The 141,325-nt window shown below is 55.7% G+C and overlaps 1 protein-coding gene across 8 annotated transcripts; it reads right to left on the reverse strand.

Moving 5' to 3' along the window:
- Positions 1–7,069: 7,069 nt before the first annotated feature.
- On the reverse strand, positions 7,070–64,873 carry BCOR (BCL6 corepressor). 8 transcript variants are annotated; one of them, XM_075430658.1, is made up of 15 exons: positions 64,813–64,873; positions 46,001–46,130; positions 44,423–44,501; positions 40,674–43,511; positions 39,925–39,978; positions 39,283–39,466; positions 31,097–31,378; positions 30,344–30,697; positions 24,608–24,936; positions 24,006–24,275; positions 18,153–18,319; positions 10,854–10,999; positions 9,633–9,710; positions 9,273–9,423; positions 7,070–8,135 (listed from the first exon to the last, which is right to left on the reverse strand). In XM_075430658.1, exons 2-15 carry the CDS (start codon positions 46,084–46,086, stop codon positions 7,841–7,843), a joined length of 5,313 nt encoding a protein of 1,770 aa, XP_075286773.1. In that variant the 5' UTR covers positions 46,087–46,130; positions 64,813–64,873; the 3' UTR covers positions 7,070–7,840. The 8 variants fall into 8 exon arrangements, with proteins under 8 accessions (XP_075286773.1, XP_075286807.1, XP_075286763.1 ...); XM_075430692.1 differs by lacking the exon at positions 64,813–64,873 and adding an exon at positions 64,221–64,710 and having other exon boundaries at positions 30,344–30,595; XM_075430648.1 differs by lacking the exon at positions 64,813–64,873 and adding an exon at positions 64,221–64,710.
- Positions 64,874–141,325: the final 76,452 nt, after the last annotated feature.

Consider the following 141,325-nt stretch of genomic DNA (forward strand, 5'->3'; position numbering starts at 1 on the left):
TCTCTCTGAGACAAGGTAATGCCACACTGCCACCAAAAGGGCAACGCTTCGTTGCCCATCCCTGACCCCTTGCCCTGCACCCACAGCCTGGCAGCTCTGCCTCCTCCCCTCGCAGGGGGCTGGGCTGCTCCCCCACCCTGTACCCCCACATCCCAAGGGTCTCCTGGGTCTGGCTTCTGCTGAGCTAGTGAGTGCAACCAGCTCGTGGGGGTCCCAGCTGGCACCACCCCGTCTAGCAGCAGCGATCCCCGAGACGGGCCTCGATCTGCCACGTCGCTGTCGCAGCTGCTGCCGTGCTGAGCTGGCCCTGCAGTCAGGCGCCCCAAGTCCCCGGGTGCTTGCAGCAGGCAGGCTCCGCAGGCTGGGGGAGCTGAGTTGGCCAGGGCAGCTGGGCAGCGACAAAGCCACCCTTGTGATACGGAGCTATGGGGCGAAAGGATGAAATCCTCGCTCCGTGCCTGTCTGCCATTCCATGCTTTCCTCCGCACAGAAACAGAGAGCGGAGCCCTACTGAACTCTGCGTTTCCCTAATTCCGAAAGAGGGGTTTTTTTGTGTAGACTGGCATATCACAAAGACACTCAGAGCTGATATTTCCCCTAAGATGTCACAGAGGAGGGGGCAGATGAGAGACATGCAGCTTCAAACAATTTGTTTCAGTTCCCTCTGTGTTTTATGCCACCAGTTTCAGCATCTCAGCAAGCGAGCCCGATCCTGGCCCCACCGAGCAGCCAGGCACCAAACGCCCATCGCATTCCTGCGGCGGTGGAGGAACTTCCCCTAAACAAGCCCCCGCAGACTGAACGCGTGGCAGTCGCAGCCCGGGTCTCCCCGCTCCCAGCGCTGGGCTCTGCGATTAACGGCAGCAGTTTGAGAGCAGCCAGGCCAGGCTGTTAGAGAAGAGTCCCTTCGGCGCACGTTGGCTCCAGTGCTGGATTTGCATACCATATTTGCCAAGGGTTATTAGTGTTGATCAGCTGTTAAATAATCTGCCCTTTTCATTTCAGGAGGCCTGTCAGGACTTGCCTTCGCACAGACTTCACTTAAACAGGAGTTTTATGGCATATCAGAAAAGGGTTTTCATTAGGGAGCCTTTTCCTTGAAATTTCGACAGCTACAAATACTAAACACTGTCTCTGGCATCACGAGCGTCTGCCACATGTGTTGCCTAACCCTCTACATCCTCAGTGCGTGAAAATGGCTGCGGCTGCGGAGCAGAGGAAATCAGGATACGGCCCCGCTGGTACCCCGCACTGTGCAGGGAAGGACCCGAGAGAGAAGATGAAGATAAGGACAGATCCCCTATCAGAAAATGAAATTATCCCCTGTTGGAGAAGGGCACTGGGAGGTTGCTGTGTGCAGGTTTTAAAAACAGCCTCACCCTGCTCTGCACCTGCAGGGATGTCATCTTCAGGGTGACCTACGGTTGCGTTTCGCCATCCTCAGTGTCGGCTGTGTCTCTTCGGGGCCGCACACCCTTTGCAATTAGCCAGCAACAGCAACTCCTGAGCGTGGGGAGCCCGGGAGCATGGGCCAGCGGTGCAAAGGGATGGTGTGTGACCCATAAGGAAACAGCAGGATGGGGTAAGAACCGCTTTTGGCCTCACGGTTAGGAGACGCCATCAAAGGCCTCTGGAAAGTCAAGCTAGAAAAAAAAAATAACTTGAGGACTGAGGGGAATTTTGCAATAACCAGCTGGTTCCCACAGAGGTAATTACGCCCAGTACCCTACAAATTGTTAAAAGAGACAGAAAGGAGTTAAAAATATGGATGGAGCAGGGAGCTGAAGAGGGTTTAGATATGCCTACTGGCTAGTTTTTAATAGCCCAGCAGAAAAAAATCGTACTACTTTGTGCGGAAAGGACTTTCACAGCTACCAGCAAGCTAACCGAAATGCCCACCTGCAGGACAGCCCCGCACCCTGCACCTCCTGTTCCTCCTGACTGCGGATTTTGGGCAGCTTTTGAACTCGGGGACTTTTCCCCCCATTTTTTTCCACGCGGAACCAGAGGAAAGCCCCCCCCCAGTCCCGGTGTCCCCACTGCAGGGCCATAGTGACAGCAGCGGGGGCCAGGGTGCTGCCGCTTCCCCCTCAGGCTCCGCAATCGCTGGCTTCCAGGTGGTCCCGGCGGAGATAAGGGGGGAGCAGGGGGACCCTGCCCAGCTGCGATGGCTGCATGTGCCCTGGCTGTGCCGGAGAGGTGCGAGCGAGGCGAGAGGATGGCAGCGGGTACTGTGCCGGCCACAGTCTTCGCTTTCTCTCCCACCGCTCTTCTGGGGAAGAAAGAAGAAAAAGCAGCTATGAAAACTAAACGATTTGACTGTGATGAACCATAAAACACGGGATCAGCTGTCTGCCCCTCGCTCACCTCGCCGGTACAGCAACTCAGCTGTGCCTTGCTGGTACTGCCCGCGTTACGGTCATCAAGTGGCAAAGCAAGGAGTTAGGATTGATTAATTGATTTGTACGTTAAATAGGTATTCCTGCTCAATTATTGGCAGGTTTGTTAATGGATTACTATTTAAACGATTCTCATATTTTAAATTACATGTTATTTTATAGATGCACATTTACTTAAAAAAAAGAGCACCCCTTGCATCTATTAACATATTAAAGAGAAAATAAAACACCCAGGCTGATATACAATGCCACAATGTGGCATTACTCTGGGAGCTTCCTAAGCTAGGGAAATCTTATTTGTTTAATAATAAGTTGGTCATGAATATGCAAATCTGCATCAGTGCAGTACCTCACCGCTGTCACTATTAATGAGCTGCAAATTAATGTGACAATAAAAGGAAAATCTATTTAGTGGCTGAATTGTGGTTCATACCTGGCTCAAGAGAGCAACCATCTACAGTCACGTCGGTCCGCTGGAGCAAAGTGTGCACATGGTGTGGACAACGTTTGCTTTGGGGATGGTAAACCAGAAATGAGCAATGCTCCACCTTCACCCCTAAGCTCAAGGGTAGAAGGCAGCATTGCTGCTAATGAGTCATCACACTTAACTTGCAGGAAACTACAATCTCTTCACCCTGCAATCACGGTGAACCCATGCAAAGCACGCTGACAGGTGAAACGCAGAACTAGCCAGACTGATGCAGGTGGGAAGAGCATGTGGCCATCTAGGTGCAGTACTTAAAGAGAACTAAAGCTTCTTCGGATCTGTTGGGGGACTTTTTTCCCCTGACAACACCACAAGCTCACAAAGTGTAACTTCTTGGATTCCAGTCGCTTTCTTCTCCTGCCCCTCCTCCTAGCAGAAATGCAATGATGAATAAGCACATTGAGAAAAGACCTAATATACATCTTCATGACTGTGGCATTCAATTCTTCTGGCTTGTGCAGTGGTGCCAGACCCCCTCCTACCAACAGTGGACCCATACTCAAATGAAAATACTATGTTCTGCAAACAATTTTAAACAGCTACGATATTATTTTTTCACTTAGCTTGCATCTGTACAAGTTTAAAGTAGCAATGTGTGCCTTTTTCCTGTACAAACTGAAGAAATGATGCTGAATGTTTACCAGCAGTCCCGCAGAGCCTGGGAATGACAGCTGCCTGCATTTACCACTCCCTGGCACCTTGTTCATGTTAATGCACAAACGATGGGTCTTGTCTATAGTTTCATTATTTAGCACAGAAATGAAGGGAGGAGTTGGCTTCAAACCCTTTGATTCATAGAGTGAGCTTGGCCCCTCGGAGCAGTTTTTAAGGCAGTTTTCACTCTGCTCCTGTGATCCTACAAACCAGAAGCTGGGTCGGGCTTCCAGCGGACATCTGGGCTCTCCCTTTGGCAAACTGCCCCCCAAAAAGCACCGACAAGGACCAAATGCCTCCGGCCCTTGCTTGCCACTCACCGTATCAGTGCCTTTGGTGCAAGCCTCCAGCTAGGCCACCGGAGCAAGAGCGGGACACAACAGCAAAGCAGAAGAAACGTGAAGAGTGTCCAGAGGGAGAAATAACTCAGATGGGAAATTCCCAGGGCTGACCCCACTACTGCAGAATCCAGCCCTCTAAGGCAAGAGGCGACGGAGGAGTTTGGTATTCTGCGGTCCTCAGCAGCATTGCTAATCTCGGGGGAAACCTCCCAGCACTGTCCGTGCTGTGGCTTCCCTCCCCTTGCTGTGGCTTCCCTCCCCTTGCCAGGCAGCCGGCCTGGAGCCGGGTATTCCCTGGGATTTCCCAGCCAGCACCGAGTAAAAGTTTGACAAAGGAAACTCCCGTCAGTGAGGCTCACCTGCCTGCTCTAGCAGGACATGGGGTTTTTCCCCATTGCACCCGTGGTTCTCCAACCTCTCCATGGGGCAGCACAACCTCCCAGCCACACAAATCCAAGCGATAAGCAAGTGCAGTTCAAGGAAACACCTTGGCTCGGGCCCCAAAAGCATCAACACCGCTCTGTCACCTTGCAGAAGGTAGAACACGGGATCAGCGGGGTTTTACCATCCCCAAAGGCTGCGTTTCTGTTTCCTGCTTTTTTATTAGCCTGGAGCAATGCCAGCAGTGCGAAGCGAGTCTCTTTGGCCCACCGAGAATGCACAGGAAAGTGCTTTAAAGGAGACCCAATGCGAGTCCAGACTCTGAAATGCTGCACATCAGCCCCTGTCCCAGCGTGCTGGTTGGAGCTAGCCCAGTTCCCGGCTCTGCGCTGTGCAGCGTCCAGCCCGCCCCAGTGCTGGCAAGGCAGCCAGCATTTCGCCTTTCACTCGCTGTCACCGAGTTCTCTCCCTGCCGGCACGCTGCCATCTCTCCTCTCCCCGAGGTAACTATCCCCTGGGCTCGCTGACTGCAAAACTATGCATGCAGGCAGCCTCTCGCACGACGGTCTCTGCCAAACCGCCCAGAACAGGGTCAGCCTCGCCAGCCTCGCACGCTCGGCAGCACGGGATGCTGCCCTGCTCCTTCACGGAACCCTCCGCGCTCTCTCAAGCACCCTCGCACAGCAAAAATCTCTTCAAAAAAAGTACATCCTAGACAAGAGACAAAATAGTTGCATTATGTCAAGGGACAGCACCGCGATCAGGTGTTCCCCGCCACAGCCCTGTTTTCAGCGTGCAGATGAGCCCCGGGGCAGGCACGCGCTTGTGTTACAACAGCATGAGGCTGTCACCGTGTTTGAGCACGGACGCAAGCGCCAGCATGGAGAAGGCCCAACTGTACTCGGTGGAGATAGCAGCAAGCTGACTAAGTGGAGACATTTGGGGAGCACGTGGTCGAGATCGTTTGAGGAGGAGCCAGCCAAAAGAGGATGCCGTGTCAATCTGTTTGCCTGCGGGGCACAGCAAGAAGCGAGGTGTCTGCCACGCGCCCCTGGAAGTGCCATGAAGCCGATTTATGCCCAGGTCAAACCATCCAAGCCTTAGGCAGCTGATCAGATAACGCGTCTGCAATAATTCCTTTCAACGTTCTCCCTTGCCTTAGTTTTTCTGGCCCACCTCTGCTTTCTGGGAAAATAAGGGGGGAAAAGCAGCCGGTACTGGAGAGTATTTCAGCTCCTTGCAAAGCTGGAGGCTGTCTTAAAAGGAAACCCAGGGTGTCCATGTCAGCTGTACAGACGATAGCATCATCATTCTTAGCCAAAGTCTAGAGAAAGATGTCGGTGGTTGTATCAGGACTAAAAATTCCCTATCCTGTGGGGAGACAGGATGGAGCTGTCACCAGCAGACAGCTGTGGGACCCCTCTCTTGCCTCTTTTCTCAGCCACAAAACCACCTTACACCCAGCAGCAGTCCCACTGTAAAACACACAGGACAAACGTCTGGCAAAAGACTCGATGGCAACACAGAATCATAGAATCCTGGAATCACAGAATCATAGAATCGTAGGTTGAAAAAGACCTCTAAGATCGTCGAGTCCAACCATCCACCCAACACCATCATTCCTACTAAACCATATCCAGAAGTGCCACAACCCCATACCACCATTCCTAGTAAACCATATCCTGAAGTGCCACACCTACACGTTTTTTAAACACCTCCAGGGATGGGGATTCCACCACCTCTGTGGGCAGCCTGTTCCAATGCCTGACCACTCTTTCAGTAAAGAAATTTTTCCTAATATCTAATCTAAACCTCCCACAGGAGAGGCATCAGCTCCGCACCTTTCCTCCAGGGCACCTTCAGGAACGAGGCGTCTCTCTCCCTTATCCCAGAGTTTCTTCAGCTCCCCCGAGAGCCAAGACTGAAACTTGCAGCACACTCACCATTAGTCAAAACTTCTGAGCTTCACTGCACCATGGACAGAGAAACTTTTTCACAGATGTTTTCCTCAGATGGACCAGGTGCTCTGCTCAAGACCCTTTTGGTGGGTCTCCTGGCCCTCATCGGAGGAGCAGCGCGACTTCAACATCTCAGCTGAAGCGTTTGGCTATCTCACAGGACATACTACTGTTAAAAAAGGCCCCAAAGCAAAACGCAGAGTTTGGGTTCACAGCAAGAGCTTCTTTCCACAAGGGGAAGGGCAGACCCCGACCCCTACGAGAGGGCCTGCCCAAGCCCTGGGAGCCCAGCCTCTTCACATACACGCTCAAGTTCAAGTTAGAAGCTGTGTAAAAGCGACACTCTGTTCACCGTCCCTTTTGATCCCCCAATGGGTGCCCACAGCATTAACGCTCTACATTAAAGTGTTTGCCCTGGTACTATTTTCCACCCCTCTGCAGACACCACTGAAAATAGAATTCACTCGATTCAACTCAAAACGATGACAAAGGAGGGAAAATAATTGAACCTATTCACAACTCCTCAACTAAAATGCGATGCTGAAAGTATTGCGAATGCCGCTTTTAAACCTCTGTCCCACAAAAGGTGCCTGCCCGATGTTTCCATGTATCCTTGAATTTAGAAAGCCGATGCAGATTCTACCTCAGACTTCATCAGCTGCTCGCCGGCACCTTGTGCCAGCTCTGCTCTGGGAATGGCACGCCGAGCATCCTCCCACAAGCATTAATGACCCAGAGCTCATTTCGCAACCAGGCACAGAATTAATGGCAGTCAATTTAGCCTCTTCATTTCTCAACAGTTTTATTGCCTTTAAGAAAATTTTTGTAAAATATAAATACAAAGGCAGAAGATTTACTTACAAAGTTAAAACACAGATCTCAAACATAAACACACAATTCAGAAAATTTAGTTTATGTACAGTTTCAAGCAACTTCAACATATGTTAGTTTCTCAATATTTTACAAGGTACAGAAAAAATAGTTCAAAGTCTTCTTTAAATAAAGAGCATAAAATGTTTAAACATATATAAACAATCCGGTTTGATGTGTGAAAACTAAATTTCACAGCTTTTAAATTAGGATATAAAAGTTCTTACAATTAGTTGATGCGTATGGATATGGTTTCATTTATATTACAAACTACTGAATTATATTCAATAGTGCTTACCTGGCCAAAGCAGGTAATTCTGTAAACAAAAAAACAAAAATAATATCACCAAGTGCCTTACCGAATTCTGTCTCCCAAACAAGCCACACGACTTTGATCACATCACCTAGAAAAAGTATGTTCTGTGTAATCAGTGCTTTGTATGAAACAAAGTCAATGTGTGGGTGTGTTCTTTAAAAAAAAAAAAACAACATGTGTTCCGAGTAATAACAAACTTATCCCAAAGCCTGTGTGCATTTAAAGAAACATTATATAACAATTTTGTAAAAACTGATTGAAGTTAAAAAAAAATTCTTCCAAAATCCATCCAACTGGAATTCAGATCTCTTATATAAAGGAAAAGATATTTTCATATTTAATAGTGTCCTTTCTTTACAGAAACAATTGCATTTGAACACATATACATAAAGAAGTAACTGTATAGAGCGCTGTACATTAAACGGCCTGATGGTTCACCAGAGGATGTCGAAGGGAGGGTCCTCGTGCGGATGCAACCAGTGAAGCGAGGAGCCGAGCAAAGTCTTGAGTTCGCTTGTAAACTCTACCAAGTCCAACAGCTCTTTGCTCTCCGGGTTAAAAGCTTCGAGGTCCGTAGGGCAAGAGAACAACTGGCTGAGGGAAGTCTGTTTGTAAAACTCGGCCTCCGTGATGGTGACAACTTCCAGATTGGGGAAGTTGCAGCGGAAGATGCGAGATGACATTTTTAGCCTCTTCACCACGTCCGAGAGCAAAAGCCAGTTTCGTGGTCTGTGGAAGCGAAGGAGAAACAGGCTCCAATAACCGACATCAAGTCACAGCCTTCTTGACTCTTCACTACATCGCTGTGTGACAAACCCTCCCGCACAAACACCACCCCTCCCCTCCCCCCCCCCCCCAAAAATCAAAGCCATTGCCCAGGGGGTCAAACGTAACAGATGTGCAGGCGCGTACTATTTACTTGTCGTACCGCAGCTTTGGGGAAGGAGGGGGACAGGGCATGCAGGGGCACTGGACCCTACAAACCCAGGGCTGATGGGCACATGCTCATTTAGCTCCCATTTAGCAAGTTAGGAGATGGCCTAGAGTTACAATCCGAAATTTCAGCACCTCTGACTTCCAGAGATGCCAGCACTAAATACAAGTCAACCGAGCGGTTTTTCTCAGATTAAGAACACATTTTTTGAATTCCATCTTTGTACTTGTCCACTTCCGAGAACTTAAGTTATATCCATCACCCAAATAATAAAAACATGCTAAAACCCGCACTCCTGCATGATTAATACTTAAAACTATTTTTCCCACGGCTGTCATCAAAACTGGTGCAAATGACAAACGGTAGCTGTTTATGAAGCTAATTCATATCTTCACTATAACAGATAATAAAATTTTCCAGGTCTTTGTTTGTTATTAAGTATCATAGTATCCTCTCCAAGATGTTTATTTGTTTTACGTCATTCAGGGCTTTAAAGCAGTTTTGCTGCAAAGTCTAGAACAGCAATAACGGTGTCGTTTCACCATCCACAAAAGCGTGTCCACTCAGCAAAACAGAAAAGCCCATGAAATAAAATTATGAATACCTTACAAACACGATATCCAAATTTAAGTGCCAGAAGCACTTGTATTTTGGGATGTTATACCAAGATGACTGCCTGGGATGAGGGAAGGGGTGTTCAGATGTCATTTGTTCAGCTCGGGAGTACGGCACTCAAAACACAGCCCCGACAAGTCAGCCGTTCCCCCTCTCACCTCCTATTAGCTTATTTCTAAAAAGCCCGGCAGTTACGGTATCGCTCTCTCATTTACGTTAGATAAATGCAAACTCCGTTTCCCCACAGACACAAACTGCTGCCATCCCAAGCAGATCGTCACAGCTATTTTTACCCTAAACCCTGTATTTGTTCTTACCCCTGAGAGAGACACACTTGAATGTTGTAACACGGCAAGGGAGGCTCATCCGAAAATTCAAATTCAAACACATCGCTAAAGCCATCTTCGTCTTCGTCACCTGGGCCGGGAGGATTTGCCAGGATGTCAAATCCAGATTCATCTTTTGGATCTAAATAAAATTGAATAAAGGTGCCAAGTCAGCATTGAAGAGATTGTTGCAGGTCTTGCTTTTTCTTCCAATAACGTGATCTGTAAATAAAAGCAGTTTGCTCCCTTCCTAGCTTCCCCTACCCTAAAAACAGAACAGCTCCCACCCCCACGTGCCGCATGTTTTGAAAGTCTCCGCATACAAAGAAATAAAGGGTAACATTTGCTCACCGCACACAGAGCTGCCATAGAAATCCCAGTACAAACCAGGGTCGTCAACACTTCGACCTTGCAGGTCAGTTAAATACTCTGGAGAGGGAAAAACAACAACAAAAACATACTGATGAGAACAAAAAGCTGGCAAGTTTAGCAGACTGTGTGTCATACAGAGTCTCACTATGCACGCTCTGTACCTTCCATCAAATAAAACCCACGCCATATTCCTGATGCGTGTGCTACAAAGAACAGCATATATGCACATCATTCCTGCAAATATTCCTGGAATTTGCTTTTCTCCTGCATTCCTTCTCCCATCACATCAAATAATCACCCAGGGTCTAACAGGGATGGACCCAACCTTAAGCTTCAGTAACTGAGAGCGGCATTTTATTTTTTGAAAAATAGGATACACCACACTTCTTAGCCTGCAGAGTTATTCTGGACACCAACTTGGGAGTGAAACAGTGGCCCCAAAGAAACTGATGGAAAAGGTTTTTCCACACAGATATGTTCAGAAGATGTAATTCTTTTCTACAAACGTAACTCAGGAGATTTGCTAGTGGAGTTGATGAAAAGATACTGGGATTCAAGACACCAAGAAGTCCAAGATACTGGACTTTACTGGAGCCCTGATACACCTATGCACTTTCTATACTTTTAAGCAGGTAAGTGGATGAGTACGTAACTCCTTGACTGTGAACACTGCAAACATTTTCAGAGGTAGGTTATCAGGGAATGCAAGTGTCTTTATCCAAAATTAACAGGGGAAAAAACCTAAAACCATGTTAGAACATGGACAGGTTTAAAGACAGGAGCCTTTAATATAGTTTTACAGCATTTCAGATACAAAATGAGGCAGAACTTGCAAAAAGACAAGCACTAGAAGGATAAAAAGCAAGACCACAGGCAAACATCATTATGTTTAACAAATAGGTATCAATTTGGCAAGTTTCTTCTTTTCATTTCAGGCAGAAAAGTGAAGGCACCGAAACGGCCTGCTGACCTCCCACCTATCAACTCTGAGAGCAACACAACCCTTCTGACTTACTAAGAGTTTCAACTAGAAGGAGCCCCCATGCACGCCTACGGTTTTTGCAGGCAGAGAGGGAGCGACTGCAGCCTACCCTAACGCTCCTCAGCGTGGAGCGATCCCCGCCAGGGACTTTGGGGGGGCCAGGGAACATGCCCCCATTTGCCATGACCAGAAGAGTCCCACACGGCGTGGCCACGCACCTGTGAGGAAGGTCTCCATGAGCTCACTGTGGGTCATTTTCACGATGGTCCTCCCAGAGTAGGTCGCAAGTGTTGGATCAGCACCGTAAGACAGTAACAGGCGGACAATTTCCAAGTGATCGTTTTCGACCGCGTCATGGATTGGTCTAGAGAAATAAAAAAGATCACAGCGTTACACTTTGACTCAACACTATTATGCAAATGTGCCTGATGAGAAACTTCTAACTTCAGATCGAAGTTATTTATAGAAAATAACACTATTAATACAGCTGCCAGTCATCTCATTGTTGGTTTTACTTGCTTATCATCCCCTCCCCTCTTGTCTTTTCACAGTCAAACTGCTCGGGGCAGGTATGTCTGTTACGTCTGTTCACTGCCGTATGTATTTCGAGGGCCAGTAAAATAATTACACCGCTCTAACAGAAAGCAGGCGTTTGCTTGAAGCCTCACAAATATAATTTTGCTGCAAGTCACTCTACCGTTCCAAATCTCTGCCAATTTAACAGCATGCTGTGGAGTCAGGGCTCATTCAGCCTGCCTCTGGGCAAGCACGGAAATCAGCTACCCCAAGCTCCTAAATTATGTACACAGAAATAAGTTATGAAAATTTGCTAGGAATTAAACTTCCGCGCCATACCCTCTTTAAATAGCGCTTGCAAATGTATTTGCAGCACAATTCAACCCTTCTACTCGGAGAACAGAAAAACATGTTATTTTAAGTTTAGTCCACCCAGAAGTTAACGCACTTTACACGGCATGACCAATCTATATAAGCTCAGACATAGATTTTGTGAGCCTACAGAAAGAACATTCATTAACAGACATGCCTGTAATTCCAGGTTTAGAATTCCTTATCGCTAATTATAAATCGCATTAACTTTCGCCTTTAAAATTGATTATATGTAACGGTGAGTTGTCTGGAAGTAGAACTTATTACCCTTCAGATTAATGAAGATGTGTTAAAATGCCATCTTTTCCTTAGAGGGCGACGAGCAGGGAACTGAAAGGGAAGTCACATGCAATGGCCAGCGCTCATGGCAGTTCAACTCAACTCTACACTCCTCCTCCTTCAGGCTGTCAACACTGCTGCCCCCCAACAGGACTTCCAAGCTCTCCAACAGATGTATTAAAAGGCAAGAGGAGTAAGGAAGGACTTTAACTAGGACCACGTGCTCCCTTCCTGGAAAGCTTTCAGAACGACATTACAAGGAGAAGTCGTCTGGAAGCACAGACAAGCAAACCCCTCAGCTCTGTCCACCAATCTGCCAAGCAATGCTTGGCAAACCACTAGGGCTGAAACTCCCTCCTGCAAAGAGGCCACGTCCCACCACTCCTTCTGCCACATGGGGCAATGTCCCCTCTATGTCACCACCGCTTTGGTACGGGCTGGCATCCACGCTGGCTCCGTGGGACGGAGCAGAGGTAGATGAACACAGAAGAGGAAGGCACATCACCGTTTTCCCACCCACTACACAGCGCTGCTGGCGGGAGGGGGACTCTGACCTGTCTCAAACAGAGGTGCGTTCCAGGCGTGTTTACTCCAAGCACTTTCCAGTAGGTTGTGACTTAGGGTGGTTACTGCCGGTCACACGCGAAGCACCCTCGCTTGCCCCCATCTTGCTGGAAAGCTGTACGCAGTTTTGGTTTTGGCATATGCGGGCTACATTGGCAAGAGGAGCTGCACTTGGAGAGTGTGCGGCTCATTCCCTACGGAGAAGGGGCTTATCCCGCGCTGCCCGCCTCCTGCGCACCCCAGGCCACCCACACAGCAAATGAGCAGGTGACCCTCGAGCTGCAGAGCACAGTCCTCGACCCAGCTCGTGCCACCCCTCAGGCCCCCGGCACCAGGGAGCACAACACGTGCACGCCTTCAAAGCCTGACGTGCTGCCCTTTGGAAAGCCGCTTTCAAATCTGCAGACCAGAGAGGTCCGTGAGGATCACTCGCCAAGGGTCAGGACACCCCTTCTCAATTTCTCAGGGAAGTCTCTAACGTAACACCGAAACTATCCGACGCACGCCCTTGAGACAGACGGCGCTGGACAGACAGACAGCATTCCGGGGGTCCCCAGCCAGCCTTGGCCTCCCACCTCTACCTGCGGACCCGGTGCTTGGCGCAGGGACTGCCGCAGCACCCCGTGGCCACGCAGCACCCAGCGCATCCAGGGCCCAGCCGGGGCTAAACACCCCGGGGCGACACAACACAAGAGGTGACGAATAAGAGGGGTGCTGACACGGAGCCTGGAGAAGTATCGGGTGTTTCTGGCTGTCAGCAAGCGTCTGAGGTCGGGTCATGACGCTCCGAGCATCTGTAGCCGGAAAGGTCAGCCTGGCCACAAAGCCTCCTGTCCCCCACTGGGCACGAAGCACCCCCGGCCGAAAGTCTGGCAACAGGCACCGGGCAGCAGATGAGAGTTACGGCTGCCGCCAAATCCTGGGGACGCTGCTTCTCCCCCACTCCCTCCCTTTACTGGAGTCTTTAATTTTGAACTGTTTCCCATTTTATTTCAGAATTAGGATTTTCAGGGGTGGTGCTGGTGGTGGTGTGGGTTTATTGGTTTGTGGTTTTTCTTGTTTGTTTGGATTTTTTTTTAACTGACTTACCTAAGTGGCTTTTGAAGCAGTAATGAATTCAAGATGATCCCTTAACTTATTAAAACCAACATCTAAATCATCGCCCGGTGTCTCAATCGATTTAACAACACCCGGACGAGTTTATTAAAGAGCGTGTGGGCCTTCCTCCGGAAGGAAAAATCACAGCGCATGGGCTGTAACCCCGGGATGGGACCCCCTCTCCCTGCACTACGGACCACCGAGCCTGGCGTGGGGGTGCAGATGGGGCAGGCAGTGGGGCAGCGGCAGCCGGGGCAGCCAGCCCCATCTTTGCCACTCGCCGGAGCACAGGGAGTCTGTCCCAGGCACGAGAGGGGACTGGGTAGAGACAAGGGGAAGGAAAGGCGCAGTAAAACCGCACGGAAGGAGGAAGAACAATAAATAGAAGGAAATGAAGGAAAGAAAGAAAACACCAGCGGGGACGGGGAAAAAAAAAAAAGAGAGATTCCCCACAGATAAGGCAGGGGGAAAAAGGCAATAACCGAGCACTGACAGGCTCTTTTACTGGCTAGCACAGCTTCTTGGCAAGCTTACGAGCGGTACCATGGAAAGGCAGAACTACTCATGTTCGCTTCTCGCACCAGGGCCGGCAGAGGAGGGAGCATTTTTCAGTCTCGGCAGAGCTGAGCCATCCTCTTTGCAGGATGCGAAAGCGACTGCTGGAGTTGGCAACTTTTTCAAGTGGGATAAAAAGATCCCTGGGAGTCCTCTCTTGGGCTGCTTTGCCCATATAATCTTTCCACCCTGGGCATCATGGAAATAAACACTCCCTGTCCCTAATGGTGCAGTTAATGGTAGTACAGCTCGTTTCTAAAACAAACCCTTTGAAAAGCCCCAGAAGGACCCAGGGACATTCGAGAGCTGCAATATCCTACAGGAGACACACATCTCAACCCTCCCTTGTGTACCGTCGAATTCTTCCGACTATTTTTTACTGCTACTAGAGCTAGGAAAACATTTCACTGGGGGGTTTACCATTCCACCACCAAAATTCTCAACTATGTAGACTAGTCAGGGTTTGCTCTCGGCCTTTCAGGCACCACCAAAATTTCCCCCGCTGCGACGAGAGGTCTCGTAACTCGCCGAGCCATGCCGTACCTTGGCGGTTTGTTTTTCTTTCCGCGTACTGTACTACGCGGCGGTGCCCCACGGCAGAGGCAAGGCCCAAGTGCACCGGCTGCCTCTTCTTTAACGCAACGGTAGCTGCTGGAGGGGATCGCTCTGCCAACACCAGCCGAAGCGACGCGGGAGGAGAGCCATCTTGGCGTGGTCCTCCCGGGGAAAACAAATGGAAAAGGCTGAGCTCGCCAGCCGCCAGCGAGAAGGATAAAAAGCAAAACCGGCTGCGGAGAGGGAAGCCAGCGAGGCGACTCCGAAGCCACCGAGAGGCCCCACGAGCAGGCAGGAGATGCCTGTGTTTTCAGCAGGCGGATCTGTCTCCAAAGCCACGCCGGTTCAGCTAGGGCATGGTGCTGTAAGCGGAGGAGCAGAACAAGGAGATGAGGCCAAACACACCATCAACCATCCTCGCTCAGGCACCCGGTCGTCCTCACCCCTTGTCGAGCTACAGCACTTACTGAGGTTCTGTCAGGGAAGGAAAGCGCTCACCTCTTAAGCACCGTCTATTATTATTTATAGGTAAGACGATTAAGAGCCCTTAGTGACTGCGGCACCTCTGAGACGGGTCTTAAAGATCTCTCCCCGCTCCACAATAATCTTTGATTAGCCACTAACTCAGCAGCGGGAGGGCTTGTGTATTGCGGGTCTGCAGGCGCTGCATTTGGAGAGCCGCCATCAGCAGGGGCTTCAAGGGGGAACACACAGGCAGCTCGCTGTACTTAGCCCAGCCAGGCGCCCTGTGGACACGGTGGACAGACGGACACCGTGAGCTGCAGGCGGCAGAGCCCCGGTGCCGAGCTGGGGGTGAAGCGAAGGACGGCTCTAGGTGACCCTGCTTTGGCAGGGGGGTTGGACTAGATGACCCACACAGGTCCCTTCCAACCCCTACCATTCTGATATTCTGTGATTCTGTGACTGCACCGTACCCACGCCCCCCAGATGCCACCACCTCCTCGCCCTGCTGCCACAGTCTGGCCCTTCAGCTGGTTTTTGGCTCCACCAAGGCCTCCCCATCGGATCAGGAACCCGGGGCTGAGAGCGGACCTCCCCTGCTGACCCGCTCCCGGCAGACCGCCTGCGCGGGTGCACAAAAGGCAACACCAAAGCGAGAGGCTCAGGTCTTCGGTTGGCTTTCAGAACTCACACGCGCGCGTGCAAAACCGCCGCACCAACCGGGGCACCGGCAGCACCCTGCAGGCAGGACTCCGAGGGGGGACGCGCGGGCTCCACAGAACTTATTCCTCCGTCCTTCACGCCCACGCGGACGCTCTGCTCAGGCTGGAGCCATGTCCTCGCTCACCAGGGCTTCTCAGAGCACATCCTCCGAGCAGCCAGCCGCAGAGGCGGCAGGCAGCGAGCAGCGCAGACCGACACGGCAGGCAGCCGGGGTCCGTGTGACACCCCGGGCCACCCACGCCAACTGACGCGGCGCGCGCAGTCACGTCGCAGCGCAGGCACTTGCATCACTCCGCTACGCGCATTCACGTTCACCGGCCGAACAGAACTAAACACGTCCACCGTTACTGTCTGGAGACCTGACAGCTTCCAGCACGACCAAAAGCACCTTTGACTAGTGAGCTTGTGAGGTGGCAGAGGGGGCAAGAAGGCATATTCAGTGCAGCTAAAAAAGCAGGGGAGGGGGAGAAGTCTTTGATGGTGTGTTTGTTTGGGGGTGTCTGTTTTTTAAGATTTTATTATCTTTCCAAGGGGTAAATCTGTGTTTGAATTCAACAAGCAACACAGTTGAGGAAGACTGACACTTCTTTCCCCCTAAAAGTCAAAGGAGAAAAACATACTGGGGCTGCAAGAAAGAAATGGGATTTATCCTGTGAACATCACGATTTACTCTACAGAGACAGAGAAATCTGGCCCTACCAAAAGGCAGGGGATAACACCCATCACAAGCTCCTTACCGAAGAAGCTTCTGCTCTCTGTCCTGCCCAACCCAGGGCAGCCAGACCATCTCTCATCTGTGCATCAGATGCGTTTTGGATTCACACTGTCTCATGGGCTGCTTTTCAAACGAAAAATAAGCCTGCCCTCAGAAAAGAAAGGGGACTGCAGGCCGAGTTTCTAACATTACCATCTATGATCAGATCATTATTACGTTAATTTCTAAAATGCATTTTCCCCAAAACAACTTCTCGGGGCACACAAGCCAAGTTTCTTTCTTGAAAATCAGCTCCATCTGTGAACTGAAAACAAAGGTGGGCTCTGAACTGTTAAGACTGGTCAGAAACTTCGTGGGCTTAACTTTCTAGGTAAATTATTCTGGCAAGTGAGACAAAAATGAATTAGGATTCTTTTTCTGGCAACTCGCAGGTGTTGCCCAGGTCACGTATTAAAGCCGGAGACTGCAGAAAACGTGGGGCTGTTTGTCAGCTTAGAGAGCTGGGACTTCTTACAAACAAGTGGGAGATGGAGCAGCAATCTGACAATCCAGCCAGAGTTTCAGAGTTTCTTCACAAACGTTTCCTTTCAGCCATCATGGACCGATAACGACTGACCATCACGAACTTCTAATGGACCATCCTAATCAGCCCTCTCGGGACCTTTTTTCCTGACTCCTCCCTTCCCAAGTTAATAAATAAAGATCTTAAAAACAAAAGAGGCAGACTCTTAGTTATGCTAATTCTACCCCCCTGGCTATTTGGATGGCGACAGTGAATGTGATAAACCATTTAAAGTAACGAGCTGCAGGAGCTTCCAGAACACAAAGCCACCGGTCCCCAAAATGCAGAGACTGGATAATGATCTGCATATGCCGAGGAAAAGTTACCCCAAGGTCAGCCCCGCAGAGGTGGTCAAAGAGGTACTTGAGGAGACGCACAAGAAGCTTAAAAAAGATGCAGGGTGGCATTTCTAGCTCCACAAAGCAGAAAAAAAAAAAGAAAAAAAAAGCAAAGCTCACTATCTATTCTGCGAGCACAGGAGGTAAGCACCCCTACTATTCTGTGAAGGAAACGAAAAAAAAGCCTAACTCGGGATTAAAAAAAAAAAAATCCGAAATATCAAATGAGCAGACAGAGCTTAGCAGTTCAGCAAAACAACATTTTTACAAAGCACAGATAGGGCTCGCACACCCAACCGCCGCAAAAGCCTGAAGTGCTCTTAAAAGCAGCCCCACTAACAAGGCAAAGCCCACCCCTCTGGCACAACTCCGAAGGATCCGGAGCGCCTACGAGCAGGGCCGCAGCTCAAGAATCACCCCTTCCCGCACCGCAGCTGGGAATTTCACAAACTCTTTAAAAAGCAAAACAAACGTATTAAAATTCCCAGAGAAAAAAAAAAAAATCACGCCGCGCTCGAGTCGCAACAGGAGCGTGCCCCCCACCGCTCTCCTGACCGGAGAGAAGTTGACTGAGTCCTACACGCTCCTGCTCAAGGACCAGCAACAAGGAGGCCACCGCGCGTCCCCCACTTTGGGGGTCCCATGCGGGACGGGAGCGGGGACAAGGAGAGAACAGAGAAGCAGAAAGGGAAGGGGTGCTTTCTCCCACCGTTGTGGCTGAAGAAGCCACCTCCCGTTGGCGGCGACGGCCCGACGCGGGGCCGGGGGTGCTGCTAACCTGGTTCCATCCTGAGCGCTGCAGTTGACGTCAGCCCCGTACTCGAGGAGATGCCGCACGATGCTCAGCCAGCCCCTGGCACAGGCCTCGTGCAGGGCGCAGTAACCCGCGTTGTCACGATGATTCACATCACACACCTTGTTTTCCAAACAATACAGAACCACTTCCTGGAAATGGGAGGAAAAACAGATACACCGGGTTATTTCTTGCTGCGGAGATGCACAGATTTATCTTCCCAAAATAAAAAGGGGGGGGGGGGGGGGAAAGGGCAAAACACAAAACCCCTACAATTTGCCTAAGTTACCCTCTTTGAGACAGGTCAGTCAAAAGTAAAATAAAGGGGGAAGCCATTGCAAGTCGTGTTTCTTCAGGAGACATTGCAGAGACCACAACTTCCCAGGAGCAAAGTAGCCTGAGCAAAGCAGCACCGAGCGCCCCAGGTCCCCGCGGGGACCTTCCTGCAGCCCCCAACGTCAGGAATCCTCGCAGAGGGGAACGTGAAAATTTCGCAGACAAAACTCCCAGCTTTTCACTTGTTAAAACTTCCACGCGTAAAAGCTAGCAGGGAGGTTTTTACTCTTACATCTGCACTTTTTAGCAGAAAATTCTGCAAGCACAACAGCAGCACAGCTAACGTCAGTTTGATTTTAAAAAGAAAAAGCACATGACCCGAAACAAAACACATTTAAGACACACAAAGGACGCTTTGCTATCAGCAAACAAAAAAAAAAAAAGCCCGGTTCCATCAAGATCAGGGAAATCCCATTTTCACCCACCACGGTTTTCTGCATGCAGAACCAAAGCCAGGCGCCAGGTTCCAATAACGAGCCCCGCGCCGTGGGAAGCCATGTGAATTCAACACCATTCATCTTGCGGTCAAATACACCACGGTCAAGAGCCTGGCCCAGACTCGGCTCTGTGCTGCCGTGCGGCCTTGAAACAATGACTGCCCCATCACTCAACCAAAAATTTCGGACGGTGCCAGCCTTCCTCCATTCGTGTCAGAGGCAAATTAAAAAAATACCCCCCCCCCCCAATTTCTAAGCGACGCTGTACGTATAAAATAGCCCCCACGCTGCCAGATTAGCGGCAAGCCATTAATTTCGCATTTGATCCTCTCGAAGGCTGAGCACACCCTCGCCAAGCCAGATACGGTGCGGAGCGGGCGAGTGTTTGCTTCGTCAGAACAAGAGAATAAAACAACCACCGGGTGCGATGCATTTATTCTCCCCGTTTCAAAATCTACCGGAAAGCCTGCAATAATGTGTGCTCTGGGTACACCCGACCCGAGAGCTGGTATCCAGGATACAGCATGAAGCTGCTCTTTTAGCAGGCCTTCACGAACCAGGCTAAAGCGGGCAGCTAACAAGCTGCCCATCCCAGGCTCCGGAGCATCCCCATCACCTGCCGCCGAGACGGAGCGGTCCACCACCTACACCTGATGTACGCACCGGTTGAACCTGGGATCCCCACAGTTCCGCCTCTCGCCGAACAGGGTCTCTGAATGTTCCTGCTAAAGGACAAAAATCCGTCCAGAACGGATGCTCTCTACCCTGCATTCGCTCAAGCCCCTAAGAAAGGGCTACGCAAAATTATAGCCCGGAGGTACGAATTTTCCTTCAAAACCAGACCACCCTGCCGGGCAAATTAGCAGATGGATATAGGTAGCAGAAGCAGCTGCCGTATTTGGCTCCACTTTTAGCATGCAGTTACCATTTAAAATAGACTCTGCAACTCAAAATAAAAGACCTTTCATCTATTTTTGTAAAAAGGAAAGGCTCGTCCTAGGGCGGAATACCACTACTGGACGAAAAGGCTAATTTTGTCGGGCAATTCAGTGTTAAGAGGCTATAAGAAGAATGTCATTAACCACAAAATGTAACCATAAAGACCATAAAACTCTACATTGTTAATTAATTAAATGCCTCATTAACTTTTTTTAACATGATTTATTCAATTTACAAAAAAATTAGCCATCGCTGATGAATACAGGAACATGTGGTGCCACAAACACACTTTTGGTTTCACAAGCATCTCTCGTTAACGTTAGAGGAAGGCTGTCAAAGTGCCACGGGGCAATTTAGTGTCTGTTCAGGTGCTCTATTTAAACCAGCAATCTGCAAATCACTCGCAGTCAATCCAAAGAGTCAAGCTAGCACGTCACTAGCCAAGATACGTGCCACTGCCGCTTCTGCTGCCTGCTGCTTGTTAGCCAAATTGCAAACAGCGACGTTCGAAGGGTGCGTGCAAATAGGCATGCTCCGTCCTCGTCTACAAAGCACTGCCCTTCGCTTCAGCCTCTCCCAGCCGTGCTCTGCTGCAGCTCCAGCCCCTTTGCCAAGGGAAGGGGTCAGCACCAGCACCCCCCTGCGCACCCTCCATGCTCTGGGCAAACACGCTGCCGCCAAGAAGCGCTGTTCCCCTCCGCCCAACCTCGAAACGTGGCCCTTGGGCGAGGAGGCACGGTAAGCTGAGCTGTGCCAAAGCCCAGCGATGCTCGTCCCCTGGCAGGGTGCGGGAGCGCCAAGGGAGCCGCACAAGGGCAGGACGATGCTCAGGAGCTCCCGCTCCTGCGGCAGTGCCAATGAGGACCCAGGGCTGGACCCTTGTGTGAGGCATCCCCAGGGCAAACCCTCTCCCCCTGTCTTCATGAGAGTTTAAACCCCCTAGAAACAGCCACCAGCTTTCCCCCAGCCCTACCACGCACCACATTCCTCTAATTTCACTGCCTTCCCAGGCAGGATTTAATCCCAAATTCACCAGAGAACTTTCCAAGTCCAGACACACACCAAAAAGCAACAAGCAGCACAAAGACAGCCAGTGTTTCCTCTCCCATCAAATTCATTACGCAAGCCTTTTGTAATTTTTTTCCCCAAAAAGACTTTACGCTCCCTATAATTCCCCCTTCACAAAAAGTAAATTACAGTTTTAAGACTGCTATTATCTCGAGTCATTTGTTTCACATAGGGAAAACAGAATGGATTCGAGAGAGCCCATATGCTGGGATGGGTTGCTAACACCCTGATGAAGCAAGCCCTGGCGCAGAAGCCTAGCGAAGAAGAGGCAAAGCTTCCCACCAGCTTCGGCGGGGTTTTGCTCAGACCACACGCATTTCCAGAGATGGAGACCGTTTGCCGCACTGTCTTTAAGTAGCCTTGTTGGCTGCGGCCTTGCCATTTATCTGACTAGACACAAGCCGCATTTGTCCTTCGACATTTCACTCTCACGTCAGCTTTTACTCGCAAAATCGCAACCGTGCGTATGTCCTCCTCCCAACAACTATCTGGGGCCCACCTGTACTGAGAGTGGGTCAGGGGCACCTGAGCTAGCAGCATTTGGGCTCCCCGTGGGTCCACCAGCGATATATACAGCTCGCCAGCACCTCTGCTTGCCAGCTCTGCCTCTGGGTTTGCGGTGGGACCTCTGCACGGCCGCAGGGCATCCCTGCTGCACAGGCAGGCAGGCAGCCAAGGGCAGGCACGAGGCTCACCCGGCCACACAGCATCCCTGGCCACACAGCATACCCCTGACCACACAGCATCCCTCGCCACGCAGCATATCCCTGGCCACAGAGCATACCCCTGGCCACACAGCATCCCTGCCACCGTCAGGGCTCGGCACTGCCCCTGGGTGCCAGCCACCTCCAGCTCCGAGTCCCACACCAGCACCCAGCATCCCTTTGCACACCACGGTCCCAGTGGCACAGACTCCTTCACCTCCTCTGCCGTCGGGCTGGCGAGGGGCCACGGGGCTGCCCGCTGCCACCGCAGCAGCTGTGAGAAGTCCCCCTGCGCCTGCGAGCATCCAGCATCAGCCCCCGGCCATCACACTGCAGCCTCCGAAGGCTGCTGCCTCGCTAACGGGGATGGCAGAAAGACCTGTGCAGCCACCAGAGCAGCAAATTACTTTGACCCACAGAGATACTATTTTTATTTCTTCAGAGCCACTCTAATTTTTAAATTGACCACTCTAAATTTTTCAGGAGACAGAGGAAATTCAGCTTTCTACTAACTGCGATAGTCTGGTCACTAGCAAGCAAAGCAGCACAGCTAGGGAGCTTCCACGGCCCACCAAACTACCACAGCTCACCACAGGCCAAATGAAGCCCCCACACGGTGGTGCAGCCTCCCACTGCGCCTGTCCTTGAAAGACGAAGACGATGCCGGATCCCGGCGGCAGCTCTGGCACACGGACTGGGCTCTCCCCTCCCCCACTGTCCTGCACACCCGCTGCGGCGCTGTCAGTGCCGGCCGAACGATGAAGTCAAACAATCGGAATATTTAAGCCTATTAAAAACGTGGTGTTTGCTTGAACGTTTGGGTGAGTTCAAGTCAGAAAATCCCTGATCAGCTGATGATGGGAAGACAAGGTTACCCCAGGGCTGTGACCATGGTGAGCACGGGCATCCTCAGCTTTCTGCAGCCAGCCCGGTCACGGCCAACGCTGCAGACAGCTCCTGCCATCAGCAGAGCGCAGAGAGCCCTCGGCCCCTGCTTGAGCAAGACCTCAGCCCATCGCTCAGTTTCAGAGCCGCTCCCATTGCGTGCACACCAGGCGCAGAACGCACAGTCCACAAGCATCCCACGGCAGGCTGCTAGGCGCGAGCGGCACTCGCCCCGACAGACACTGCGCAGGAAGAAAACACACACAGCGACAGCTTGGAGCACATGCTACAACGCCTTTTGATTTTGGATCCATAGGAAATTTTAGGTCCGTAGGAAATTAAATCATTTAAATTACGGAGATTACCATAGCAACGTTGTAACAACCACTTCTCCTCCTCCTACTTAGAGCTGAAGTGCCCTGGGTTAGGAGAAGCCTTTGTCTAGGGTAAACAAAACCTCTCCAACAAACCCTGCCTTCCAGAGCTGGAGAAGGCCTCTCTCCACCCGAAGCTCTCCAGCTGTACAACGGGCATTCTGAGGTTCCAACAAATCCCTGAGGCTGGGCAGGACCCCCTGCACCGAGGCTGATGCCACTCTCCAGCGCGGGGCTCAAGGCCGGCTCCAAGGTCCAAGCGGTCCTCTCACCACCAAGGCAAACCTTCCTCATCACCACAGCAAACCGTTCTCATCACCAAGGCGAACCCTGCAGCCGCGTCGAAGGCAGCTATCGCTCTCTGCGATGAAACACCTCTTTGCAAAGATCTGAAGTTGAGCAACAATGACACTCATACCTATACGCCCGTATTTCCCCAATAAAAGCGTGCTTCAAAACAGCAGAGCTAGGGGATTCATCAGTTCCTGATTTTTGGAGCAACAGGGGGGCTGTTTCATTAGACAACATTGTTCCAGCTACGCCGAGCAGCCCCAGACTCCGAGCATAAAGCATGCAGAGTGCTCCTACGACGCATCTGATCACGCACGAGGACACTCCAAGTGCTACATCCTGTGTCACACACCAGATACTCCTCGGAGGAAAGAACCAAATAAGCCCCTTCTCCTAAACTACACGCTCTTCACAAACAACAAAGGCAAAAAATCATACGTCTCATTAAAGATCACCATAAAGACTACTTCAAAAAAAAACCCAAACCAACATTCACTCTGTTTGCAGATGGTTTATATTTAAACGGAAGCGCGGGTTACCAATAAAACTTCACCCTCTGTTCGTTCACGCAGGATGCTGCTGACCCTGCATCCCCGCCAGCCGACCCAACAACGGTGGGGACCCATTCCGGCAGCGACCTGCCCCCAGACCCCGCGCGCCGGGGAAGAAAACGCGGCTGAGGGGTCTGCAAATTTCAACGACCCAGCTCAAAGCCGCCGCTTCGCCAAGATTTCCATCTCTACTACTGCAAAGAGGGTTTCCACTTCCAAAATCACAAAGCCCAGGGGGCTGAGGGACCCTTACCTCGTAGCCCAGGCGTGCCGCCCGCTGCAGCAGCGTTTCCCCCGCGTTCTTGTTGACAATCAGCCGCCGCGCTTCGGGCGGCATGGGCCGGCTCGGGGTGCTGTCCTGGGGGGGGCTCGCGATCGGCAGCTGCGGGGGCTGCGAGACGGGGAGTAACGAGGGAGTCTGCTGCAGGCGATCGTACACCTTCTGCTCGTACGACTTGGCTGGCGAGGAGTCGCAGTCCGAAGTAGGCTCTGGTCGCTTCCTGACCTTCCTCGTTACCGTGACCTGTGAAAACCATTATTGTGGGGGGTTTTTTTATCCTCGTTTTTACAATACAGCGATGGGATCGTATTTTGCCAGCAAAGAATGACACTTTTCTACTCCTATTTAATTTTTTAAAAAAGACGTGCTACAGTTTTTAAATGCAAGATGCCTCAGCCCCTGCAATAGTGCCTTTAACTCAGGTTACAGAAAGCAAATACAAAACGTGCAAAGCATCCGCAGACGAATTTGAATGCAATCCCCGCTACCCTGCATGCATGACAGCGCATCAGTTTTAAGCAGGCTGGCTCTGCCTTCTGAGAGGCCGGTGGACAATTAAGTCTAAATAAAGATACCTTATCTTCAGCATTTTCGATATCTGTGGTGTCATCCCCTGTCAGAGATGACCTCCTTCTCCTCTCCTGCAGTGCCAAGTGTTTTGTTTTACACTGACGTTTCCCTGACGGCTTCTCACACTCGCTGTATTTCTGCAGCAGAGATGCATGCTGGAAATCCTCCTCTTCGTCTGTGTACAGCCCATCTGTCTTCCGGCTCTCTTTAATTTTCTGCTGTTTGGCAGCCAACCTCGAGGCTGGAGTACAGCTTGGCTGAGCCTGCCTTTTGCTGTTTGCATTGGTGGATGAAAGGCTCTTCATGTGCGGAGACACTGGGAATACCGGCAAGCCTAGACGGGAAGGAAAGGCATTACACGTTGCATGGCGTGTTAAAAGGAAAAAAACACACCGCTAGCACTTAACACACGCTCCTCGACCGCTTAAGAGACCTACCAATCGCATTTCCAAATCATTAATATTTGAAGCGTCCCACATTCGAATCGTAAATAGCATCTTGCCAGTTCACGTTACGCTAACAGTTACAACCGCTCCGATAAAACCCGCGACGCGAAACGCCCCGCGTCGGGTGCCGGGGCACTGCGAAGGCCGTGCCATGCCGTGCCGTGGCAGCTCGGCGATGCGGAGGCAGGGCGGAAAGCCGCCGCGCCGGGAAAAAACTCGCCTCCTTACCTGGAACTGCTTAATCTGCAGGGGAACCAACTCCTCCGGCAGCCTGGGCCATGCATGGGCTAGGTGTGGTGGCGGGGGGACAAGGAGGGGTGACGAGAGAGGTGGGAGCACGGCCGAGGGCTTGCTGGGACGGCACGGGGGGAACGCAAAGCTTAGGGCTAAGACAGCAATGAGACGAGGGACATCTCCTCGGCAGCATCTTTACTAGGAAAGCAAACCAAGAGAGGAGAGGCTACTCGAGGAGCCGTCCCTGCAGCAGTCCTGTGCGAACCTTCTCTCGGAAAGCACAGAGATTTTGCGGGGAAAAAGCCATCGGCTGTGTCTTCCCGAGGGCTGCAACCAGAAGCGAGTCTTCCCGTCGGACCAGAAAGCCCTGGGAGATGGAGGAACGAAGGCCAGTGCTCTGCCACCCGCGGCACGATGCCGGCAAGGCCAGGTTCTCTCCGCGGGTCACCTCTAACAAGCTGGAGCCACGATCTGGGCCACATGCAAAAAGCACGGTTACTTTTTTTTTTTTCCCTTCTCCAGAGCGCAAGCAGGTTTACAACAAAACAAGGACAGGAAAGTTGACTTTTTCTAGTCCGAATTTCCCTTGGAAAGAGAATTGAGGTGACCTCAGAACCAACTCCTCTGCAGAAAAATGAATTACAGGTTGCTGGAAAGGAAGGGACACTTCAGCCAAACAATACCGCACCACTGAGGGAAGGTGCGGAAAAAACCCTGAGCACTTGAAAGAGGCTCCTTTGCTCCGAGAAGTCTCCGAAGTGATGCTACTTTCAGAACAGAAGAGATGGCAGGAGCAGTAAGGCACAACGCTGCTCTAGAGAAGAGAGACCTTTATTTAAAGAGACTCAATCCAGAGCCAGTCAGTAAAAAAGAAAATAAAATCTACAATCCTCTTGGTGGGCAGCTTCACACTTTTGTCTTCCTTTAAATAGATCTGTGAAAGCAACTTGCAGAAGGCTTTCTAGATTAAAGATGAAAACAGAAATCCCTCAGTTCTTTCAAGCCACTTTTTCTAGAAAAAGATGCGTACCACGCCTTGCCAAGCAGATGTCAGGGAATTTACGGGACACACAATGTGCAGATTGTTCAGCAAAAATCCAGCTAAGTTTTTGAGGCTTTGCGATCCTGAAGGAAGCCGCCTGGTCGTAGGCTGAGCCTACGGATGCAAGGCTGTCTTTCCAACTCTGCAGACAGCACGATATAAGGAGTGTTTAATTCTCCTGTTCCCAACTAACCTAATTGGAGTAGCACGCAAAAAGCCCGATTCCAATACAGAAGTATCATCATTATCTCCTTAATCGCTTACTAAAAAAACAGCGACGATGGAAAGCAGCAGGGATGAGGTCTGGTGAGTGCAAAGGGAAGTAAGAAACTGCTGCATGTAGAAAAACAAGAATAGAAAGGAAAAAACCCCCACACATCTGGAGAAGGACAGAAATACCTAAAGGACGGAGGGAAAAAACACCGGAAGAAAAGCCAGTCTCGAAGCACTGCAGGCTCTCCCACGCAGGGATGCTGAGGCAATGAAAGCAGAAGTGTAATCGCCACAAAAAAACACGTACTCCAACCTGCAAGCTCCACACAAACTCCGTGCCCCACTGTGACCCTCCGCAGCGACGACAGCAGGCACCAGGCTAACTGTGCGCCGCAGCCAAGAGGTGGAGAGTAGCAATGCTATGCCCAGGAGCTTCGGGATCAACAACGTCGCAAGAGGCCAGCGCTACCCAGAAAAAGCCAAGCACCAGCCCGGGAAATGCAAGACACACAGGCAGAAAAAAGGCAAGCGATTAATCCTGGAATCCCACCCCATCTTTCTGACCACTACATAGAGGAAGGGAGAAGAAAAACAAGAGTGGGCAGGAATATCCCCAAATATCCACGAAGGGAAAAAAAAAGGAAAAAAACTGATCAAAAATCCCCAAAAACCCAGGCCTCCGACTGATGTGGGTTGTGGCGAGCCTGACTCAGAGCAGGACTTGCCTCCCTTCCCGCAGGAGCGGGCTGCGGAGAGATCCACACGGAAAAGCAGCTGCCGCGGCGTCACCTGAACGCTCGACTGTTCAGCTCCCACCCCGGCAGCTGCCTCCTCCTGCCTGCCAAGCCAGCGGCCGCCGCGCTGCCTGCAGCCCGAGGCCGCTGCGAGGAGCCGCCGGCGGCTTTCCCGGCGGCCGAGATCCTCCCGGCTCCTCTCCTGAGGGCTTTCGCTTCCCTGCTGCCCGGGCAGCGCGGCCATGAAGAGGACCGCCGGGTTTTCTGCCTGCGCCGGGCGCGCGGCTGCGGCTCCCTGGGGGACTGTCGGCAGAGCTGGCTGCCGCACCGCCGGCAGCACCGCGAGGTTACGGCTCCGCTGGGAGCCCAGCAGAGACCGTGGCTCCTGCCTCTGGCTCCTGCCTCGGCCAGGCCGAGCGGCACGATGCCCTGAGGCTGCATCACGCTCATGGTCCTGCTGCACCCCGGGGAGCCAGCACCGGCAACTCGTGAGCGGGATGAGGCAGGGCCATCAACATTTCCAGTGGCCACTGCTTGGTCACCCAGCCAGTGCGCACTGGCCAAGGGGACAAAGCGGTGGCAGCCCCGTGACAGCTTGCAATGGAACGCATGGCTCCTGCCACACGAAAATCCCACGCTGAACACGACTGAAGGAACAAGCCCAGAAGCCAGCACCCCTCTGCCAGGAGATCTGCAGGCACAGGCTGGAAATCATCCTGCCGTTAGACTAAGGCTTCACAGGCGCAGGGGCAGACCTCGATGCCCTGCTACAGCCCGATTCTTGGGATACAACCAGCTTCCCAGCAGCAGAGACCGCCACATTGGCAGGCAGTGCATGGGCACCAGGAACCGCTCTTCACAGCCCCAGAGCGAAAAAAAGCTGCAAGCGATAGGTTATATTCTCATATTCACGGTATCTGCTTGTTTAAGAGAAGTGTGCTGACTAGTCCCGGGCAAGAAAGACAAGCTGGAAGTCTCCATCCCCATGTGACTGCCGCGCAGAGGATGCTCTGTCGCACAACAGGGAAAAAAGCCCTCGTCCTAATAAACTAAGAAAAAGGAGATTCAAAGGTTTACACTTCAACAGGGCTGGAGGAACATCACCAAAGTGATCTGCACGATCTCCAGTGCCTCTGCACAATGACTGGCAAGGCATAATTTAGTCAGGTTTATGGTTTTATAGTGGCTTCCAAAATCAAGTGGTTTTTCATAGCCACAGGGTGACTGAATCTGAATGCCTTTTAGAACGGTGCATAAATTGGGAGCCACTTCTTCTTCGTTCCCAAGGTCATGCGTTAGAGAAGCCTGTCGCTGCCACAGGAGCCATTGCAGGGGAAAGCCAGAGCATCCTTACACAATGCGGCTTCTTGTTAGTGACCCTCGTTTAATCTCTACAAGGTATCACTTTCTGAAAGTACAAAGGAGAGCAGGTGATGGGCTGGGATGTTTGAGCTGATACCACGCTCGCCGAGGCAGCACACAAAGCAGGGGAGTAAGAGTCACAGCTCCTTTTAAACTAAGTTTTGACCTCCTGCTCCATGAATCCTTTTGGAGAAGCTTCCCCATCAATAAGCATCAAAGTTTGGGGTTTTCTGCCCTCAGGTAATCCTACCAAGGGGAAAGATGGGTGAGGAGCCTTAGGACAGAAGGGAAGATGACGCTTTTGCCTGCGACCGTTTTGGAGACACCACCCAGGAAAACTCTCACCAGTGCAGGATGACCTGGACTCGGTCCTTTCCATGGCATGGGACAACAGGATCAACTCTCCTCGTGCTTCTCTCTTTTGAGGGGATCTCAGCTAAACTACAGGTTCGGCCAGTTGGAGGGTGAACGTCGACCAGTTTGATGAAGATCCCAGGTCTGTGAAGGAGGCAGGAGCCCGAAGGTCCAGCTTGGAGCTCCCCCTCCCAAAAAAGAGCCTTTCCTCAAAATCAGGCAGAGGACTTGGAGGGGTAGGAGGAGGAGAAGGAGGAAAAGAAGTACTTGCAACCTTCTAGCTGAAAAGCCAAAAGAGGAGACAAGGGCTCCCTGCTGTACCCAGAGGAGATGGGGATTCCCGACAACGTGCAGGGGAACGCAGGAGGGGATCGGCCACGTGGGCTGCGTGCTGTCATTCCCCACCGGCCCTCCAACCACCCTACGGCAGTAAACGTCGCCGGGAAGGGGAAAAGCAGTGGAGCAGACAACGTGCCCGGGGGCTGAGGACAGCGGAGACAGGAGAGTGACCTGTCCGTCCCAAAGGAAAATTTGGCAGATTGCCTCCCTGGGCTCTCCCCCAGCCAGGACAGGGAACGGGCAAAAAAGGGGGAGAGGATGAGGAAAAGGAGGAAGCAGAATGAGGGGGAAAAGAAGCAGCCAGAAACACGGGAAGGAAAGCTGGCGTGCTTTGAAGAAGCGTCCCTTTAGGAGGGAGACGCTGGGAAGATCTCTGCCAGGGGCCAGCGAGCGGGGCCTTGAGGGTTTACAGGACGCGCCCGGGATGAACCAGCAAGGCATCCTCTTCGGGAGGAGGATGAGCTTTGCTCTTGCGCGTCTGCCCTGGGAAAGGCAGGGAAACCCGGCAGTGCTGAGGGTGCTGGAGGCGTTGGCTTCCCGAGATCAAGAGCTGCTAGCTGTGCTGACGCTGTTTCAGAGTCACAGCCCCTCAAATCCTACGTGTGGTGAAACGCTCTTACACCAGCTAGCAGACTGTCCACTCCCTCCCTCGCCCAGGAGCATGCCTGCGCTGTGTGCCCCCCCAGCTCTCCTCTAGAGACATAAACTTCGTCTTCACGTTATCTATGAAAGAGTATTTAAAGCCAAAACACACACACACACACACACACACACAAACACATAGCTACACACACATACACAAACACATTTTCTTGTCTGCCAAATATCAGCTACTGTGCAATTCTTAAAGAGGAGGTGTCAGTCCTTATACAAATGGACATCTACAGAAATATAAATGTAAGTTTATATATATATATATATAAAAAAAAAAGCTCTCGACAATTCCTTAACATCGGTGGCAGCATGCGTCACTGTAAATGCTAAAGCCAGCTGTTTTCCCTAGTAGTCTCTGCATACCTTGTTCATTGTCACTTGTTTTGAGGGACTCTTCAGACCAACTTCTATTGCTTTTGGCCTCTGACCTTTTCTTGGTGTGCCTTTCTTCTGTGAAGTCTTTGACCTTTGCAGTGGCCTCTGGCTGAACAGCCTCAGCTAAATCTTTCCTGCTTTGCCGGCCCAACTTGCCGGACGGGGATCTCTCTGGTGACACCTGCTGCTCCCATAGTTCCCTAAGGTGCTGCAGGTGACGCTGCTTTTTGGGATGGAGCCCTGTTAATTCAATGCACACCTTCAGGTTGGTCACCTCATTACAATTGGGCTCTTCTAAGTGGTTAGAGGAATTGTTTGTCATTTCCCTCTCAGGCCAGTCATCTAATGGAAAAATAACTAAAAATTAATGAAAAAAGCCCCCTCAACTTAAAACAAAAGCTACATTTCACTTTCGGGGCATATAGTCTCAGCTTTACCACCACACTATGCATTTTAAAGGTTCGCTCATTAAGGGTTACATGCACTACAGTAACTTGCACTGCTGTGGCTACAGTGTCCAACGACTAGTGCTTTACCCTTATATACCAAGTCTTTTATATATACATATATATATATAGACATATATATACATACATATATATACATATATGTAATTTTAAGTGAAATGACAGTGCTCACATTAGTAACTATCAAGTTCAAAAATGGAAACACATTAAGCCAAATGGACGTTCCTTTCACAAGACATTCCTTGAGAGAGACCAAAACAAAATGCTGTCTTACCTTTGGAGCTCTTCCTCTTTTTTGCTTTTGACATAAGTTCATCCTGCAGTTCATCCACAAAGTTTTCGTCTTGGCTGCCATCATTTTGCACTCTCTCACCAGAGTGTTTACGCTTCCTGTCCAGACGTGGACATGGATGTTGGCCAATATCTTCCGTTGGCTGGTCTTCCGCTTTTTCATATATAGAATGTCTCTCCAAATAACATTTCTCATTTGAGAGATCTTTTTCCTCTGGAGTTTCAAGAAAGTGACCTTGGTTGTTTTCTGTACTAGTAAAGGTACCTAAAAATAAAAAAAAACAACACCACAAGACCTAATAAATACAAAGCAATTAGTTGTAAGAAAGCTACACTCTCTGATCTCTCCAGTGTCATCTCCATCATGACTTATGGCTCATGAGGCATGCAAATAAACACAGAATTGTACTTCAGAACAAGTCTCCTCTGGTCAGCCTAAGGCACCAGTTTTCTTAACAGTTAAGTAGAAAACCCCCAAAAGCGCGATACTTTGTGTTGGTTTTACATCACTTTAAGGAGTACAATATTCACAATACTTGTATCCATCGAAACACCACAATACGCTTTTGTAAATAAAGAAACATCTTTAGATATCGAAAGCCCAGATCCTTTCAGAAAGCAACCTCACCCCCCCAAAACCGTGGTAAGTAATAATCCAAGCTCCACTTTGCAATGACTTTGTTTTCAGAAATGCCTTCTGATGATAATAAAGTATTAGTTTTTCACTAACTCCTAACCCTTCCCTCACTTCTCGCATCAAATGGCGGAGTCTGACTTAAAAGCATTCCTCCCTTCTCCTGGAGATACAAATGGGATACGGAGCACACACACACATACATCGGAATACCACTAAGAATAGCTGTGATATTTCGCAAAAAGCACTACTTGAATCCAGGGTTATAAAAAGGCTTCCTCACTTCAAGTAACCAGCCAGCCACTGTACATGATGTGATCTTTGCCACCTCCTTTTAAAACAGACCTCTTTTTTCAGCGAGTATTTCCAGCAGCAGTGAGCGGGTGAGCTTTGAACCCCTTACTAGAAACTAGTCTCCCAAACTAGCCCCAACACACCTATGTTGCCACGCTTGCTCTAACTTCAGCTTCCCCCTCTTCAATACTGTTCCCCCAAATTTAGAGACAGCTTAAGTGATTTTAAATGGATGTTTGACTTAAAATGGCACTTCATCATCATCTTGAACAGGTACTTTTTCTTCGGTTTAACCAAACTAGGCGAGGCATGGTTAGGCAGACGTGCAGTACAGACTGCAACACGGTTAATCAGCTTCCTATCTACAATCCTTGCCTGGACAAGGTCCTGTGCAGCCTGCTGTAGGTGACCCTGCTTCGCCAGGAGGGTTGGACTAGATGACCCACAGAGGTCCCTTCCAACCCCGACCATTCTGTGATTCTGTGATCCTCACAAACAAGCTGGTTTTCCCACCTGTTTTAGCCCTCCTGGCTGACCAGTACTCTTTCTGCACATCTGTCTCTGTTTGGCAAAGCGTCTGTAAGCTCCGTCCTACTTCCCCACGGCTCGCTGTCCCTCTTCCTCTTCCTCCTCCCTTTTCCTTCCGGCTTCTCCCACTTCCCTTCCCACAATCACATCTCCCGGTTTCCCACCCGGACTCCTGACAGCTCCATTCCCTTTCCCTCCCCCTGATCCTCCCCATCCTTACACCCCTGTACAGCCTGGCCTTCAACTTCTGCTCTTCCCCCTCACAAGGGCAGACGCTGCTCCCCTGGAGCCCCCTGCAGCCCCCTGTCCCCTCCGAGACCCACCACACCAGCACCCAGGCACTGGCAGCCCCTGCATGCAGTCCAGCTCCATCCCACCTTGTCCTGAGCACACCTTCCTACAGCTCTGCCAACACCTTCCAGTATCACGACCGTCCTTGAAATACCTGTCGTCAGCAATAGAAGGCTGGGGGCGGGGGGGGGAAACAACCTTCTCTAATGAGATTTTTCTTTACCACAGCTTGGAAATGGCTCTAAGTAGCACCAAAGGTCCGAGAGATGTTTGTGGGTGTTTGTGGGCACCAGAAGACACCCCAGCATCGTTTTTATGCTGCTCAGAAAGCTGCCTTCAGGGCTGCTTTATAAAACAGCAGACAATATTTGGCCGAGAAAAATCAAAACAAAAGCTGACTTTTTCCAGGCGAGCGGGACGCTTGGGCCTTTCTGCTACTTGGCGGTGCTCCTCCCTGCGAGGCCGTCTGGCCAACACCTGCTCCCTTCAAGACTTTAAAACGCAGTTTGTCACACTTCTTCCAGCCAGCAATGCTGACACGTTCTAGAAAACAGGTATCTCGGTTTACTGTGACTGTGCCTCTAAATAGTCAGTGTCCCCCGAATCAGAACAAATCTGGCAACACCCCGTGCTTGCACATCTGGCACGAAGATGCTGCCCAACAGCTGTACCCTATAACCACACCAACGGCACGGCAGTCCTGTTTCACACAGCATAAAAGAAGCTGGACCAGCCGGGTTTTCAGTATCGCTTTAGCAATGCTTCTACTGGATTTCATTCTACATTTTTAATGCAGCCTGCTATTTTTCCCCCTGCCATAAGGAAACATCACACTTACACGCTCAGTTTCCCCAAAGAGATCGGGTAAGGGCGCTCCCGCTGTTTGTGACCTTCGCGACGCCAGCAGCCACACGCCGCGGCTCACGCCGAGAGCCGCCAGATCGGGACAGCTTTCCCGCTCCTAACACCGTCTGGCCTGAGAAAAGGCAGGCACATCCTGACCAATTCCCGGAGAAGCTTTCGCAGGGTCAAAGGAAGTAGCAGGCTGTAGCGGTGGGGTTCGACGGTCTTAATCTTTGGGGCTTGCAGGAAACAGCAAGCCGATTCCAGCCTGCCACCACCGACCCGCTGCAGATTAATTCCCTCTCCGTCTGCGAGAGCACTTGGCACAGCGATGCCAAGCGCCACTCGCTCAGGCCGTCTGTGTTAATACATAGAAAGGAGGGCAGAGACATTTGCTGCAACCTCGCTAACAGCTCGTCACCGTCGGCATTTCTCCGGGGCTCTGCGTGCCACGGAGAACAGCCCACACCCATTGAAATTTATCCAAAAAGCCCTCCCTGCCAGCGGCTCTGCGACACCTCTGCTTCCGCTCTCCGGTCACGTCCGACGGGGACCCCTCAGGCGACCAGAGCTACGTCCCCTCGGCCGCCAAGCCAGCAATCCCGCTGCACACGCGTCTCTCAAATCCGTCCCGCTAGGCGCAGTTAAGACCATTAAGAGGAGCGACATCTCCGCGCGTTAATCCGGGTTGTGTAACCATCCTGCACCGACACGGGCGGACGGCGACGGCGAAACCGGGGAGCCGCATCCTCGCCTATCTTCTCCGCCGCTGATGCTCCCCACCTCTCCTACAGCCGGATTTTCACCGCAGAAGAACAAAGGTCAGCCGCTGCTCGGGACGCGGCACAACCCACAGGCTGCCAGGCTCTCTGCGCAGCTTGCACGGACACGTCGCACGCCGAGGTTTTTTCCCCGTGGCACAGCGGCGACCGCCTCACGGAGCGCAGGCTCTATTAATATTTTACCACCGGATTCCACTCTGTCCTTAAACTGTTCTGCAAGCAACCCGGATCAGACACGATGTCTCCCCAAATTAAGAGACAAATGTCAACATGAGGCACGGCAACATAAGCATGTCGTGCGTGCCCAACAAGGACAAGGAGAATTTACTTGCTTTTGTTTTCCCCCTCCCGCCCCCGCCATGTATCTACAATATCCTTTTCTCCACCCAAGGAAGAAAACAACAAAATAATACTTAAGAGTTTTCACATCATCATTATTCAAACAGTGACGAGGTTGCCAGAAACACAGGATAAGTGCGGAGTTCTCACAGCAGCACACCTCTATGAGTAAGGAGATTAAACTCTTCAACGTGTTCCTTCCTTAAGCCTCCAGCACTCGCCAGTCTCACGCCAGCTGCGAGAGCCAGCACCACAACCCAAACCATTTCTCACTGTCCTACCAAACGAGAAGGAAGGGAGAATTAAGAAGGTGCTTATTCGCACACGTTTTCTGCCTTCAGCAGCATCTCCTCGGCGCAGGGGTTACCACCTCCCGAGAAGGTTACACGCACACACGCACAAACGCGCTACCCAAAAAAAGCTTTCCTTCGTTTTTCCATCTTCCTGTCGCTGTCAGCTGCTTGAGACCAGGCCCGCCCATGCGATGCAAACACGGAAACGCATCTTGGTGTTTAAGCTGTGATTTTTTTGCTGAAATAATACAGCAGCTAAAACCAGCCCTTCCTCTACCCTGGAGCAACCTCTCCTTGCGCTCACTTGCGCAAGGCACCCTTTATTCATCCGAGGATGGTAATGACTATCCAAATGCTAAAGCCGAGTACTCAGCACGGAGATCACCACTTCCTAAGTCTCCGAGTATCCCATGGGGCAGACGGAACCCAGCTGAGCTCATCTGTCCCTCCAAGCACCTCTGCCTGGGAGCTCTGCACGCTTGTTTCCTTCTGCCCAAGCCTACCCACACTGCACAAACAAGCAACTGCCATTCTCCTCGCACAGACTTCTGTTTTTTCCCCCTTTTCTTTTCACGCTATGTCCTGTGGCAGGAAGGTAATGACTGACCAGGGCAAAGGACATGTTTGCTGTCTCCATCTTTCACTTGTTCAGGTACACAGACAGCCCAGCGAGAAAAGCAAAGGAGGGGATTACCACGCAAAGGGACACCAGCACCTCGCTCCGATGCTGAAGATCAGCTCTAAAGGCTTTGGCACATTACGCCATTTACTTTCACACATAGAAACCGCTTTAACTTTTTCCCCATGACCTCACGGCTTAAGATCAGGCTTTTAACATCTCGGGTTTTATTTTTCCCAGCTAAGGCTTAAACGAGCAGCGTCTTCCCCCTAGAAAATTAGATAAATGGGTAAAATCATGCTCTCCGATCAAGAAATTCACAGCTTGTAGAATTTATTCAATCTTTCACACCCGGGTATGATTTTCAATACCACTAGCAGAGCTTTGTTGTGAACCGACATGCGATCATCACATGCCTGTATTGATGCGCGTGTCTGTGCCAATAGCTTAAATCACTTGATCTCTGAACAATTCTATGACTCATGACATATGCATCCCATAATTTATCATCTTTGCGCTATGGAAATGCACCGGAGCAGCATCGCCTCAGCAACATTTACAAGTCACCTTGGCAACAAAGCAGCTTCGCGGCTGCTCTCAGAACGCCCGGCAAAACCTAAACGAGATGGGAGAGAATTAAAGCACTTCTACTTTACTCCTTAGCTTTAATGGCTCATTAATTAGCTAACACATCTACCTTCCTTAAATTGGGCCTTTTTAAAAAAAAAAAAAAAACACCAAAAAAAACCACACACAAAAAAACCCCACCACCTTTTTTACCCTCCTCCAGAAGGCACAACGAAGCTTAAGCAGGCTCTCCATACAGCAAAGCCATACAGTGCCAAGTCAGAGGAAAACTTTAAGAAATCGGATATCGTGCCTTCATTTGCTTCCAAAAAAGTCTGTACACGTGCTACACAGCCAGGAAAATGAGCAAGCCCCAGGGCAAGCTAAAAAAAGGAGTTTCCATCCCATCCGACGCCTCCGTGAGCATCACCTGCCCGTGTTATTTAGCCTTTTGTTGTTGCTGTGGTCGTCGCGCTGGCGGCTTCAGAGGAGCGGAGGGCACGAGCAGCTGCGGGGCCCCGACGGGCTCCTGCCCTCTGCGCCAGGCACGGCTGCAGGCGGCAGCGGAGGGGCCCTGCGAGCCGGCCCCGCGCCACAGTCGCAGTTTCGGTTGCGGCTTCCTCTCCCCCGCCGACACCGGGGAGGCGAGGCGCTCGCGGCGGGGGTCAGGCCTAACAGTTCGCCAGCTGGCCCCCACACGCCCCGCTCACACGCGTGAAGGCGCGCTGCTTCGCTTTTCGCCGGCGCTGGACGAACGCTACGTGAAAGGAGGCGAAACATCTTCTCGGCAGCAAGATCGCTCGCGGCGGGCAGGCAGGAAAACGGAGGAGGTTGCAAACCATCAGCTAGTTCCCGTGCGAGAGAGCTTCAAAGCCAAACGCATCGACAGCGTGGTTAGAAATGGGAGGGAAAGGGAAGGCAAGCGATAAGCAGCCCCGGCTCTCGCTGGTGACAAACGCAGGGGACGAGCGGGCAGAGCACATCGCCCCTGCACCAGTCGCTCGGCGAGAGATGCATCAAGACCGCCGGCGGCTCAAGCTCCCCCAGAGCCCAAGCCACTACACTGGAGGCACTCCAGAAGTGTGAGACTCGGCTCCCTGATTTATCAGCTGCTGTCCCGAGGGGCAGGAGGTGAACCACCACGATAAAAAACTTTTACTGAGACCTGAATCTGTACCAGTTAAGTATTTGCTGCCGTACCGGCAGGAATACAGAAGAGGAGCTCCCTCAGCAGAACAGATCTGGGCTTTTCGGAGTTCAGACATTCGGCCAAAGTCTGCAATGGCCTGTTAAGTCAGAGGTAGCTAGCAGAGGAGAGGAATGAGCTAACGTAAGACTGAACATACTTTCCCTGCTTCCAATAGTTATTTAATAGCCTCAAACATACTTTAGCCAGCAGATTCAAGTGCCACAGACCTCACCAAACGGATCGATTTAAGGACGCAGCACCATACAGCGGTCCTTTCGCAGGGATGGGAGCGGGGGTGTTTCAGCACACAACGACGCTCTGACACTCTTTCTCCCCGCTGCCCCCCCACTCCCTCCCCCGCACCCACCCCCGACCCCGCAGACGACCGACCCGCTTTCCTCTGCTGGACCCATCTTGCCCCGCGGCCAGAACAAGCTGGCAGGACCCCGCTGCTGCTGCTGCTCTTCCCGCTTTCCAGCACACCCAGGGTGGAATCCAACAGAGGACGTCACCAGGGCAGCCCGAGGAGCACGGGAGGCTGCCCGCGGGAGAGCCGGGGTGGCAGCCTGCCGAGCACTCGGCCTCGGCGTGGGCACCGCGAAGGCAGCAGTCAGCGTCTCCCTCACCGAAGCTGCCTCGATACAGCTCGGAGCAGGGAAAGCTCGCTAGGCTTCCAGGGGCTCAGCCTACCCCTCCCCATCCTGATACCCTCTCCACTTCCACAATTCAAACTTTCCCTTGTTCTTTCGCCAGGCCGATCTTTGTTGAGGCTGCTATTTCAGTGACAGCAATACCACCGTAACTTGATTTAGGTGAGTAACCGAGCAAGTACGATTGACCAGCATGCTCTCTGCCAAAAGCATTAACCAAAGACCAGAACAATAATTCAAAGTTATTAAATTGCCTGAATGAAATTTTCTGCTAGCCCTACTCATGAATCTCCACCTACGGAGGAGCACACTTAACCACCGAGTTACACAGCGCGCGTGCGCGCGCGCACGTGCACGACGCAGTCTGCAGTGTGTTTCCTCTAGTTTTGCAATGCTTTCAGCGTATTTTTTTTTCAGAACAAAGTAACAGCAGGAGGAACGGATCGATTTCTTAATTATATAGGTAAACGAAAAAAAAAATGGGAACTGATGGAAGCCACAAGCCTACAGAGTTACCAAAAAAAAAAAAAGTCATTTTTCTTGCATACAGTAAAAAATCTCTTAATACCATTTATTTATCTTAAGTTTATCCTACTTTTAGGACAACATTGCTAGCACACATGTTCCTTAGCCCTCCGACACCTTGCTACAGCCTACAGGGAGCAGCCAGCCCCATCTGGAGTTCCACAGCCAGCTTTTACGGACAAGCCAGTCTGGCAGCTCACGCCCCTTCCCGCTCCCCATCACCCCGCCGTCCTTCATCCTTGCTCTGCCTGGAAGCTGCGATATTGGCATCTCCCAGCGCTACCGCAACTTCAAGGAGCCTGAACTCCCTTCTCGCTCCTCTCTTCCCCCACCTCCTTTCTGCATTTCAAACGTAACCTTGGACCTTTGCTTTCAGTGGTTGATGCGGTACCCCATCAATTACAAGGACGCTCTCTCTAAGACAGCAACTTTGGTGACAGTAAACCGTCTCCTGACAAGGTGGCGCGACGGTCACCCGTAAGCTGCAGACCCCAAACCACGGACAGAGAGCGCGAGCCGCGAACACCAAGATTACGCCGCCCGCGCAGCTTCGCTGCCAGCTGCCGCGGCGCAGAGACACGTACGCGCTTCAGAAAGCCATCTAAATTCGCTTACATCTGTCATTGTCATTTTGGTCAGCAATGGCATCTTCCAGAGCGACAGACTTTGGCTTCTTTTCACTGTTTCCTTTCAAGTTTTCCCAGTCTGCCTGGCTGAATCTGCAGACCTCTGAGTCTTTGGTTGCTGTTTGGCCTTCTCTCTCTTTCATCTCCAACTCTGAGAAGCGCATCATTGCACGCTAGAAAGAGAATTGATATGAAAAAAAAAGTCTTGCGATAAAAGCCACTTCATTTACCTTACCTTATATGAAAGCATTTCCAAAGAAAAATCGGCTCTAACCCAAGGTTTCAGATAGATAAGCTACAGCAGGAGTTTAACACACCTGACTTGTAAAACAGTGTTCTAGCATCTATATGCAAACAGCCACACAATTCTTTCATACATAAGTGTGTGTGTATATATATACAAAAGATATATACAAATGTATACTGTATATAAAACAAAAACATTCCATTTTGGAGGTAAAAAGAGACAAAAACAAAAAGAGAAAAAAAAAAAAAAAAAAAAAGAACAACACAAAACCATACAATGAATAAAAACGACCATGGCCCACAAACTTCCCTTCGTGTATTTGGAAATGAAATTTAACTCAAAGGTTTATGTAAGAGTCTAGTAATAAAAATTTGAAGAACTGACCTCACAGTAAGCAGCAGGTAGACATAAAATACTGTCCTCTTGTAATCCTTCCATCTATGTAATTAAAATGGGCACTCAATGGATCATTTAGATAATTTCATCCATTTTTATAAGCACAAACCAATTCTTTTCTTAACAATGCAAAACAATTTGGCTTAACTCATCCCTTCATTAAAAACAAAATACCTTAAGGATATTCCTATACAATATCTGTCTGTCATCCCTCAGCATCAACCTCAACACCTCTCCTACTCTTCCCTGCGCGTTCGCTCGGCGCAAACGTTGCCTGGGACCCGCTAACGCGTGGCTGCGAGTCCTCTCCGTCAAGCGGCACGTTTGGCATGCTAATCACAACTTCTGGGTACGCTTTGCTAGCCAGCACTGCAGGCCAGCTGGGAAATTACAGCCATCCCTAGCGCCGAGGCAACATGCACGCCTGTCCGACTCCCCTCCGCAACTGCACAGACATTTCATACGCACATTAACATTTCTATCAGATCTTAGTAACAGCCCTTTAAAGCTTACTAGCGCGTACATACGTAAAAGCCATACATCCTACCCTTCACGTCGCCTCGGTCTCGTTAACTTACTCTGCTACTTAGAACCGTGTCTGGCGAGTACGCCCTCACCAAAAAAATTTCCAATTTCCCCACCTGCGTTGCTTCTCTCAACTTTTAAAACTTGACTGCAACTCGCAACAGAGAAATAGCGACAAAAAGCGCGGCGGCCGTCGGACCGCGCGGACTCACCTGCAATGCCCGCTGCTCCCGGCTCAGCTGGCTGGAGTCCGCGTACAGCTCGGTCGTCACACACTTGAATCGATCACCTACGTAACCGGCAGAGTTTGCGATCCTCTTGGCCAACTTCGACGGCTTGGGTTTCAGTATTTTCCCATCGGCAGAGTCTGCGTCGTCGGCTCCGTCTTTGGCGTAGGTCTGGCCGGCGTCGATGCTCGGCGGCGCGGTCCCCATGCAGAACGGTTTCGCGTCCTCCTGCACCTTGCCGAAAGCCAGAGCCGGAGCATCGCTCTCGTGAGCGCTTTCCAAGAAAGCCGGTGAGGGCTGGACCACCACTCTCTCTTTAGGCTGGCTCACGGATAAATCTTCTTTCCTTAAGCCGAACACCGAGGAACTCTGGGCTGGCTTGAAATTATAGGTTTCGTGAAGATCATTATTTCTTCCAAACTCCTCTCTCATTACAATAAAATCTCTGTGCTGCGACGCCTGCTCTACCTTGTGCTTTGTAGGGTCATTAGCCTGATTACTGCCTTCCGCAGCAAAACCGGCTTTCGTTACGTTGGCTTCGCTCTTCGCCTCTTGCTCGTCTCGCAGGAGATCCGGGAAGAGGTGCTTCTCGCTTTTGGCCGAGCTCTTACCGTGGCCAGAGCTCTGGTGCAATTTCATGCTCTTGTCGCCGGGTACTTCGAAATGCATCTTCCCTCCGCTCTCCAGCACCTCCGGCAAGCGGCCCCGCAGAGCCGGCTCCTCGTAGCGGACCCTCTCGTGAGACCGCGACCGCCTTTCTGCCTTCTCCTCCTTGCCGATGTCCAAGGCCGAATGCTGCAGCAGCATGGGGTGCACCATCCCCATCCCCAGCGCGTCCTGGTAGGTCATGAACTCCCCCCGCCCCGCCGGCAGGCTGTAGGGGAGGCCGGGTTTGGGAGCCAGGTGGCCGGGGTAGAGGCTGCCGTTGGGCAGCAAGACCGGGTGCGGGTAGACGTGTCCCTTCCCGTGGAGGGAGAGAGGGCTGATGGCTATCCCCTCCGGCACCGGGTACGGGAGGTAACTCCTTGGGTAGGGGAGAGGCGGGGAGCGGAACGCCTCGTTGGGCGGCAGGAAGATGGGGCTGGAGGCCAGGGCGGTCTCGCTTGCCTTGAAGCCGGCTTCCTGGCTGCAGGATTTGGCCACCTTGCTGCCATGCTTCGCGGGGGTGGTGGCGGCGGCGGGCTGCCCGACGTGCTGTATGACCGAGGCGGTGCTCTCCGCGGCGCTCCGGGCCGTCTTGGCGCAGTCCGCGTTGCCGTTGGGAGCCGGCGACGCCGACGCCGGCCTCCCCCCTGCCGACACCGTCCCCGAAACGCTGCCGACGACCGCCTCCGTGCCGCCCATCCTGGGGCAGGAAGAGCTGCGCTGCTGCGGGATCACCCAGTCCAGCGCCTTGTTCTTCAGCTGGACGCTCTTTCCGCTCTCCTCGCCGGGGCTGGGACCGGGAACGATCCAGGAGGACGGCGCCGTGCTGATAATTTCAGGCCTGTAGATGGGGCAGCCGTTGCCGGGAGAAATGGTTTCTTTCGGAAGGATGTCGCCGCCGGGCAGGTGCGTCCCCCCTCCCGCCCTGCCGTGCACCAGCACCGTCGTCGGCATCACTTTTTTACCGTGGTCCAACTTGCCGGCGGTTTCCGCGTCGACCACCTTGGCCGACAAGTCCAGGGGTTTGTCGGTGACGTCTTTGGTCGGGGTCTGCTTCTCCAGGAGCGGGGGGGACCTGCCGTCCTTCCGGTCGTGGCCAGCTTTCCGCGCGTGGGGGGCGGCCGGCGGGGGGGCCTCCCCGGCATCGCTGCCCTTGGGGAGCTTCCCGTTGGAGAGGCGGGAGGGTGGAAACTCGCCGCCAACGCTGACGTAGGGCTTTGGGAGGGTGACGGCGGAGGACGGGGAGGTGGTGATCCTGGGGAAGTGTTTGTGGAAATCGGCGTAGGCGTCCCCCGCCTGGGCAGGCAGGGGGAGGCGGGGGGACGGCCGGGGCGAGTGCGGCAGCAGGAGCGCGGGGTCCGCCGGCATGTTGGCAGGGGCCGGCTTGGCGGCGGGGACCCGGGGCTGCTTGCTGCTCTGGATGTGGGGGTAGGCGTGCGCGTCGACGGGGTTGCCGGGGCTGACACCCATCTTCCACGACAAGCTCTTATCCGGACAGTGCACCAAAGGCGGGATCGCCGGCGAAGCCGAAGCGGTCGAGAGCCTCATGGGCGATGCCAGCGACGAAGGGATGTGGGGGGCAACGTAGTGGGAGGGAGGCAGGTATAAAAAACGTTCGCCGTTCGTACAGACGGGCGAGTAAGCCAGGTGCTGCGGTAAGCTGTAGGTGGACTGCTGAGGTAGCAATGCCTTGTACATGTTCAACGAATACTTATTTGGTGAGTCCAGGAAAGGGTATATGGTGGGCGTCGCGCCCTCCATATAGGGGTTTACCCAGGGGACCCTTAGGTAACTAGCACCATTGACACCGAGGGGACTCTGCTTGTCGCCCGCAGCTCGGTCCAGACCCAGCGTCTCTCCCGTCGGGACAGAGTTTTTTTGTATTCCAGGTGGTGTTTTGTATATCGCGCTGAAGCCGTTCGGGGCTTTTCCAGAAACAGCTGCGTTTTCTACTGCTTCAGGGGGGTTAGACTTAAACTGTATCTCTGGATTTCTTTCGGGAGTAAATCCAAGCCCAGCTATCGAACCCGCAGCATCCCGTGATTTCTCCGAGCCGAGTCCACACAAGCTGGAATAGACAATACTGCTGGGGACTCGGAGTCCTTCCCGCATGAGCCCAGACCTGTCCATACTCAGAGCTGCCAGACTGTCAATCCGATGTGCTGTAGTCGCATCCACCTTTACAGAACAAGAAGTATGTTACTTTCACATTCCACCACAACCTCAAGCTACAGACACGCCAGCTTCTGGAAGAGAAACACCACCGATACAAACACCTTGTTTGTCGTGAAAACATACAGAGGCCGATAGCGCTGCAGCACGGGAGAACAGGAACCTACGGGGCAACACGTATCACCACTAACATCAAGACAAACCTCTCCACACCCAAAATCAATCGGCTAGAAATAAAGGCGTGAGGACCCATAGCCCAAGCAGGCAGGAGCGGCCCAGAGAAGATGCTCGGTGGCACCGCTCTCCTGCAGCAACCAGCTCCTCAGCCCCAGCCCTGCCAGAGCAAGAGGATGTGGGCTGGCAGCGTGGAGAGCGGGAAGAGAAGGATGGAGAGCCTCTCCTCCTCCTCCGGGACTTCTCCCTCCGCCGCAGCCCCGCTCCAGAGCTCGCCACCGCCACACGGTTCACGGGGCGAGGCGCCCGAGGACACAGAACGAAGAACAGTTCGTTGTCGAATTTCTTCCCCACTCGCTGCTCCCTGTGTACACTCAAAAGGAGAAAACCACCAACTTTGCTGAAACGTTGATGTACTTAACACTTACACAAACTACTCTTGTTAGACATACGGGTATGCTGCATAACATTATTCATAACACAGCGAAACCAAGAATACGATGTCACATGACAACACACCACCACAATGTCAGCGTCAAGAGATTAACAAGATAAATAAACAAAGTCCCATTTCCCTGTTTCACAGAAACAACTGGTAGGTGCCCAAGCCTGGCCAGACGTGCAATAGAAAGGTTGTTTAATCATTTCACCAAATGGATTGCGTAATAACATCCGGGGGTGGGAGACAAGGTGGGGAGGACAGGCACGGATGCAGCTGCAGCACGAAGCTATAAACTTCTTACCACACTGTGATTCAGGTGATTTTCTTCCCTCAACTCCAGTCTGCTTTTCGGTGCATCGCCATCGTTAACAGGAATTTTCCTATTAAGAAACAGAAGCTTACTATTTGAAAACATGCTGCGCCTCTCAGATCAGTACAAGATTGTACCACCTCCAGATTTTGATTCCCCTACAAGTCCCATATGATGCCATATTTATCCTTCCGCGTACTGATGCACAGCAACCACTTCAGAAAGCAAGGACTGTTTGAAAGCAAGTAGAAAGGGTTTTGACAGCAAGAACACACCGAGCACACCTCAGAGCAGCCTCTCCCAACACAAGTGATTTTTGTCAAGGTCTTCTCTTCTGCCTCTTGCCCTTTTATTTTTCCAAGGAGAGAGTATCCCATTTTAAACATACCTTGTTCATGTACCACCATAAACGCCGCCGAGGAGAAAATTAAAACACACACACTAATATCATACAAACGTCAGCCGTTCCATGCTAAAGAGGGAGCTGCACATCTGTGCCATACCAGTGTTGCAGCGCTGGGACTTGTTATCACAGAAAGCACCGATGAAGAATATACCTTAGTGCCAAATTTCAGATCCCACGGGATAAAAATCGCTGACATGCAGCAGAAGGAAAGTTTCAGCGTTACCCAAAAGAACTCCTTTCAATCAAAGTGCTTCAAGGCACACATTACCTTAAAGCAGAAACACAATTTTAATGTATTTGCTTTCAAAAGATTCACCTTTCCCGCATGTAAAATTATTATCCCTAAATAACTGGGAGGAAAGCAGGGAGGGAGGGTACGAAAGCAAAGCGAGACGTTTGGCCGTCTTCCTTCAGCTTATGTTTGCGACCAGTATTCCCTGCAAAGGCCAAAAACTTTTCCCAGCTTCTTGGAGGCTTTTCACACAACAGTGAGAACATGGGCTCAAAGAGAAGACAGAAAAACATTAAAACCGCACAACACTGGCATAGAGACAGCAGGCGTACCTGCAGCTTCTCCTCAGCGTCGCTTCGATTCTTAAAAAACTGAGATTAAAGGTAAGAGGACACTGGCCAGCGCCTGTGTCACCCCATTGAAAATTACTAAAGACTGTGATCTTAATCATCGAACGAACGATATTCAGCAGGAAAAAGTGAGGAGGAAGAGAAATTCCCTGGTGGGAAACGGAAAGGCCACTCTTCCGATCTCACAGGACAAGCTGTTGGTAACGCCAAGTCGCAGGCAGGAGCCCCACCGCCGTAGAGAGCCATCGCAAGAACGCGTGCACTATTTGGTTTAATTCCCCTTCACAAATACGAAATAATAAATTAATTGCAAAAGCGCGTTTAGAGGCTGCTTTGGGGAGTAATCTCTTTAAAGGGCGTCCCCGCTTCACTGACCCAGGTTGCCTGTTAAACAGTAAATCAGCGGCTGCTCTGCCGCTCTCAGGCACGTCTCGTTTCTCCCCCCTCCCCGCCCCAAGCTGGGCTGATCTCGATGCAAGGCGGCAGCTATCTACTCCCGCAGAAGGGAAGCGAGCGAACTCTGAGACCTCGCGCTGCAGAATTACAGTGCGGTTTAACTTGCCAGAAGCTTAAATATTTACCTGTCTTCATTAATTCCACACATGCGGACCCTCTCATTGCTCATCCAGCTATGAACGTTGCCATACAGGGGAGTTGCAGAAAGCATGACGTCTTCTTAAAAATCGACGCTTTTCTCCACGGTTTTATATTCTATTAAAAAAGAAAAGAAAAAAAAAAAAAGAAAATAAAAAGTTGAGCAGATTTGTCTAGGAGGAAGTGCAAACATCACGGCGGAGCAGCCAGCCTCCCTCCGGGTAATTAATAATGAATGCAGGATTGGTGCGGAGAGCGAGCTGCCTACGTTAACCGCTGAGGGAGATACCCTGCAATAAAGGAGCAAATTGAGGGCATTTATAGGTCAGAGGAGATGGATCTTTTCCCCAGCGCGCATCCAGAAAATTAAGAATCATTCCAGGCTATCGACAAACAAAAGTTTCTCTGCTGCATTTCATTCGAACAAGCAATGACTCAGCCGGCCAAGCACGCACCAGTCCCCAAACCTTCACCTCACGTCGGCTGAACCAGGGAGGGAGACCCCGCGGCCTGGGGAACACGCGAAACCACCCACGGGGGCTCACGGCAGCCCTGCGCCGGGAGCGCACGGGAGCAGGAGCGCGTTGCAAGCACAGCCACGTACCGCACCGCGTGTGCCGGCTACGCCGATGGCCGATAACGCTTTCACGCGAGGGCTTAAAACCGAAGAGACGCTGCCACGGAAGGGATCTAAATAAAAACCTCCCCTTTAGCGTCTGCACATGACTAACTCGGAGAAAGGGGTTAAAAATAGTAAGTGGGTTGGCGAGCTCCCCACCCCTTGATTTGATTAAGCACCGAGCCCTGGTGGCTTCTGCATCGGAGCTGCTGCTGCCGCTGCCGCCGCTGCGAGTGCTTTCAGTAATTCAATGATGCCTGCTCACTCCAGGGAAAGAAATCATTAGCGGGCTCGCTGGAGAAGTATTAGCAGTCCAAGAGGATCGGCGCTGTGTGCAGCCGGGGAGGCAGGTGAAAGGTAACCGCATTTTCGCGTCCAGCGGCAGAGGGGGAAAGACTTTTCCTCCCCTCCACCTTGCCTACCGCCACCTCCGCTCGCATTAAATTCTGGTTTGCTGCATGAGCGAAGTGTCAGGACAAGCTGCGTTTTATTAACAGGATTATCGCGGCGCATGATTTATTCCAGTGCAAGATTTTAATTGCTCTTCGGAGGTTGAGTCGTTTCTTTTGACTGAGCTTCAGCCTGCATCCTGCTGCTAAATGCTGGGTTAATAAGTAGGGGGAGCCTTTAATGTACAGGATATCCCTCAGCTCTTCCTCTCTCACAAAAATAGAAGCCTTTAAGCAGGAGGCATGATACTCTTTTTACACACACGCACACACAAGCCAGTAACGGGCGATTGACCACTGGGAGCGTAATGCCTAACGTCTCCCAAAGCATCCACGCTTCCCCAGCAAAACTCATTTCCTTTGTCAGGCTACAAAATATGCAAATGATCACTTTGGCATTTAATGGGGAAGAAGTCCAGATTGGGCCTTTAACGTCATACTTCACACACGTTCAGAGAGGCTGAAGAACTGAAACGGCAGGAAAGCCTTGTTCCCCAACATTTTTTTTCTCCCCTCGAGAGAGGCCTTTTGTGGAAAACTCCACGTCTGGAACAAATGCGTATTAATGAAACGCCGCGTTGACCCTCCTCTCCCCGGAACGGTCAGCTTCCCCTAACGAAGCCCACAAAAATCGCTGCGAAGAAACAAAAATCCGCGGAGATTCGATACCGTGCTATCATTCAAAAGGAGTTATTTCACGGGAAAGACGGTTTCTGGACAGATTTACCGTTTTCCAGATGCACCGCTCGTAATGTTTTCAATAGAGGCAGCAGCAGCACGGAGAGAGTGATTTAGGGTTTGACATCAGGTTCGTAGCAGCCGCCCCGCGCGCTGCCTCGTCCGTCAGGGCCGGACGCCGGCCCGGAGGAGCCAGGCTGGGCTGCCCACGGCCCCCGTTCCCACGGGGGCACGCCGGGCCATCCCACGCCACCCCTCCGAGGGGCCACCCGCGCCCGCCCGGTTCCCTGGGTGGTATCATTAAGATAAGGCGCGGTGCCTGAATTAGAGCCCGTCAATCTCCCCCCTGACGTGTGCAGATAGCGAAAGGCTGAAGTCGCACGGGGGGCCCGAGAGCTTCCCCGTCCGTGGCGGGTCAGCTGGAGGCCCCACGTCCCACCACTGCCCGCCGGAGCCCGGGCGTAGGATGCGGGGAGGCGGTGGGACATCCCATCGCCCGGGACGCGGGGAGGTGGCGGGATGCCGCAGCGCCTGGGATGCGGGGAGGTGGCGGGACGCCCCAGGGCCCACCCGGGCGGGTCAGAGCCCCGCACCCCGACCTCTGCCCGCTCCCTCCCCAAAAGCTGCCCCATGGCGCTTGCCGCTCGGGGTGTGCACGCGCGCGCGTGCAGTTATCATCACCGCCCTGATGAACTTCTTGTGAACTGCTTAAAAGTGGAGGTCTGCTGAAGGAGCAGCGGCGCCACTGCCAGCCATAATTTCATTGCAACAAGCAGCAGACTTTTAACTCTTCACACGCCCCTTCTTTCCCTACTCCTACTCCTCCTCTCTCTCTCCCTCCCTCCCTCCCCGCAAGCGGCCGCCCGTCGGGGCCGGCAGCCCCGCAAGCCCTCAGCGCTGCGGAAAGTGGGGTGCGGGGGGGCTGCGGTTGTGTGTGGGGGGCACCGCTCCTATTTATACCCGGCTTCCGCGGGGGCGGGCGCAGCCGGCCCCGTTATGCAACCCCGACGGCGGGCTGAGCGCCCCAGCGCACGGAGGAAACCGAGGACACGTCCGTCCGTCTGTCTGTCTGTCTGTCTGTCTGTCTGTCTCTCCCTCCCTCCCTCCCTCCCTCCCTCCCTGCCCGTCACCCGCAGGGCCACCTCGCCCCCGCCCTCCCGGCCGCCCCCGCTGCGTTGCGGCGCGCGGAGCGGGACTCGGCCGCCGGAGAGCGGACGGCGTTTCCTCCGGGAGGTGTTTGGCCGATAAAGCCGTTCGCGGCTAAATATAGACGGTGATGCACGGCGGAGGGAGGGGGGAGGAGGAGGAGGAGGGATGGGGGGGGCGGCAAGGGGGTGAGACGCGGAGCGCACACGCGGTTCCGCAGCGATACCGCCGTGCGAAACCAGTTGTGAAAATCGCCTGCAAGCACTAACCTGCCTCCCGGCGTGCTGCCGAGCGGGGCCCCGGCGTGCCGAGCCGTGCCGAGCCGTGCCGAGCCGTGCCGAGCCGTGCCGAGCCGCGCACACCCAGCGCCTCCCGCCCCGCGGAGGCAGGCTGGGACACACACCGCGCCGTCCGGGCAGCCGGTTAAAAAGGGAAACGTTCGGGTCTCCCTCGCAACGTCAACAGACTTTTGGCAGCCATCGACGCCAGCAGCAGCGAAGTTTTTTGTTACCGCGCTCCTGGCGTGGAAACGAGAAAAACCCGGTGCCCGCGGGGGGATGGGGGGGGTGAGGAAGAAGACGCCGCTTCTCCGTGCCTCCGGGGAAACGGGGAGGGGAGAGCAGCCCCGCCCGAGCCGGGGCAGCCTCCCCTCGCCCCCCCCTCCCCGCACACCCCCTCTCTGCCGGCCCCGGGGGGTGCCCGGCGGCGGCTGTGCGAGGTGAAAGTCTCGGCGGGAGGGGTGGGGAGGAGGAGGGGGGGGGGTGGAGGAAGCCCGTCGGGGCGGGCGGCCGCGGGGAGAGCGGGGCGGGAGGGGGAATGGCAGCGGCGCACGAGTTCCCTTTTGGCGCCTTCGCTCTTTTCCACCTCCGAGCTCGGCCTGGCAGCCCGCCAGTTTCCACTGCACAAGCCACAGAGCAGCGGCAGCAGCGCGACGGCAGCCGGCGGGGAGGGCTGCGCCGGGCGCAGGGAAAAAAAAAAACACACACACACAAAAAAAAAAAAACACCAAAAAAAACCCTACCACGTCCGCGAGCGCCGGTGGCACCGACGGAGCGGCGGGCGCCTCGGCAAACAACCCGGCCCTTCGGAAATTAAAAAGGCATGCAATTACCCGGCTCTGCCCCCTCCCCCCAGCATCGCCCCCCCCCCTCCCCTCCCCGCCGCCGGTTCCAGGCCACTGAGAGGATCATTCCTAGATTTGTGAAAATCCCTGCGAGAGAAGCGAAAAAGCAATCGGGGGACTCGTAGCGATCTACTTCGATTAGCCCTCAACCCCTTCCTCTGGAGTTTGATTTAAAGGGCAGCGCTCAGGCGGCATTTATAAGCTTAAATACGGGCCGCCGCTTACGAACGCGCCCAGGCGCCTCGTTCAGCTCGCACCTCCGGCTCACGCGTTCACCAGTTACGAAAAACAACGGCCCGTGCCACCGCAAGAGAGACTTTCGAGACACCGTACTGCCGCACCGTCTACGATGCGCCACGTAAAGCCCTGGCAGCAGCCAGCGATCTAATATTAGACAAGTGTTTAAAGAACAGGGGTGGCTGCGCTTTTCTGAGCAGGAAAAAAAAGAGAGGAAAAAAAAATACCGTGGGTTATTTTTTGCAATCTCCACACGGCATCACCGCTAGCGACACGTTTTGTAAACCAGAGGAGGAAGCTGCAGACTAAGTAGCCGCCGCCGCACGGATCCGCGGATTAGAGAAGAAGTTTGACCTTTACCCGGGACGTGTGGCATTTCATTTAACCATAAAGCTAAGCACAATGCGCCAGCGAGATCGCTAAACCGATTTAAAATACATATTGAGTCATGCGCGGCGGCAGCGCGTTTCGGTTTAGGCAGCGTGCAGGCAGCGCAAAGGGGGTCGGCGTCTATTTTAAGGCTGCTGCCGCAACCGCCCCCCCTCCCCCCCCCCCGTCTCGTCGTGTGTCCCGTCCGTGTCCCCCCTCCCCGCGGCTCCCACACCGTCACGTGTCGGACGGCGACCGGGACTTTCTGCCGTGTAAACACGGCGCGCCGGAGCCGTCCGAGGGCAGCCGGGGCCGCCGAGCCCGGGGCACCCTCCCCACTGCCGGGCACTGCCGCCCCACAACCACCCCCCCACCCCCCCCCCAGCCGGTACCGGGGCTCCAGCGGAGGCGGCCCGCCGGGGGGTGACGGGAAGCCCCCCCCCCGCCGTCTGTCACGCCCGGGACCCCGCACAGGCAGTCGCCGTGGCGGCAGCAGCGCTTTCCCCCCTTTCCCATATGCTGCGAGGCGAATCATTGCATCGCTCTCAGCGCCGGCGGCGGCCAAAAAGGGAAGGGGGGGGGGGGGGGGGAAAAAAAGTTTTCAATTAATGATAAGCCTAGGAACTGGGGAAGGGGGCGGGGGAGGAGGCCAATAAGGGAAAGTTAAAATGGCTGGCGATCCTTCAAAAAACCCCGGCCGCCTTCCCCCCCCCCCCCGCCCGAGCCCACACGGCGCTGCCTGCCGCGGAGCCCCGGGAGAAGACCCGGACCCGCAGGCAGCAGGCCCCCGGGGGCCGGGGCTGACCGGCACACGGCGATGCCCGCACCTGGAGGTTACCGGACATGGTGCCGTGCGGGGGGGCCTCGCTCCTGTTCCCCCCCTCGGTTAAAGAGGGGGGGGGGGGGGCGACTGAGAAGCTGCGAAGGCTCCCGCACGCCGAGGGGGGAGGCGAGGTGGCTGGTACCCAAACTTCGAGGCATCGCGGCATGAAGGATTTCCCGGGGATTCGCGGGAAACACCGACCCCGGCCTCCGCACCGGGCAGCCCCCACCAACCCCCCCGGGCCCGGCGATGCCTCCGCGGCGGGCGGGCGAGCGGCCTGCTCTCTCCGGGGATGCGGGGGGGGGGGGGGGGGGGGGTTGTGAGCCCGGCCCCCCCCCCCCCCCCGCGCCCACCCGCCGCGGCATCTCCCCGGCCGGGGCCGCCCGCGCCATTTTAGAGACACACACGCGCGCGGGCGCGCGCTCACCCACGCGCGCACGGACACTCGCGCGCGCACACGCCCGCACGGCAGCGATGCTGCCGCCGCCGCCGCCGGAGACAACGGGCAGCGAAGGAGGAGCGGCAGCGGGAGAGGGGCACACGCACACACGCAGGCACCCGCGCACCCACGCGGCGCGGGCCGGGCAGAAATAGGCGTTTCAGGTAATTCCAGGCCGCGTTCCCGGCGCGGGGAAGGGAGAGGCGCGGGCCTGCGCGCCCCCACCCGGCATCCCCCCCCCCCCCGGAGCCTTTCATTGCGGCCTTCATTCCGGGGGGCTTTTGCTTCTCAGGGGGGGAACAGAAAGAAGGGGGGGGGGGGAAGAGAGAAAAATACCACCAAGCCAGCCCCTTCCCCCGCCCGTCCCCATTGTTCGGCCGCGGGAGGCTGGGCTCGCCCTTCGCCGGGCTCCGCCGCGCTCCCCTTCCCCCCGGGCCGTTCGCGAAACTTAGGGGGCTGGGGGGGGCACACAGACACACGTCCCGTCCGTGTGTCGTCCCCCCCCCCCCCCCGAATACTTTAGTCCCAGCGCTCCTGCGAGAGGGAGTTTGGGCGAAAGCCCGCGCTGACTTCCGCGGCGTTATCCTTGCAGAAATACCGGAGCACGGCCGCTCGCTTCCTTCCCCCAGCCCCCGCCGCACCCCCCCGGTGAGGAGGGGGGGGGGAAGGGGGGGACGGTGATTAATGGGCCGTACGCCCTTGGTTTCCCTCCGGCCACCCCGGCGCGGAGCCGCCGCGGCACGCCGGGCGGGGGCGGCCCCCCCCCCCCCGCCCCCCGCATCCGTCGGGGACGTTGGGAGATATTGATCACGGACGACTTCATTTTGCATAATTGCGGCTGACAGGGCCTGTGGTTCCCTCATTTACGGAGCAACAGCTACGAGGGGCTGATGGATGGGGAGCGGAGGGAGCCGCTCCCCCCCCCCGACCCCCCCCCCCGCGGCAGACCCGTCGGGGACAGCGGCTCCGCGCCTCACGCAGCAAATGGCCGGCGCGCAGCAGCGAAATATTAAATTTGGGTGCCCCGGTCTCTCGTTTTGCCGGGCTGCCGGCATCCCGCTGCCCGCAGGGCTTTGTCTGCGCGGCTTCGGCGGCCGCAGGGAAGAAAAAGTGCTCGGGAAGTTGGGGGTTTTTCCTCCTTGTGTGGTTCCCTCCCCCCTCCCCCCCCCTTTCCTCCTCCCAACAACAAAACAAATAAACAGCTCGGTTTCTGCTAAACAATGCATAAAAATTAGCCTCGCCCCGAAGTTTATGTCGGGGTTGACGGCGCTAACGCTTCTCCTCGATGGGAAACGCTTTCCCAAGTGCTTCTGGAGAGCGCTGGCGAGCCCCCGGTTGCCAAAGCAGAGTCACAAAGCACCTCCACAAACGTCCCCGCAACTCCCCCCGCGTCCCAGCCCGCGCCTCGCTCCCCAGACCCGCAGGAAGAAACGCACGGCCAGCGCCGTGCACCGCCCGTCTCGGCGAGCGGAAAACACCGGGGGGGGTGGGGGGGGAACACAACAAAACCAACAGCGCTCGGTTTTTCAGTGAAAAATTAAAAATAGTAGTAATAATAATAATAATACAGGAAATAAAGTTGCGGGTGGCGCGATGCCTGCCCGGAGCGGAGGGCAGCGCGGAGGCCGCCACCAGCTCTGCCTTCCCATCCCGGCGCTCCGCACCGAAACAAAGCAGCGAATCAACTGGGATGCAGATGGGCGGCTATGAATTTTTTTTTTTTTTTTTTTTTTTGCTGCTGCTTAGAGCTTTAATTACTCGTTCTTGATCCGTGGGACTACGACACGACACCGCCAAGGTTAAAATGCCCTGAACGGCTCTGAGCAGATGTGAACGAGTTGGCAGACGCGCAAATGAGGTCTGCCTCTAAGCATGATAACAAGTGACTAATACATTGCATATCGCTGAAAGAAAATTATTTTTCTCTAATTTGCATTAGCTTTTTTTCTTTTTTTTTTTTTTTTTTTAACGCCAGCAACATTCCCTCCTCAGAGGCAGCAGCATAATCCTGAAAATACTACTCCGTGACTTTAACAGATCTGGAAGGAGGCAGGGATTGCCAGTGTTTTGGCTATGCAGGCTTGTTTATCTTTCCGCCTTTGCTCCAAGGCGAAACTAGTTTCGCAAGCAGTATTCTTGCAGAAAAATGGCACATGTCATATAAAACACCAGTTTATAGGAATTGATGCTAAAATTGTTGAATGACTACTGGCGTACTTTCGCCACTAATAGCACAGCGTAATCCATAAAGGACCAAGGGGACGGTCAAGGCCAATAGACGGGAAAAAAAAACCCAAACAACAAATAGATTGACTGGAGAGAAATAAAGGCAACCCCATTGACCAAAATTACAAAAAGGGGGGTGGGGGAGAAAATGAGCATCTCCCCTTCCTACCTGCTCTCCACCTCAGAGCCTCCTCGTCAAAAAGACAATAGTACGTGGAGGTCACTTACTCTATGAAACGCAGAGATTCTCGTAGCTGGCAAAACTATGTCAGGTACAAATATAGGCCGGAACCCAGTTCTCCAAGTTCCCTCGACTTTCCAGAGACTCTCCGGAAAGGGCCGGCAGATCACTTTGGGCGCCGGAGCAAGCTTCAAGAACAGGCAGCATTTTACATCCTCCGCTCAAAAGGCGAACCGAGGTGCTTAGAGTAAAAATAAAAGTAGCCGCCCAGGCTATTTACACAGGAGGAGTTTTTCACCGAGGACCTACTCCAGGGGTGCCTGGAGCTATCGGGAGCTGGGCGCTGCCGTCCCCTGAGAGAACTTGGCCTCCGCCAACATGTGCTGGGGAGGCAAACGCTCGCTGCCAGCCACCGCGCCGTGCCCCGGCCTGCCGGGGCCAGCAGCGGCTCGGAGCCGGGCTGCCCTCTCCTCCCGCGGGGCTGCGGGGCTCTCCTCGCCCGCCGCTCCCGCAGGGTCACCGGGGGGGGGATTTCCCAGCGCCGAGGCCGGCTCCTCCCGCACCCTCCCTGCGCTTGTAAATCAAGGGGGGGAGGGGGGGGGCGGGTTCTCCCCGCCGAGCAGCGTTTGCCGCGGCAGGGGAGCGGGGCCCGGCGCCCCGCCGAGCCCCGGGATGCCGCCGAGCCCCGGGGCCGCCCCGCCGGGCCCCGCAGCGGCGGGCGGTGCCTCCGGGAGCGGCCCCGGGGCCGCTCGGGCCGCAGCCAGAGCTTTTGTGTGCGAGTGCCGGGCAGGCGCGGGCTCTTCGCGCTCCAACAGCTGTCACATTATTTGCACTGGCTGTAAACAGCCTTCGCCTTGCCCCCCCCCCCCCCGCCACGGAGTTAAACCCAGACTAACAATCCCCAGTTAGAGATCAAACCAACAACAGCAGCATTGTGTCTGCCTTCATTGCTTTACCATCAACTACCGCAGCTGGTTTACTCGAAACAAGGAACACCCTCTACCCACCTCCCCCGCCCCGGGGGCCAGAAACGTGCTCGGTCCCGGCCGGGGGGGCAGGCGGAGCCTCGCTGCTCCGGGGGGTTCTGCGGGGGGGGGGGGGTGCTTGCCCGATGCCGGCAGAGTCCCGAGCTCTCCCCCGCACGGAGGAAGGGGTTTCCATCCCGCGCTCCCGCCCGACGAACGGCCTCATCGGAAGCAGAGCTCCGCTCCCGATTCGGCTTTCGGAAAGGGCGAGGAGGCGGGAGGGAGGGGGAGCCCCGCAGCAGCGGGGGACGGGAGAAGCCGCGCCGGCAGCTGCTGCGCGGCGGCACGCGGCGGGCGCGCCCCCGCGGCACACGGACGGCGCGGCCCCGCGCAGCCTTTCCCCGGGAAGGCCCGGCCCCCCGCATCCCCCCCCGCCCGGCAGCCCCCCGACCTCTGCCCGCTCCGAACTCCCCGCACCCCGGGACACCCCTGGGGCACCCCCGCCGCCCCAGCCCTGCCCCGGGCAGCCCCGACCCCGCGTTTCCACCCTCAGCCGGGTCCCTCGTTAAGGAAAAACAAACAAACAAACAAACAAACAAACAAAAAGAAATAAAACCCCCAACAACGGAAAACACGAGCCCAACTCTGCTCGCCATGCACCCACCCGGCAGCGGCGTGCGGCCACGCTCTCCACCGGCCTTCTTGTCCGGGCACGGCTGGAACCCGAGCGTAAATCCCCCGCACCTCCTTCCCTGCCCTTACTTATCTTAGAATCGGCGGCAAAGTTAAGAGGAGAGGTGGAATTTACCGAACAGAAGCGGGGGAAAAAAACCAAATGCACTCGAGGGAACCTCTCCTCGCGCAGCCTGACTCCTAGCGTCACCCACACCGCGCGTCCCTCGGGGAAAAGCACGACGCGGGCAACTTTCCCTGAGATCTGGGTCCCGCACGAGCTCTTGCGGACGGCCGCGGGAGCTGGAAGCGCACTTCCTAGGCGGCTTATGCGCACTTTGGGAGCTGGCACCCGCGCAGGGAAATGGCGGGTTTTATCGGAAGCGCGTCTCCACCTTGGCCTGACTCCCGCCCAAAGGCCAGCGCTCCCCGGGCAGGTGAGGTGCTCCGCACCAACGTGACCCGTTCCCCACCGACTTCCAAATCAGATTCACCGACAAGCGATGCCAGTACGTACTCGCAGGTCGGTATCACCGGCTATGCATTGCCTACACGGAGCTAGAAATCTGCTGGCCTGGTAAAAACCACCGCTAACAAAACAATGTCAGCAAAGGCTGCAACAGACCCTTGCGAGAGGCCGGCGATCGTGCCTACCGGGGGCTCGCTCAGCACAAAGGCTTTTAGAGGAAGAAGAGGAGAGAGAAGGGGGGGGGGGGGGAAGGAGGGGAGGGCTCTCGTGTTCAGGGCTGCTGTCCCTGGGAACCAAGAACCAAGTGTAGCTTCAATCAAACGCTGACTTCTCCTCCGGGAGCTCAGTAGGAAACCTGATCTCACTAGCTCATGCCTGACTCCGTGCATATAGGCTGGGTTTTCTTTCATACCAGCAATTGTATAAAGAGGAGAGCCAACGCAGTTTACTGCGAGCGAGATCTCGCAGTAACGGATCTAGAGAGATATTTCTGTAGCTAAATAAGACAACCTTCAGCCGCCTGCTCAGGGCAGCCGCGCCGCAGCCGCCCCAGCTCCGCACGCACGGCTCCACTGCGGGCGCCCCTGGCACGGCACGGCACGGCACAACCTCCCACGCATCTCCCCGCGCCCTGCACCCTCCCCGGCTGCGGCAGCCGCCCTGGGGTGGGTTTTCGCGCAACGCCAGGTTACGCTCCATTAAATCGATACCCCGGGGAAGATCGCTTCCCGCTCACAAGCATTGTTCCGGCTTCCCTGCCGCTCGCAACTTTTACCGGGAGCTACGCGCGGAGACCCCGGGAAGCATCCACCCCTGCCCGCTGGCCCTGGCCTGGCCCGGCGCGGCACGGGAGGTCTGCTGGGAGAAGGCAGGTGGGTCCTCCAGGCAGAGCCTGGCATAACTTCGTACCGGGCTGTGCTTAATTCCGCACGGGCTTTGCTAATCCACTTTGTGCTTGACTACTGAAACGGGAGGAAAGGAAAACACCGCGCGGGGAGCGCGGCAGGCCAGAGCAAGGCGAGCCAGGGGGGCCGCAGCCCGCGGGAAGGGCTTTCCCCCAGCGCCCGGCTCCTACTGCTGCGGGCAAGCCGGAGAGCCTTAGAGCACAACGCGGCACGCCGGGGCGTGGGAGCAAAGGGGACTGCTCGAGATCAGGGATCCCCGCAGGATCTCTCCATAGCCAGGAGCTTTCACGTGGAGGAAAGTTTGGCTCGGGGAGGGAATTTACACTTGGAAAGCAGAGGAGCTCAGCCCACCCCTTCTCATGCCATTAGCGAGTTCTCTGTGAATTTCAAGAAGGGCCGAGAATATGCCCTTCCAGCTTCGATTCCGCTTCTCCATCCCTGCCTGCCACCACGCGCCAACGCCATACCCAAGCTGCAGCTGAACGAGCCCCCGGAACGCTCTCCCACCCCCTGAAGGAGACACCCCCCCCCCCCCCCCCCCCCGACTGCAGTGCCGCTCCACGCCCGGGGACCGCGGGGCAAACGCAGCGGCGGGCGAGGGACCCACAGTCCCGTGGCGCCTGGTCCACGCAAGGACGGCCGTCGGGCTGCCCGTGGCGTGGGGCCCCCTGCACGGGCGCCCCGCTCTCCGCTACGCAACTGCACCGGGCGCTGCTCTGCTGACGCTCCCGCGCAGGAGGAGGAGACGTGACTTTCACAACCGAGGATACGGGCCCAAGTGTTTCGTAACGCGCAAATGCCGAAAGACGCACGGGGCCCCGAGGTGAGGTACTCCCCAGCGGCACAGGAACACCTGGGGTAAGAGCAAGAGCTGCCCCAGCTGAAGCAGAGGTGCACGGGGAACCAGCCCGCTCCCGGCCGCAGGAGACTGCCTCGAGAGTGGCGGGAAGGAGAGGGCTTTTGGGCCGGAGCGCTCTCACCCCTCCTGGCCGAGGGAAGCAGGCAGAGGAAGCACAATGCCAGGCTCTCCCGGTGCCGGCTCGGCGCCGAGCGCAGCCCCAAGCCTCCCCCTTTCCCCAGCGCTCCATTGAACACACACAGCTCTTTATACGAGCCGTTCCCAGTGCGGCTGGCGGATTCTGCGCTTTCCACTTTAATTGTCTTATCCAAATAAAGCTTTGTTTTCCTTCGCACGACATCCCAACATTCAGGCCGAGGTTTTCATTGGACAGAGAAGATATTTTATTCCCCGATTGTTTAGGGAGCCGGGGCTTTCACGGAGCAGCCCCAGCCTGTGTGCCTCCGCTCACAATGGGGTCTTTGCAGCCCCGCTCTCCGTCATGTAGATCCCCTTTTCCGGAGCGATCGGGACGCAGAATAATTTTTCTCCGAATTTCGTAGCCTTTCCGAGTCTACCCTAGACTTTAGCAAGTCTTTCAGTTTGCACCTAGACAATAAAATTAGTTTAATTTAGCTTCCGGTCTTTAATTTTAGCAGGTCTTCTTTTTGCATGCAAATCAATATGGCAATTACCATCTAAAAGCTCGCCCCGCCCAGGTCAATGTGAATTGATCATTGTCCGCCTTCTACAAAATAACACCGGGAGTCTGCGGTGCATAATGAGATTATACTGGAAACTGTCTTCAGATCGCAAATTATATTTCATGCTGTCAGGGTCTTCTCAGCGGACTTCTCGCATGTCTGATCACACGGCACACCGAAATCTGTGAGCTCGCGAGGGAAGTTTGGAGGGTGCGAGGTAGCAGTTATCTGGAGAGTCCCAGATAACTCCGGGAACAGCTGAGGAAAACAGGCGGGCAGGTACCGAAGCGCGCGCTCGCTTCGCGAGACTTTGTTCCAGCGGTGGAGAGAGGGGAGGGGGAAAAAAAAATCTCCGCTTCGGCAAGAAATGCTGTCAGCAAACAAGGAAAAATGAACTCCCTGCTGGAAAGCAGCAGAACTTTCCTAATCCACATTTGCAGCGAGTTCTTGGCCTCCTCCTTTCCGTCCCCTGCTCGGCTGCTCGAAGGAGCGCCGCCCGCTCCGCAGAAACCCCCACGACGGGCCCGGGGGAGGCCCTGCCCGCCGCAGCCTCGGGACCCAAGTGGCTCGGCTCAGAAGGCGTCTGCGGAGCGGCGAGCGCCGCCGGCCCGTTTCCTGGAAGGACGGGAGGATTAGCGGGAGCGGCTCGGGGCCGGGGGAACTCCCCCTGCCTGCAGCCCGGGCCTCCCTGCTGCCGCCTGCACGCACAGCACGCAGCCAGCAGGGCCGCTCGGCCCTCGGCACAGCGGGCTATAGCCCGGCTCTCCGCAGCCGGCCGGCCACACTCCGCCGCTCGGGCTACTGCCAAACCAAGGAAGAGGGGAGCAAGCCCGCCCTGCCCATCAGTCGTTCTAACGCCACACCAGCCTGAGGAGGAAGCATCAAACTCGGCTTCACGCCACACTCTCTCTAAGCCCGCACTAAAACGTGACCTATCGCGGTGTCCGGCGGGAGAAGGACAGCGCATCGCGTACCACCTGCGCAGCCCAGCCACGCCGCGGAGTCCCAGCACGAGCCCGCGCCTTCATCGGGACGCGTGGCAACCAGAGCCCGCTCCTCCTCCGCGCCGGGCGCCATGTTTACCCAGAGCCACGCTCGCTCCGAGGGCAGCGCGGCTGCGAGAGCCAGCACCCGAGCTGCAGCAGGCCTTCTGCCCGTCTCTGCAGGGGCCACTCGCCGGTCAAAGTTGAGAGACCTTTTAAACGACAGCCGCAGATTGCTAGGGCTGCTTTGGTATGCGGAGCACTCATTATTTTGGGCTGCGGTGGCCTGAGTCCATTTTCTCCGCAAACGGAGACCCAAAAGCACGTCAACAACTTTGTGTGGTCTCGCAGCTGCACAGACCCACAAAGTTTGCTTGCGCGGACTGGACCGGAGCCCCCGCAGCTCCGCCGCCCTGCCTTTGGCATCCCTGCTAGGGGACCCCGGCTGCTTCATCAGCCATAAGAAAAGTGAAATACCACGGGGTGGGGGAAGAGGAGGAGAAGGGATGAGGGTTTCGAACTGCCCGAGAAGCTGCAGCCTCCAGGCGCATCCCGGTCAAGGCAGATACGTGCGTGACACGGAGCCTGGATTGTCCACCAGCGCAGGAATAAAGCCAAGGCACAGTATTGTTTCAAGACCCAGTCCATATTTGGGCATTCAGTTCACACGTCCAAGTATTGCTTAAATATTAGAATAGAGACATTAGCCACTGCGGTTCATAATGGGCTCAGACGGGAGAAGCCAGCGCTGCTCCGTCTCGGATTACTAGCTCGGTGTTTCTGGTCTTTTTTTTGGGGGGGGGGTGGGGGGGGATGGAAGAGAGGGAAACCCTGCTGAGTCTGTTTGCGCTGGTCCTATTAGATATGCAACAAATCTGCCATTTCCGGCATTGCTTCTATCTAATTAGAGATGTATTTAGACGTGACGTGTAAATAAGCGCTGAGCTGCCTGCTGCCCTGGCTGCGCGGGCTGCTCGGGAGCATTTCCAATCAGGCTGGAGCGCCCGGAACCGGGGCTCAGACAAAGAGGATGGGAATGGTCTGCGCTGCAGGCGAATCCAAACAAAACCAGCTTTTATCTGCCGCTCCAAAGCCTTCGCTGCTTTTAATCTGCACCGCCCAGGCTCGCACGCCACGACCAGCAGCATCTCGTCCACCCGAGGACGTCTCAGTACAAAAGGCAGCGCACGCGCCACGCCGGGGCCGCACGCAACCCCCGGCCACGACCCAGACCCCGCTCGCCTCCCGCCCTTGCGTTCCACGACGTGGTGCGTGGCCCCGTGGGCTCCCGAAAGCCCCGAACTCGTGTGTGTCGTATGTCCCCCCGCCACGGGGCCGGGAACCTCCGCCGCGGGTTCCCACTGCCACCCGCGGGACTGGGGGGCACGGGGGGGGGGGGCCAGGGGAAGCAGAGAGCCGCCAGAGATCTCCCTCCCGCCGTCGGGGCTCGCTCTCCGGCCACCCCGGGGTCCTGCCGAGCCCCACGGCTGCACCAATCCCGGCTCAAGCTCTCCTCTGGAGTTTCCAGAGAGAGGGAAACTCCTGGGAATGAAACCAGCGCGACGCTCGCCTCCTGAACTCTTTTCCTGTTGTGGGAAATGGCTCTTGCACAGCGATTAGACGGACGGGGCAGCACCAGGGGCCCCAGGCAACCCCCCCGCTCCAGCAGCATCCCTGCGGCCGCTGCTTGCTCCCGCATCCGTCCAGGCCGGAGCAGCCAGCCCCGATCCCCTCTCGGCTTTAAGGGTTAACAACCATCGCCACGGGGCGAGGAAAAAAAAAAAGAAAAAAAAAGGGAAAAAAGAAAAAAAGGAAAAAGAAGGGAAAAATATCGCGGTGACCTTTTCCTCCCCGACCCCCCCACTCTCCCCTTTCAGGCTCCGGTTCCTGAGCTCGCAGGGAGCCTGAGCGGCTGTCTAGACCGATCTATCACAGACGGACAAACAATACCAGGAGAAGCCCCTGCCCGGTCCCCTCAGCCTCCGCCACTCACCTTAGAAATGGCGAAGAACAGAAAAGTGACACGATACAATCCTCCCCGGTATATTATAGCCTTCCACACAGCCCACCTTCATGCCTGACAATGAGATTTTGTCTGCTCTCTCAGCGTACGCTCCAATAAACACACACACACTCTTTTTTTTTTTTTTTTTTTTTTTTGTGCCTGTTTGTTTTTGGTAACAATCCGGGCTCGTCCCTCCGACCTCGGGGCGGACGGCGCCCTCCACGCCCGGGCGGGGAGGCCGGGTTGATACCACGGGGGGGGCAACAAGAGGTGACCCGGCCGCCCGTCCACACGCAACCTCCCCAACCTTGGAAACTTCAATGTCCGTCTTCATCACGCCCCTTCGCACCCAGCCCCCCCCCACCCCCGGTCCCTGCCCGTCCTACGGGCTGCGTATTAAAGAGCTGGCTACGGGGCGAGGAGCGGAGGTCCAACGCTGCAAAAGGCTGGGGAATAACTAATGAGCTGTGCAGCCCATTGATCCGGTGCATACTTCCTAATTAACTCTGAGTCACCTATTTGTGACAGCAATTCAAAGAACTGCACCGGGGATAAACTGCAACCCCGGCGCGCGAGGCAACCGGGGGGGGGGGGGGGGAGGGTGGCGGGAGGGGGAGAGGAATTTGCTCCTAATCCTCCTAAAAGCAATTAGGGCGAGCGCTGCGCCGGCTACCTCTCGGGAAGAAAAAAAGAAGGGGGGGGGGAACAGAAACCACCCCAGCGGCTCCGAGTGCAGAACCGAAAGGGAACGAATCGGTGGGCGGCGGGCAGGCAAGCACCGGCGTTCTCGGGACGGAAAGCCGGGGAGAGCGGCGGCCGGAGGCAGCGGTGCGGAGGCGAAGCTGCGGAAGAAGCGCGGGAGGGGAGGGCGCAGCGCGGGAGGCTGCGACCCCGGGCGCGCGGAGCCGTCGGCTCTGCCCGGGGGGGGGGGGGGGGGACGACACACGGGACCCCCGCATCTCCCGCTCTCGCCTCCCAGCTTTGTTCCCAAGCGGCCCCGGCGGGGCACGGCTCTCCCGCGGTAGGGCCACGGAGAGGGGGCGGGAAAAAATATATTAAAAAAAAAAAAAAGTTATAGAAACCTTTGGAAAATCCGGGCTTTGCTACGGGGCTACGTGGTGCGGGCTCGGCTCCCCCCGCCCCCCCCCCCCCGCTTTTTTTAATACAGACACGAATACAAAAGCTGCAGGCTCCAAAGAGCAGATGAAAGCAATGAACGGACTTTCTGGAAAAGATTCATTAGTGGGAATTAACGCTGCGAGGAGCTCCGAGGCGATACCATTAAAGCCCAGTCCCCACCACACTTTGTCCAGTTTAACACCGCTCGCTTCAGTCGGGGCTTATTTCTTTTTTTCTATTTGCCGAGGGGGGGAGGTGCTCTCCGCCCCCCCCCCCTCCGCGATCGCCAAGCTCGGGATCCGACAGACATCGCGGAAACGAGGCGCGGGGGGGAGAAAAACCACACAACACACACACTGAGAGCGAGAAAGAAAGAGGAACGCGAACGCTCGGCAGCCCTCGCCCCCGGACTCGCTCCGCGAACATCAAATGCGCGCCTCATCTGCCGCGCAGAGCCGCCCCGCTCGGCCCCGGCTCCACAAAGCGGCCCCCGCCGCCCCCCCGCCCGGCCGGCTCCCCCCCCCCGACGGCAAGCCCCGGGCCTCCCTCCGGCCCGCTCTCCCAACTCCCAACTCCGTTTTCGGGCCGGCTGAACTTCCGCGTCGCGCCGGACCTCCCGCCAGCGCGGCTCCGCGCAGGGGAAAGCCCCGGGCCGCCCTGCCCCACGTGCGCCGCGGCGCCCGCCCCGACGGGGCGGAGGGAACCGGGGGGGGGGGGGTGTCGGGGGAGGGGGGGAGCGGCGCCCCGGGCTCTCCCGGCGAGAGGAAGGCGGCCGGCGGCGGGCTGTCCCCGCCGCTCACCTGCCCGCCGCCCCCGGGCCGCCCCGCTGCTCTCGGCGGGCACCGCCGCTCCTCGTTCCCCCCCGTCCTCCCCCGGGGAGCCCCGCACCGCCGCTGACCGGGCGCCTTCCCGGTCGCGAGGTGCGAGACGACGGGAACACCGCCACTACCCCCCCCCCCCCCGACACACACACATAGACGCACCGGAGCCGACAGCGCGACCGGCAGCTCCCCCCCCCCCCCCCCCCCCCCCCCCGAACAGGCATCTTCACCAGCAACTAACTGCCTCCAAACTTCCCCTCCGCCGCCGCAGCCCCGGAGCCTCGCCGGGAGACCCCTCTTCCCCCCCCGGGAGACCCCCTCTCCCCGTAACTTTCGGCCGCCGCCGCCGGGCTGCCCTCCCCGCGGCCGCCCCGTCGCGGCCGGACCCGGCGGCGGGGTTCCCGCACGGGAGCCGTTCGCGGAGCGGAGCACTGACCTTCCCGCCGTCCGCGCCGCGGGTCCCCGCACCGTCGCCTCGCCCCGCCGCTCTCCCGGGAAGGGCAGCCCCGTCGGGGGCGTGGGGAGGCGACAAAAAGTTTCCCGGTCGCCCTCCCCCTCTCTGTGGGTGCGTGTGCCGCGGCTTGCCCCGGCGCGGGCGGGCTGGGGAAGGGGTGCGGGAAGGCAGGCAGCTGCGGGGAGGGGGGGGGGGGGAGCGCGGCCGCCGCCTGCGCCGACGGGGCAGGTGCCCGCGGGAAGGGCTCCGCTCCTCGTCTCGGCTGGGCTCAGCGGCGGGAGCGGGAGCGGCAGCCCGCGATGCTCATTCCGGCTGCCGGCTCTGGTTTGGCAGCGCCATGTTGCTGGCTTGCTCCGGGCGAAGTTCCTGCGCTGGCGAGCGCGCCGCTCCCCACATCTCGCCCGCGCCGCCGTCTCCCGTGCCCTGGCCGCCGCGGCTTTGTGTGTGTGTGTGGCTGGGGATTTAATTCTCCTCCTCCTCTTCTCCTCCTCTCTCTCTCTCTCTTTTTCTTCCTCTTCCCCCCCCCCACCCCCCCTCCCCTCTTTAGTCCGCCGGGAAAGCCGCTCTTCCTCACCTTGCCGCTGGGAGACCGGGCTCCGTCTGCTGCACGCTGCGCTCCCCTCGCATCCCCCCTCCCTCTCTCCCTCCTCCTCCTCCTCCTCCTCCAGCCGCCGCCTCCCCTCCCTTCCCCTCCCCCCGGGCAGGCGCTGCACCGAGGGAACCGCCGCCAGCAGCAGCGGCACCAGCGCCGCCGCCACCGCTTTTTCCCTCGGCGAGTTTCCCCCCTCCCCTGGCTGCGTTTCCCTGCCCAGGCAGGGCTCGCCCCGCTGCACACACCCCCCCCCTCCGTGCCCTGACTAATTGATTTGCCCCCCCTCGCCGCGCCGCCGGCCCCTCGCCTCGCCCGCTCCCCCCCCCCCCCCCGGTCGGCACAGCTCGCTGCCAAGCTGCGGCTCCCCGGGGGGGCACCCCGCGCTCCCCGACCGGCGGGGAGAGGGAAGCCGCCCCCCCACACACACCCCCCCCCGCCGATACTCCCCTCTCTCGCTACCCAGAAGGCCAGTGGAGAACCGCAATTACCATAAAGCTCCGCTCACTCCGCTCCGCCAAGCTGTCAAAACCCCGGCGGCGGCAGCGCTGCCAGACATCGCTGAGGGGCTCCGCCGGGGTCGCGCCGTGCTGCCGCCCCCCACCCCGCCGCACCCCGGTCCCCCCGCCCCTCCGCCCCGCTCCCCCCCGGGACCCCCCCCCGGCGGTGCAGCCCGCGCCCCCTCCCCCAGACCGGGCGGCCCCGGGTCCGTGGTGTACCCCCCCTCCCCCCCGTCGCGCACAGGCATTCCCGCCGCCCCACCACCCGCCGGGGGGCTCGCAGCCCTCCCGACCTCCACGCTCGGGTCACGGATCCTCTCGCTCGCAGCCTCCCCGCCCGTGGAGGGGGTTTCCCCGCCCGGCCCCGGGGCTCCCCGGGGTCCGTCCGTGTGTCTCCCCCCCCCAACTTCGCGTGGTCCGCGGCTCGGCCGCGCTGATTCCCACTTCCCCAACCGTGCCGGTCCCTTTCTCCGAGCTCTGAACCAGGATGGAAAAAAAAAAAAACACATTAAAAAAGCCACTCGTTTGTCAACGTCTGCATTGCGGGGGGGGAGGGGGGGGCTAATTAAAGCTCGTTTTCGCCTGATCCGGCTTTGGCAGCCCCTTCAGGCGGGTCTCACCGCCTGTGAGCGGTGTGGCAGCCCGGGGCGGGGTGACGGCCGCAGCGCCCGGTTCCCTCGCTGGCATTTCCACGGCTGCTTTTCAGATTTCTGCCCGGGCTGAGGAGCCCTTTAATCTCCGGGTTGGTAGTTAGCGGCTGCATCTATTTACTTTGGCAAGGCAACTTTTTGGCTCGGCGAGCCCGGCTCGTAAATTTCACGTTCGCAAACGCCCATTCCCCCGCCGATAGCTCCCCAGGCTCGGTCCCGCCGAGCTCGGCGGCGCGGAGGGTCCCGGGGCGTCCTCAGGGCCCCCCGCAGCTCCCCCGCACCGGGGAAGCGGGAGTTTCGCCACCCCCCGGCGCTGCCGCCGCCCCGGGTGGGAGCCGCTGCCAGCCAAACGCCGGGCGATTAACGCCGGGGCGGACGGGGGGGGGGGGGGGGAGGGGATTTTTAATCTCCGCGTCCAAGACCCTGCGAGAAAAGGCTGCCGAGACGCTGCCGAGCTGCAGAAGCTGCGCTCGCCGGCAGCGCGCAAGCAGCAAGCGGGGCGAGGAGCGTTCAGCGCCGGAGCGGAGCGGGGCTGCCGGGGCTGCCTGCCCTCCGCCGCTTATCTCCGAGGGTGCAGAAGCAGGAGTTCCCCAAAGCTGTCCCTACCAAAGCCCTTTCCCACCCATCCCCCCAAAAAAAATAAAAAAGAAGAAAAAAAATCCAGAAGTTTTTAATCGAGAATCTAAGCCACGTCTGGAAAAAAACGCGAGGGTCGGCAGATGCTCGGGGAGGGGGACGCGGAGCGCACACGCGCTCCCCCCGCACCCCCCACGCGGCCGGGTCACGGCCAGCGGGCCGGCGTTTCGCGAAACTCCCCATCACGGGGCTCTGGGTTTTCGCTGCTCCTCTCTTAACAACCTCACCCGCCTCAAAGCAGAAGTGAAATCTCCACCGTCTGAAAGGCGAAACTCCAGCTGCGCCGCTCGGCTGCCCCAACGGGGAGCCCGGGGAGCCACCGGGCACGGCAGCGGTCGGGCCGCGGTCCCGGGGTGCCGGCCGGCAGGACGTGGCATCCCGGGCAGGGCCCCGGTGAGATGCCGGGGGCACCGGGCCGCGCATCTGAAAAGGCTCCCGCACGTTTTTGTCGTCTCCGATAAAAAGCAGGAGGGCACCTGGCCTATTACACCGTAAAGCTATTCTTTATAAAGATGTTTTAGGGCTAGGCATTAAAAGTTATTAGACTGAACACACGTGAGCTACAGGCACACAGCTGGAGGAAAGGCCTCCGTTGGGATGGTGGTTGGGGTTTTTTTTTCCCCCTTTCCTAGGGAAAACCTCGTTAAGATCGCCTCTTTCGGTAGGAAGGCAGGACTAGCGCGTCTCCCGACGAGGCGGCCGCATCGGTCCGGGTTTCATCCCTCCCCGCAGGCCTGGACCCGCACTTGCATCACCGAAGTCGCCCGCTTCCCTTCCCCCGGGCTGCAGACTCCGGATCCCATGTGCGCGCCGCCGGCGTCAGCCCGGGCGGTTGGGGCTGCCGGGTTTTGTTTTGTTGTTTTTTCTCTTTTCCCTTTAACTAGCGACTTCGAGTTATCTCGGGGTGAACTCGCCCCGATTTTATTTTTAACCGTAGTTCAACTTTCTTTCTTCGCGAACGCAGTTTCCTCGGCGGCGGGGAGGAACAGACCGCCGCTTGTTCGCCTCTGTGCCTGTTTTGTTCCCCGGGTCCCCGGGCTTTGCGGCGGGAGGCTTGGCGGCTCCCGCCGAAGACATTGGGGCTTCAGTTCCCTCCTCCCGCGGCCTGGCTCGGCCCGGCTGCGGCGGGCAGCGCCGGGCTAACCCGGGAAAAACGCAGGGCGTGCTCTGGCCCGGCGGATTACCGGGCGGCCCCCCCCCCCCAGCCCCACACGGCCCGGAGGGAGCCGACCCCCGGGTCAGCCCGCTGCGCGCTGCTCTCGCCCCGGGGGCGCGGGGGGGAGGGGAGGGCGGGGGAGGGGGCGGGGGGCTCCTCGCTGCCGCCGCCGCGGAGCCGGGCGAGGATGCGCTGGCAACAACGGCCGCTCCGATAACGCGAAGCGCTTAACCTCCCCGTGAAGGCAAATCCATTGTTAGCGGCAGAATGGGCTTCCAGGCGGGATGGCTTTACGCCGGCTCTCATTTACCTCCAGCGCCGCCTCTAATTGGAAGCCCCCACACACACACGCACCTCGGAAAGTTGGGGGTGTGGGACCCCGGCCCCCTCCCGTCCCGCTCCTCTGCCCACCGAGCGGCAACCGGAGCGCTCCGGTCTCCCGGGCAGGGGAAACGAGGGAGCGGGGAGACGGGCGCTGTGAAGATAAAATGAATTAATGCGAGCGAGGTGCTCAGACAGCCTGGTGATGAGTGCTAGGAAAAGCCTATAAATAACAGATCACTGTCCTAAGCTCTGAATTGCCCTGCTTGAGTGTGTCTTAAATCAGACCTTTATCATTGCTTATTGTAAGGCTGTTTTTTTTAATGGAAGTGCGGAAATCTGAATAACAAAACAAGACAAGCCTCGATTGGCGTTAGACAGGGGCTGCGGCGCGTTCAGACCTGACGCGGTGCCAGCACATTGTTACGCCGCCACGCAAACTCCCCGCGCGATCAAGGGGGCTTTGCGCCGCAGAAGTGCCGTGATTCCGCGCCGCCGTTCGGGGCTGCTCCGCCGACAGGAGATCCATGATTTTCTCTCCCTCTCCCCGGCACAGCCCGAGCCGCGCTCGGTTCACGGACTCAGCGCCGCGATCTTTCTTACAAAGACGAACGACGGAGCCCTCCGGTTGCGTTCGCTTTGCCCCGCACCCTCTCACCGGCTCCGAAAACAACAACAAAAAAAAAAAAAGAGAGCGGAGATGCCCCGCTCGGCGCGGCCGGCCCGGGAGGGACGGACAGACCGACACAGCCGTCCGTCTCGGCCACCCTCCCGCCGGGAAGCTCGGCCTGCCGCCCGCCTGGCCCGGGCACAGCTCGGTGCGGGGGAAACCGCAGCGCCGAGCCCGCCGGGGGGGACGGGCTGGAGGCGCGGCCCCTGCCCCGGGCTGGGGAAGGGGGGCGGCAGCCCCGCTGCGGGAGGAGGACTACGAGCTGCCCCCGCCACCTCTCCCGCTTGCGTACCTCGGCCATTTTGTCTGCTTGCGGCGCGCCCGTGTGTGTGTGCCCCCCCCCCCCGCACCGTCCCCTCGGCCCGGGCCCCGCCGCCGGTGGTACGGGCGGAGGGGAAAGGCGAGCGGCCCGCAGCAGCCCCGGCCGCCCCTGCCAGCGGGGACACGGAGCCGCGAAGGCAAGGCCTCGGGGGGGGGGGGGGGGGTCGTCAGCCGCATAAGTCTGGAGAGGAGCAAAAATAGCGCCGGAGAGAGGTGGTCGCTCCCCTACCCCCTCCCCCCCTCCGGAGGACCGGAGCCGAAGCCGGACGAACCCCCCAGCCCCGGCCGGAGAGCGGTGCGGGCGAGGTCGAGCCTTCGCCTCGGAACGAAGGCGATGTGCGGGAGCCGGGGGTGAGGGGGGGGGTGCACCCCCTTTTCCCGGCGGGGTCACTCAGCCGGGAGGAGCGGCAGCAAGCGAGCGGCCGGGCGGAGGGCACGGCAGCCGCCGCGCTCCCCGGTTTCGATGGGAATACGGCGGCCGGGGGAACCGCCATGGTTTGAAGGTGTGTTTGCGCAGACTACAGCTTGTATGTTAATAATTGGATACAGTCGATGAATCACCTCCGTCCTCCTTCTGGTTTTGTTTTTGTGTTGTGTTTTGTTTCGGAGGGGGGTGGGGAAGAGAAAGCGAGGAGACGGTGCCGCGGCTCGGCGCTGAATACCAATTCCGCGCCCGGGCTCAGAAACACTGGGGTTATTCACTCCGCCCCAGAGGTGACAGCGGAGGCCCCCGCCGCCCCCCCCCGCCTCTCCCCGGGCTCCTCGGCGGCGTGCGGAGCGGGGTTTCGCGGCCCGGCCGGGAGCCCGGCAGCGGCGGGTGGCTCGCCGGGGTGCGCAGATACGGAACGAGAGCCCGCAACATCAAAGCGGCAGCGGAGCGGGGGCAGGGAGCGGCTCTCGGGGCGTACGCCTGTGTACTTCTCCAGAGAAAAGCCCCTCGTTTTTCAGATCGGATCCTTCCCACCACCGCCACCACCACCACCCCCCGTTCACTCGCATGGCAGACACGCGGAGAGATTCTTTCGTCCTGTACTTAACACTTCACAGTGTTTTTTAGCAATTAAGGCGAGAGGGGGGTGGGTATAAAGATAAGCCACTTTTTCGCCCTGCAAGTGTGAAAGATAAGATAACAGTAAGCTGGGGCAAAACGTCTGCTTACAACCTTCCCCCCCAGCGATTCTGATCGGTCACCTCTTATCGCAGAAAACGTTCATCTCGAAAGCAGCTTCAGAAAAAAAACGAGGGAAAATAAAAAGTGTTTTCCGCTCAGAAATGCCATTTAAAAACCCCGTCCCCCCCGCCGCCGCCGTCCCCAAACCAGTGCGGGAGCCGCTTCCCAGCGCGCCCCTCGGAAGCCGCACCGCGCAGCAGGCAACCGGGGGGCTGAGACCGTCCAGGCGCCGAGATCAGCGCCGTGCCCCCCCAAACCCCCCCGCCGCCCTTCCCGGCTCTGCCCTGCCCGACCCCCCCGCCCCCCCCGTCGCAGGCGCGGGTCGCGGCCCGCCTCACCGTCCCCTCGCCGCCCGTAAGGCGTGCGGGGAGCTGCGCGGGGGAGACCCCCACGCCGGCAGCAGACGCGGCGGTGGGTGCGACAGAGCGGCAGCCGGGCTATCGTTTCAAGGCCGTTTCGCTGCAGCACACCCGACGGCATCGGGGCGGGGGGGGGGGGAGGGGGGGGCGATGCTCCCACCCGCCAAGATGCAGGATCCGCTGGCGGGGGTCGCGCTCGCCGTCGAGCCACTTCTGCACCCCCACCCCCGCGGACCCCCCCGGTCGCTTCCTACCCCGCGGACCACCCCCTCCGCTGCGGCCCTGCCCTCCGCGGCACCGGGCAAGGCCCCGCCGCGCCCGCCCCGGGGACGCGGGCAGGATGCGGGCCCCGCTCCTGCTTCTCCGTCCCCGGGGGGCCCCCCCCCGGCCCGGAGTTTCCCCCGCCCGTCCGTGAGCCGTCGCCACCTGCGATAAGCCGAGATACCGAGCCCTGCGGCTTCCCGACACCTCCCCGAGGGCAAGGCGCGGCCGCGACGTGTCCTCGCTGCCCTGGGAAACCTCCGCACGGGCCTCCACGCGAGGCAGCGGAATGTGCGTGGCGTGGGCGGGAGGGCGGGGGTCCCCTCGCCCCCCCCGGCAAAGCCACATCCAGGGCCCCCCGCACGGAAGCCAGGATAGCAGGGACCCCGAGCGGGCCCGACGTGCCCGGGGCCGGAGCGGAGCCGGGGTGGCTCGGCGGGGAGCCCAGACGCTTGGGGGGGGGCTTCCCCGGGCTCTCCTCCGCATCCCCCGTCTCCTCCCGCCGCCCTTCTCAGAAACCCGTCGGTGCCGCGCTCTCGGAGTGAGTGGTTCAGCAGCTGATGACAAGGGGAAAAAAAGAAGAGAGCGAGCGAGCGAGCGAAAAAAAAGAAGAGAAAAAAAAAAAAACCCCAACCCACCCTCCCAAACCCTAGCCTGGCGCGATTACTCATCCCCAGAGTTCCCCTAAGTCAGAGAAACTTGGCGAAGTCCCAAGGCCGAGCCGTTAGCGGGGTCGGAGGCTCCGCGGGCACCTCCCGCCGCGGGGCCGCGGGCGCGGGCGCGGCGGGGGCGGAGGGGCCGGCGGGAGCGCGCGTCCCCGGTCCCCGGCGCTCTGCGCGCTCGGGTGGTTGTGGAGCGTTTTATCTCCACAGTCACATCGGCAGCTAACGAAGCTCGGCGGCTGCAGCCCACACGACTTTGGTTCCCTGCATTTATCCTTCAATAAAAGCCGGTTCCTTTATTAGAAACAGGAGACGTGTCTCCTGCCGCCCCTATCAAATCCCAACTGGCAAGGCGCAGCCGACACCTCCCCCTCAGCCCCCCCACCCCCCCCCCCCCGAGAGGGGCAGGCGGCATCACCCCACGGCCCACACCCCCCCCCTCCGGACCCCCCACCGCGAGCATCCCCTCTCCAGCCCCCCCACGAACAGGGGCGGCCAACGCCCCCTCCCCGAGATCCCCCCCCCGGGCAGGAGCAGCCGAGGCCAGCCCCCCCCCGCCCCAAACACCCCGCGCCGGCACGGGCAACCGCCTCCCCCCCCTTCTCTCCGCCAAATCAATCGCCCCCACCAGGCGCACCCACACGACTTTCGTTCCCCTGCATTTATCGTTCAATAAAAGTCGTTTCCTTTATTAGAAACAGAGGAGACGCTTCTCCCACCGCCCTCACCTCCTGCCCCCTCCGCGGGAGCAGCCGGCGGCCCCCCTTCCACATCCACACCCCCCCCCTCGCTCCCACCACCGCCGCCCCCTAAAAATAACAATAACAGTAATAACAATAATAACAGCCGCCGTCCCCAGCAGTCGCGGCAGCCAGCCCCCCCCCCCTTTTTCCACCAAGCCCAGCCACCCCCTCCCCTTCCCCCTCAAATCCCCCATCGCCAGGCGCAGCCACCCCCCACCCCCCCGCCCGCCTTTCCCCAGGCGCAGCCAACGACCCAGCAAATCCCCTCGCCAGGCTCGGCTCCCCCCCCTGCCCGACCCCCCCCTCCCCCGGGCACCGAGCAGGTCTGCGCGGCGGCTGCTTGCGGGGCTCCGATCGGGAGCTGCCGCCGCCGGTACCGGGCGGGGAAGGCTTCCCCCGGGCTCCGCCGGGAGAGCCGGTGCTCGGAGGATGCTCCGTGCCGTGCCGTGGCTGCGGGAGGGGGGGGGGGAGCGCCCGGCCGCGATCTCCCCGCCGAGGAGGGGAGCGCGCTCTCTATCGCGATAAATTAACCGCCCGGCCCCGGAGGAGGCAGGTGATTCTGCCCCGCACAACGAGCGCTGCGGGGTAAAGCCCCGTTCGTGGGGCCGCGGGTGGCGGCGGTGCCCGGCTCTCCCCCGCGGGATCGCCGGCTCCCCGGGGCGGTTGGGGGGATCCCCCGCTGCTCCCCGCTGCTCGGCGCACCCCACCCTGGCCCTCGGCGTGGGTAAAGGGAGGGGGCGCGGGGAGGGGGAAGCACCGAGCAGCCGCGCCCGGGGACGGGAGACCGAGGGGTGGGGGGCTACAGCCTGCATCCCCCCCTCCTTTCCTCCGGGGGCGGCCCCTTGGGATGGGGGGGGTTGAGCATCAGCCCCCCGCGGGGAGGCAGGGGCCGAGCGGCGGGGACCGCGTAGCCCACCGGGGCCGGGGCCGAGAGCGCGGGGCCCCCGGGGCGGGCGGCGGGGCCCCGGGTTGAGGCGGCGGCGGCAAGGCGTCGTTTCCCTCGGAGAGCGGAGGAGGAAATCTCCGGGTTGTTTTTTTTTTTATTTTAACGAGGGGGTGCAGCAGCGGGGCCGGGCGCCGGGATGGCACGGCGCGGAGACGGAGCTGCGGGCTGCGTGTGCGCGCAGGGCCGGCGCTCCCCGCCCGTCTGCCCGCTCCTCGCACGTTTGCCGCTGCTAAAAAGAAAACCGAGACGCCGTGGCCGAGCCCAGCGCTGTCTCTGTGACTGTGACATGAAAAGATGGCGCTCTCTCCCCTCCCCCAGCCTCCCTCTCCGCTTACACTTCCTCCCCAACAGCTTTTGCCTTCCAGTTTTTTAAAGCTCTCTTTTCTCCCTTCCTTCCCCCCCCCTCTCCCCCGGCCGGATACCACCGGCTTCCCGGCCGATCGGGGGGTCCCTCGGTTGCGGCGATTTTTTTTTTTCCTTTCCTTTTTCTTTTTTTTTTTTTCTCTTTTTTTTTTTTTTTATCTCTACCTCGCTATTCTCGCCTCTCCCTTTTCTCGGAAACCCCGATCTCCCTCTGTGTCTCGCTCTTTTGTGAACTTCTGCGGCTAATGGGAGGCAGCGTGCAGGCGGCGGGGGGGGACACGGACGTGAGGAAAAGCAGGGAGGGGGTTACCCAGCCGCTTTTCCCCCCCCTAATCTATTTCCTCCCACTCCCCCGTGGCAGGGGGACAGGAAAGCGATCCGGATCGAGGTCTCTGACCGTCGGGGGGGGACGGGGGGCAGCGCGGCAGGAGGCATCCCCGTCGGAGGAGTTTCCCTATCCAGAAACGTTTTAGGGTGCTGCGTGCCCTAAGGTGGTCCCGGCTGCCGGAGCGGGTCCGCAGGCCTGGCCGCAGCCCCTCTCCGAAGCCAAAGGCTGCTCTGCCGCTGCCACCTCCCTCCCCGCCTTCATCACCAGACTGCTCCGAGCGCTAAGTTGGTTTTTTTTCCCTTTTCTTTTTTTTTTTTTTTTAAAGCCTGCAAATTAAATTCAGCGCCGCTTTCTCCTATTTTAGCGTCTGTTATGTTAATTGCACTTAGCGCTGGGGCTCTGCTCGCCAGGGATGCGTGAAGGCCTCGGAGATTAAAACGCAGGCTCCTGCTCGGACTTCTCTCCGCCAGCGGCGAGCTACGAGGGGCTGCCGAGGCGTATGCACGACCCCGTGTGCACGGTTTTGGGGTGTGCTGCTGCCGGCCGGCCGCTCTGGGGCCAGCGACACTTGGCTGGGAGGTCAGGGTGGCAGCGGTTCCCTGTGTGCCTGCAGATCTATTTGCCTAAGGATTTGCATTGCGGGAGGACAGGTATTTTTCCTCTCCGTGGACGGTGAAAATGCAAAATTAGCGTGACTGTTTCTAGGCAGAGACGCCACGAGTACGTGATCTCGCTGAACCTGTCGGTTTTGCTTTCCGGAGCGGCAGGGAAACCGGACACCTTAATCGACGGCTCCCAGAGCCGTTCTCCGGGGCGCTCGCCGTGTTTATGGCCACCTAACCCCAGGGGCAGCCGCCGGTGCCCTGTGGCAGCCCCTGCCCTGCCTGGGAATGTCCGTGCGGCCGGCTGCGCCCCGCAGAATCACCAGGCCTCGCCGCCAAGGAGCGGGCGTGCACAGCCTTCCCGGGCGTGCCCCTTCTCTGGCGCCTGCTCCATCTATTCGTTATCAGGGGACGGTGCGTGGGGTGACTGAGCCTGATAAGTTGTCCGCGCGTTCATTTCAGGAGCATCGATTTCTGGTTTCAGGGCACTCTGTTCTAGCGCCGGCTACAGCTGCGGGGCATTTCGCAGCTGGTCTTTCGCCTAGACAAATATCAGCGAGAATGTGAGCGTTATTAGCCACATAAATAAATCATTAACGTGCACGCAAATGTTATTTTAGCATAACTTCCAAGGAGAAAATATCCCGGCGGGGCAAAACAGCGAGGCGCGCTGCCTCGGGCCGGCCCCGGGGCAGCCCGGACGGCAGCGGCGAGCGGGGGTCGGTGCCCCCCGCCCCGGCGCGGAGCCGGGAGGAGAAGCAGGGCCCCCCCCCGCTCCCGATTGAACATTAACAGGGCCGGCCCGCCGCCGGGCCTTGCCTCGCAGACCTTTGTCTGCTCTCCCGAGGCCAGGCGGGGACGGCGGGCTCCCCCCCCCCCCCCAACGCGACGGCGCTAATGAGATTACCGGCCGGGGCGGCCGGGGCTGATGCCGCCGGGCCCCGTTCAGGCGGAGGAGCCCGCGGCCGAAGGGACGTTTGGAGGGGTGCCGGCTCCCCCCTCCTCCTCCCCACCCCGTGCCCCGGCGGAATCCCGCGGGTGCCGGCGGAGCCCCGCCTGGGAGCCCCGCCAAGCCGCTCTCCCTTTGATGTCCCGCACCGCGGCCGCTCCCCCGCTGGCTGCTCGTCACGCAAACGCCAGCCTGGCCCGGCGCTCGGCGCGGCGGACGCCGGGCTCCCGAAGCAAACGTTGTGTCGGAGGAGCGGGGCTTGCCCCCGAAAGCCGAGATCTTCCACTTTTTCGCCCTTAGCAACCGAGCGCAGCGTTGCGCGGTGCCTCCCCGAGCCGGGCTCGGTGTGATTTACTTTCTGGTTGCGATGCGGATACTCGCTTGTCAGTTCAAGGGCAGGACAGAAACTGTGCGAGCCGAGTCTTGCGAACGGAAATCTCCTGTTTTACGAGGTTCTGCTCCACCACCGAAAGCCACCCTCCAGCACCTTTGTTCTGCGTGGAGCTGCTTTTATATTCCCGCCTCCCCGCCCCAGCCACATCTCCGTCCGAGCCTTCTTCCCACGTCTGCCCCCTCCTCGGATGGGTTCCCACTCCTTTCCCGACTGACCCCGGCGGAGGCGGCGGCGGGGGGGGGGGGGAGAGGTGGGTGTAAGGGGGAGGGGGACCGGGTAGGGTTGATGATGAATGACGAGGCAGAACGATAAGAGCCGAAGCGGCGGCAAAAGCAAACAGAAGCGGTCCCTGCTCCCCGGCAGGGCCGGGCCCCGTCCGTGCCGCGGGAGCACGGCTGTCCCCCGCGGGCAGCCCGGCTTCTCCGGGGCCAGATAAGCACTTTGGGGTCACGTGGCGAGCCGACACGGTGCCGTGCTCCCTGCGTGCCTTCCCCGCTCGCTGTTCACAATAACGTGCCAGCCGCCAGCCAGCTCCCGGGCCGACCGCAGCTCCCCGCCGCCCGCCCGGGGGGGCCCGCTCCCGGCCGTGGCGGGGAGAAGCCGCGGCTCCCGCCGGGGGGGGGTGCGTGTTGCACCCCGGACTGGGGCCGGCTGCCACCCCGCCTTGGGGCTGGGGCAGGGGGCCGTGGCCGGCCGCGTCGCCGGGAGCGGGCAGGGGGAGAGCGCGGTGAGCTGCGGGTGGGGTTTCGCCCGGGGACCGCAGGTGCGAGGCGTGTGCGGGCGGCGTCGGCTTCGGGGGGCCGGGGGGGAAGCCTGCATCCCCCGGGAGAGACGTCCGGGGACCAGGGGTCACCCGCGGCGAGACGCCAGCTCTGCCGCTTTAAAATGGCTGAAAAAGGGTGTCCCCAGGCATCCCTCTCCCTGCGAGCGGCGGCGGCGAGCCCCGTCGCCCCGAGCACCGGCTGATTACCGGAACAATGAGCCGCGGGCGCGACCGGTGCCTCCGCGCTGCCGGGGCCGGGGGTGCCGGCGGCGGGGAGGGGGGGCGGGAGGCTGAAGCCGGCCAAGTCCGTCCGTCCCCCCCCCCCCAACCCCCCCGGCCGGCGTAGCGAGCCTGCCCGTTAATCCCTTTATCCCCGGTCGCTGGTGGCGGTGCGAGCCGCCGGGCTGGGAGCCACCCGCCAGCCGCCCGGGCAGCCGACGTGCTGGCTCCGCGGCGCAGATGTCGCCGGCTGCGAGCGGGGAGCCGGGAGCCGATCCCCACCGGCACCGCCTTCACAGCCGCGGGGGGGGAGAACACACACACACACGACACGGACCCGGGAACCGCTCGGCCGCGCCTCGGGGGGGGTTCTCGCCGTTCGGAGCCCCCCGAGGGGTCCGTGCCGTCGGGCACCGGAGCCGTGCCCCAGCAGGCCGCCCGGCGCCCTGCGGCCTCCCGCCGCATCCCCGCTCCCGGGGCGGGCCTCGCTGTCTCCCCCCTCCCCGGGCCTCCCCGGCGAGGCGAGGGGCAGCCCCCGGCGCGGTGTCCACGTCGGGCAGCCCCCGCTCGGCTGCCCGTGCTCCGAAATCCGGCAATTATCCAGACGCCCGGGATGCTCTCCCCTTTGATCTGAACTTCCTCGGAGTGAGCCCTTCTCATTACGGAGCATGAAAATGCCTCTCGGACGTGTAAAGTGAACTACAGAGCTCCTTTTACTCCCCCCCCCGCCCCCCCGGCCCCTTTCGTTACCCGCACCGCTCCATCTCTCCAGCCCCGCATTCCCCAAACGCCGGCAGAGGGGACGGGAAGGGGGTCCCCGGGGAGGCGGCGGGACGCGGGAGCAGCCCGGGCCGCCGGTTGTCATGGCGAGGCCGAGCGCCTTCCCCAGTTATGTGCGACTAATGGGTTTGTGCCCCGCTCGGCTCCCGGTTCACCTTCCCTTCTCCCCCCTCTCCCCTTGCTGCTCGGCTCCCCGCCGACCTCCCCCCGGGGGGGTCGCGGCGCCCCGTCCGCCCCGTCGAGCAGCCCGCCCGGCCCCGGTGCCTCGCCCCGTCGATTCGCCGCCCGCACATCAAACGCGGCGGGGCTTCGGGGCGGAGGAGGGAGGGAGGGAGCGAGGGCTCCCGCCGACGGGACTTTAAACTTCGCCTTTGGTTGCACTCCGTGCCACCTCTCGCTTCGGTTTTGGTGACTGAGGCTAACGAGGCGCCGAATGTATCACAGCTTTAGTACGGCCACGCCACCGTGGATGTGATTTTTCAAGACTCCCGAGAGCCACGGCTGGGATTTTTAATCTTTTTCCACCCACCACCCTGCCCCCAGCTTCGAAAAGATATTAAGAAAGTTTGTGCCGTCTTGAAAGCTACTCCTCCAGCGTAAGAAAAACATCCTGACCATTCGCTGGAGGCCATTTTATGCAACCTCGAGGAGATTAATAGCTTGCATAATTTGAGGAATGCCAGGTGTCTCCTTAATACCTTTTTCCCTTTCCCTGCCGCTCCTCCAGACCAGCCAAGAGCTCTGTAGGCCGAGCGCTCCTGCGACAGACAATGGATCCCCACCTACCCCAGGGGCCTGCACTGGGAAGCGGGCGGACTTCTGCCCTGCTCTGCTCATGGACGGTGCAGAGAGAAAGCCTGCGACGTACCCATGAGATGAAGGGATGCATGTGAAGGAGGGCATGGAGTAAGGGGGCTACCCTAAGTATGTAGGTTGCTTTATTTTGCTGGAATTCGCAATTTCGTCTAGAGAAGCATTGGTAGATGCGGCAATCATGAAATTGCGCCGCTGCAAGACAAAGCTTAGAAAATGTGAGAAGGAGAATTATTCGAACTGTTTTTAAATTGTTGTCATGTTTGTTAACCACTGCTTGACTGTGGTGCCTAACAAGCTCTTGGAAAAGAAGTTTTATTAATGGAAAAAAAAAAAAAGGCAGTGTCCTTTCTTGCTTACAATTAAATGGTGACAGCTTATAATGCATTCCTTCAGGACCTCCAGTAATATCGGGGCTCAAGGGACTTGAAATACCTAATTCATAGATTCTTTAAACCAAGAACGGACCGTTATGATCAGCTGGTCTGACCTGCTACATATCACGGGCCAGCGAATTTCAGCCAGACGTTCTTGTATCAGACTCATAAATTCTGGCTGAGCTTTTAACCTGGCATCCAGCCTTGCTCTGAAGACTTTTAAGTAACAGAAAACCCACTGCTTGCCTCAGTTGTTCCTGTGGTTATGTCCCCTCACTGGTTTTAAAAAAAAAAATCACCTGTTTCTGCTCAGAATTCATAGAGCTTCATTTTCCAACGTAGGATCTCATTATGCCTTTGTCTGCCACATTAAAGAGATCTCTACTATCAGAAATCTCCCCATAGAGACACTTGGGGCACTTAAAGACTATGATCAAACCAAGTCATAGCCTCCTCTTGGATAAATTAATAGATGGGATTTCTTTAGTCTTTTTGCCATAAGATGCGATTCCCAGACCTTGAATCACTCTCGCAGCTCTTTTCTGATCCCGTATTAATTTGCCAATGCACTTTTAACATGCAAACACCACAACAGAGCCGGACACAGTATTCCAGCAATGGTCTCCTTCATGTCAGAAGCGTTAATGGCATCATTAAGTTTACTTGTTTAAAACCCTATGCAGATTACCTTTATAGATAGCCTTAGCAATACTGACTTTATTAAAACCCCATTTAAAAAGTCGCCTGTCTTCACGCAGACTAGTGTTGTTCATCAAATTCACAACACTGAGCACCGCCTGACCAAACTGCAGAGCTAGCTTAGCTTTCCTAGCTGGGGCTTTTTCAGCGCTCCGTCAGCCCTGGCCTTTAGTAGGGCTTCGTATTTTTTTTCTCTTTTGTCTGTAAGAAGCAACCGCTGCCTGTTCTCACAATGGCACGAGTCCTGGCCGCGCACTAGCAGCGAAGCACACAGACGGAGCTCCACTCCACCATTCCCTCTTCCTCTCCTGCAACGCTGGGATCCCCAGTTCAGCTCCAGCACGGCTCGGAGCAGTTCAGTGGCCGTGGTGGTGCTCAGTTTTGAGACGCTGCCCCGCAGGCACTTCACAGACGGCTTCCATGAGGTCTTCTTGTTTGCTTTCACACCGGAGCCCGTTCCCCATCCACCTTCACATGAATGTCTGCTCCAAAGGTTGAACCTTAAACAGCGTAGAGCTGTCCCACTAGATACCGGATGAAACACCTCCTCTGATAAAGAAATAGGGGCCGCCCTTCCTCTGCCCGTCCTGGTGATGCCCATCCATTTTTCAGCCTGCCTCAGCTTCGGAGACAGCCTTGCTGTGCAACGGCAGCTTGGAACGGCACCATCTCGGAGGACCAAGGTCCATGTGCTACAGAAGCATTAACTGCACTGCTCCAGTGCCTTCCCAATCTCTGACCTTGTCTGGCTACACCAGGAAACACCGCACACAGCGAGTGCCGTTGCACTGGGTGCTGCAAGCCTGTGCTGTGTTCTGCGTGGGAGGTGGCCGGAGTTGTAGCTGAGATGCCCTGGATTATTTGGGAGAGACCGGCTCCCCAAAGCATCAGCTGCAGATAGGACTGTGTCATGCTGGGCCTCATATGACGAGGGTGAAACAGTCTGCGCCCCAAAGATCTCTTTCCATATCATTTGTATCCTCAAAAGCAGAAAATCATACAGGACAGACAGGGTCTTGGAAATGGCTGGGCCTCAGCTTCACGCACAGTCCCTGTGCTTCCTAGCAGGGCTCACACCTGCGCAACACTCCTTTATTTATTTTCCTCCCAAATGATAGGTCTTTTTCCATACTCCCAGTTGGAGATTCCCATTAATCACGATGTCATGCATCTGACCAAAGGTGCTTTTCCCGTCAACGGCAATCAGACTAGCCCACGCTGTCTTCCAGCTCGCTCAGTTCGCCAGGCTGTTCCCACTGACATCTCTGCCCTGACAGAGGTCATGGCACATGCTGGAGCCCGGTGAGCGTAGTGAGCCTGCACCATGGGCACCTTCTAGTGGGAAAGCGGCTATGACCTGCCCAGGAAATGGGTTTCCCATACAGGAGTGATTCTCCATCTGCACAGAACTGATTCTGGGACTCGTATACCACTTATTCTGCTACCGCCTCCGGGGCATGGTGCCAACACAGCATAAAGCCTGTGTAGCTACGCTTTTTGCCCCCGGGTGAGCTACGATGAAGTTCACATTATTTTAGAGGACTTTGAAGCTGCTACTGCAACACCTGGAGAAGCGGAGCCTGGATAAACCAACACCGAGACGAGGGCTGTGCAGGATTAGTGGTTAAGTTGCTTTTGTGCATACGCCCCACCTCATGTTCTGTGCTATGCAGCTGCACCAAAGCCGCCCCTGAAGCTTAAATTGTCCACAAAAAAATTATTTTTCCCGTGACGCGTGGCACAGCCTTCATGTCCTGCTAGCAGCAGCCCTCCCTTCATTTATACTTTCCATGTGCCCTTGTTTTAATATGCGTCAGACACACTTGCTGTCTCTTCCTATGACTTAGACTTTCCTACCTCAGAGGACACATACATCAGAAGTTACATCTGATGGCCCAGTTTGTGGATATCTTCTCGTGCAATTGGCATCACTCCTTTCCAAAACCACTGCTAGATGATAGCCATCAGGTTCAAATCAAATTCTCCGTTAGCCCCGGCCGCGAAAAAGCGAGCACAGAGAAGTCACCTTTGTTATAACGAAACACCCTTGAGTTGCACTTAATTCTAGTAAGCAGCACATTATCCTCACTGGCTGTACCAAAACGCAATTTATAATTTTAAAAAGCAATAATCATTCAAACCATCAGACCTGCAGCTGTGAGGCACTGCGTACTGCAGGATGGGATTGCTTCTCTTCCTTCTAATTTACGTGCAAGCGCACATCACCCAGCCGCTTGTGACAGCCTGCTCTTCCTTCCTTCCAGGCTGCGGCAGCCAACAGCATCTGGGTCTGAGGGGTTTTGGGGTCTGCTCTCCTCTAACTCTCCGAGGGGTTTGTTGTTCGTTTTCACGGAGAGCAGAACGAGGCTGTACGTGGAAAACCAATATTGACACTTCCTTGTTTAAATATCATACATCAGAGGGGGGTCACGGGAGCCAAGGCCGCCAGAAAGGGTTCCCCCCCCACAAGCTATTATTTCCTTTTTAAAAAGCACCAGGGACCCAGCGGTCTCTGCTGGGCCTCACACCCGCACGTCTGCTCTGCTCTGCGAGCTGGCTGACTGCTGCCAGCGCCACTTAGCAAATACAGATGTTCAGGTCTCCTCCTTTCACCGCGGGTCTCGCTCGTCGCTGCGCAGAGGCCCGGTACCAAGCGAGCGCCTCGTTTAAGCCCTCTTCTCAAGGCTATGCGAAATACGCACCCCATGCACGCGCACCTCGGTCTTCGCTTGCAAAAATCTGCAGCGCTTTCCTATCAAATTTGAAACAAATGGCATTCAAACTTATTTTTAAAATTAATTGAACCAATACATCAACAACTTTCACGTCTTCAGAGCCTGCACGGCCCTCGCCTGGGAAATTAGAACTGCGGGAGGGTAATTTTGCATTTAAATCGATGGAGCTCTTTCCTGACCAGATCGCCTTCACACTTTGTGAAGCCAAGCGGTCCTAGCAGGGTTCACCAGCAGAGAGCCCGTCGGGTGTCCTGCGGTCACGGCATGCCCTGCCAGGGGCACGTCCTGGGGGGCCGCGGGGGTGTCACCCCCCCATCAGCACCACCCAGTGCAACGCCGTGTGGGGGTACTCCTACACCCCACACCCCGTCTCCCTTCTCCTCCCAGTCACTCCAGCAGCACCTCGCCTGCCGTGCCTTATTCCTTGGGTCTTCCCCCTGTTCCCTGTGCGAGAGCGCTTCAGCCTGGGAGCGGGCAGGCTCACAAGGTGAGGTCGGATGCTGAGCTAGGAAAAAGGGGGTTTGGGGACCTCTCAGAAAAAGGAGTGGAGAAACCTGCAGAAGACATGGCCTTTCCCAGGGAGGGAACGGCGGCAGGATTTCTCTTTTTATCTAAACCCCTGAACGGATTTGCCGCTAAAAGAAAGATAATCCACATTATGTAGAAACAAAATTACATTCACATGAACACACGCATACAAACGCACACTGTTCTCTTCTAACTGCAGGACACGGGCTTTGAGAGCGGTGGCCTCGGAGAGCCGCAGCAAAGGAGCCCGCCTGCCTCCCTGTACCACTGGCATTGCTCTCCTGGTCATCTGCCGCCGTGGTTTTTACAGTTTTGCTTCCCTTTTTTGGGCAGGCAGGAGCAATCCGCCTGCTGTGCCTGCGGAGCGCCCAGCACACTACGGCTGCTGTCAGGTAACACAATGCTTGAGGACCTGGAAAGATAAAACGTCGCTGAAATTCAGCGTGTGTCGATTCTCCCATTTATCTCTACGCATCCTGAGCCTTACCCAAGCCAAAAACTTCTCCCCGCTAGTTCTGTGTTTAGATGATAGCCACAGTACACAAGACGACACCAGGCAGAGTCCTACCCCGCAGAGCTTACAAATCCAAACAGAGCCCGGACGGGCAGCACAAACAGAGGCTGTAAGAAGATGAAGACATCCTTTAGGTGGTCATGTAGAGGTCTTTCAGACTTCTCAGCAACAGGACTTTGGAAGTAATTTTCCCCCTTCTCAGGAGCGTTCTGGAGGCGGTAAGTTGTTAGGAAGCGGTGAAAAAGAGAGACTTTGCGACTTGACAAGCTGTTACCGGGCAAACGTCAAAGGTGTAAGCCTGGCTGCAAGCATGGCCACAGGCTGGTGGGGATGGGGTGCCTGAAGACCGCTGCTGCTGGCAGGGAAGGGCTGGGGCTACACAGGGAGCCTGGGGGTGCCTGTGCTCCAACTCGAAGCAGCTTTCACACCTTTCCGTGTCCCTGCCGACTGCTCCAAACCACCGGGGTGTCCCGGTTCTGCTTTAGCAGTGTTCTCCACTGCTTTGTTTCTGAGGCTTAGCCATCGCCATGTAAGAGCACTTTCAGGGAGATTTTTAAAATGCCTTCAGGGCAGACAGGGACAGCAGCAGGAGGACTATCTGAACCACTTTGGTCTGAGACATTTGGACTTAGATCCATCCAGGCGTTAATTCAGTGAAAGCCAGACAGGATCAGGCTGAAACTGGCATTATGCGCCGTGGGGAGCAAATCCAATTCACACAGTTTTAAGCACACGCAAACCATTTTCTGCGGGGACCTGGAGTGCTTTACAAGAGCGCTCGAGGGACCAGGTGACTTTTAGCGTGGTGAGTTTCAGTGGCGTAACTGAGGCTTAACGCTGTGGCCGTAGCCCTCCCCGAGGTAGGGATGACTGGCAAAGGCCAAGCCAACAAGCTGGAAAGGGGTTTTTTCCTTTTCCATTGCCACTGCCTTTTTTTCCCAGCTTCTTCTTGCGCATACTGCTTGAAGAGAAAAGCGCTGTATCGTATAATCGTGACACCAGCCTGTCTCCCTGCTAAAACGCTGGAGGTACCTAGCGAGAGAACAGCTCTGTGCAGAATCTAGAGGGAGGTGTGGAGACCCCGGGGCCATTTTCGCCTACTGCTCTTCAGGTTGCTCAAAAGTCTCAGTCCTACCTTCAGTCAGCGAACAACAGGGCCCGGGGCTAACAACAGCGGTGGCATAGAATACCTACAATACCTACGCCGTATCTCTCCGCTCGCAAGGCAGGGACCTGTCAGCTACACCCAAAAGCCACCAGGCCCCTGGGAAATGGGTTCCAGCAATGGTTTGCCACAAAACTTGCCCCAAATATGGAAGGACCTTGTCTCAAGCCAACCTGAAGCAGTTGCATAGACACACGCACACACATCCGCTATCGTCTCGTTCTTGCAGTCTGCCTTCAGGTGCTTCCTTGCCGTGGGAGGGGGTGTCCCCCAGCCCTCGCTCACATGTACCTACAGGACTGCTTCCCAGCCACAGCTTATATTCAGCTTTCCCCGGACAAGAATTACTCTGATGTCTTCACACACACGGAGATCTTTCTGAACGTTGTGTGCATCGTGATTTTCTCTCCCACTCCCTGGCAGACTGGGACTCAGCCTGGCCCAGCCACGTGCCACCCCACACCTTGTCCCCATGCTCTGCCCAGGGTCTGTCCCTGTCTCCCGCTCGTTCCACAGCTCTGCCACCAGCCGCGTCTGCACCACCACAGCAACCACTCAAGGTGCAGTCAGGGCACACGAGTCATTTACCTCCCGGCCAGCCCTGCCTGCTGTGCTCTGGTGGCGGTGGCACCGTGCTCTCGCTGCCGGATCTTAAGCGGAGCTCGGAGGCCCGGGGCAGGTGGTAGGTTTTTGCCTCTCTCAGGCTCTTGGGTTTCGCAGCAGCGCTTTGTGCTCGGCAGGCCCCGCTGTCTGCTTGGCTGCACGGGCTGCTGGCTTGCCGGTTTCCCCCTTCGCTTCCTCTGCCGCCCCCGAGACATTAAAACCTCCTCCAAGGCCCAAAGCGGGGGGGTGGAGGGGGGCTCGGCTGAGAATCACCCCAGGGTGCTGGTGACGAGGATGGAAGTAGCTGCCCTGCTCAGCAAACGCGGGGCAGTCGGGAGTGGGGGGCTGTGGGCAGGGAAGTGTCGCTTGCACCACCCGGGCCCATCACCGGGTCGGGGGCCAGTCCTCCTCGGGGACCCGGGCACGGCTCAGCGGGACACCCCCCGGCCCCACAGCCCTCCTGGCAGGCGAGCCGGGGACACCCGGGGCAGCCCTGCCCTGCTGCTGCCAAACCTGTCCCCAGCCCCGACGGCGCGGCCCGGCCCACCTCCCCTCCACCGGGACTGCGGGTGTTCCCCGGCCCGCGGGACGTGGCCTAAACCGGCCCGAGCTACCGGCCCGACGGTGCACATCGACTCCATCGAGGGGAGAGCCCGCGATGTCCCGCCTGGCTAACGGCGGGGGGGGCGCGTCCAGAAAATGCCGAGTGCGTGCTTGGACCGCATCAAAGGTATTTATTTTGATTGTCCCTTGGCTGTAACTTCCACCGTTCCCCTTTGTTTTATAGCTGCTCAAGTTTACTTGCAGAATGAAGACAGATTTCTTCGGGGGGAGGAAGGGGGTAGGAAGCCTTTGTTCTCCGGAGTGCGCTTGTCTTACTTTTGCATCATGTGGCCTGAGCGGCACCCCCTCCTCCCCCCCCCGTATTTACTCTATCTCGAGTGAGTCCTTTGAAGGAGAGGGCAGAGTCGCCGTTAACCCTCTGCGTGCCTGCTGGGCCCTCCGCCGGCCGAGCGGAGGGGACGCAGCGGCCCCCCCACACCGCCCCAGCCGCGGGTCTCGCTTTGGCGGACGGCACCGGTGCCCTTCCCCTCCCCCACAAAACCCGCCACGGCGCCCGTACCGGGGCCGGTCTCCCCGCGCCAGCCGTGCGCTGCGGGAGCCGGCGGCGGTGGGGACCGCTCGGAGGGAGCCCGGGGATCCCCCCTCGGTCGCCAGCCGGCCGGGCCGCTTCACGAGAGGCTGGAGGTGCCGACAAACTGGAAACAGCTGCCGGGCTTCGCTCCGGCCTCGCCTGCTAAAATACGCCGATCTCCTTTTAATCTGTTTCATATTCGCAAATTAAGCACTTAGCCGAGGTAATAAATCATGAGGCGGTTTACGAGGCTAGCAGGAGACAAACAAGTGGAAAGCGAAAACAATCGCCTAAAAGTGCATTCAGTGCAACCGGGAAGGGGAGCCCCGAAAGCCCATCCCGCGCCCCCCGGGCCACCCCGCTCCAGAGCCGAGCCGGGCCCGCACCCGCCCGCGCCGCCGGGGATCCCGCCTTTGTCTCCCCGGGCACCGGCCGCCCGCACCGGCTCCACCGGGGAGCGGCTCCCGCGGCAGCCGGCCTGGAAATCACGCCTGGGGCTGGCGATAACCTCGCCTCGCACGCACACACACACGCACACACACACGCACACGCCTCGGCTGGGGCGGAGCGGGGCGGGGGGGGGAGGAAAGGGATGGTGGAAGAAAAGAGAAGCGCGGTGTCGCCTCCCGCCAGAGCCGCTCGCCAGCGGCCGCGGGCAGCGTGGCTCTCCCCGGTGCCCCGGGGGAAGGCGGCCCGGAGAGGTGCCCGGGGCTGCGGAGCGCACACGCCTGGCCTCTCCGCCCCGGTGCTGCCGGAGGGGGGGGGAGGGGCAGCTGGAAAGGAGCGCTTTGGCTACCGGAGTTGCCCCCCGGCCCCTTTTCCGGGACGGCCGGTGGGGGGGAGCGCCCCAGACGGCGAGGTACACCCCCCCCCGGGCCGCTGTCACCCTCCCCACGGGAAGGGGCGGCGCGGCAGGACGGGGCTCCGGGGGGCAGGAGGGAGAGGGGAGCCGGGAGCCGGGCGAGCCCCCACAAGAGCCGGCCGGGCGCCGGTAGCGGAGGCGGAGGGGGGGGCAGCCCGGGACGCCCCCGCGGTGTCCCCGGAGGCTCTCCCGGGGGGAAGCCACCGGCCTCCCCGGAGGGCACAGGCCCTAAAGACAAAAGACCCGGCGCTAAGACCCCTCCTGGCAAAGGCGCAGCCTGCCGAAAGTATTTCAGCGGAGACTTTTCTGCCCCCCCAAACCCACCCCCCTCCCCGCCGGTGGCTCCGCGCCTCGCCTCGCCGTGGCACCGGGCCGCAGCCGGTTGCGGGAGGGGGAGCAAGCAGGGGAGGGCGTGCGGGGCCGACGTGGGGGGGGGAAGGTCGGCGGCATCCCCCAGGAGAGGAGGGGGGGGAGCGGTGATTTAAAGGGACTCCCGCGCAAGGGAGCGACACAGACCTGCGGCCGTCCGCCGAGTGCAATCTGCCGAGCGGTGGGGTGCGCGAAGAGGAGCTGTCAGGGGCTATCTATCTCTCGGCGGAGCGGCGGCTCCGGTCCCCGCATCGCCCGCCGGTAACAATGGCAGCGGCCGGCGGCTCTCCCCGCGCCCGGGCGGCGGAGCGGATGGCGGGAGGTGCTGCCGCGCTCCGCTCACGCATCCCTCTCGGCCGGAGCCTCCCGCTACTGCCGCTCCGCCGAGAGCCGCTGTGGCCCCGCTCCCCCACCCCCCCCCCCCCCCCGCACTGCCCGCCCTTCCCCAATTTTCCATTTTCAGGACTTTGGCGCGGAGCCAGAAATGTCAGGAGGGGATGAAACTTGACACAGAGATCTCAACCCAGAGCGATTTCCTCCTCCCCCATCCCCCCCCCCAACCTCCCCCGCCTCCGTCCCCAGCCCCTCAGTTAACTTGAAGATAGTTTGGCCGTATTTCAGTTTGAAAAGAAGGGGAAATTGCAGGTCACTGGTGCATGGTCGGGCCGGGTGCATTTTTTTAATTTAAAACGGTAGACGCCGAGGCCTGAAAAGCATCTGCAGCCCGTGCACTTTAACCGCTCCTCCCGGCCGCGGCGCGGTTAACCCCTGTGTGCCTCGGCCACCCGCGTCCCCTGCCCCGGGGGGGGACGGGGGGAGACGGGGGGGGGGACTTCGACCCCGTCCGGGCGGCGACCCCGGCTCAGAGCCGCGGGGGGCGGCGGAACCGAGCGCTGCACCCGCCTGGATCCCCCCCGCCCCGCTTCGCCCCCCAACTTCGGGGGCTGGGTCGTACCCGAGGCCCCCCGGGCGCGGAAGGGCGGACGAGCGGCTGGCTGAGGGGACCCGGACAGCGGGAGGGATGCCCGGCTCCTCCCTCCGCCCCTAGCCGGCCCCCTCGGCCTGGGACCCCCCGGAGGGCTCCCCTCGCCCCAGGCCAGCTGGGCGCGCTGATAAGGGCGGGGGGGGGGGGGGACACGGAGCCGGAGTGCGGGAGGGAAAGCTCCCGAAAGGAGGAGCGAGGGGAGCGGAGCCCGAGCCCGAGCGAACTCCGCGGAGGATGCCTCAGCACTTTCTCTGTTATGCGCTTCCAGCACAAGGAAAGCTAATTCCTCCGCTGAGGGCCTCAATCAGGCATTTATTTGACACTCATGATGCATGAACGGCTAAACACTAGTCTAAGCGGAGGATCAGCCGCTAGTTTATAGCTCGCGAGCTTTTTTGGTCTCTTTTTTAATGCAGGTGAATTATGTTGATCTCTGAATGCCTCGTATTCCTTGGGGGGGGAGGGAGAAAGAAAACAAGAAGGGGGGAGCGTGGAAGAGATGAACTTCTTCAAGCTCTTCTGCCGCACACCCGGGAAAGTCTTCGGCCGGGAGTTTTGGCTGGCACTCCTCCCTGCGGCCCCCTCCTGACCCCCAGCCCCCCCCCACTGTGTGTGCCCCCCCCCCCCCCCGCCCTTCCGCGCTGCACAGCCCGGCTGAACTCCTCAGGCGTCCCGGCCGGGCCGCGCCCCGCCGCCACGGTCCCCCGGGGGCCGGAGGCGTAACATGGAGCGGGGAGAGTCACGGAGACAACATGGAGGGGGGAGAAGAGGAGGAGGAGGAGGGGAGAAACCATATGGAGCGGGAGGGAGGGAGGGAGGGAGGCGACGCGGAGCGAGCGAGCGAGGAGAGCAGGGGAAGGCGCGGGGAGCCGGGCGGCCCGGGGCACTGGGGGGGCTGGGGGGTGGGGGGGCCCGGCGGGGATGGAGGGCGCGGAGGGGGGGGTGGGGGGGTGAGACCGGGCCCCCCTGCCCGCGCTCCCGAGGGAGCTGCGCTTACTCCCCATCTCTCCCGCGCTTTCCCGGGTACGGCCCTTAATTCCTCCCGTGGAGAATTTATTTTTAATTCCTCACCCCCCCCTTCCCCTCCTGCTGGCCTGTTTCCAACTGTTGTTCCAGGACCGAAAAAAAATAACAATTAAGTAGGAGTCATGTCTTGTGACTTGCACAATCTCTTCTAACGCCTGAGTTCAATTTTACACAACATTTAATACAAATATTAAAAATCAATATATCAAGGGGGTTGTTAATGAAATGTTACAGTGAGTGTGTGTCGCCAGATAGAATTTCGGTAAGAAACGTGTCTGATTTAGCAAAAGCTGAATGCGGTTGTATTCTTTATCCTCCTGCTAAAAAACAAAAGATAAAGGTGTTCATTAAATCATATAAAATCGAATTAAACTCTATTGGCGGGTCCCTCCAGCAGCACAGAAGTCTGAAAAGCAGGGGATGGAAAATGAATCTCAACGCATCTCTTGACAACGGAACAGGAATCGGAACGCATTAAAAATAAATCAGAGCGCTGCTGTAGGTCACAACGCGAGGATTAGGCTGCGCTGGAATAATGGGACGGGAGACAGCAAGGCAGAGGCCGCCCTGCAGGGCAGGTACACCCCGGCACGAAGATGGGGGGGGGAAGCCGGATTTTTTTAAGCGCTGGGTCACGCCGGGTCCGCAGGAGACAGCCTTTGCCCCCTTCGCTTTCTCCACCGCCCCTTGCCCGGCCCTCGGGGCTGCGGCGAGCCCCAGCTCCCCGGCGCGCTGCCAGCTCAGCATTTCGCACGCCGGTGGCTCTCCCTGCCCCCCGCACCCTCTCCCATCGGCCGGTGCCCGCTCTCCGTGGCTCACCCAAGCTCTGCCCTTTCCCGCGGTGATGGTGACGATGGAGCAGAGCTGCGGGCCCGGGCCACGGCCCCTTGCGGAAGCTGGGGTGCGCGGCTCGCCCCCGCGCCTCCCCTCGACGTACCGGGCCGCGCTCCGGTGCGAGCCGAGGGCAGCGTCGAAAGGTGCTCCCCTGCCCCGGGAAAGGGCCGCGGCCCCCGGGGCGGCAGGCGCCGGCCTCTCCCCCAGCTCTCGTCCAGCTTCCCCGGGCCTGGACTTCGCTCTCGGCTCCCTTCGCCCCGCGTTGCCCTGCGGGGACGGCGCTGCGGGGAGAGGGGCTCCGGGAGGGAGCTGGGGTGCTGGCGGGCGGGGGGACGGCCCCCCTCCCGAGGGAGCACGGCGGTCAGTGCCGCCGGGCAGGCAGCGGGACCGGCCGCCCGCCCAGCCGGGAGCGCTGGGCACCGAGCCCGGAACGCGCGGCGGGAGCGGGAGCGGGAGCGCGGCGGACGGCGGGGCCGGCACCGGCGAGCCCTGCCCGGCGCGGGCAACCGCTGGAAACTCGCCGGGAGACGGCACCGCTCCCCCTCCCTCCATCCCTCCCTCCCCGGGGCCGGCGGGCAGCAGAGCCGGAGCGCGATAAACACGGGCGGGCAGCTGCCCCCGGCCCGATCGCGCTCCCGTCTTGGGGCGCCGAGGTGGGGGGGCGGGAGGCGGGGGGGGGGGATGCTGGTCGCGGCGGCTCCGTGCCGCGGGGCTCCTCGCTCGCCGGGAGCTCAACTTCTGCTCCGACCTGGAGCCGCAGCTCCTCTGTTTGTTTATTTCCCCGGCCGCCGTGGCCGGCTGCCAAGCACGCCGACCTTGCCTATTAAAAACCCATTTTTCTTGCCCTGCGCGGAGCGGCAGTTCGCTCGCCGCGCTCCGTTGTTCCGTTAAAAGAAAAGGGCTGCGGAGCCTGCTCGGGGGGCGGGTCGGCGGCGGGGCCCGTCCCCGCATCACGCGTCCCCCCGCAGCCCGCTCCCGGCGCAGCCCGGCGCCGCGCCCCGGTGACCGCCCCCGGCTCCCCGGCCCAGCCGTTTCCCGCCCTCGGGGGCCGGGCGGAGAAGCGGAGGGCGGCGGCGGCGGGGTCATCGCTGCCCGCGGCCGCCGGGACGGAGCGATGCTCGCCTGCCCCCCCCCCCCGTGTCCGCCCCGGGGCCCCCTCGCCCTTCTCGGCCGCCGGGCTTGGTGCCGCTGGGGGCGGGGGGGGGGGGGGTACGTGGGGGGGCCGCTTTGTTCGGCGGCGGCTCTGCCCGGCGGGACGCGGTCCGGCCAGCCCGCCTCGGCTCTCGCAGCTCCCTCACCCTCGGCTCTGCCCCTCCGCTCCGAGCCTCCTCCGGCCCTCGGGGCCGGCCTCTCTCCGCTTCTCCTCTGGGACGGTCTAAAAGTCGTCCGAAGCGAGCTGCTTTTAGAGCAGATACGACAATGAGGTATATTGAAATCGGTCTGCGGTTGGTGAGTTTCCAGCGATACTTTAATGGCACTCGCGGTAAACAGTCCCTCTCTGTGCTAGCGGGGAAAATCATCCAGACACAAGCACATTCCACCCTCTTTAGGGCTCCCTGGCTGTTATTATAGTTATTGCATTACTCTGGTGTAAGCCTTTTGTAACTAAGCTTCTATAAAGCCCCGCTTACAAGCACCCTGATTAGAATTTTCCTTGCCAGTAACCAAAGGCCACCCGCTTTCCAGTGCTATACAGAGGGAGCCGTCAACAGCCACCCCTCTGAATGTACGCTTTGTTCCCGGCGACAAGGAAACGAGTGGGCTTCTACCGGGGAGAATGCAACCCTTCTTTTAAATATCACACAGCCGGAGCTGACGGGGCGCCGGGCTCCGGAGGGGCCGCGGCGGAGGGAGGGAGGGAGCAAGAGAGCCGCGGCGGGGTCACGGGAGCCAGCCCCAGCGCTGCCCACGGAGCGGGGCTCCCGCTCAGCCGACGGCCGGGGCTCCGTCTGGCTGATCCCGGCTCAGGGGCGGGCGGGGAGGGAGCATCCCCTCTCCCCCCCACCCCCCCGCCCCGGGTCCCGACGCTCGGTGCCCCGGGAAAGCAAAACGCCGGGCGGGCTGGGACATCGCCGTTCCTTGCCGAGGCGGCTTGGCTGCCGGGCGCCCCGCGTCTCCGGGGGGCGAGGAATCCCCCCGGGAGCGGGGAAGGAGCCCGCCGCCCCCCTCCCCCCCGGGGGCAGCTGCAGGCCGGCCGGCCTCCCCGCAGCCGGCCCGGCTATTGTGAGCGCCCGGGAGCCGGCTGCGAGCCGCGACCGCCGTGCGCCCGACGCGTATCTCGGTGACATTACTCGGGAGGCGAGAGCTTGGCGCTCCGAGGGCCGAAACGCTGGGCTTTCGCTTTCACTCAGGATGTGTGTAACACCGAGCCTTCTCTCAGCCCGCCTGATTTTTAACTTCCTCTAAACCTTTCTCTATTTTTTTTTTTTTTTCTTCGCTCGGAGAGCAGCGACGAGAGACCGAGAGGAAACACGCTGCTGCTGTGCAAAATGCGGACCATGTGTGGGAACTATTTACTCAGAGCGCAACCGCCGGCACCAGGCGAGGGGCTGCCAGGGCCGGGGGGCGGTGGAGAGAGAGGGGCTGCGTTTCTCTCGCTCGCTTTTTTTTTTTCCCCTCTCGTCTTCCCCTAAAGCCAAACCACGTCGCTGTGTGTGTAACGGTGCGTTTTGCTGACTTCTCGCTGGGCGCGTTGTGGTTGTTTGTTTGGTTCCCCCCCCCCCCAGTCCAAGGCTTTCGCGATTTGCTTTTGTGCTCGCCCACCTCCAGCCTCCGCGGGCAAAGGGTTAAATCTTCGGAGCCCTGCAAGGAAGCAGCTGAGTTTCAACAAAAAAAAAAAAAAAAAAGAAAGGAAGGGGGGGGAAAGGAGTAGGAGCGTGAAAAAGCAGGCAGAGAGGGCTGCACGGTCCCCTGATCGTCCCTCTGGCTGCTGTAGAATAATAAAAATAATTAATAACAATAATAATCCACAGCCTTTCTTTTCTATTTGGCGGTATCAGGAACTGCCTCTGGCCTTGAAGCTCCCTATTACCCCTCTTCTTCCCCCCCCCACCCCCGTCCTTTCCCTGGGAAGTGAGAAGAAAAAAGGTCTGCAGCTGACAAATATTATCCATCCTTTTCATCGATCGGAGCATATACAGATGTGATAGCTTGATGTACACTGCAAACCGGCTGATCCATCGCTTTCTCCCTCTCTCGCTGGCTCTGGATCGGCCCCCTCCTCCTCCTCCTCCCCCTTTGTTCTCCCCCCCCCCCCCCGCCTTTCCCTCTCTTTAAATAGATTTCAAGGCGCTGCCTGTTGGAGAGCAGCTCTCCAGAGAGAGCGAGCTATTGCTTCCCTGCCGATAGCCTTCCCCCCCCCCCCCCCCCCCCCCCTTCTCCGGTTTCCAAACAGAAAACAATCCCCGGGCCGAGGAACCTGCGCCGGGGCTGCGGGAAGGAGTTAAACCGGCAGCGAAGAGCGGGAGAAGGCGGCGGCAGCTCCCCGCACCACCTCGTTCGAGCCCGGTGTAAAAAAAAAATAAATAAATAAAAGGAAAAAATAAAAAGAAAAATAAAGAAAAACGCAAAGCGGGGCTCCCCGCCGTGCACAATCAGGCGGGGAAGGGGCCGCTCGCCCCGGGCCAGGGCCGGAGCTGGATGCCGGGCCCGGCGGGAGCTGCCCGGAGCCCCGGGCCGGCGCGGCGCGGCTGGGAGCGGGCTGGCGGCGCGGAGCGAAAAGGGTTAAGCCTCCCCCCCTCCACCGCCCTCCTCTCTCGCCGGAGAATCAGCGCTCGCACGAAGCGTTCGAGGGGAGGCAGGCTGCGGGCAGGCCTTTCGCCGTGGACCCGCGGCTACCTCGCTGCCCGCCGCTGAAGCGAGGACCCTGCCCCGCACGCCCCGATAAACACGCACTTGCCGTCAGTTTTTCGAAAGGTTAGCCGAGGTCCCCGGTTCTCGCAGGCGGGAGGCATTACGAAACCGCCTTTGTATCTGCATGCGCTTACATAGAGAAAAAAAAAACAGGCGAGAGAGAGAGAGCAGCCCCCTCTTTCCCCCTCCCCCGGGTCGCTGGGCTGGGGGGTCTCCCCGAGCGAGCGTGGGGACACCCGGGGGCACCTCACCGCCCGGCAGGCAGCTGGCCCGTGGAAGGGCTGCGGTGGCCCTCGCCGCCAACACCCCCCTACCCCCCCCCCTGTCCTGCCCGGTGCTGGAAGGAGCCAAGCCGGCGGCGGGGCTGCCGAGAGGAGAAAATGGAGTGGGAGGAGGGAAAAAGTGCTACCCGGAGAGCTGTTGTGACAGATGCTAGGCTTTGCCCTACGCGTGCTGGTGCGAGAAGGAGTTAAAAGCAAGCTGCTTTTTCGATCGAGCTGCTTCCCCGAGCGTCGGAAGGAGCGGCTTGCTAGAAAGCCGTCCATCAGCAACCAGTCCAACCTGCCCGTGATAATATGCGATCAACACCAAATCACCCCCGCCAGGCACGATCCATCATCGCTACGATGCAATGGGCCCTTGTATGGATGTGTCTACACGGGGGGCGGGCGGGGAGAGAAGGGGAGGGAGCGGAAAAGAGCGAGGGAGAGCGTGTGTGGATGTGTGCGCGGGGTGGGGGTAGGGGGGGGCCCGCAGCATCCACCGGAATGGGAATCGCCGCGTCCCCCGGCTCTCGGCGAGCGGAGCTGCCGGAGCCAGCGGAGCCGAAAGTTGCTGGGCCCGGGGCCGAGCGGGGAGCCTGGCACACGGCCCCGCCGCCGCCTCCTCCGACTGACATCAGCCTCCCTTCCCCCCTCTCTCTCCTCCTGGGCGAGCTTGGCTGGCGTAAAATTAATAATTAATAGGGTGAAATTGATTAAAGGGCTGGGAGCGCGGTGGGGCCGCTCGGAGAGCCCTTCCCCTTCCTCCCCCTCCCCGCCGGCAGCGGCCCGGGAGCCGGGACGAGCCGCCGCCGCCGAGCCGGGGGATCTCCGGGGCGGCTCAGCCCAGCCCAGCCCCGAGCAGGAAGGAAAAGGGCGGCGGGGACCGGAGAGGGGGAGGAAGGCGGCGGCGGCTGCAGTAGCAGCGAACCCCGCCGGGTGTCTGACTCTGACCGAGGTCGGCCGCGTTAGCGGCGGCGGCGGCAGGCGGGGACCGGCCCCGGGGCTGGCTCGGCTCGGCGCAGCTGGGTGCGTGTGCGTGTGTGTGTGTGGTGTGTACAAAGCCGGGTCCCGGGAGCTGCCCGAGGGCGGTGCTCGGCACCACAAGGCCAGCCTCCCCCCCCCCGTTTCCCCCGCCCGTGATCAGTGTCTGCCACGGAGGGAGTGGGGAACCGCAGGGGACACGGTCGGGCCCGCGCACGGCTCAGCCTCCAGCCCCGCGGAGGTGGGAAAGGGTTAAGCGTCGGGGGGGGGGGGATGGGGAGCGAGGGGAGGGGGGCTGCCGAGCGCAGCGCTGAGCGCCGGGAAACCACAGCGCACCTGGGCTCGGCTCGGGAGCCGGAACGAGCCGCCACCGCCTCCTCCCTCTTCCCTCGCTGCCTCCCGCCCTTCCTCCAGCTCGGTGCCTGCCTGGCCCGTATCGCGGCTCTATCTTCGCAGCAGCGGGAGCTCAGCTCCTCTGTTCCTATCAGCTGCTCCCCTAACCCCGGTGACCCAGATAAGCGCGGCGGCCCGTCCCCCCCGTCCCCCCCTCCCTGCCCGCCGCGCCGCCTCCAGCCCCGGCGGGGACGGCAAACCCGGCCCCTCGCTGGGGTCCGTGTGTGTCGTGTGTGTGTGTGGTGTCCCGGTGCCCCTCTCGGACGGCCGGGGGTCATTGCTCTCCTGCGCTGCGCCAGCCCGCCGTCAAAATAATAATTAAAAGCAAAACAAACACCCCGATCCGGTCTTTCCTGGACACGCGGGTCGGAGCTACCGCAGCCCGGGCGTTGTTATTCCCGGGCTGGAAATAGCCCTGGCTCCGCCCTGGACGATCGCCTGTCAGAGGCCTCCTCTCCCCCCTCCCCGGAGGGCCCTTCCCTGCCCTCCTTTATTTACTTTCGAAGTGTCTGGATTGATGGAGAGCTGCGGACGGCTCCCTCCCGCACCCGGGCTCAGCCGGAGCCGCTCACCGCACCCGGTGCTCCGCGCCAGCGCCGGGTGACCCGAGATAACCCGGCCCCGGAGAGGGCCGGAGGGGGGGGGCGCTTACCCAAACCAAACAGATCGATCCGGCCCCAGCCGGGGCGGCGGGGGATGGGGGGGGGGGGGGCCGAGGGGGGGGGTGGAGGGGGGGATGGGGGGGCGGCCCGTTCCCCCCCCCCCGGCTCGCCGCCGGAGCGGGGGGGATTGAAAGGAGGAGATCGCTCCCGGCCCGTAACGACGCGAGGGATAAACACCAAAGTTATCACCGTCCGTGACCAAAAAATAAATGCCTGTGATAAAAAAGCCCTGACAGGATGATCCATTACGCGGGTGTCGCTGCCTACGACGAGGTTCAATCAGATACGCCGGTTGCCGTGGACAACGGGGGAAGCGGCGGTACCGGGCTGACGGCTTTTCTGGAGAGGCGGGAGGTGGCTGCCGTCAGGGAGGTGACACGGCCCGATCTACACGAGGGTGGCCAGGAGTCGCGGCAAGGGACAGACCGCGGGGCCGTCCCCCCGCGGCCCCTCACCGACCGGTTGCCCGCCCGGGAGTCGGCCCCGAGCCACCGGCACGTCTCCGGGGGAGGGCAGCGTCCTCCCCGTCGGCGGCTTACCCTCCCGTCTGGGGTGCTGTCGGGTACCCGCCCCCACCCCCCGCGTCCCCCGCTGCGGGGCCCGGAGCACCGCACGGCTCGGCGGGTTCCCCGCGTCCCTCCCGCAGCCGCCCCGGTGCCGGAGCGGGGGCCGAGGAGAGCCATACCCCGGGGGAGCCGGGGCTGATGGCACGACGGGTCAGCTCAGCGGGACGCCCGCGCCCCGGGCGGTGCGGTTAATGAAGGCTGAGAGACAGCAGGGACGGGCTGCGGGACGGTCCCCCGCCGGGCTCGTCCCCCCTCCCCAGGGGAGCGGTATGCGGCTGGGCCGTCCCCGCCGGTGTCACGCACCGCGCCACCGCCATCCCCGCGCCTCTTCGGGGGCGAGAAACTTCCCGGCTGCCAGCGACGGGTGGCTGCGCCGCCAGCAACGCATCCTCCGGTCCCAAGCTCCCCGCCCCCCCCCCCTTCCCGTCACGATTTAATGCTTTTCATGTTCTTCGGCAACTGCGTTTCCGCAGAGAAACCCCGGCGCGCTCCCGGCTCGGCGGCTCAGCTGTATTGTGGCGAGCCGAGGCGCAGCCGGAGTGAATCCATTACGGCTCGATCCTACAATACAGGTTTATGCGGGTACCCTCTGATTTACATTTAAAACAGCGCGCGGGCATTGTCTTGCCAGCCTGAAAAGAAAACGCAGCCCCGTAACTTCAAATGACCTTCAAAGCAACGCAATTAACTCCCGTAATTATCAGTACACGCCTTTTAGAAAAAGACACAGGTGCTCGCCTCGGCGCTGTTCCACCTGGTTAAGCAGCCTCGTCCTACCCAGGGAACGACACCCCCCACCCCCCCTTGGCAGTCCCCAAATCTGGGACTCGCTCCGCCGTCCCCGCGTTTCGAAACCTCCCTTCGCCCTCCCCCTTCACTCCATCCCCCGCCCGGGCTGAGGGACAGCTTGCTCAGCGCGGCGAGGCTTTTGTCGCGCCGCCACACACCCCGCCGCCTCGCCTTCCCGGCTCCCACAAAGCTCTCCCCTCCCGCCGGCCCCCGGACCGCAGGCCTCCGCCGAGCCGAAATTTAGGTTAATAGGATGGGCTTTGATCCGTGGTCCCCTTCGCCCTCCCCTCACCCCGGGCGACATCGATCCGCTGCGTTTACTCCCCGCGCCGAGCGGCCCCCGCAGCCGCGCTCTGCGCCACCGGAGAGGACAAATCCGTGTCCCCGAAACACCCGGCCCGCGGCGACCCCCGCCCCCCCCCCACGCACGAGTGGCCGGTCCCCCGCGGCTGCGTGTGCGGTGTCACGATGGTTCCCACGGCCCGCGGGCAGCCCCGGGGGGGGGGGGAGAGTGGGGGTGGGGGGCGTAGCGGCCCCGCAGGAACCGCTGCCCCCCCTCCGCTTCTCCCCTCTTTTGCACACACACGCACACGCACACACAAAATAAATAAATAACGAGGCGGCTGGAGCCATCTGGGGTTGGATGGCTTCTCATCTCATTACAGAGCATTAGGAGAAACAGGCAAATATACAGCTATTAAAATTAATCGCCTCGCGCTGTCAGCTGAACATAATGGAAATTATTTATAGGCTGCCTACGATGCCTTTCTCGTCACGGAGGCTTGGTGCGGAGAGGCGCACCCGCGGCTCCCAGCACGGCGGGGCGGGCGCGGGGGGGGGGGGGGCGCCGGGCTGGGCTCGGCCCCGGCCAGCGAAGTTCGGGAGCTCCGGGCGGCGAAAGGGGGGGGGGGGGGGGGGGGCAAGGGGGGAGGAGGAGGAGGAGGAGGAGAGAAAAGCCGGCGGCGGAGGCGCCGCGCTTAGCGAGTTATGGTGGCGGATTTTCAGGTGACGGGAGGGAAAGCGGCGGAGGCGCAAATAGGGCAAACCGCGATGCTGGGGCGGGGAGGGGGGCCCTTCCCCGAGCTGCTCTGGCGGAGCGTTCCCGGGGCGGTGCGAGGCAGGGTCGGGGGCAGCGGGCGGGCTCCTCCAGAAAGAACCCACCCCATCACCCCCCCCCCCCCCTCGGAAAAGCAGCGCCGTGGGATGCGGCGAGGGCACGCCGCGGGAGGGGGGACGATGCGCTCCCCCAGCCCCCCGCCTGCCGATCTCCGCTCCCAGATGAAATGCTGGTTGTCAGCCCTTCCGCTGCTGCCTGGCGAGCGGGCTGGCGGAGCCGTTTGCTTCTGCTCCGGGGGAGTCGGGGGACTCTTCCGCTCCGGGGGGAGGGGGTGGGGGGGAACCAAAACCCTAAACCGAATCGTCTATGCCGAGCAGAGCTGGCCTGTTTTTTTCCGAACGAGAAAGAGAGCGCGTTCGGGAAGCGGGGAAACGCTGCCCGTGCGTTTCCCCGCTCCGTCCGGGGCTGTTTCTGCCAGGAAAAGCCGCTGCCCGCTCGGCCGGAGCCAGTCGCCCCCCCTCCCCGCAGCTGCGGGGCTCTCGGCTGGCGTGGGGACGGAAAGCCTCCTCCGCAGGGGCCGGAGGAGGCAAAGCAGGGCTGGCAGAGGCAGCGGGAGCCGCCGGAGCAGCCCGGCTGGGGTCGGGGGGAAGAGCCCGAGCGAGAGGCTGGAAGCGCCGCTCCGCCAGGCTTGAGAGGTTCGTAAATACACCCGTCCCCTCTGCCCAGCCCGCCCGAGGCGAAGACTCGCAGCTCAGCGGGTAATTGACAGTCTCAATCCAAAATTGAAACATGTGTTAACAACGACGCCGCGCATCCTCGGAGCTGCCCGGGAGATCGCCACCTCACGGTCTTTATATATTATTCGAATCCACCGGAGGAAAGTGTCACGAGGTTTCCAGCGCACGTTTCGCCCCTACCTGTAAATCAGCTCTTATCACCGCCGGCGGCTCAGACGGGGCCAGCCTCTGCGTTACAGCGCGGGGGGGGGAGGGAGGAGAGTCCCTGCTCTTCGCGGCGCCGGTTCCCCACCGCCTCCAGCCGCAGCCCGCCGGCACCCCGCACCGCGCCCGGCACCCCCGTGTCCGCGAGCGGGCGGGGACCCGCGGACCCCAGACCCGGGACGCCGCCGGGACCGCGTCGCTCCCGCACACCGCTGGCGGCGGGGACGTGGCGCCCGCACCCCGCACCCGCCGCCCTCCGGCAGCCCCCACCCTGACAGGGCGAGCAGGACCCGTGTCCGTGTGTCGTGTGTCCCCGTCCCCCCCGTCGGGCGAGGGTCCCACAACCGCGGGCGCAGCATCCTTCCCACTGGGAAGCGGCGGGGCAGGGGCAACCCCCCGCGCCGAGCTGAGGGCCTGTCTCCAGGCAGAGCTCCGACAGCCGCAGCGGGATCCCCTACTCCCTGCGGAGCTGGCGTGTGCCGTGTCCCCCCCCCCTTTTAACCGACACCCCTGCGAGGGCCTGCGCTGTCCCCGGCAGGAGGGATCGGGGCCGGGAAAGAGCGAACTCGTGCTGAAGCGGCCGGACGTGCAGAGGCAGGAGAAGGCTGGCAGGGTTCCCCGGGAAGGGCAGGTCTCCAGGGCCTCCCACCGCCAGCTCCATCCCTTCCCCCGCCGCCGCCGTCGCCCCCCGTTTTCACACCGGCAGCCCGCGCGGGAGGGGGGAGGGGGGCAGCGTCCTCCTGCAGAGGTGGGGACGGGGCAGAGCGGCCCCCGGCGCTGGGGGGGGGAAGGGCGTGGGGTCCTTCCCCCGTGGCCCGCTGCCACCCCCCCCCCCCCCCGTCGCCTCGCAGGCGCTCGCCGCCGCCGGGTTCCACCCGCGGGGCCGCGCACGGAGCCTCCGCCGCTCACGGCCCGGCGCGGCGGGCGGCCCCTCCGGGAACCCGCGGCCCTTCCTTCCTTCCCCGCCGCCCCCTTGGCAGCGCTCCGCCGGCGGGCCAGCTGCGCGGCCCCGGCCCGGAACAGCCCGTGTTTGTTCCCAACACACGGCCGGGCGAAAGGGGGGGGGGAGGGGGTGTCAGCCGGCCCCACGCCGCGCAGCCCGGGGCAGGGGGCACCCGCGGGGGGTCCACCTGCCGCCGGGAACCCCCCCCCTTTCCTCCCCGGGGGGGACCCCGCCGCCCCGCTCCTCCATCGCTGCCCGGATCCCCGCGGGCTCGGCGGCCGCGGTGTGCGTGTGCAGCCGGGGCAAGGCCAGCAGCGCCCGGGGCGCGGGCAGGGGCAGCGGCCCAGCTCCTGGCACGCCCGAGAGCGATTTGGCCGCCGCAGAACGGGAGGCCGGCCCGGATTATTCATCGCGGGCGGACGAACGCGATCGCTCGCCCCCTCCCCCTCCCGCCAACCCTGGATATTTTGTCCCGGCCGTGCAAAACAATATTCAACTCGTCTCCCCTTCCGGGAAGGCACCGGGAAGCCGGCGGCTGCCAGCAACAGCCTCCCGGGATCCGTGTCCCTCGCAGCCGGGGAGCGGGCGCTTCCCGCCCCGGCCCGGCGCACGGCTGCGGCCCCCGGGCCCTGCCCAGGCCCCCGCGGCGGGGGTTTGGCCGCCGCCCGGGCTCTCGGCTCCCGCCCGCAGGCGAGGGGCCCCCCGGCCCGCAGAGCCGCCGCTTCGCAAACGGCGCGATCGCGGCTGCGGGGACAGCGGCGCGGCGGGGCTCGGCGGCCCCGGGCTCAGCGCTGCGCTCGGCAGACGAAGCCGAAATAGACGCCGGGGGGGGGGGGGGGGGGGTTTGCCGGGCGCCGGTTTCCCCTTTCCCTCCCCGCAGACCGCCGGGGAAGGGCGGGTCTCTGCCCGGCGGGAGCCACGGCGCCGCGGGGCGGGGGTGGGGGGGTGGGTTGGCGAGCTCCCCCCGGGCCCCCCCCGCCGACCCCGCTCCCGCGGAGCCGGGTGGCTGCCGGGCTTCCCTCGGCCCCTGTGGGCAGACCGCCCCCCCCCCCCGCAGCGCGGGGCCATGGGTGGCCCCTACACCCCCCTACCCCCCCCCTCGCCCGGGCCGCCGCCTCCGGGCGCAGGAAACGTCCCCGCCGCGCTCAGCAGCGAGCGGCGGGGCCGGCACAGCCCGAGCGGGGCCCGCGGGCGTCCTGGCCCCTTCCCTTCCTCTTCCTTCCCCCTTTTTTCCATCCCTTCACATTTCCTTTTTCCTTTCCCCGGCCCCCCCCCTCCCGCGGGGGCCACCCCGAGAGCGCGCTCAGCCGAGTGCATCTTGCTCTTCCATCAAGCCTGGATATTTAAAGCTAAGCTCCCGGTTTATTTTCGTCCTAGACCGAAGGCGCTCGCTACTTATTCGGGAAGCTATTTAAATACCTCCCCCGACCCCCCCCTCCGAGGTTACGAACGTTTGCCGCCGGAGAATTTCACCGGGGGTGTTTGGTACCGTCGCCTCGGCTCGCCGGGACACGCCGCGGGGAGCCCGGGGAGCATTACCGGGGGGGGGGGGGGGGGGATGTGTTTCGGGGCGAAGACCTCCCTTCAGCCAGGGAATCGCGGTACTCCGCTCTCGCTTCGTGGTTTATTACTACGGGAGGAATCTGTTTATAGTCAAACCGTATTACGTCGGGCCGTATCGATTTTCCAGCAGTACTCCCCACCGATTTAATTGTTTTTAGGGATGTCAATTGCAGCTCTCGTGTTCCCTGAATTCATCAGTGCTCAAACGATAAACCTCATCATCGCTCTAAATCACACGGCGGGCTGCTCGCTGTCCCCCCCTCCCCCCCAGCCCCGCACGCTGACCGGGCTGTGCGTGGCTCAGGGTGGATTAAACTGCACGCAGGGCCCCGGCGGTGTCCTCCCACCTCCTTCTCTCTCTCCGATTCACAGCCCCCGTCTTCGGAGTTTTGCTCTCTTAAAATGAGCGCACCGAGGAAATGCACCCCTGAATTTAGTCACGGTTCCTGCTTTCGGGTTCTACAGCTCAAAATCCCCGTCGCAGCGCAGAGCGGACAAAAACCAGAAAAAAAACACCAAACCCAACCAAACCCACCCCAACCAACCAACAACAATAACAACAAAAAATAGCCCCACACGGAGAAGTCATCGAGTCTTTAAAAAAAAATAATTAGGAAGGAAAACAAGCTGAAAACTGCGGACAAGGCGCTGGAAAAACTCCACGCTGCTGCCGCTGCTGGCGGCTGCGCTAAATCCCTGCAGGCGAGAGGAGCGAACAAGCGCTCTGCCCGCCGCCCGCAAAACTCCGTTACCGGCTCCGCACGGCTTCGCAGCCTTCCCGCCGGGAGGGCTGCGAAGCCGTGCGGAGCCCGGAGCAACTTGCGCGGGGTAGTGGGATGCGGGAGAGACGTTTCGCACCCCCCCCCCCTAAAGTGGCTGCGCGCCGAGGATCCATCACTTCTCTCTGCCGTCTCCCGCGGGCGGCCCTCGGCTTGCTGTTTATTTTGTTATCAAATCAATTAAAGCCGCCGCTCTCGTATAAAACGGGGGCGGGGGGGGGGAGGGGGGGAGGGGGGGTTGGAGTAAAGCCGCCGCCGCTCCTTTGACATGGTCTCAACAAGGCAAAGAGCTCCTCCTGTTGGAAAAACGTTTGCTTGCTGGATGGGAACCCTTCCCCTCCCCCCCCCCGGCACGCAATTTGATTTTATTATTTTATTTTGCGTTACGTAGCTTTATTGTACGCTGTGTCGTTGTTTTATTTTACTTTGTTTCATTTTACGTTATCTGTCGGCAGTCCCCGCGCCGGCAACCGCGCCGGGCTCTCGTGCGGTCCTGCTGCTCTGTCACCATCACGTCTGGCCGCCGATGCAATTGGGAGGCCTGGTCAAACGCTCACCCCAAAACGGAATCACAGAATCACAGAATCACAGCATGGTCGGGGTTGGAAGGGACCTCTGTGGGTCATCTGGTCCAACCCCCCCGCCGGAGCAGGGTCACCTACAGCAGGCTGCACAGGACCATGTCCAGGTGGGTCTTGAGTATCTCCAGAGAAGGAGGAGCATTCCTGTGCCGTGCCCCCGTGACACCAACGGTGCCCTGACAATAACGTGGCACCTTGGTAGGAACATCTAGCAGGCGCCGAATTTCCTAGCTTGTTCCAAAGTCTCTCGCGATCCGCAGAAATCAGCGTCCTGGTCGCTGGAAAGATTTGTGCTGGCTCTCGGAGGCTACCGAACCGGCTCTCACGCGGGGTCATTTCTAACCTGTGCGCTAAGTTCATGTCCGGGATTACCTGAAAGGTTTTTTAAACTTGCGGTTTCTGTTCAGTCAGCGAAGCTGAACTGGGTAGCCAGTGCGATCACACCTGGTGTCTTCTGGGGAAACCTTGGCAGAAAAACCAAGTGTTTGATGAGCGAAGAGATTCTCTCTGAGCCCTTGAGTGATTTGCTCCTCTGGACGTGGTGTCTGGCTGGAAGCACTGATCCGGCTGCCGGAGGAGATCGCCTGGCCAGCCCGCCCTGCGAAGAGCAGGGCTGCTGGATTTCAAGCAGGGGCTTTTGCTCCTTCTGCTTAAGTGAGCTCTGTTCTTCACCTCTCTGGTTGCTGCCTGCCCTACTGAATACACCATCTCATCTGATTACTTTGTAACAGTGCAGAGAGGATCGTGATCTCCCATCACAGAATGCTGTGGGTGGAAGAGGTCATATTTATCCGTTTCCCTCTCTCCCAGCTGATGTGATCTCACTTGGGGGACCAAGCCCTATAACGGGGCTACTTTAATCCCAAGGTATATTGCGAGATGGACCTAGGCTCCTTTTCCCACCTGCCTTTCCCCAGGGTACAGCACTGCTCACCCCAACAACCTCCCCCACTTTCTTTCACTCATTTGCTTCCCGGGAGCCACGGACACTGCGTCTCTTGGGGATCCCTTCTGCTGTGCCATGCCACCAGGAGAAGAAAGAGTGGTGCGGAAGGTGCAGAGCTCCTGCAGCTCCCCGCTGCTCAGACGAGGAGGGTGTCCTGCAGCTCTGACGACGAGCGAGACCGCGGTGGGGAGAGTTTGGGGAAGGCGGAGGGGAGGTGGAGGTGCAGCAGGGCTGGGCATTGCAGAGCAAGGTTAGGCGACGAGGCAGCTCCCAGCGGGCGTAAGATGGGTGTCACTCCTGCCTGTGTCGCACCAGCTAGCACCGAGTCATCAGGGGTCATGCACATTTGGAACTGCGATACCGCTGGGGTAGCAGTGCTCATTGCAGATACTGACATCAGGAGAAAAATGGCGGTCTTGCTCCCTCCCCGTGTTGCACGTACTCTGAAGAAAGGGTTTGGTGCGCTGGATAGTTGTCTTATGGGAGATGCTTTCAGAAATGGCCACTAATTATGAAAGCCTTCATTTTTGGGGCACTCAGCTACGCCCTGTGTGCGGAAGCAGGTACACTTAAAATCAGCAGCTACTTAAAAAATATCGTAGCTTAATTCTGGTGGGTCAAAAATGCACAGAAAAACTAAGACCTGTGGGCCAGGTGCTTTAGTGTTGGAGGATGGTGAAAACTGTGAGCAGCGGGTGCGTTTTAAGCTCTATTCTACTGCTTCTGCACAATGAGTTTACCCATTCTAGAATAATTTACTTTGCTACCTTTGCTAAGTACAGTTGCGTTCTGTTGTTTAGCCAACGACTGCACTCTCTCAGGCTGTCTGCTCCTCCTGCAGCAGCCCAGAGCTGCATGAGGTGCTGGGCCATGTCCTAGCCAACGCACAGCGTAATGGCGGAAAAGCACTCTTACGCATTCACGCCAACGTGGGGAGAGAAGCGGGAGGGGGAAAAACTTAGCGAAGCCAATAGTTGTGATTTAAGGTGTCAACAATGCAACGACTTGGAAAGAATGACAACAAAATATGATTTTGTTATGTTTTCATGGTCACTCCTTACTGCTACTCCTGTCTTCTCTCAGAATTTACTGAAAAGAGAGAAGAAAAATAAGTCTCATCTATACCACGCGCTAGCAGAGCCATATAAATAATCAATGACATTGCCAGTGTAGTCCTCAGCCAGCTCTCACAATCTGCGAGCGTGATTTCACCTTCTCCGCATTACGTCAGCCACATCCACCACCCACAACCCACACGCCTCCTCCCTCCATCCCCACATGAGCTGCGTAACCGTGAGCTCACACCGTGCGGCGTGGCTTGCAAGGGAGGCAGCTGTGTGGGTTGGCAGTGCCCTCGGAAGCAGCTGTGGGGTTCAGGGTGTGTGGATTTAGCTGCTGGTGGACGGGCGCTGTGTAAGAGGATCGTGGGTGATGCAAATCACTCGTTTGCTCGTGAGCGGGAGGGAATCCGTTGTGGGAGAGTTCATGGTTTTGAGAGGTTCTCTGCTGCTCCCCGTGCTAGTGCGTGAGCTAGGCAGTGCACCGAGGAAGCACGGTGTTGCAGTTTGTTTTCTTGGCAGGAGAGGTTTGCGCGCAGGGTTCAGGTTAAAGGTTTCGAGTGGGAAGGGAGGGAGGAAGCCTGCGGGTTCTAGAAGCCGGTGGGGTGACGTGCCGAAGGTGAAACTGCGGTTAAGGGCTTCAAAACCTGAGCAAAGGCTTGGCTAGGGACTTCATGGCTTTCTAATGTTTTTGTTGGTGGGATGTGCCATGAGCAACTTTAACGGATTTTTAACAATATTTTTGGTTTGGTGGGATTTCTGTGCAAACATTGACAGATGGCATGGGTAGCTCATGTATTTTCATCTCTGTTCCTCCCGTAGTGTCTTGCAAAGCCCTAAATCTTCACATATCACCTCTGCTTCTGTATGACCTCTTTACTTGTCTCCCCTTCCCTGTCTCCTTTTCCAGTCCATGTCCTGGATTAGTTCTATATTCTGTGGTTCCTAGAGCCTGGTATAACCCTTTTCTACTGTTTCTGACTCTTTAGTCCGCTCTTTCACTGCTTTTCTATACAGAATCGCTGGAGATAGCCACGTGAGTTGATATATATGGGCACTGAGAAAAAAATCAAGGTGGCAAGGGAGCCAGGCACGAGAAGGAGGATCTATAGGGGATAGTAAGGCGGGGCAGCATGAGGAGCAGTGGTAAAGACACTGAAATATAGGTGGGGGCTTATCTATAATGTGCTCTGAGGGTTTGCAGGACTGACAAGCTCCAAGAGGGGGGAGGTGTGGGAAAACTTGGCTTTGTAGCCAGTCTGGATATGAGCAGGGAGAAAGAGAAGAACTGCATGCTGAGAAAGCCTGGGCAGCCTGTCTCCCCTGAGCATCTCTCATTTACGCTCTCCTTCCCGTTCAGTGCTGCCCCACACAACCCCACTGTTGCAGCTGCGCTGCATCCCCTCAGCCCTCGGCAACCGAGCTGACCGTGCTGCAGCTCACGAGTATGCTGGGCGGAGAGATGGAGGGAGCAGAAACAGGGCCGGGTTCCTGGGGAGAGGGTAAGAGCCCAGGAGCCTGTACCCCCACGGGGGCAGCCCTCGGAGGGAGCCCCTCGCTCTTGCCTTGGCTCTGTGGCGCAGTCAGGGCTGGTGCACCCTGGCACAGATCGCAGCTCCTTTGGCACGAGCCGGGTGCAGAAGAGTGGAAGGTGACACGGGCGAGACGTCTTCAAGGAGAGCTGCTCAAGCGCTGCTGATCTAGTGCAGTACCTCAGGGCCCGGGGCCAGGCTTAGTCCTTTCCTCCTCTACCGCAGAGACGCTGGAGCGCTTTGGGCTTAGCAGGGCTTAACCGCTTACACACATCCTGTGCTCAGCCGCCTGCTCGCCACATCATGTGCGCACGCACACACGCGTATCCCGCTCATCCAGCTCCCCTGTTACCGTGAAAATCCACCTCCGTCACTCCTATTACCAGGTGAGCAATGCAAGAGGCAGCAGGCTTTTAAACGCACGTTTCTGGCAAACCCAGCCGGTACTGTTGGCTAAACTGGGATCTGCTGCCTGCACCACGAGGAGTGATTTCTGGTGCCTGAGATTTCCAAGGTTCAAAGCAACAGAAACCTTAAGGTACCATCAGATCTTCCATCTGTAAAGTCTGATATTTACAATTATTTAGAAATAAATGTAAAAGAAAATGATAATCTTTTAGAAATGAGTAGCTATGCCAGAAAACAATGTGTTAACCTCTCCCTGCTTTATGCAAGAGCTAGTCTCTAAAATCTGGAGATTAAACACAATCAGGAAAGTTTGATACAGAGAGATTTGATTCCTGTTTTGGCTGCAAACTCCAAACCACCTTTAACTGTGGCCTCAATATTGACATCCTCCCTTTTATTTGATTGAGCACCTTTTATTTTAGCTAGTATGCACACCAGCTTCCCCTAATATGAATCCCTGCCACAAGAAATCAGTGACATCGCTTTGAAATGCCACGGAAAGCGTTTGGTCACCGCCTGAGAGCAGAGAAGGTATTATTTCAGATGGAGAACATGACTGAAAATGGGATTGGAATAGGAAGGATTTAATATTTAAACCAGGCTCTGAATTCCTCCCGTTACAGATGCACCGCGAGCGAGATTCGGCCCTTGCTTTGCACTGCCATAGGCACCTCTGCAACAGTCACCGTGTCTTTTTTGTGGTGCAAGCCAGAAGAGGAACTGATCCAAGCTTTCGAGCAACAGGCTGTATGTTATCAGCATCACAGGGTGGCCGGTTTGTTTATACAGCTCCTAATCAAGGTGATGGATTGGCTGCTCTTTTTGCACCCTACTGATGCTCAGAATGTTTCTGGCCTCGCCACAAGAAACTGTGTGTTTGCCTCCATCTTCAGTGTTTTGAACCACATGGCCAGAGCCAGACAAAACACAGGTGTAAGCTGAATTACAGGAATGTAAACATTTACGACAAATCATTCCAGTCACCTTTTTTTCCTCTTTCTTGACAGCTTAATGTTGCTATGGACCTGAGCCTCTATGGGACAGGTAAGAAGGCTGGCAGGGCTTAGTTTAGCATTGTTTTAAAAGCCAGATTAAAAAAATGTGAAGTTTCACCAGGTTGTGGAAGACTGGTCTCTCCTTTGTCAGTGATTCTTACTGAAGACAAACTTTAATGGCATTCATGTCTGAAAATACTTTAAAACCTTCTTCTTGGGGAAGAATATGAACTCCAGGCACCTGACCACAGCAGTAAATCGCTGTCGGTGACACAGCCTATGCATATTTAGGGGACCCAGCTTTACCCTCTCTTTGGCAGGATAGTGGGTTGCCTTGGGGTTCATCTGCTCATATCACTGTCATCTGTCATGACATATTCATACGGGACCCAGCTGCTGAAGCTTACACTAAGTAAGAAAGAGAAATGTAAAAATAATTGATTGACGTTTGTGTTGTTCCTTAGGCTACACCTGCACAGTCCTTTTCAGGGCTCGCTATTTTGAAGACTCATTAACCTTACGTATATATACTGTCCTATATCTAAAGTAATATGCCCTCCTACTGTTAACATTTAAATAACACAAGTGCAGAAAAGGCCTCGTCACTACTGAGCACCTCCCAGTAAAATTTGGCTGCAGTTTAACGTCAATACTAAAAGCATCATAAGATTTTAGTAATCTTGTTTCTGAGGTGAGATTGATTCTCTTAGATTTGCTGGGAGATCAGGCATTTTTTCAACTCGAGAGTTTTAGAAATGAGGCGGTATCCCAAAAGGATTCTGGCTGAAAGATGCCAGATCATTGCAGTAACAGCAATAACAAAGTAATATTCGTTGATTTGAGTATCCCTGACACAGCGCTGGGTCTGAAATATTGTCATTAACCTGGTTGATGCAGTTATAGGGAAAAAGAAGCATGTAGCCACCATCTTTCATTTAAGAGACAGATTAAACTGAAATGGGTAGCTATGGAAATGAGTAGAAGAGGATGCCTGTAGGTATGATAGGTAAGAGAAACCACATGGACAGCTTCAGGAAAGTCAGCAAGCAAGAAGTAAACATGGCACCACATGTAGCAGGGCTGAGAAAATGCTCAGAGAAAGTGTTCCGGGGTTAAAGTGCTTCCAGAGAAAAGCTGAAGCTGTAGGTGATGAAAGTGTCTCCTTTTGCTTGATTTTTCCTGCGTGCTAGGAATCAAGCGTTTGCAAATAAACAGGGCTGCACCAAAGAAACAATTCACTGCTCGCAATTTCTGGTAGAAATGAATGCTATGTTTTAGCCATACCACCCATCAAAAAGGGCAACTATGCACTGAAAAAGATGCAAACATATAAACACATCTTCAAGGAATGAAAATTGTCCACGTTCCTTCTTGATAACTCCCAAGCTGTGTTTTCTATGATACCTCACCTCTGGTTCTGCGAGGAAAGAGGAGCAGAAAAATCTTGCTGGTTAGCCGTAGAGCAAAATGCCTTTATTTATGGTCTTTGAGGCTTGCAGATGCTGAGCCCCTGTCTGTTCTAGAGAAGTGGCCTCAGTGTGCTGCTGCCGCCGGGTCCCTCTGAGCCAGCGTGACCTCCCGTGCACGCAGGGCTCTGGCTGCTGCTGGCTGGGCTCAGTTCTGCCTTGGCTCCCGTTGCTCCCAGCGGGGTTAGCACCGGCGGCAGCACTGGCAGAGCCTCAGCTTGGGTTGTGTGCTTAGGCGGTGTGCTCTGTCCATAGCAACGTGCTATAGGTGTGCGGTATTTGCTTAGGTGGGACGTCACTAGTATTGGGAAGGGTTTAAGGGGGGGGGTGAGAGAGCATGGTCCCGTAACGTAGAGACTCACACACCAAAGGGTCTGTAAAGGAAAGGCCCATATCCCTGAAACACAATTTCAGATCTATTGTTAGCGCGCAAAAAGGCGGTAATTGCAATTGGAGACGAATTGCACTCTATTGCCACGGAAGATAATTCTCACCACAGATACACAACTAGCTCTATTTTTATTCTATCATTTCTTTTTTCAACATGCTGAAAAACTCAGAGAAGAACAAATGACAAACAGAATTCAGAGGTGTCCAAGTAAAGTTACTTTTGAGCAAAATGTAATCCATCAGGATACCATTTACAATGTCTATTTTAGTGAAAGTCCCAAAACTACAGTTCTTTGGAATTAAAATAAATATTGATATAATGCATAATATAGGCAGCTGGTTTCTGGATTGTACTGTGCTACCATCTATCACCCTAAGTAGTTTTTAATGTAAAAATGAAATATACGTTCTGCTGCAGCTGCTTATGTTTTGTACCAGTTTTTTGTTTGCTTTTAACCATATTGTGTTAGATGGGGAACACGAATTGACTGTCAAAGGGCGATGTCATATATAAGTCTTTTACAACCACTAGCCTGAGCGACTCCTTGTGCAAAATTGTATTGGATCAGACCGTACTGTGCTCGGCGCATGGCATCAGTGCCTACAGAGCCAAGGCAGCCATGGCCGGGCACCGGGACTTGCTGAAGTGTGGTGCTGGAGGCCGCAGGGGTGACAGGGCCGTCTGGGAGTCCGCACCCATCTGCTGCTGCACATTGAGCAGGCAGCGCCAGTCCATCACCTGTCTGACTGCCGCACGAGCTCGGTGACGTGCTCGAGCATCCTGGCGCTCGTTACCCCAGCTCGTGCGTTAGTAGGCTTGGACTTGGCTCGGCGTACCTAGATGTGCTCTCCTTGAAACAAAATGCGGAATAGGGTCACCATAAACATATCCAAACATTATTTTTGTCCCAAATGAAAATGCTCAGCGTACAAAAAAGAAGCATCACAATGTAGAAAAGCTCAGGATAAGAGATGTACTAGAAGTGTACTTGTTAGGTGAGCTGAACCTTGTGTTTGTGTCATCTGAGCTATCGTTTGTTTTAGAATACAATAACCCATGATCCCAGACCAGAAATAAAGAACATCAAAGTTTGTGTGCTCCATGAGTGTATTTCTGTATATCGTGGCCGCTACTTGTATCTCCCTGTGGTGGAGCGGAGAAGACAAAAGACCTGTTCAGAGGGAGCCCTGGTTTCCTCCAGCGTCAGCATCTGGAGGGTATGGTGAGAACAGGTCCCATCAGGACCAGCATCGGTGAGGCCCAATGACATCTTCCAAGAGATGGGGGAGCAGCTTCAGAGAGCTGCACAACCAGCAGGACACCTATAGACAACTTTTCAAAACCACGGTGAGAGACGCTGGAGGCAGGTAGATTTAGGCAGCTGGGGATTCCCAGGGACTGACAAGCATCTTGAAGGGGTCATCTGTGCCACCTTGCACATTTGGGAAATGAGCTTTCTTCAGCGTTTAGGAGAACAACTGCAAGGGCACCTTCACAAACCTTCATAGACCCCTGAAGACTACTTTGCTTCTCGGAGTTAGAGAAATAATATCATTCTTATTTCACCGGATATTTTTTTTTTCCAAGAGAAGTGGAACATGTTTCTTCCTTTCCTGACTGGTACAGAAAAGCCTTTTTCTCTTCTAATCACCATTTGACAAAAAAATGGAAGAGCAAATAACCTATGTTTTTCCACTGTGATGTTCTTTGCTTCCTTTTATACCTTTGTCTCTGAAAAGCGTCCATATCCCCCTGCCCCCTATTTCCCAAGGTTTTCCTGGTGATTGTGTGTTATTGTGGGGATTAACGCAGGGGAAACTTGAAAGCAGCAAGAGAAGCCTGCAGGCTCTGTCGGGTATGAGGGATGGGCTGTTATCCCTCACACCTCCTTGTTGCAAATCCCATTTGGTGGTGCGCTAGAAAAGAAAACCTGCCCTTTGCAAGCATTTGGATTAGTCAGGGGAGAAAAGAGCCTGTGTCAGGGTTGGGTTTTAGCAATAGGAGGGACTGACTTTGCTCCCACACCTGGCAGCCTCCTCCTCTGGCCGGCGAGAGCCTTCCTGAGAGCCCTCGTTGTCGCGCTCTGGGCTTGGCTTTCCTATCCACAGTGCCAGGGACAGGGCCTGGGTTGAGCACCTTGCTCCCACCCTCAGTCCCGCTGCCTGGCGAGGCGAGAGCTGTGGGAGGGCAAGGTCTCAGCAGAGGCAGCTGGACCCAGGCTGGAAACCGGAATGCTGCAGAGAAGGAAACAAGCAGCTGTCCTCGAGTGTGAAAAGTCTGCCCGTTGGGTCCCATCCTGCCTCTGCCAGCATCAGCAGGAGCTTGGCCTTTGAATTGGATGAGCCTACAATTTTCTGAGCTCCTGCCATTAAGTTGAGGCTAGTTAGGAATAGTCCAATCCATCGTAATAGTCCGTCCCTGCTCACAGACTATGCAGGAGCAGGTTTCCCTTTCTGCAGTCTTGTGATTTACAACTCTTCAAGGCGACTTCGTACCGATGCTCTTTAGCAAATTAATTTTTTTTCCACAAGCCAGTTGCTAAGGGCATTTACTACTTGCTTTTTCACGCTGTATGGTTGGTCACTGCATCATCCCAAGGTATTGTCCCTGTTCCTGGCCCCACCTCAGCTCTATAAACCGGAATCCCCTCTCTGCTCCCAGACTGTCTACAAATATATTGAATTGTTCCTTGGATCTATTGTGCTCACCAGGAAAAAAAAAAAAAGAGGGAGATTTCCAAAACAGCTGCAACGCTACTTCTGGGCATGGGGTAATGTCAGTGCTTTTTATTTCCTACAAGCACTCTGGGGAATAAAAAACTGATGTACCTGGGCAATGGTGAATAATAGATGTAAATCACTAATAAGTATGATAATATAAAATACATATAAAATAAAAGAGATGGCAAATAGCATCAAAACTAATGAGGAGGCTGATTCCTGGGGCTGAAGTGGAAGCTTTTCTGCAGCATGCACCTTGCTGACATAGACAGGACTGGAGAGCAATGCTAGAAACTAAACCTCCTTCCCAGCCAGCACAAACAGTTTAATAGTACGTTACGCAGACTTCCTGAAATAGCTGCCCCCTGATTCCTCAGCCGTGCTCGGGGAGGGGGTGGGAGAGAGTACGTACGATGGGAAATGCCACCGCAGGCTCCCCTACGCAGGCACCCCTATCGATGCCAATTTTTGATCCAGCAGCACAGGGCGGATTAGCAGCGGAAGATTAATTCCTTCCTGTCATCTCCCCGGGGAGGTTAAATGATCTCAGGAGCAATTTCTCTTGCTAGGAACACTGTAATCCCGAAGCAGACTGCTAACTGCTACAGTTTATGTGGGGCTCTAATGATGGCAAGGAGGTTCCAAGTTTGGAGAGGGGTCACTGGCCAAAGAGATGTTTATTTAATTAAATGGTGATTTCTTGCAACCCTTCTCTCGTGTGAAACCTGTAGCTCGGAGAAACCATTTGAGTCATTTCTAAAATGTCTGAAGGAGAAAAACCTTTATTAATCAAAAAGGGAGTCCTACCCAGTATGAGTGGTTGAACATGGTCCATAGACTTGGTCCTAGCCACGCGTGCTACCCACCTGCGTCCTCGCCCCACTTACCCGGCACAGCTACTCAAAAATGAAACTCTGGTTTAAACTTTTTGGCTCGATCGTACTATCTCTCTGCAGCCACAGCTTCCCGTCAACATGCTCCTCCGTAGCCCTGCCGCACCGAGCTGCTCTGAGGCTGGTCTGCAACCCATGCTAGAAGCCGGCCCAGAGGAGAGCGGATCAGCTGAGACTTCCAGGCAGCTGTGTGACATCTCTGCTTCTGTTCTCCCTGACTCCTAACGCAGGAGGCTGCTGCACCGGCAGGACAAAGACACGGGAGTGCTCCCAGCCGCAGAGTCAGGGGTAATAGTTAAAAATGCATCACGGCGCTGTCCTGTCCGCCCTCAGACGACGAGGTGCCCTCTTCTCCAGGCCACTTCTGCGCGGCAAGGAGCATGCTGTCACATCATTTCTGCAGCGCAGCGAGTACACGTGGGGCTTCCCTGCCCCGCAGCACGCCCTCGCAGACAGAAATAAAACACGGACCGAGCAGCGAATGGTGAGGAAGAGCTGAAGAGAGACGAGATGGAGAGGAAGGCTTCTGGTAATCATGGGTTTGAAAGGGAGTCTCAAATAGAGACGGTTCTTGGCAGCAGGAAGCAGAAGACAGCTCTAAGTGGGGAGAGCCGCGTGAGTGAATACAAATGGGAGCGTGGGAGCAGCCAGCCCCTGCGGCTGGAGCAGCAGCGGGAAGGGGAGGGGAAGCTGCGGGAAGGGCAAGCGGAGGAGCCTGCTGTGGGCTTTGGATACGCCTGGCGCTGGAGGAAAGAAAGAAGGAGGTCAGCTGGGGTCTGTGGGCTCTTTTATCGCGAGACGTACCCGCGTGTGGATCTACAGCACATCAGCCAGTCTAAGACAGTGCCTGTGTGCCTGCTCCCACCCAGGAGATGTGTGAAGCAGAGCTGGCAGAGACATGGGATGCATCGCATTCACTGCAGGTGCCACCCGCCAAGGGCATTTGCAACTGGCAAATTACACCGCTGCAGCTGATGCTCAGCAGCTGATTACCCCCCAACAACCTGTTCCTCTGTTGGAGTTCTTATTCAAGGGCCCAGCTTCAACTTAAACCTGGCTTGCAGGGGTTTAGTGTGCACCTGCAAATTGCTGGCTATTTAAGACTTGTCCCTAAGCAGAATTTATATCACTTTGATTTAAATCAGGCGAAAAAACCAGTGGCGACCTCTCTGCAGGTATAGCATTCAGGTAGATCTCAGGGTTTTATTTTGCCCTGTACATTTTCAGGTGTAGCATCAACTCGTATACATATTTCAACCTGCACGTGCCTATTTGTGGAAACAGACTGTTCTAACTGAACCACCTCGCCATCCTGCCTTTGGAGAAATCGTGGCAGGGAACATCAGAACAATAAGGATGGAGGAGGGGGAGGCAGGCAAGGATATTTTGAAGTGAAAAGCAGAAGAGAGATGGGCCAGGGATTACAGAGATGAAAAGCAGACCATTAAAACCAGGGGTCTGATCATGTCTCCTGCTAAGAATTAATAGCAATGGTTACATGTATCTTGTGTGGGGTATGGAATTGAGTCGGCATTGCAAAGGATGAGTTCGGGGAAGATAGCCAGCAGCAAAGACAACAGCTCAAAGAGCTTCTTTGCTGACCACATCTTCAGTTCCAGTCACTTTATGCACTAATCCAGCAAAGCAGTCAAATATATGCTTAGCTGTAAGCACGTGAGCAGTTTCACTGATTGCAGAGGCACTACTCCATCGTTTTAAAGGCAAGTGCAAGCTCGAGTGCTCTGCTTGCTTCCTTGGGCTTTATAAGAGCTGGCTACACAGCCTCTAAATCAGCACCTTAAATGATACGCCAACACTGAAACGCAGTCACTGAGAATTAGAATAGAGGAAAACGAGAGACATGCAGGATGGATTATTTTAAAATAAACCATATATTAACAGTTTATTGCAATGGTTCAGGTGTGGATTGCTCCCCTAAAGTTGCAAGCTTGCTGCTATTCCGTTAACCTAACAAATCACTAGTGGCACCCAGTGGCTAGAAGGGTTAATCAAAAATTTAGCTTTGTCCCTCATGATCGCCCTCGCACAAAAGATAGCGCTTAAACGCAAACACCGCTGTCTTGGTATCACACCTATTAAATCCAGGCACAGCTATTCCTGAGTGAGGTTTCAACTGGAAGGTATCTGCTGAGTAATGATTGCAATTTCTGTTCACAGAGGCATTTAGCCTGCAAGGTAGAATGCTTAGGCTTCTCCTACGGCACTCGGCAGGCCACAAGCCCACTGCATTTTGGCACGGTTGTGGGACAGTTAATGCTTATTTATTCTGTGAGAGCACTAAACCTGCACAAATGAAAATTATGCCTGTTGTACAAGTTCCAGGACTTTCCTCCAGAGAACAATTTCCAAAATTTGCTGACTTTCAGTACTTATGGAATTTCAAGAGCCAAGTGATCCATAGGAAAGTTAAAACCCAGCTAGTAAATGAAACGAGCAATTAACCAAACTGATGAGAGGGAACGCCAAAACTCCATAGCCATAGTTTCTGGATCTTTAGCCTCTACTTGGTGCATATATAATGAAAAAGATGTGTCTTCTAAAAGACAAGTAAAAACGACCTGGGTTTATTACTGAATGATACATCAAATGAGCTTAAAGTGCATGCCTGAGCCTGCAGGCTGCGGTAGTGATTTCAGCGGGACAAATTGTGCGACTTAAGTTTGTAGGGTTTGACGCGTTACGAGGTTAGGGTGCAGGCAGGGGCAGAGGTTTGTTATCCCTTTTCGCTCTGCGGGCTGTGCCGAGGTAGAGCTCCTTCATGCTGTGTTGTGCTCCTCTGCCACCCTCTCCTCCGGCCAGTGGCTCGCAGCAGGTCAGAGCCACCTTGTCCCCACCTGACACTTCTGCTGTTAGGCTGATGACCATTCTTATCAAAACTCACAGCTCTATCCATACACCATTTTCTACTCCCCCATCTCCCTGGCTGTCAAAAGCTGGTGTAGCAAGAGAGGGAGAAGATGCTAATCTCATCCCTGCTCCGTTTTAGACAGGAATCCTGTGTGTGGTAGGAGGATAATGACAGGAGCCTCAATTCTTGCGTTTGCTGTGACTCCCTGCGGTGCTGCAGAAGCAGAGAGGGGCAACGAAGCCATTTCGCCAGGGTCTTGAGGAATGGGGCGGCGGAGCCGGAACCACATGCTCATACTCTGCCAAGTCCCCCCATGGCATCCGAACAAGGGCTGTGGTGGGGCATAATGGGCTACAGCCAGAGGGTTGCTTCAGTTTTGTTCTTCCCAGCCATCAGAGCAGCCTTTTGGGGCTGAGGGACAGTTGCACCCAAGCCTGAGCAGTCCTGTGGCAGCCACTTTTCCGAAGTCTGCTACCAAACACGAGGTGGAGAGCGATGCTCCCTTCCTTTTGACACCGGACAACTGGTTTATTCTGGGCTCTGCTGGGTCAGTAACAGCTGATTTTGCCTTCAGTGTGATGTTGTGTGGGCTGCTATGGCTTCAGGGAAGCACAGATTTAATTCCCCATGCTCTGGCGTGCAGTGCGCCTCTGGAAAGCATTCAGTGTGGCATTGTGGCATTCAGAGCTTGCTGGACCAGGACTAATAGGGTAGTAGCAGTCTTCGTTTCTGTTTCAGCTATTTTGTACACTCCTTGCCATCACAAGGACCCAGACCATCAGTCATGACCTTTCCAGCTTCTTTTTATGGAGTATAATGCTTGTGGCTGCAGGTCACATTGTACAGTTTGCAATGGGTTGCAGGGAAATGTTGGTGACTCTGGTGCATGCGGTGGATGCTTTGCAGATCCTTTGTATGTCTCTAATTCTTGGCTTTTCCAATACTGCTAGTAAGCAGACATGTAAGTCTTTGGGCAAGAACCTCCTGACCATCAGTGTCAGATCTCTGCAATCACAGGCATCATCTGTCTTTCCCTAATGTAAGTTGATTTCTCCTTGCAGAAACTGGATAACCTCTCTGTGCCTCAGTGTCCCTGATCATAAAATGGGTACATCGTCAGGCAGGAGTCTGGCAGCAGGAGGGCTGTGCTGTGGGATTGCATTGTTTGCCAAGCACTTCGCGATCCTCCACTGGGATGTACCAGGGAAGTGCGCATTAGCTCTTAAAATTTACATAACCTTCCAAATGGTCTCCTTGAAAAGTTTTTACATTACTGTCATCGCTGTCATCTCTCAGCATGTTTCTTAACTGAACTGTGTGATGTTGCCCTCATTCATCCCCTCGTCCCCCTGCCCTTCCCTGCCTTGTCCCAAGGCAGGTGTGAAGTCTGTGCATGGCAGAGTGGTCTGCCATGGTTCATCGCTTTCTCTTGTTGGTTGCTTTCTTTTCTTTCTCCCCAACGAAAGAAGCGAGTGGAAATGCAATAGGTGATGTAAAACCTGCAAGCCAAAGAGCGCATACATTCATTCCCATGTGCTCTGCTTAACAGGAGGGTGAAAACTGTTCACTGGCTCTTCTTGTCCGTGGAAGAATTGCTCCTCGCCCGGCTAGTGAGTATGGAGTTTAACCCATGTGGGCATACTGGTATAACAGGGTTCAAATGTCCTTCCTGGCATGTCAGCACGTCCTTCCTCAGCTCCAATTATATACTTTCCAGCTTTTCATTAAGAAGTCACAGTTCTGTGTGATGTCTCATGTTTGGAGGTGGCTACAAGAACCTGTTGGGTGCTGGCTGTATTTTTAATAGAGTAATCAAACGCAGAAGTGCTAAACCATTAATTCTAGAGAGATTTAAAAAAAAAAAACCCAAACCCAAGAGTATAAAATCCAAAGAAGACTTAATACAATTATTCCTAGGGGATGGTGTTCACAAGTGTGGTGACCATCTGGGCATACAGCTGGCTAAACATAGCCTCTACTCCATCTCCTCCAGGACAGATCCTTAGAAGGGGCAGAAAAGGGGTAAAACATTACAAAAGCACACCTCTTTTCAGTAAGACCATCCTCCCTGTTTTGGAATTGTTGATCATTTGGCCTCCCCCAGCCACCGAGGCTGCTTTATTGTGTATTTATTACCCAGATGAAGGCTGGAGCCAGAGTTCCTTGGCCCATTTATAAAGCAATTTAAATGAGACGGCTGCTCTGGGCGGCAGTGCTCGGGACCAGGCTGAGCCGACGCGGCAGGCGTGCCAGCGGGAACTGCCCTCGGCCTTAGGAGTGGGGATTTACGGTTCACGTGCAGTTCAAGCCCGGCTCCCGCCCTGGGATTATGTACGTGGCCAGCGCTGGGGCACGCCAGACAGGTGGCTGGGCAGTCCCGATCCCACAGCTAGGGAGGGGGGCGGCTGGCTCCAGGCTCCTGTGTGCCCGGGAACCTTGCTGCCCATGCTGCCTGGCTCTGGGGCAGCAGGGAGCCCCGGGACCTGGAAGGTACCGCTCCATCTCCCTGGCCCTCGGCTCTCCCTGCTCCATCCCTGCAGGCTGCCAGGGTTGGCAGGGCTGACCGGCCCCCCGCAGCCCCAGCGGGGAGGGAGTGCTGTTTCAGAGCAGGGCCATGGTTCGTTAGCCAAATGGCGTGAAGGGACTTGCACCCTCCTCAACGATGCTGCTCGCGTGCCAGAGACAGCCGGGTGATGCGAGCTTCTCGGGCAGCCGCCTCTGACCCCAGGGTTTCACTGCTGCAGCAGGCAGTGTTGCAGGTGGGGCAGAAGCCCCTCCGTGACGGGTGCTGGCCCTCCTCCCGGCTGTCCCAGCCCGTCCCAGCCCAAGGACCAGGCAGGATGGTGGTCCATTCCACCCACCCATGCCAAACTGTGCGATGGCTGCAGCTCAGCTGTGGTGCTTCGGCACGGGGCCCTTGGCCTCTGGCTCCGGCTGCGTGAGAAATGGCTGCGTTCCAGCAAATCCCACAGCCTGCCAGGCCTCACCGTGAGCCCAGCATGGCCCTGGGGGGAAGTATAACCTGAGCCATAAACAAGTTAGTAAGGAACAAAAGGATATGTGAACGGACCGTCGGTGCGTCTAAATCATCAGTTGAGACTAATTTACACCACAGAAAGATTGACATATATGTTCAAGCCAGGGAAGCCCAATCATTTAAAAAAATAAATCCAATCTGTTCCTGCTTACAGGAACACCTTTCTTATCACGGCAGTCCTTCAAAATCTAGCAATGACTAGCAAAGCCCCAATTCACTATCGATCCACCTTCAGCTCTCACGTATATCCTACATGGATATCATGCTGCCTTCAAGGCCCCTAGACCTCCTCTTCCCTGGCCTTGCTTCCAGCGTCTGCAGCCGGGCATGAAGCCCAACCTCCCAGGAACTCAGATCTCCACCAGCATGGTCATGCAGGCAGCCCTCTGGCACACGGCGGGGCAGAGGCACCGCCACTTGTGTTTTGCCCAGGTAAGAGTTTAGGAGATCTCACAGTTTTCCAATGCAATTAAAAATAACTGGGCAGGAATCCTGTGTGTCGTAACATGCTGAAACAGACAGCGACTAGGTTTTACAGATAACATACCAGAAATAAGGCCCACTGTGTCAGGTCAGATCAAAGATCCATCTGAATTGGTCAGGCAGTTGGACTAGATGATCATTGTAGGTCTCTTCCAACTGAAATTCTATTCTATTCTATTCTATTCTATTCTATTCTATTCTATTCTATTCTATTCTATTCTATTCTATTCTATTCTATTCTATTCTATTCTATTCTATTCTATTCTATTCTATTCTATTCTATTCTACTCTATCCCATCATCTTGCCTCCATCAAAGCACAGGACATGCGCACGGTGATCCCACTCTCAGAAATATCCTCTCAGCCTCAGCGAACTTTGGCTCAACAGCTCCTGCCCTACAGGTATTGTCTTGGCATATTTGGCTTCTGGCTGCAGAAGAGAGGGGTGTCGTGGAAAACGGAGGATGAGGGTCAGGGACTGTTACAGAACAAAAAGGTTGGACTTGTCTTAAACAAAGGAGCCCAATGGTAGCCAACCTCACCTCCATCACAGAGACCATTGCTAAAGATGCCAGCCCCATGGTGCTACCAGAGTCCAGTGGGCCATGGTTACAGATCAGAGGAGTCCTGCTTTCCTGGGCATGCTGCCACACGCAGGGTTTTGGGGCATCTAGGCCAAGACTGGTTTCAGAAGCGCTCCACACCTTGACTCCATGTGCAGTAGATGGCTTGCATATCCTTTTGTAGTAAAGCCTGTTTACTCTCACCATTCATTAGAGCCCTCTTTCCTCCTACCTCCTTCTTCTCCCTTCTCCCTTCTCCCTTCTCCCTTCTCCCTTCCCTTCCCTTCCCTTCCCTTCCCTTCCCTTCCCTTCCCTTCCCTTCCCTTCCCTTCCCTTCCCTTCCCTTCCCTTCCCTTCCCTTCCCTTCCCTTCCCTTCCCTTCCCTTCCAACACTCTGTTAACAGAGTCATTAGGCCCACACAATTAGCTCACAAACTGTAAGACAGGAAATGCAAGAGGTAAGGCTCCAGAACAATGTTATCTTGGCCACGGGCACATCTGTAGTGCTTTCCCATTTACACCTTTTGGATCTGAAGCTCTCCAGACCAGCCAGACTGCCTGAGCATCCCTCTGAGCTCCTGCACAAGGCAGGGCAGAGGGCAGCACCCCACAGGTGCTGTTTGCCTTTAAAGACACCCCTACTTCCACACATTTCTGTTGATGTCGGTAACAGAAAAGATATACAACACTCAAATCAATGTTTCTTTCTTTTTATATATAGCCTAACCTTTTAAAATGATGCCACCTCAAAATTTCAGTTTAGGGCCTTTATTTTGTTGCTTGTTGATTTGTGCCAGAGGGAAAGAGGGGGGGCAAAATCTCCTTTATTTCTAGAGGAAAGTTATAGTGGGAGCAGCTGAATGCTGCCATGTGTGCCCTGGCCGGCAGGCAGTGGCCAGGGGAAGTGTCCCTGTCCCCCTCACATCCCGCACAGCTCTCCTGCTTGTCTGGCAACTCTGCTCTGCAGCATTGGGTTAGCAGGGCAGTGGCATCCCAACTGCAGCTCAGCAGCTCAGCTCCTCTCACGGAACAAGACAAAACCCCTCCCCACTTTTTTTTTTTTTAAATTTAAGGAAGGAAAAAGCTTCAAGCTCGGAGAATATTTACAAATAGTGCTGACAGACCCACACATAAAGTGTTGTGGTTCTTTTTCTGCATACATTCTTTCTTTTTTAACTTTCCCCGGGAAGGAAACAGTCTTATTTGCTTTTTTCCCCTTCCCTTCCCCAGAGGAAGTGAGGACCAGGGAGAGTTACAGAAGTTTCTTGCTTTGTTTTGCTGAGAGAATTGCAATGCCTCCCAGGTAAATTGTCTCATCATCAGTCAGGCTGAGCAGAGGAGTTTGTTATTAACACAAAAATGTGAGGAAAGTAATTTTTTGTTTTTACTGAACCTAGAAGTGGTTGAACAAGATCTCTTCATATTTTTCCTTTCCAGCTTTGCTGAAAGACAATGTTTAAACGCCAGCATAAAAGTGCCACGCTGAAGGAAGTTAGGTGTGCTGGAAAAGAATAGCTGTAATGGAAATGGCAGCCTGAACACTGGTGACGAGTAGGCTAAATCTTCCAGCCTGTGGACGATTTGTTAAGTGTTTTGCAAATATATATACATATTGCAGATATATGTTATGTGTGTGTGTGTATGATCAATAAAGTGTGTGTACGACAGATGGATGGATTAGACAATTATATGATTGCGTGTCTCCCGTTATATTTACGTTCACCCATTAAAGCCACTGGTGAGTTATCCCTCCTCTCCTTGCTCCTGGAGATAAAGGTCAGTAATGCCATCAGCCGTCAGGTGTGCTTCACACCCAGCACAGCCACGGAGGCAGCAAGCTGGAGACCTGATGCCTGCTTCGGCAGCACGGCGCAGCTCAGCTCCCTCCATTTTTGAGTCCTTGCTGGACTTGTCTAGAAGGCCTGGAGAAGGCACAAGAAACCCCCCGCGACGTCTCAGTCGGCTGCCCACTGCCTGCCAGGGCACTGGCTGCCTCACCCCATCCCGGCCGCACGCCAGCCTCCTCGGAGCCCGGCCGCCTCACCGGGATTTCGATCCACACCCGTTTAGTCACCAGCGTCTGTCTTGGAAGTCTCTGACTGTAATTAAGGGTTGGATGTAACGTAACCCAGATAGGCTGCATTCCTACCACCCCAGCCTTCCCCGTACAAACACCTCGAGACCACGCAGCAGGCTGAGGATCCAGCAGCGATGGGGACAACCCACTGCTGGGTCTAAGTCAGGACAGCAGACGATATCCTGGCCCCCACCTACACCAGCTGACTGCATTGCTCTAGCTGGCTTCCCCTGCACGTCTCACCTGGGCAGAGGCGATGGAGGGGAAGCCCTCCCTGTCTCCAGGGCCAGTGTCACCAGCTCCCTGCCCACCAGCCTCCTGCCCCTGGCAGCGCGGGCCTTTCTGGGCAGGCACAGGGCACTAAGAAAGAATGGAGGGGGGCCAGCAACCCTCATCAGTGCACTGATCCCTTCAGGTCACTCTAAACACTCCCATCTGACATTTCATTTTGACCCTTTTAAGCCATTTCTGGATCTGCGGCAGCCCCTGCCTGACCTCAGATTAAGGGATGCAGAAACGGGTCACAGAGCAATGTTTTCTGAATTCTAGAGATGACCTTACTTCTGGAAAAAAATCATTCACCATCTTGTTTCCTATTTTGCCAACATGGAGAGTGAGGAAGACAACTTCAGTACTCACCACTGTGGTAAATAAACTGGTGAGGTGGGTCCTGGTCCCCTACCTCCAGTATAAAGTCGCCAGTGGACTTGCCTTGCTGGAATGGAAGTCTACATTTTAGATGTAGAGTAGACTTTAGATTTCTAATTAATGGATTTTCAGATCAAATGTTGAAAATAAAATACCTGACCTCTGGCTCACATCCTGCTACACCACCAGCAGGAAGAGCTGGATTTGGGAACCAGCGGTTGCTTTGCTGGCTGCGGTCTAATGAATCCATGTGCAACAGATAAAAGAACGTTGCCCAAAGTCATTTTACCTCTCTGCAAGCTGCAGCTCAGCTGGGCCCATAGGTATGCCCCACCCCCTGCATCCCGCCCCACCAAAGAAATTGCAAAGATTGGTGATCTTTCCGTCCCTGGTCTATTGACGGACACAAATGACCAGTTTAGCACTTTCATTTCCGCACTGGGAATAGAGGGATTAAAATGCCACTATCTCCTGATTGTAATGCTTTTTATGCAGGCCCTAGGTAAACACTACACTAGTCAACAAACCGCTGTTAATAAAAATTGCTAATTAAATGAGGGCCAGTGGCTTGCTTTATTGACAGAAGTATTTATAGGCTTTTTCTTCTTTCTTGTATTTCTCTAAATGGCTTGCATTTGCTTTTGCTCTCTGCTCCTGCTTGTCCTTCTAATTATTGCTTTATAGGGTTTTTTTGTTGTTGTTTTAACCACCCTGAGTCAGACATAAGGATCGGCCTTATATCAAGCCTGTTCTTTTCTCGAAAGAATGTCTCCAACACAACACAACAAAACACAACACACACAACACAACACAACATTTTGGAGTTCATAAGGAATACCATATATTTCTTAAATTTAGCTTTTGCAGTGTGCTACAAGCCAAGATAGCTCATAATTTGGGATAAGCGTCCTTTGGGATAACTTCGGCTTTTTAGCACGCATTTGTGTACCTCCTCAAGAAATGGAGCGTTAAACCCTGAGTGAAAGGAATTTTTACTCAGCTGAGCTTAGCTGTGTTAATTCAGGATGTGCAGCTGACTACCAGATAAAGGAAGGTACCCAAACTGCAGCTCAGAGAGGGACTCCAATGTATTCGGTCATCCTTCTGTAGAACATGCTGACCAGCATCCTTTAATTATTAGCAGGCACTATTAATTCTGTTCAAACCCAGACTGGACACTGCACACAGGACTGAAAAGGCACACAAAAGCAGAAGGGTTGCGATGTCAACTGGAATGCCATGCTGCTTTATCCCTCAGAAGACTCCTGGGTGATAGCAAGGTCTGAGCAGCACGTCAGCAGAAGATTCCTTGTCAGAACATACCCCAAGGATGTGACACTACTGCTGGTTGCCGTGGAAGCTAGACTTGCACTAAATCAACTTCTCCAGGTCTCCCATATGCTGTGTGCTATCCATCCTGCCTTTCTGCTCAGATACGCTGAGAGGATGACACATCCCATGGCTTCTGTCTGTGCAAGGTTCTATTCTGGAAGGCACCAAAGGCAGTTAGCACCTTCACATCATGAGCCTTTGTGGACTACAAATGGCAAACCCAAGATGTCATCAGAACATGTGTTTTGCAGACTTATCTTGAGTAAGCACTGGGTGGGAATACAGGGACATCATTGAGCCAACACTGCTGAGAATATAAACAAAATTGAATGGAGGTGAATATGATGTAGAGCTCGTGCCCTTGAAAGCGAATTTAAGCTCTCTTGGTTCTGGTTAAGTTTTGAACATTTCTGGTGGGATGAGGGAGACAAACAGCTGCAATACAAAAGATAAGGGCTGGAGCCTGATTAATGTTGGTGTTTTGAAGGAAGAATTTTCACAGCCCATCTGGAAGTGATTTATCCCCACTCAGAGATACCACCAAACACAGAGCCATTCCAGAAATGAGCAGCCCCAAAATCGATAGACTTCAAACTGGAGTGAAGAGAGGGCCAAGCACTAAGGATATTCTGAAATAATCACTCCAGTCAGCAGGTGAATACAAGAAATGCCAGTTAATAAAAAATACCAGGAACTGCAATTCTGACTGTATTCTTAAAAATAAAAAACAATAAAAGGACATTAAAAAGAGTTAAACAGCATCCGAATGCTACGCAGAAAGCCTGGCACACTCCAAAACATTGCAGAGCACCTTTCAGTCCCAAGGGAGATTGTGGGTTTGAACACATGAAGAACTTACTGCTAGGTAACAAACTATCAGGTGTCTGCTGATCCATGGCAACTGTCCCTGCTGATTTGCATGGTGGCATTCATGGGATAATTTGAGATCTCTGCATCCTCCATGGAAGATGAGAGAGATCTATGCTAGTATGAATGACCTCACATTTGCTGCAGCCTAAGAATAGTCATGTAGACAGTTGTCTTCTAGCAGTTGACTGGTGGCGACTTGTTATCCTGTGTTTTTTTTTTTCTGTGGCTGAACTCAGATGAGTGTGTCATTGCCTGTATTTTGGCCATATAGGCTTTTCTTACTGTGAGACAATTCTTTCCTCCCTCCTGAGGTAACCAAGGCCGTGTTGTTCCCCAACGATGGGACTGTTCCTGTACAGAGAGTAAAGGGATAAGCAGACCACCCTGTGGCAAAAAGTGATTTTGGGACCTTCTGATAAATAACCGCCATGGTTTTGACATTACTGTGGCATCGTTCTAGAATCTAGGTTCCATGTGGCCACTGATTTACCTTCTGTCTAAGGCTCTACTTGGTCTGTAGGGCCTGAGCACTTCTCTTTATTGGAAACAAGGCAGGAAGAACATTTGTTGTAAAAACGGGAACCGTGCAAAACTAACATGAATTTAAATTTCATTATAAACATGGAACCTGGCAAAGATTAATTGAAACATTTGCCAAGGGCCAATCTAAAGTTAGACGAAATCAAAGGGGGACCTTAAGCTGACTTTAATGGCCTTGGGGTCAGGTTGTAAGGCAAATTGGACAAGTTTCAAGGTCCCTAGGTCAATGGATTTTTTTTTTAATCAAAAACACACCATGCTATTAGTTTGAAAGACATTTTAGCTATCAGCCATAGAAATGACATGGTACCAGTTCAACAGGAACTGGATCAGCTCCTGCAGACCATGGAGTGCAGTCTGTAACGCCTGGCTCCTTGAGCCTGGTCTCTGTGGCAAGGAGGTAAGCGAGAAGCCAGGCACTAGGTTCTGCTGGGTCTGAGAGCCCCAGACCTCACCTGGGGTGACCCACGGCAGGGCGTTCTCAAGAAACGGCCACTTGAGATGGAGCTCTCCACCGCAGAAGGCAGCAGCCCGTAGACCTACAGGGCACAACCCAAAACCCTCTTCCCCGATGTATCTGCTTGAGGGAGTGCGTAGGTGGATCGTTTATCTTGCGGGGAGGAACCTTTTCCTTTTGACTCTTGGAAAAAAAGGAACTGCGTTGTGTGTGTTTACTGAAAGTCCGATGTGTTCCCCGAAACGTGAAGACAGGGCACATCCTTACAAATCAGGGTGGGGAAAAAATAAATGCGGAAAGAAATGGGCTGGGAGAGCTGCAGAGACAGCGTGTGTGCCTGTGTGCGCTCAGCCAGCAAGGGGAATGACACTGACACTGTTTCAAAGGAAGGTCATCGCACAGACCATAAATCTTAAACACTTAGAATTTGCTTCATTTGTCTTTGTTAACTCTTTTTTACAAGAAGTTCAGCAACTATCGGAAAATTCTGAAATTGTTATTTATTTATGCGGCCTTGCAGCTCACGGCTAGTGATTTAAAGCCTGCTGCGGCCAAACACGGCGTGACCGTCCTGATCCTGCCTGAGAGGAGCCTGTCCTTAGCAGGGTCGCCACTGCCCGCGGCGGTCGCGTCAGCCGGGATGCCCTGGCGAATGGTCCAGGCATGGGCAGCATGAGCGCCCCGGGGCAGCGCGGGTGTGAGCGTTCCCTTTGCCTGGGCACAGCCAGGCGCCAGCGGCAGGCAGAGAAGGAGGAGAGCCTTCCGGGAGGGAGCAGACCTCTGCCGCGGACCTACACCCACCCCCAGGCCTCCGCTTTGGGCGCTCTGAGGGAAACAGACTTCTGCTTTGAGGTGGTGGGGCCGTTCTGATGTCTGGTGCTGGCCTAGTTTCGCTGCTTTGACTCTTCCGGGTAGCTTTGGGCCCGTGAGGGTCTGATGAGCGCCGGACATGGTTCGTGAGTCAACTCATCCAAAACTCTCTTGCTCAGAGAAGAGGGGGAGGGGAGAGTCTTCTTTAATTGGTCACAATTAATGTAATTAGTACTTTGCAGTTTTTCCTGCCCATGTCTCTTTACCTTCAAGACCTTCATTCATCTTAACACCTATTGCCATTTTTAATTACTTTCAGTGAGCCAACAGCAAAGAACAGATATGCCGTTCTCTTCGGAGATTGGCTGCATGAAAATATTAGAAAATGACAAACTGACCAGACCGAGCATTTAGTCAAATTCCAGCTCCGCCATTAACTTGCATGGTGGCCATGGCAAGTCATTTCACTTTGCTCTGGGATGTTTTATTCACATAGAAAATGGAAATAGGAAACTGATCCATATTAGAAGTCCACTTCAGCCCCAACTAAGATAATGGAAGCTTGGCTTTGCTTAGCTTTACTTGGCTTGGTAAGCCTTTCTGGAAATGGAAACCTTATTGTTTTGAAAAATCCCTGTTAATCACACAGGGAAAATCCATTGTGTTGTTTAAATAAGCAAACTAAACTGAGGAAAATAACAGCAGCTTCCTCAACAATTGAGAAGCAAAGTCTGTAGGCCCGTGTTTACACCATGCAGAGCATCCTGATGTCAGCATGCTTTCCACCACTGCCTCTGTTTGCACCACTAGGAAAGTGCACTAGGGCACTTCCTTCAGAGAATCCGGGTCCACCAGAGGTCAGAGAGGACCCTGATTTATTAGAAGTTCAGTTTGCAGTCCAAGAGCTCCTTCCCAAGCAATTGGACACTTTATATCCGCCCTTGCTTGCTAACTAGGAGAATTAATGAACACTTTCCAATTCTATCTTCCGCTACCAACCACCGACTGTCATGCTTGACTGCCTCCTTTTCCAAGACCAAGGGGCTAGAGACATCTAATGGTAACTGCATGCATAGCAGAGCATCTTCTCCCACCGTAGCAGGCTGTCCTGTGAGACACTGGTTCCAATATTTAACTCCTTCAGTACCTCAGAAGCGTAGGTACTCAAGACCAACGAAATGACAACGGCTGTGTGGGTGAATGACATCATGGCACCCCACTAGCAGGAAAAGTAAGTGATGCAGATGACTCCAGGGCAGAAAATGGACAGCAGTCAGTGAACGCATTCAAAATTCGTTCAGGTGCCCGCATGCTGCTAAGCTCCATCCTGGCTCTGTTCTACTGATTCTTGAAGGGCAGAAGAAGGATTTAAGACAGGAGAGGTGCAAGAATGAGTTACTACAGTATGCTTGACACTGGAAAAACACCACACCGAATGAAACATATAGTCTTCCGTGTAAGAGAAGGAGAATAAAAGAACAAAGCCCTGGAGATTAAGGAAGGGAAAACAGATTTGGTTGAATGGACAAATGCCCTTTGTTCTGCCTCCAAGGTGCCCCGTGAAATGGGTCCATGACATGAAAGCTGCAAATTCCTGAGCGTATGCTCAGAAGAAGTAATATTTCCTAAATGTCTTTGCTGAAAGGAGAGAAATAGGTGCTGTTGAGCAATTCAGGTAAAATGCACAGTAACGAGTATACCTCCAAGAAGGTGCTCAGTAGCTGGGTGGTTTACTGCCTTGCCTGGGAGTATCCCTCAGGAATGATACAGCTAATGACTCAGGCATCATGAGAGATTCACCATGGGATTTACAGGAGAGCCTTTGCTTAGCAAAGCCAGTGATTTATATGCTGGCACAATGCATATGTCCAGAAGACTCATTTTTGTGAAACAAACCCCAAACAACTTCAAAACAGGCTAGATAAATAAACAGAGATCAAACAGGGACATGATTCTGAAGTACTGAACGGCCCTACATTTTACCAAGAAATCCCCTCATTTGTATAGACTGAAGTCCTGACGTGCAGCGAGCATGTGAAATGCCTGGGGATTTCCAGACATGATGCAAGTGCTCAGCTCTTCTCTGGAGGTGGCCCTCACCAGCAGAAGTGGGACAGGAGCCATAACGGGACACTGCAGAGTCTGGTCCTGACTGCGACACTGGCCCCCTTTGCTGCAACGTTCCTGTTGGTAAGACCAGAACAGTGATATCCCGTGCTGTGAGAGTCACCACGGCCATCAACAGGTGAGCCATGGAGAATCTCACTCAGCACTGGAAACTACTCCTGTCTGTCCCTTCCCCTCCCAGGGTCACTCTCATCTCAGAGACTTCAACATGGACAGAGACAGCTCAACTCCTCCCATGAAAGAGCCAAAGACTTAAACTGACTGCCACAGTGGAAAGCCTTTGGCAGTTACTTCGTAAACCACTGCAGCAGAGATCTCCAAGGATGACTGTCAGTCTCTCAAGTAATTAGTGTCCTAGAGCACTATAACATGCTCAGCTGAAAGGCAGAGGAGCAAAGTCGAGGAGCAGCTGTAGAGTACACTATAAGTAAAAAAAACAACCACCCCAAAGTGCCCTAACTCTGAATTTTTTAAACCACAATGAGCGTCACCATAATCCCAGTCTGGCAGAAGCATCCAGCCGTGCCTTCTACCTTGCAAAGGGTGGCTAAGGAGGATCCCTGGGAACAGAGTGGAAGCTCCCTGCTCGGTGGAAGGTTGCCCTCAGCCCTTGTTCACCAGCTCTGCTCCTCTGACTGCTGTGAGGCACAGTCCTTTCCCCTGTACGTCTCTAGTGGTGGTGTCCTTGCTTGCTGAGAACACAAGGACTGAATGCATAGTTTCCTCCAGAGAAGGTATTTAAGACAGTTGTAAGTGCCACAGCTAGCCATGATGGCTAAATAGCTACTGCCCAGCACATCTGGATTAGCAGTATAGTTACAGCCCAGCTCTTCCTGACACCTAACACAGAGCGTATTCCTCTAGGGCCAAGTGGCAAAACAGTAGTGTGACAAAACACAAGAACATACTTGGGCTTGGTGATAACATTTGCCTTTGTTTATATTTTATTTCTGATATCCGCTTACATATTATCTGCAGGGAGTTTCATGGCTTGTCCAAGGCCCATTTAATTCAGTGGCTTTGTGTCAACATCACTGAGTGCTGGGTCCTACTTGGGCTGTGAATTGGCCCTTTAATAGGTACAGCTGTAAAAACATATTAGCCTTCTCTGTAGGCCTGATTTTTCTGTAAAAAAAGTTAGTGTATTTGCAGAAGAATGGAGTTTCAGATCAAAGGAAGCCATTTTCCATTTCAAGTTGAATTTGAGAAATAGTTATGACCGAATTAAAAAAAAAGAAGAGGAAATGTTGATATTGTGGCATATCCAAGCCATCTTGTTATTTTTTGGGGTGTGGCCTTTGGTCCATGGTGTCTTAAAGGATAAAGCACAATCCCAGGCTGTGGGATGCTTAGGTATACAAGGCTTATCTGCTTATTTCGGAACAAACATTATAACCAGGTTCTTCTCCCTGCCAGGCGCAGCTCCTAGCCACCAAGCGGTCCAGAGGGAAGTGCTCTTCGTGTCCTGGTAGAGCTATTGCACTCAGCAGAAAGAGACACTTGAACATCCATTGAACTGGAGAAAGAAAAGGACTTTCTAGGTCAGTAATTAAGACACTCACATGTTGGTCCAAGTGCTGGAGAGCTCAGACATTGACTCAGTACTCTGTAGGCTACTGTGGATAGCGCTCATGGGGTTTGAATCAGGAGACAGCCGGACAAATAGCTTTCTGCAGTGCGGATGATCAGACTAAGGTGAAGAGAGAAGGACAGCTTTTCCTCTGTAGTTTTATGAGTAGTGTCTAAGCTAATGTCTAAGACTTGTGGTCTAGCCTTTTGTTTCTAAGCTCCTCCATTCTTATTTAAATTACCCCAAAATAATCTTTTGTTCTCTAAAAAAATGACTAGGTCAATCTTGAGCATTTTTCCTTCAATTTTTGAGCTCTAACACCACAATGATAAAGTGACTTTTGTTGCAAGCCGAGTCCCCCATTTTCCTGCCAAGAGATGTGCACTGTGCTTCAATACTAACCTGTCAAATTCCATGGGACCCTAGCACCCGCTGCTCACCTCCTATTGATTCTGAAGCTAGGAGCTGCTGTATGAAACTGATAGGCTGACTGGGTGCTAGCTTGGGTCTTGAGGCAATTCAAGGGTAAAACGATCTAATGTGACAACATGTGAGAACTCAGCATTCAGGGTATTCCCATTCTTGACTAATTGCCAGTGCCATGAGACTGGCCTTCTGTTGATCACAGCCAAGGAGAAGGCTGACATGATATCTGCATGCACACACAACTACCTAATCTGTAGCTTGCAGTAGTCTTAATGATCATACAGAAGATTTCTGAAAGAAAAAACAAGGCAATGTCTATGAAAAAAGATAGATAATAGCTGATTCAACCAGGCTTCATTAGAGGAGAGAGATGGCTAGCCATGGGATGAAAAGAGGCTCCGATATTTTCTTGAGCTGGAGTCCTTTTGATCTTAAGCATGTCTTGAGATTTTTGGGTTGCTTTCTTAATCTCAAAACGATTTAAAAAAAATCCTTTTTAGAAACAGTCTGCCCCAGTCTGTGCCCTACTTCCTGCACCTGGACACCGGACAAAGATGTTACGGCTTTCAGGAAACAGCCCATTTGTCAGTGTGCAGCCCCCGGCCGAACAAAGGGCTGGATTCATGAATGCAATATCAACCATGGAAATGTTCCACCCCTGCCCCTCCCCGGCTTCTGACTCAATCTGTTGAAACAAAAAATGAATTGTCATTGGATTTTTCAGCCTTTGAGGTTGCTCAGCAGATCAATACGTCTTGGACATGTTGATGGCCCCTAATTTGAATAAAACTGCACAAGAATCGCAAGAATTTGAGCTTAGATTGTGAGTCATTTTTCTGGGTTTTGTTTCTAATAAGTAGAAGTAATACAAAACTGCTGCCAAAGAAGAGATGAGAGGCAGTCTCTGCAGCAAGGAAAGGTACGTGTGCACGGAGTTACAGTCAGATCTGACTTCGCTCCCACACAGCAGTACTACTTCAAAATTTCCCTCGCCCTGGAGAAGCAGAGGAGAAGCAGAGTACCCTTTTGACAGGAACTTGGTGTTCGTTAACGGTGTTTGCTCTGCCTGACATGACATTTAAAAGCTCTAGACCTGTACCACGTTTATTCAAGGTTGTCATATTCAGCAAAACATTTAAGCAGTTGTTCAGCTTGAAGAACCTAAGTAGTCCCACTGTCAACAATAGGGCTCCTCAAATGCTGAGATTTATGCACATGTTGAAGCACCTTGCTGAATCTGGGCTTCACACCCTAACAGCCTGCTGAACCAGAGCGGTCGTTCTAGCCTTTACCCCCAGAGCCTTACAAACACCCCTGGCACGCAACGTACAAAATGAATCTTAGTTAATTGGCTAAAACTTTATCTGTACACTCCGTGACCTCTGAGAGTTTTGAAAGCTAATTACTCCGGTGTCACCCTGCATACCTGTTCCTGTGATTAGTCACATCCACCTAGAGGAAACGTGGCACTGTCATCTGATATGCTCTGTGATCTGTCCTAAGGGCTGGCGCATCTCCAGCTCCGGGTGGTTTTCCTCCACCGTTGTCACACCGTGCGGGGTAGCTACCTGTGATAACTGATGAGCAGACAGACGTCTTTTGCGCTGCCATTTTTAATGTGTTTCACTACCTACCCCTTTCAAAGACTAATAATTTCCGCTGGGCAAAAATACTGTCAGCCTGGCATCAGATAGGTTCTCAGGCAGAGAACTGTACCCTGCACTGCCTATTTTATTGAATAAAGACTTTTCCATCTCTGGTTTACTGCTTATAATTTAGCCTTCATAAATTGACTTGCCAACACAGTTGGACAGAAAAAAAGTAAGATGCTGATGTATCTTCAGACTCCTTTCAGCTGACATAAAACACCCGTTGTCAAAATAGGGTAAATATAGAGGAAAACATTTTGGCAATTAGAAACTGAATTTCCATTTACCATCCTCCTGCCCTTCCAGCACTGCGACAAGAAGTAATGCTTTGGTCATTCACATGCTGACACAAGATAATATTTTCAGGCTGGAGCTGAAATGAAGTTTGAGATTAACCTTTTTTTTTTCCCCCAGGTTGGGAGTATCTGCTCAACCTACCTAACTGAAAACTTTAAACAAAAACAGGGCTGTAAACAGCACAGGTAACATCAGAAGTATCATCATCTGTTTCCTCACATGTAAGAACAGCTTTTCAAAGGTGTGTGTTCCTCCTCCCCTTTGCTCCTTTCTTCGGCTGATGTTGGTGCCACATAACTTGGTCTCTACTCTTGACTGAGCCACCAGCACCTTCCCGGGCAAGCTGCAGCAGCCTCCGTGCACGTTGTGTCCACAGAGGCCTCCCGCTGCACAGCTGGCAGGGTAAAAATGTCCCCAGATGTTTGAAGAGCACACAGCGAACATCCTCTGCAGATGATATTGACAGCAAATATCAGGAGGTAACTGGGCATTTCTGAAACCCCCAGGGGCCCAGGTCCCCCGTGGGCTGGGTGCAGGCAGGGACAGCAGGAGCACAGCTTTCATCTGCGCGTTTGGCAGCTTGGTGCCCATGTGCAATTTGCATTTTCCACATTGCCTTAGTTCAAATGAGCTTTAATATGTGTGTTGCTAACAAGACAAAGCGGCCAACTGCCTGCTGTGCCGGCTGAGGGAACGAGCACGGCTTTTACCACTCCATCTCTCCTAATGCTGACCGAAGGGGACATCTGCCTGGGCACACACAGCCCTGTGGAGAGGTTTGCTCCTCTTCTGCCCCTTGTCCTCACCTGCCGATGCACCTGAGGCAAGTGGTGCTTTCCCTCTGCCCGACCATTAGTTACCACAGCCCAAATTCTGCAGATACTTAGGCACACAAAAGAGACCCCACAGAGGAAAGCCAGCAGGTTCCTGGGAACGAAGGTGTTCATGGACACATCTGCAGAGTCCTTGTAATCTGGGAAAAATAAGCACCGGCTCCTAGCTGTCCAATAAAAGTGCACTGTACCCTCACCCTGCTATATGCGTTAATCATGCTTTGATAATTGTCTCTAAAATTAAGTTTAATAACAACTAAAATGTTTCAAGAGTTTCTTTGGCAGTAGTTTATAAAAGGTGCTACCTAGGCATGCTGGAAAAGGAAATAAAATTATACCATCAAACCTCTGGGAGAAATAACAGCTTGAATTTGTTAATTTTGGACAAACTTTAAATTCTTCTGCTAGCACAGTTTTAAATTATAATCCTATAATGCATCTCCTCATACTTTCATGGCAGCTATAAGAAAATTGGCTAAAAAGCAGTAATGCCCTTTTTGGATCCTAATGAATCTTTTGAGTCTCACTTGTTTAGTTTAATAAAAAAATAAAATTAGCATATTGAGCCATACTACAGTCCCAGTAACAATATCCTGCGTTGGGATAATGAATGAATCACAGCAGGGCAGGCGGATTGCCTCCATGGCAGGGCAGAACCAGCAGCCCCTCAACAGCCCTCAGCATTGCCCAGCTCTTCTCAGCTTCTCCGCATTTCGGATAAAAACACCATGCAAACAAGGCAGAGCAGGGCCCTGAGGACCTCCCCAGGTGACCTGAGGGGTGCTGTGGGACATGGACCATTCAGGGACCACCAGGACAGGAGCGCAGGCTGGTGCCTTCAAGGCCAGCACACCCGCAGGTGGCTGTTCCCACCTGCTTAACTCCTGCCACGCTGGAAAGCCAAAGGCTGAATAAAGACCATTTTATAGAAGGTCATAGCCACTGGAAAACAGGTTTTAACCCTAACATTTGAGGGGTTAAACTGATAGCTGAGTTGGAATTTCCTCAGTGCATAACACAGGCAGCAGAGAAAGTAGAGGTGTTCAGATGAAAGTAAACAAATGCTTTTTATTTCTTAATCATAGCATGTTTGCCAGGTATTTGACAACTGAGTTGAGCCTTTAAAGTCATAACATGTTACCTGAAGATGTGGCTTGATTACAGCCTAGACACGAATGTATAATACCAGTTTTCAAGGGGCCAATTAGATTCAGTATTTCATGCAGCTGTTCCATGAAGAGCGAAATTATGCCAGTGTGTATTGTATATTGATCATTTTGGTTTTTAGAAGCTGTTTCTTAGTCTGATGACAGTAGTTTCCAGAGGTAAGAATGCTATCTGTAGGGACTGCCCCTCACCTTGGGGTATGGCTAAAATCCTGAAAGCTGTACTGATTTAATTACAACTGTTCAAGGAGAGTGAAAGATTTTATCAGAATTTCCTGAGGTGGAAAAGAAGGGGGTAATGGAAATTCTTTTATCATCCCAACTGCAGGGGTTGTGACAGCGTGCGCTCTTATTTACTGTCTATACAGCTGTAATTAAATCACTCCAGCTTCCAGAATTTTAGGCATACCCCAAGTTGGGATAAAAATTTGCACTGAAGGAGATGAGGTGACACCACACGAAAGCAGTCAATACAAATAACTAGATGCGAGCGGCTCGCGAGTTTGCTTTCGTCTAGAGAATTAAAGCACGAAGCGGGACACAAGGCACGCAGTGCCGTGCTGGTGCTGTCGGCACGGATCCCGCCACACCGTACTGCCACCCACAGCAACGCTATCTAGAGGATCACGGCGCTACTGCCGTGTCCCACCGGCCACATCTGCTGGTTAATAAAATAGAAGCCAAATCCCATCCATGACCAAAACCTGAGAAAAAAGTTTGGAAAAGGTCCGTTCTCCCAAGGAATCTAGAAATCTTTCCTGCCGAGTGCCCCAAAGAACCTAAGCTCATTTTAATTGAAAAAAACCCCACCCCACAATGGCAGGAAATCAGCAAACTCAAACTGATCAGATACTGCTAGTTGTGGAAATTGAAAAAAAAAAAAAGAAGATAAACCTCAGAGGAGGACTTTGCTGTAAACGGCCGCACTGATCAAGCCCCATGCATGTTTGGAGACAGAATAATTGCAGCTGTTACCTGCTCTGCTCCTGGCCAAAAATGCAGCCGAGCTGCTGGGGAATTTAGTGAGGTTTTGGGCAGGATGGCAGTGACAGTGGCAGTGTTAGAGGTGGCTGTCTCCTGATTCAGCAGCGCTTGGTCAAGAAGGCTCTGTGCATCCTGAAGAGCAGTGCCCTGCTCACGAGACAGCAAGGGTAGCACTCTGTACCTGCTAATGCACCAGACCCTCTCGCTTCTACAGCCTGGCAGAGACAAATAGCTCCTTTGTCAAAGTGACAGCCAAATCCCCGTGACTGATTATGTAATTACTAATTCTGTTCTCAGGAGTTATGCACGATTTGGAAGTTTTCTTAATGCAAGGTAGTAAGATAACACTTCAGGCAAAAAAAACCCCAAACCCTCAAACTTCCAGTTCACTAAAGTTTCAGAGGTGAACAATAAAAGTTACAGCAAAGAGTTTCATGTCACTGCAAAGACCAAAGGATTCCTCACTGCAGGTGATATGATGGCCTGCTATACAGAGACCAAATACAAACCGACCCAGACAAAGACTAATTAAAAGGTGTGGTATCTGTTTGTATCCTCCATAACTAGTTTGCTTGCAATTGTTGGAGTTTAAACTGCATATAGTTTAATTTCTCTCCTCATACAAAAAGCTCCCGGTTTTTCAGACTTTCAGCTTTCTGGCTGAGATTACCCATGCTCAGAAGAGAAGTGATTTTAGGGAGTTCTCCGGAGAAATGTCACTCAGAAGACTTTCTCCTGGTTAACTATTCTCCAGCTGAACCAAAAAGAACGACACTTTTTTCTCACCGTTATGAAAGTGGTCTAATGACCCGTCTCCAACTTGGTTTCTGAAGGCTGGGTGAACTTTAGCAGAAACTTTTCACAAAGGCGTAGGACTACTCATATGTTGCTGTTTGGGAGGTGGTGAGAATTTAGAGATACGTGATCGGAAGAAATCCCCTGCTGAGCACATTCGCTGAGGATGACGTTCTACCCTTTCCATGGCAAAACCAGCAAAAGCGATCAGGGGAAGGAAAAAACCTGCAAACTGGCATGCGGACACTTTCACACGAGCCCTTACAAGGCCTGTGTTTTCCACCAACGGTCCGGTAAATGCGGTGGTATCACTTGTGCAAATGCCGGTGAAAAACCACTGTAGGCAAATCTTAGGGTTTTCTCTGAATGAATATTCACAAATAACGTTTTGGAGAGCTCTTGGATGGAACAAAATCTATCTAGTCAGAATTTCCAGCACAGCTAGGGATACTAGCCTAAAACGGCAGCTGAGTTGGAAAAAACACACCCTACTTACAGAAATGTCACGGGGACCTTCCAGGACTCTCCCAGTGATAATGTAGCAGAAATAACTGAGCGTATAAACCCGTAAACTTCCATACTGGGAATTCTCTCTCCCTGAGCTCTTCCTTAAAAGCGTGTGCGTAGGATACTCCTGTGAACTGGGCAGCGCTAACGCATTCCTGGATCAGACAGGACGCACCTACTTAGTGCTGCAGTGCGGGCTTTCCATTTGTGTAGCCTTTCCTGCGTTTCAGTGGCATTTTCATTTCAAGCAAATTTCAGCGTAATCGCCGTATTTGCTTAAACCCGCGCATGTGCGACACAGCCGTTGGTAGGCCATCTGCTCTGGCAGCCTCTGTCATGTAAAATGGACACTCATCCAAGGTGCTGGAAGCAGAAAGAGGGATCCCCCCGTCACATGTGCAGCCGAGGACAGAGGGGCAGAGGCACTGGGGAATTGTTATCACCAGACACTAAGAGGCACGTGATTCAGAGCCAAGGTTTCACACTCCTCACACATGCATATGTATTTTACCTCATTATTGGCTTCAGCTGTACTTATTGTTACCGATTTGTGTCCCGATGCTATTTTTCTAGGCAGCCTCGCTGGGAGAGACTTGTGTGCAGAGCAATATTTGCATTTCTGCAAGCCTTTACGGGTATACATATTGTTAATACGCACATAAACAGGATGCCATTCATATTTAAACAGTGCTTTCGGAGTCGGATGGCATCACAGCTGAGGGAATGGAAATGTTCTGATTTGTATCACTTATCGCAGTGGAGGTTGCTTCCTTCGCATATTCTGACTTCTGCAGAGCCACTGTAATAAGGTAGTTATATTCGCATAGGATGAGACACTAGGCATTTAATAACCCTTGCTTCCTCCCCCAAAAGCCTAATAAGCTTGCTTTGCCAGTTGATCTTTACAGTCACTCGCCTCTCCGTTTTTTCCAGACTACTGTGCTTCCTTTATACTTCAGCTCTTTTCTTCATTTTCATTTGCATATATTCAAGGCCCTAAAGAAAAACAGCTCTGCATTAAAAGGCTATTACAGAAATATATGCTATTTAAGTAACAATAGAACATGTTTTTCTTTGGGAGGAAAAAAAAAGAGAGGATATTTTAGTTCCAAATAAGATTTAAAAGGATGTCATATGATGTTCAGCGTACTTTGGCTCACAGAATTTGTCCTGCAGTTTGTTGCAGCTTCTGCTTTAGCCAGTTCATCTCTTTGGCAGAAGAAGGGCTGTAACAAGACTCTGTGTGTTCAGACATGTCACCTCCCTCTTCACCTGAGGTTTTCCCCAAGTGCAGAGGACCCAACGCTTCCCTGCACTGCACCCTCTGCTGTGATTTGCTCTTGCCCTAAGGAGCTGCAAAGAAGCGCTGCTCGTACTGGGCAGCATCTCACATTGCCTTCTGCAGGCTGCAGGGAGCCCGGCCCAGCAGGGTTCATCCAAGCATCAGTTCCAAAAGTTTTTCATTCCTCGAAGTCATGGCTGTGTCAGCCGGGATGCTTCTCCACTGCCTTTATGAGCTAAAGTGCCAAAAGGGTATGCATTTGCAAAAACACACAGTGAAAACATTTTGGTTACACCCCCCTCCAACCATGTGGGCGCTTGTGTGCATCCCTGGGGGTCTGCCTCATCGCCTCCGAAAGGTTTAATGGCCAGGACTGAGGCAGTTCTTGTCCCAGCTGTCTGCCATGGGCTTCTGCCAGCAGTCACCATCACTCAGGGGAACTCACTGAGCGGGCTGCGTGTCCTCCCCACAGCTTTCTCCAGGCACAGCCCTGCAATCAGATTAAACTAACCTAAGATCACACTCCCACCCAAAGGGATGATCCAGCCTTCCTCCAGCCTGAATGAGTGTTCCCAGTGCCCACCGCCAACCCCCACAGTGCTGCTGACCCTGCAGCTGCGCAGGGAGTGGGAGCCGCGCGCTGATGGAGCTGAAAGCCCACCCAGCAAAAGGGGAAAAACATCCTTTTTCATCAGGTCAGCAAGGCGACACGTCCCACCCTGCGATGAGGTGGCAGGAGCACATGGCTGGGAGGACTGGGTACTCTCCCTTTCATTCATCCATTAGTCATCAGTTCAGCTAACCTGTCGGCAAAGCCGCGTTTTGAGTTTACAGCTCAAGCACTAATTTAAGCTGCCATCGATTTTTGGTTCGCCTTAGCACCCGGGGCTGGCAGTGCCGCAGCCGCGGAGACTTGCCAGTGCCTCTGCCAGGGGACAAGACGCTCCACCAGTGAGAGAGAAGGGCAGTGGCAGCAGCAGTGCCTGCACCTGCTGCAAATACATCTTCTTGCTTCTTTCTTTGGGAGGGCTATTTTTAACGGGATCTCTGCGGTGACCCAAGAAGTCAAAGCGCAGCTTCACAAGCTGTTGCACTGGTGCAAACAAGGCAGAAGCAAGCTGCGGGGATGTGGGGACAGGGAAGTCCCCTTAGGTCAGCCTCACCGCAGGAGCCACCACGCCGTGAGGGCCACAAACAACACAGGGGCTCTGGAGAGGTTCAGGAGGGAAGAGGCTTCCCTCTCGCCGTTGGGTGTACAAATGCGGTGTTGTCTGTTCCCTTCAAGACTCTGGCTGGCCTTCAGGCAGGAGTTTTGCTTTTGCCTAGGCTCTGTGAAGGACTGAGCAGGATACATGAAAAATCTTAATGTCTTCCCCAGCGACAGAAGAACTAGTGGTCTAGAAGGAAGGACAGCTGGGCTGCATTTTCAGCATACATTTTGTTTTGCCAGTGGCTGCTTTCTAGGTGTGAAAACAGCAGGCAAAGTACAACAAGCCCTTGCTTCAATTCCTGCATTTTAGAAAGCAGTAGACAAACCAGGTGGTTTTTGAACGCAGGACGAAAGGTCCTTAGAACAGAAATATGCAGCACATGACCCTTCACTTACATTCTCATCAGGGAACCGAGAGGTTTAAAAAAAGAAACCCTAAAACCCCAGTGGCATATTTACTGAACTTGTATGTGAAACGGTAGCAGCAACTAATTTCTCCACCTTTATCCAAGGATTTCCATAGCCCATTTTTACCAAGTATCCAGGGCGGACTCATGGATAGCTGCACTTCATCATTCCACCAGGAAGCTCATTCACACTGAAAGTTGGACTATTGGTTTTTAATTTTAATGCAGTTTTTCATTTTGATAGCTCTTCCACCTGACAGGGAATTGCCACGGTGCAAATTGAATACAATAAAATTGCTAATCAGCCCATTAGAATATGTTGATGGTATAACATCTATTAG

Source organism: Opisthocomus hoazin, chromosome 1 (assembly GCF_030867145.1).
Source record: "Opisthocomus hoazin isolate bOpiHoa1 chromosome 1, bOpiHoa1.hap1, whole genome shotgun sequence".
Lineage (NCBI taxonomy): Eukaryota > Metazoa > Chordata > Aves > Opisthocomiformes > Opisthocomidae > Opisthocomus > Opisthocomus hoazin.

Excerpts from the sequence above, each read along its gene's own strand:
- BCOR (XM_075430658.1), bottom strand. The coding sequence starts at position 46,086 with ATGCTTTCTGCAACTCCCCTGTATGGCAACGTTCATAGCTGGATGAGC. Across the intron at positions 39,467-39,924 it reads TACCTGCTGCTTACTGTGAG|CGTGCAATGATGCGCTTCTC; the intron begins GTCAGTTCTTCA and ends TTCTCTTTCTAG. Across the intron at positions 31,379-39,282 it reads CCAAAATGACAATGACAGAT|GTACCTTTACTAGTACAGAA; the intron begins GTAAGCGAATTT and ends TTTTATTTTTAG.